This window comes from Electrona antarctica, assembly GCF_951216825.1.
Source record: "Electrona antarctica genome assembly, chromosome: 20".
Classification (NCBI taxonomy): Eukaryota; Metazoa; Chordata; class Actinopteri; order Myctophiformes; family Myctophidae; genus Electrona; species Electrona antarctica.
The window spans coordinates 31561815-31705993 of record NC_136801.1 but is presented as its reverse complement, the minus strand read 5'-3'; the positions used below and the strand labels follow the sequence as shown (position 1 = coordinate 31705993).

At 42.3% G+C, this 144179-nt stretch overlaps 7 protein-coding genes across 9 annotated transcripts in view; 4 read left to right on the top strand and 3 right to left on the bottom strand.

Annotated features, from left to right (window-relative positions):
• The window catches only part of dipk1c (divergent protein kinase domain 1C), a 66727-nt gene extending 62708 nt beyond the window's left edge, over nt 1–4019 (top strand). For both annotated transcript variants that reach the window (XM_079489695.1, XM_079489694.1), the window contains 2 exons: nt 2905–2979; nt 3679–4019. In XM_079489695.1, coding sequence (XP_079345821.1) covers nt 2905–2979; nt 3679–3903 — 300 coding nt within the window. In that variant the 3' untranslated portion in view covers nt 3904–4019. The remainder of the gene's footprint in view (nt 1–2904; nt 2980–3678) is intronic.
• A 62597-nt stretch (nt 4020–66616) lies between these two features.
• Nucleotides 66617–91074, bottom strand: cUnh18orf63 (chromosome Un C18orf63 homolog; the record flags this gene model as incomplete). The annotated part of the gene is made up of 15 exons (XM_079489837.1): nt 66617–66752; nt 67850–67933; nt 68527–69249; nt 69609–69760; nt 70156–70414; nt 73976–74162; nt 75329–75414; nt 75982–76078; nt 78316–78428; nt 78624–78700; nt 80927–80968; nt 89271–89382; nt 89844–89900; nt 90501–90579; nt 90947–91074. The coding sequence occupies 15 exons, from the start codon at nt 91072–91074 to the stop codon at nt 66630–66632; spliced, it is 2319 nt and encodes a 772-aa protein (XP_079345963.1). The 3' UTR covers nt 66617–66629.
• On the top strand, nt 82526–84063 carry LOC306912741 (G-rich sequence factor 1-like). The gene is made up of 2 exons (XM_079489187.1): nt 82526–83693; nt 83813–84063. Exons 1-2 carry the CDS (start codon nt 82600–82602, stop codon nt 83814–83816), a joined length of 1098 nt encoding a protein of 365 aa, XP_079345313.1. The 5' UTR covers nt 82526–82599; the 3' UTR covers nt 83817–84063.
• A 2049-nt stretch (nt 91075–93123) lies between the features above and the next one.
• On the top strand, nt 93124–104218 carry cyb5a (cytochrome b5 type A (microsomal)). 2 transcript variants are annotated; one of them, XR_013788471.1, is made up of 6 exons: nt 93124–93612; nt 99434–99562; nt 101269–101298; nt 102125–102159; nt 102429–103694; nt 103733–104218. XR_013788471.1 is itself a non-coding variant. In XM_079489563.1 (5 exons), exons 1-5 carry the CDS (start codon nt 93451–93453, stop codon nt 102520–102522), a joined length of 450 nt encoding a protein of 149 aa, XP_079345689.1. In that variant the 5' UTR covers nt 93124–93450; the 3' UTR covers nt 102523–104218. The 2 variants fall into 2 exon arrangements, 1 of the variants encoding a protein (XP_079345689.1); XM_079489563.1 differs by having other exon boundaries at nt 102429–104218.
• Nucleotides 104219–107671: 3453 nt separating this feature from the next.
• hus1 (HUS1 checkpoint clamp component) lies at nt 107672–116418 on the top strand. The gene is made up of 8 exons (XM_079489098.1): nt 107672–107866; nt 108643–108770; nt 108929–109105; nt 109488–109595; nt 110439–110513; nt 111377–111476; nt 113462–113584; nt 115885–116418. The coding sequence occupies exons 1-8, from the start codon at nt 107815–107817 to the stop codon at nt 115971–115973; spliced, it is 852 nt and encodes a 283-aa protein (XP_079345224.1). The 5' UTR covers nt 107672–107814; the 3' UTR covers nt 115974–116418.
• Nucleotides 116419–125595: 9177 nt separating this feature from the next.
• Nucleotides 125596–126498, bottom strand: ppp1r3g (protein phosphatase 1 regulatory subunit 3G; the record flags this gene model as incomplete). The annotated part of the gene is made up of 1 exon (XM_079489836.1): nt 125596–126498. One exon carries the CDS (start codon nt 126496–126498, stop codon nt 125596–125598), a length of 903 nt encoding a protein of 300 aa, XP_079345962.1.
• Nucleotides 126499–134959: 8461 nt separating this feature from the next.
• Nucleotides 134960–144179, bottom strand: part of lyrm4b (LYR motif containing 4) — a 40108-nt gene continuing 30888 nt past the window's right edge. Inside the window, exon 3 of the mRNA XM_079489463.1 lies at nt 134960–137423. Coding sequence (XP_079345589.1) covers nt 137361–137423 — 63 coding nt within the window. The 3' untranslated portion in view covers nt 134960–137360. The remainder of the gene's footprint in view (nt 137424–144179) is intronic.

Genomic DNA, 144179 nt, shown 5'->3' with positions numbered 1-144179 from the left:
TATGGCTAATCTTCACATGAGCCATTACTTAGTTTAAACTGCTACAAAAATAATAATAATAATGATATTGGTATTGGGCCACTTCTAATAATTGCATCATGAGTAGTACGATGCAATGAATCGTACAATACTAAGGAATTATTATCGGAATTAGAGTTATTTTTTATTGCCAGGTATATCTCCATGCATGAGTAAGTTGACATATGATGATACCGTCAGAACTATTACAACGAGAAATGTTTACACAGTAAGTTGTAAAAAGTGGTCAACAGAAGCTCCGTATATCCTGAGACACAATAGTAATGAGAGCTGGTCAGTTGTCATCGCAGTCAGTGTGACGCTGTCATCCTCCTGTCCACCAAACGGAAACAATGAGCGTAACCCAACCTCCGCAGGCCTCCGCTACCATCATCGCCATGAAGATAGAGACTGCATATATAGATAAGAGTCTCATCACCGGGCGGTTAGGTTGGACGTGGTATCACATGTCACCGATGACCTGGTCACACGGATGTGTCTCCAGTGCCATATTCCGTGGTGTGGTTGTACGTTTAACGTCCAAATATGGCTCCGTCTTTGGGAAAGACTGATCGGTATTTCAGTGGCTTGAATTCAGTTAAATTACATTTTTATTATAGAGCAGGTAGTAGCGAAAAGTGTGTTTTGAAGAAAAGCGTGAAATGGCGGAAAATCTAGTCTGGTACAAATGGACCCGGGGCCTTAGATATGTGGAGTTGCGTCAGGATCCAAGGAATCCAGTGGGGTGCCCACTGGCCAAGTGGTCCAGACGCATGCCACATAATAGGCTCTGGCCTGACAGCGTGTCGCGTGTTCGAGTCCCGTTCATGACGACCTTTGCTGCATGTCTCTCCCTTTCTCTCCCTCCCACTTCCCTGTCTGTCTTCACTAATAACTATCAATGAAGGCAAAAAGCAAAACAAAAAAAGGATCCAAGGAATCCATGCATGGGGGAAAAGATTTTGATCACACGACCTACGGTTCAAGAGATATGGGCTGGTAGATAAAGGAGGGCAGGAGAGAAAAGGGGGAGTGGAGGAGAGATTTAAGATGAAAGGAAAGAAGAAACAAATGAGGCGTGAAACAGAAGAAAGAGAAGGAGAGAAGAGTAGAGAAGAAGGAAGGACAAGAGAAGACCAGAGAGGAACCGTTGATGTTCCGTTTGCTCTCGATCCATCCGAGGGTTCACGTTGGTGTCACCTCATTACTTACACATATCGTGACCTCTAGTGAGCCCTGGTAACCTCTGGTAATTACTGGTGACCTGTGGTTGACCTCTCCATTGTACGTCCACATAGAATGGAAGCACCATGGGTGTCCAGACTTTTTTCAAAGGGGGCCGTTTTTGAAAATATGAAAATACGTTAGGGCCACCGTCATCTGGACCATCACAAACACAATATCAATGGTCTACTCTTTTGTTGGCAGTGTAGTCAAGTGTGATTAAGCCACTCATCTGAACTGTGAACAAAACCAAATTTTGGTAATTTTTCCTCATGCATGCATTGCAATTATGTTTAATACAATGTATTTTGTTCTAATGGCAGTGAAGCCATAACCAGGTGCGAAAAGGTCTCTACAAAAATGTAGGCCTAGATAAAATTGGGGGGGCGCGAATGGAACAAGGAACAAGCAGTTATTTTATTGAGAAGCAGTTTATCTGCCCAGATTAATATATATATATATGTATATAATATATGAATTTCACATGACTATACTGGCGGGATATAAATAATACATTTTAGGAAGGAGCCACTTCCATTCCATTTTGTTTTATGCAGCAGGTGTGTGGGGCTTTGAGGAGGCTACCGAATGTAAAAACATTCAGAGTAGAGCTTTGAGGTGTTTTCTCGGGGTGCATAAGTATACCACTAAATTGGCCATTGAAGGTGACACAGGTTGGGAAAGCTGCCTGACAAGGCAGAGATGTGAAATGATCAGATTATGGAATCGCCTTACCCAACTGCCAGAAGAGAGGCTTACGGAAATTATATTTAATTGGAATAAAAGATGTAATCATCCATGGATAAGAGAGGTTTCCTCAATTTTCTCACTTTCTGACTTAAACATATATTTCTTAAATAACCTTCACTGTAACATTGATACAGTCAAATATAAACTGTCAATGTTACATCAGCAGCAATGGAGGGTGGACATTGTGAAAAAAGCTAAATTAAGAAGTTATATTCAATTCAAAGAGGACTACATGACTGAACCTTATGTTGCATTTAATTTAAAAAGAGGACAGAGGTCCCTCTGTGCCCTGTTAAGATCTGGTGCTTTACCTCTGGCAGTTGAGGTTGGCAGATATACTGGTATTCCTGAGGAGCAGCGACTATGTGCTCTTTGTGACCTGGGAGTTGTAAAGGATGAGTTTCATTTTGTTTTCTATTGTGTACTATATCATGATTTAAGAAACTTTTTATTTGAAAAAAATCAGGATAAGAACCCAGATCTGTTCTGGATGTCTGATCATGTCTGATCATGTCTGATCATGTTTATGTTAAATTAGTTGTTCAGTAATGAAGTTTTTGTTTTTGGAAAATTCATAGAGAAGGCATGGCAGTTACGTTGGAGAACGATGTATCCATGAGTAACTGTCTAATTGTGTATGTATCATTATATATGTACAATTGTGTGAGTGTCTTGTAAGCCCGTGCGGGCTGGGCATCGTATGATGTAGGACACTTTAATAAAAACTCTATCTATCTATCTATCTATCACATAAAATCTGCCCTCGGGCCATGACTGGCCTGTGGGTCTGACTTTTCTGGTCGATGATTGTGTGTGTAATGTATGCAACTATGCAAGCATGTGGGTTTCTCTCTTCTTATGTGTGCAACTTATTTGATGTGTTTATGCTCTCCTCTACTCTCCTCTCCTCAGGTTATATGTGAGAAGATCTTCAGGTCATGGTTTTCTCCTACTCTGTTGGGGGCCAAGGCAGGCCTCCCTCTCCAGGTATAGCCTCATCTCTCTTCATTAAATAACACAGCTATTGGAATTAGAAATATATAATTCAATGAATATCCCCTGCATCTGTACACGTTTTGTCAGTTTCAATCCAATTCCCTGCAGACAGGGAATAGAACCCTCAACCATGCCAGTTCATGAATGAGTTCCTGTGCGATGTGCATTATTTTAATATAAATGTTGGATTATCCTCTTGTATGATGAAGCAGGGAATGAATTTACAAAAAAAATTATCCCCATACATGGGAATGCCCATGTCTATATGTTGATCCTTCCCCATCCATCCTTCCTCTTCGATGTCTCCCTTTTGACTGATACCTGACCATTCAAACTCTACACGGGCCTGCCCCATGTTATTAGTGCAGCCGCGCCCAGCAGCCGGCGAAAACTAGAGTTCTCAACAGGCCCGAAAATTAAGGCCTGGCCCTCATCAAACCCTGTACCACCCTTAGATCTCCATATATGGAGCTGACCTGTTCTGACATTCCATATGTTGATATGACCTCATCAAACCCTGTACACTAAAGACATGCTCCTTATATGGCCAGTACAGAATTCATTCCATGTCGATCTGACCCCCCATGGTAAAGCGCCAGCGCTCGCCAGGGCGAGGTTGCGAGGTCGCTTCTCGCCCTTAGACGTCTTACTGGTATTGTCCTGTGGTGTAACTGTGAATGTCACCACCAGGTGGAGCTGCAGAGGGCAGTGCAGGAGTGTTCAGAGGCCGGCAGAGAAGGAGAGGAGAAGAAGAAGGGGGCGGACGAAGGAGGAGAGGAGAGGGGGCGGGGCAAAGACATCCACGAGCGCCTCCTGGACATCCTGACACGCCTCCTCCAAGAGGGAGGGGCTTCGGGCCAGGGAGGAGGGGCTCGGGAAGGGAAAGGACACACCCACACCGCCCTCAACTTCTGAAAGCGCTCACGTCCTGAGCCCCTTGACCGTTGAACAATGAATGACCTTGTGGTGGTTCCAACCAAAGAACGCAGTTAACATCAACCGGTTAACCATCTGTCCCTGTGACGTCACCTGTTGATCTGTATGTATGCAATAGTTACGGAACTTAAGCGGTACTGAGTCGGCTGATGTGGACTTCAAGTCCACTTCAGACTTGATCATGCATTGAGCCCAAGGCAGGTGCACCCAAGGCAAGTACACCTGCCTTGTTTTAAGTGTTTCTAGCCTACTATGAGTTGGGGGTGAGAATGGTGCTTCTGCATTCCAGTTTGGGCAGGATTACCAGGATCGTTGTAAAATGTCAAACGTTGATGGGTGGTCAGATTTAGCCCCAAGCCGTCACTACAGTACGTAAGAATGTGTAAACCCAAATGGATCTATGGAGGGAAGAGCACCATGATCACCCCCACCGGGGCTCTCAAAACTTCTACCTGATCTCCACAGAGCTTGACATTTGGGCTCCACTGAGATGTTTTCCAAAGGACATGCACCCATGGAGATGCCAGGTACACAGGTGACTCTCACTGGGTGGAATCCAGCCTCGTGCACACACGTGAATGTGTGTGCTGTTGAAAAACTGATCACCCTCACGTGTTGTGAGGTAACTGCTATGGATTCTAGAGAACCTTGAGTTGAACTGGAAGCCAGGCTGCTCCTGTCGTGCAGGAACCAAGGAGAACAGTCTGGAGGTCTGCGTGGGGAACCCAGCCAATGTTGTGCTTCAATGTCACTTGTAAAGGTTAAAGAAATGATCACTTGTAATTAGCTGAATGTTTGGACTCCAGAACTGAAGATATTTCTGTAAAAATAAGTACTGTATTTTTTTGCCTTTAGCGTTTCATGTTAACCTTCTGTTGCTAATCGTCACATCGCAGCTTTGTCATTTCCTCTCCCTAATTCATCACTATAGGACTACTATTTGTGAGAATGTGAGACAGAACGTGCTTTCTCCAATAACACAATGTTGTATAAAGAATATGTGCTTAAAGCTAGGAACTGTATACCTTTTGTGTCCGTTGTCTCCCTCTCCTGATGGCAAGGGTTAATCGCAACAATGTCCGAACTACAATAAAGATAGCGGCGCCTGTCTGCTTGAAAAACCTGTAATGACATTGCCAACTAACTAATTACTAATTGTCTAACAATCTCAATGGAAGATGTGAGAGACCACCTCCAACCACTGCACACTTGTTGATGAGAACAAAATAAAGCCCTCATAATTGTGAGTTTTAGAGTCAGCACTGTGGGGACAGAATGAAGCCCTCATAATTGGGAGATTTAGAGTCAGAAGTTGACTGAGAACAAAAGCCATGATTGGCTTGACTGAGCACTGCAGGGGCTTCTATATAATCATGGAGCAGAGCCTGTGTAAACAAACAGACATGCTACTGTAAACCTAGAGTGATTTCCTGTGTTGTTGTACAGTGCAGTTTATCAGTCAAAGCCATGTGGTTGTGTGAATGTTTGCTGTGTGCGCAGCTGGATGACTCTGGATGGACCCATAGGGTAGCCTCTATACCCAGGCTTTTATTTTCGTTCGCATTCGGCTCAAAAATGCGGGTGCTCAGATCGGTGAACCAATAGGATCCACCGCCTGATTTTGACTGGCACCCGCCCCTCTAGACCAGAAACCACACAGGCTGGGCCAGGCTAAACCCAGGGTGACTCTTCACTTGTTCATATAGGAAGAGATTGACTTGGTTCAAGTTCTTAGACCAAGAGAAACTTTCTTACACATTTGTCTGTCTGTATCTGTCTGTCTGTCTAGTGTCTATCCATCCGTCTCTGCCTCACACACGCACGTGCACACGCACACGCACACACACACACACACACACACACACACACACACACACACACACACACACACACACACACACAAATAGTATATTTACAAAAAGATCAGGTTCCAAATCCTTTCCCGATAGTGTTTGCATGTTGACACAGTGGTTGATTTGAAACGATTGCGTTTGCCAAAAACCGCAGTATAACTGCTGTATAAAGTGGCAGTAAACACGTCATTTTTCAAATAAATACTCTCGATCTCACTCACTTCTGCCAAGAATTTGACCCGGCAGTGAGTTGTCCCATATGTCTCAACCACAGGCATTCAATAATAACATACAACTACTAAACTAAATCGTCCCTGTCCATACAAAACCTTGTTATTTCCATGTGTCTGCATGGGTAGCTCTGTAGGTAGAGCACTAGCCTCTTGACCACAAGGTCATGGGTTCGATCGTGGGCACAGCCAAATCACTGAATGAGTAGCACGGCTTGTGTGTGGCAGGCAACTTGTGGGGTAAGTACTAGGAGCTGATGGAAGGCTCCTCAGCGATCCATCTCCCAGAGGTCTAGCATCTAGGTCTAGACGGCCATGCTCTGGCTGACAATAAGCCTCTCTGACCTACTACTTACTCTCATCATAATAGAATACATTAATGACCTTCCACCCATCTTCAACCGCTTATCCATAGTTGGGTCCCGCGCGGGGGAAACAGCTCCACCAGAGAGCTCTAGACTTCCCTCTCCAGAGCAACATTAGTAGGCCTATACTTCCTCCTTGGGGGATCTATTTTCATAACATATCGAGTAAAAGTGGTACGTTTGTGCGTAGGTTTTATGAATATTTAACAAATTCAAAGAATTAACAAGAGCCCGAGAGTAAACATTAACTACATTGGATCCATTGGAACAGAGGTCCTTGTTGTGGACATACAAGGTTTCCGCCCAATATACACAAAGTGACCGGTCCAGCTTGTACTGTGGGAACCAACACACAGGCATCGATCGAGACGACGTCCCACACCTACCTATGTGGACGTACAATGTTTCCGCCCAATATACACAAAGTGACCAGCAGTCATGTCAACCCTGGTCGTTACCCTGAGTATTATCTAAAAACATACGTGGCTCCAAAATTATGTTAACATAGGGTCTATCCCATCCTATTTGGCTATGCACCGTTAACACAGGATAGGCAAATGTTTTCATAAAAACAGTTGTTTTTATTTTTATTATATATTATTGTAGCACTAAAACTGATAGTCCTGCAATTCTCACACAGTGTGTGTGTGTGTGTGTGTGTGTGTGTGTGTGTGTGTGTGTGTGTGTGTGTGTGTTTGTGTGTGTGTGTGTGTGTGTGTGTGTGTGACACACCCACGCAAGTAAAAGCAATTTGTGACAAAACATAATTAGTGTTTCCAATTAGTGTCCTTTGTTCCGGGAAATGAAACTCTTAATGCTGCAGCTGCAATGACATTCTGGACAATTTTGTGGCAACTGTTTGTGTGTGGCTTGGAATGACAAACAATCCCCCTTTTCACAGAGGACCGCTTTGGAAATGAGTGTTTTAAGGAAAGCATTCAAGTACTATTGAATATACTACTATACTACTACTATACCAGCTCAGTGGCCTTGTGTTTAGAGTGTCCGCCCTGAGACTGGGAGGTCGGGGTTCAATCCCTAGCCGGGTCATACCAAAGACTCTAAAAATGGGACCCAGTGCCTCCCTGCTTGACACTCAGCATCAAGGGTTGGATTGGGGGTAAGTCCCTGCGACATACTAGCGTCATGTCCAGGGGGTGTACTTGTACATCAAGCTGCCTCACGCTACAGAAACAGGAGATAGGCTCCTGCCCTATGGGCCTCATGGCTCGGCAAGGCTACTTACTACTTATTCAAGTACTATGCTCTGGATTTCTTGTCTTATATTGTGGTGAGATGTTGTTTCTGAATCCATACTACGGTAAGTCAAGATAAGACGAGATGAGTCTCACCAAATAATGTCTGTCTAGTGAACCAAGGTTTTATATAGTACGCCCCAACCCCATATCTATGTCTGTGATGTGCTACTATTTGGCTTGTAAACACTGTAGCAATATAGCTAGAGCATTATGAAACCCATCCACTATGTTTAGGAATGACAATTCACCGCCAATCTCCTTACATTACACACAAACACACACTCGATCCCACACTTTTTTTTGTCAATTTTATTTCATATTAGATTTTTTTTTTCTTTTTCTAACCACTTTCAGTCCACCTTCCCTATTCTGGGGGGCAGATTTCACCGAAAGCAGCTGATCTACAAGCTCACAACGTTGCAACATTGTTGCAATGTTTTTAACACATTGAGAGCCCACGCAAAACTGCCCAAAAATCACTTTCACCTAGAAAATCCATTCACATTTTTTATAATTCAGCTGACTGTGGAGACACATGCTGGAACTTTTTACTTGAAATGTTTTATAGTTTCTGAGTTATTTAATTTAAACGCCAAATGCATTCTCAATGGCGAAAACACAAACTTTGGCACCACGTATTAAAAAAAAAAATCATTGTTTTGATTTTTTTGATTTATTTAAAAAAAAAAAAAAAAAATACAAATATATATATATATATATTTTTTTCAAAGACGTCCACAGACGTCTTGGGCTATGCCCGTGCGGTAATACCAAAGACGTCCACAGACGTCTTGGGCACAACATGTGTTTTAATATAAATCCTCTAGAAGTTACTGTCCAAGTTCCAAGATCATATCTATGCCTACCTATGCCTTGAATTTGCTACTATTTGGCTTGTAAACCACTAAGTGCCTAGTAGTGCATTAGGAAATCCATACACAATGAACAGTGGACTAAAACGTTGGTTTACTGCCAACGTTGAAATGAAACTGCAGTTCACCTAATGATTCTGCACGGTCAAGCTGGGATGTAGAGAGACTGTCCTCTCTGATCTGGACAGATCAATATGCTGAATGAGAGACGAGGAAGCATGAGAGCTGCTGTCGGGCAGAAACCCTGTATCTCCATATGTTTCAATAATAATAATTGCGACTGTAGGTCCCAGATTACTATGAAAAACCTGCAAAACCTGTCCGTCAGTCGTGTCAAGCCTCCATATATGGTTATCAGTCCATCATGCCTCGTGACATCACGCCTCGTGACATTACATCTCCATATATGGCCTTCTCCATATATGAAGATCACGACACTGACCTCATCAAACCCTGGATAACCAGCCATACATGGAGAAGACTGGATCATCACCTAGATCTCGGAGCCGGCCATCAACTCTACATCTGACCCCCACCCCTTAGATCTCTATATATGGACCTGTTCTGACATTCCATATGTTGATCGAACCCCACCCGTCCTTCCTCTTTGATGTCTCCCTTTTGATTGATACCTGTCCATTCAACAGGCCCGAAAATTAAGGCCTGGCCATACATGGGCCCTCATCAAACCCTGTACACTCAAGACACTGCCCCCGCTGCCACCCTTGGATCTCCATATATGGAGTTGACCTGTTCTGACATTCCATATGTCGATCTGACCTCATAAAACCCTGTACACTCAAGACACGCTCCATATATGGAAAGTACAGAAATCATTCCATATGTTGATTTGACCCCCCACGCCAAAGCTCCACCCCCAGCAATCTGCCGTCACCCAGGCGGATGCGTACAATCTTCTCGGGCGTTTATAGCAACAAGGAAAATAAACAAAAATTAACAATAAAGAAAAAGAACAATGTGACCATTGTTGCTTGGTGCTTACGTAGCTTGTTGTGTTGTGTGCAAGATTCTTACTCTGTCCTATGTTATAATCATCTATAATAGAAAGCTATAAAACCTGTGCCAGTATCCTTCACCACACTGCAGGCTGCCTCTGACTCTAAAGACATGAGAGAGAAGAGGCCACATAGTGAATGGAAGGATAGACCCTGACCCCGACACCTTTCCATCACGGACGGGGTCAGGGTCATTTTATTAGACTCCACGTCAATCACATCACAATGTAAACTCACGGCCAAGCTACACCAGGCTTTTCAGCACACGTTTGCGCGCACACGCAGGCCCCGCATACGCGCACTTAAAACAGGACTGGATCTATAAGTGCGTGTGTGCGTATATGCGTATATGCGTAAAAAAGCCTGGTGCAGCTCGGCCGTCGGTCAACCAGACTCCCACGTAGCTGTGGTGGTGTGTTCGTTTTCAACTCAAAACTTGGATTGAAACTTGCGTGTACGTAACTCGATGAGACGAGCGTTAACTCTGAATGTCTCCACTGTGCGTGTGTGTGTGCACGTGCGCGCATGCATGTGTGGGGGTGGGCGTGCGTGTATGTGTGCGTGTGCAATGTATCTGTGTGCATGCTTGCACATGTACATGCATGCTATACGCGTAATTACTAAATCTCTTCTGTCTCCAACAGTAATGTAATGCAACAAACTGCATGGTTCAGAAAAGCCCTCAAACCATTGAAATGCTCAGCCACAGGACATGTGGTTATAATATTACATTCTGTTAACCCCCTCTTCAGTTTTCAGACGATAAACTACATACAGTACTGTATGTGTGTTAACCACACCTTCCATTAACTATAGTACATGCCATCACCTCAGCTTTAGACAGTGGCGGTACTGGAGATTTGTTACTTTAGTCACAGTAGCAATTCCATAGTAGTGCAAACATGCTCTGTTACAAGTAAAATGTCTGTATTCAAAAGATTATACATGTTATACAACATACTGCCATCACAAAATGCTAAAGTAAAAGTGTTAAAGACATACACACAAAGCCACAGCCAACTGGGGGTATGTCGTCAAATACTGTACATACTGTATCAACCTGGGGGTTCCTCGAAATTGTACTCAATGCATCAGTAAGACATTATACAATACAATACAATACGGTAAAAGCTTGGTTAGCAGCTAGCCCCGTTTGGAACCTCACCCTCCGCTGTTAGCTCTGAGAAGAGGTTCCATATGACACGGTATCCCTGCATAGGGCCAAATGAGTCGAGCCCTCCAAAAGCAGTGGAGAAAACCCTTTGCACAGTAACGTATCCAAAAAGTATTTCTAAAGAGCTACAGATGATAAACTTATAGGAGTGGAAAGTAAAAAGAAATTTTAGCAGGGTGAAACAATCGCTTAAATCAGGGTTAAATTGCTTATTTAGTCAATCAGCCAGTCAATCCCTGTCCACATGCAGCGCAGTACTGCTTCCGTAAGATTGCATTGGGAATATAATAATAATTTATGCTTCACCACGCTCTAAAATGTTTACTTTCCACTCCTACGTTTACCAACTATAGCTCTTTAGAAATACATTAACTTTTTTGATACGATATTGCGCTTTCTCCACTGCATTTGGAGGGCTCGACCCATTTCGCCCTATGCAGGGATACAGTTCCATGGAACCTCTTCTCGGAGCTAACAGCGGAGGGTGAGGTTCCGATTTAACAGGGCTAGTAATTAGCAGCAAAGGTATTTACAGGAAAAGATGTGGCTACTACCAAGGTGTTCCTCGATAAGTAGTACTGCCTGAACCTCACAAGCCCACTATCTCAAAGAGTTAATTGGTATTTGATTTGGAATGTTTATTTTGAAAAAGGCAATAAGGGTGATTAAGCCAATGTGTTGGGGTTGAGTACAAGATGTTTTGACGAGTTGACAATCAGAGTTTATGTTCTACTGAATCCATCTGTGTTTAATTGTGGTTGTTGGTTTTGTTTGATATTTCTAAGGTGCTACAGAAGCCAACACACATGGAGCTGATTATCTGGCGAAGGAAACATCACTTTAGCGCAAACCTTCTCTTATACTGACATTGAGTTTACTAGACACTAGCATGTGGCCCGCATGTGGATCAGAATGTCTCAATAGAAGAGCAGGGAGACCAAAAACCAAATACAACCACCACAGTTGTGTTAGGCCCAAACCACACCAATGATTCGCCATACAACTACTCGCGAATAGTGTATATAGTTGCATGCAACCATTGTCCACAATGACAGTTGCAAGGAGTTTCATTGGTGTGACATATCCTTAAAAGGAGTTGCATTGGTGCGGTAACTGCGGTTAGGGCCTTACAGATTGTGCATGCGGTTAGAATAACATTTTATCAACACAGACAGACAGACAGACAGACAGACAGACAGACAGACAGACAGACAGACAGACAGACAGACAGACAGACAGACAGACAGACAGTACTCAGTACTCCTCATTGGTGTAGATATTAATGTTGAGCTATCATCTGAAACCCTGAACAGTCGCCATGGAAACGAAAAACCACACGTGGAAAATTGCAAAAGAAGAGCAGCAGCGTTCTGAACTTCTGAATCAACTGCAGTCGTCTGATTGCTTTGTTTTAAGGGAGACCTGTAGGGAGTCTAGGGACACCACTACAGTTTTTCTAAATCCAGCTGAGACATACCGGTAAGTCCTTTAACCAGTGATATGTTTTGCATAGAGAACCCTAGCCGAGCTAAAGAGCTTAAGGGTCCATTTTTCACACGCCGTGTTTGAGGCCATGCAGTCAAACAGAGCCTGAGTTATAACTGGGACAGCCAGACAGTCAGACAGACCTACGCACTGTACACAGCACAGGTAGTATTCCAATAACTAGTGGAGTAAAATGTACAACATTTTCCTCCTTGAGATGTATTGGAAGTACAAAGTATTGGAAAATGGAAATAGTATAAGTAAGTAAAAGTACTAAAGATTGTGTGCAATACTTAAAATTCCTGCACACCACAGGATACAGTACTTTCTCCAAAACCACACACTCTTTGATGTGTGCATCACTGCAGGAGGGAGGAGAGGAGAGGAGAGGAGAGGAGAGGAGAGGAGAGGGGAGAGGAGAGGAGAGGAGAGGAGAGGAGAGGAGAGGACAACTGTGCCAGATGTCAGGAAATTGGCCACATCTTTGAAACATCACGAACAGCAGGCTGCAAAGAGAGATAAGTACAGTAAAGGTCGCCTGGCTGTAATATAATGCAGAGAGAGAGAGAGGAGGGGTGAGGAGGGACGGGGGGTGGATGAACGATGGTGAAAGTGAAAAGACGTATATGTAGTAGGCTATGTGATGGACAGGGAGGAAGACAGATGTAGTGATCTGTCCATAATCCTGCTGTATATACAAACAGAGCACATACCTTTAAATAACCTTGAAAAATTGTTATTGTGTGTGTGTGCGTGCGTGCGTGCGTGCGTGCGTGCGTGCGTGCGTGCGTGCGTGCATCCAAAAGTTGACTAGAATGAAAAAAGAGAAGCCATCGGCTGCATAAAGCAATTACCAGAAAATAGTCCTGTTCCTTTCCAACTACAATATCCCTAATCCAGTCATGGCCTGGTGGACCCCCGGGCGATTAGATGATCTGCTTAGGTATCTGCTAATGGTGGTCCAGATCACGTCTGGAAGTGATCAGTGTCTGGTTGGATGCAAGGAACTACACACTATTAGCAGTCTCTCTCCCAGCCAGGGGCCATGCTCTGTGTGTGTGTGTGTGTGTGTGCGTGCGTGCGTGCGTGCGTGCGTGCGTGCGTGCGTGCGTGCGTGCGTGCGTGCGTGCGTGCGTGCGTGCGTGCGTGCGAGCAGGCGCACACGTGCATGCATGTGTGAGAATTGTAGAAATTGAGAAACGAACATATTGTTGGGACAATTTCCCTGTCCTCACAACATAAATGGTTTATTTATGTTGAATTTCAACCTATATCTCATATAATTGCTCCTCCACACTAATGCTCATTATGACTTATGAGACGGCACCATTTCTGTCTATACTGTCTCTGTCTATAGGACTGTGGACCGTTCAGAAAGGTAGGTACTAGGCAGGTTTGGTCATTTCAAACAAGATTTCAAACGTTTTATTATTGTATTGATAAAAAAAAAGGGCTATTATTTGAGTATGCTAACTTTCCAGGAAGAAGAAAGGCTGGTGTTTATTATTAGCATGGAATCCCCATCGATGATGTAATTTGGTAGGCAGGTTTCTCATAGCCCACCAATGAATCGACAGAAATGGTGCCATCGTATAATTAAGCATTAGCCAGGACCAAATATATGAAAGTATCAAAGTCCTGTGTCAATCTGTTATCCCCCCGGGTCACAGAATTGTTTTCTATTGAAAATCCCATCTTGTCATCAAGAATAAAGTCATATAAGAACTCTGTTCCAAAAATAAACATATCCGCCCGGCGATTCTGTCAGGTATTTGTCATTTGGGCATCTGTGTCATGGTCATGGTCTACCATGTGGGAAACCAAACGTCTACCGCTCTTGGAAGAGGGAATCTCATGGAAGAGGGAATCCTCTTCCATGAGATTCTGCTAACAGTAAAAAAATAAATAATAATAAAAGGTTTCCCTCTCCTTTCTCTTCTTTTTTACCGAATGGGTTCCCAGATATTGCTTACAATGGAAACCCCACCCATAAAGCTGGAAATACAAGCTTGTAGAGCTAACACGCAACTGTACATATAGTATATATCAGGCATAACTCCATACCAAACCACAACCTGAATGTTTTCCCATTTGTTAGCCTAACTCCCCTAAAAATGTAAACTATAAAACAATTTATATTGTGTGTCTGCTTCTCGAATGTAACTATATAATTGTGGGGCCATTTTGCCCTGATGATACAAGTACACATGTACACATGTGCACGCACGCACGCACGCACGCACGCACACACGCACACACGCAGGCACAGCATATTGAAGTACAGTACACTTCACATGAAAGATGAGATGTGTGGGTCTCCGGTACAAATTGATTCCCCTGTTTCTAATCAGAGCAGCTGCTCCACCTGATTGCAGCCAATCACAATCAGCCACACAGTGTCCGTTACAAAGCATATAAATGTGTCGGGTGCATCAAAGTCCCTCCACATGTATGGAAGTATGATCTGGATTTTCCATTACTAACTTCCAGTGGTGGACAAAGTATACTCAACTCCAGTAGCCTATACTTGAGTATACTCAAAGTCTACTCAACTCCAGTAGCCTATACTTGAGGCAAAGTATAGATACTCCTGGTCAAATGTTTTACATTTTCACTACGTCTTCAACATTTGTTTTCTTTTTCTAATGTTTTTTTTTGTGGCTTTCGCCTTTATTTTATATTTTTTTATGGAGGGACAGACAGTAGGCTTACAGGAAATGGGGAGAGAGAGATGGGGGGATGACATGCAGTAAAGGCCGTCGGGATCGGGAGTCGAACCCGCGGCACACTGCCAGACTGGATTGCCAGCCAAGGTGCCTGGACCGCTGAGCCACGGCCCAGGCCAAACATTTGTTTTCTAATTTATGGAATTTCTGGATTTTCTTCTTTGATTTCTTCGTGAAGTTACTGACAAAAAGCCATTGAATTTTATTATTATTCATGAATTTCTTTTGCAATAATAATTAAAAAAACAAATGCAGGAAACAAAAAAATAAAGGGACACATAAAAATATGTCCGCGACCCACAAATGGGTCCCGACCCAGTGTCTGGGAAAACGGTGACCTATAGCCCATGTACTGTAGCATGTTTTACTGGTTCAAGGCTCACCTACAGTGTGTTTGAAGCTGACTGAATCCATCTGAACCTTTTCGCTCTCAACAGGGTGTACGGCTCAGTGGCTCACTGACAAAATTTGTCCCTTTGAAGACATGATAGTCGGAGCTATCAAAGGCATTAATTATGGTCACCTTGTTGTTTGCCCGCAGTCCTCTGGGAAGCAGATCTGGCCAGCAGATCGCCATAGGGGACATGTGACCTTAGGGGTCGAGTACTCATAGGTAGATTTGTTACTTAAGTAAAAGTAGCAATACAACAATATAGAATTACCCTGTTGCAAGTGAAAGTACTGTACAGGAAAGTTTACTTGAGTAAAGGTACGTTAAGAGTTCTGGGATGTTGTTTTTGAAGCTATATCATATTTTTGTCATATTTTATTTCAAAAACACATTCAAAAGCAGATCTAAAAGCTGAGCTTATAGATTATAGAAAATTATTTTTTTGTTAATATTAAAAATCTAAAATGAAATAGTACATTTTTCAAGTTTTCAAATAATTGTGGTGGTGGTGGATTAAAAAGTAAAATGTTGTATAGACTAAGAGTATTGGAAACATGGAAACATTCAATTAAAGTACTGTACCTCAAAGTTGTACTTTGAAAGTACAGTAGGCTACTTGAGTAAATGTACTCGGTTACTTCGGGTCAGTGCTTAGGGGTCAGAGGTCAAACTAACTTGTTAGTAACGCTGGTGTAGCGTTACGGTAGCCCTGGGAAGCTCGTTGACGTGTGGTCTAATGTGTGGCTGTAGGGAATGGAGTCAGGTTTTCAGACCATCAGGGGTTAAAGGTCAGCCATGTTGCTCATTATGAGGCCCAAGTGAATTGTGCCTTTGATCTCAGAACGCTTAGATCATGTGACCCGCACTGCTGTGCTGGAGTCACGGTCCCATTCCACGAGAAAAACACTTTGAGTTGAGCGTGTTCAACGACACGGGATCATTCTAAGCCTGTGGCTCTCTCACACTTTTACATTTTAACAAATGCCTTCTAAATTAGTAATGTTTTTCACAATTTAAAAAAAAATTGCATATGTGCAAGCTCGCAGTGCGGTACGAAAAAAATCTAAAATGATACAGACGTTTTCTCGGTTTAAATGGGTTGAAGGAGCAGAAAAGGGTAAGGTTGTAGTTTCTATTATAGGCCTATGTTAGAATCCCCATCGATGATGTCACTGGTAGGCAGGTGTCTGAACTGTCCAACAACGAGGCGCATAATGAGTAGACAGAAGCGGTGCAATCTTATAATGAACATTAGTGAGGACCAATTGTATGACAATTAGGTTGAAAATGGCACGCACGCACGCACGCACGCACGCGCGCACGCACACGCACGCACGCACGCACGCACGCACGCACGCACGCACACGCGCGCACACACACACACACACACACACACACACACACACACACACACACACACACACACACACACACACACACACACACACACACACACACACACACACACACACACACACACACACACACACACACACCTCGGGTATTGTTTTAAACCAACAAAACAAGGGCCTCAAGAGTCTCGATGATGTCACAGAACCACGAGATGATGTCAGCATTCCGTTGGAGTGGAGAAAGTCACGACTCATCAAAATGATAAAGTTGTTTTGAATCTGTTATAGAGACACGCCTCTCTACAGTGAAGGGCAAGACAACACACTGTCCATTACAATATATACAGAGTGCAAAACAATAGCACAGAACATAGATAGACTGTTAGGAATATGGACTAAGGGGACATGATGTCACCCACTGGTTTCTACAGAGCCGTTTTGAAGCCAGTAGTTCAGCCAATTCTGTGCAGACGTTCTCTCGATCTGTAGAGGGTCTGTCTCTCCAAGATAAATTGATTTGTATTTTATTCATTGTGTGCAGTCAGTCAACCCTGGGATGCGCGTGCGTGTGCCCATGCACACTTTAAGTGCGCACTCTTTAAGTGAACACAAGGACGCACACACACGCACACACACACACAGTCGCACGCACACACAAAAATATCTGAGTTCAGTTTAATGAAAACATCAAAACAAAACATAAGCTGTGTTCACCCGCATAGAAAAAAAGCATTTGCATAGAAATGCAGAGATCAAATGATGCATAGATAATGTAACTGTCAACTCAAGTTACAAAAGAACGTAGGCGTTCACAAACGTTTTCATGTAAAGGACCCCCACATTGAATTGGCCGCAGACTCCCATTTAAAAAAATATTCCACATTTTTCAAACATCTTAAGATGTGTCTTCGAAATCTACAAGCTCCCAACATTTGCTTGTAGATTTGTGTTCTTTTCGGCAAGCAACATCATCATGCTATGGAGTATAAATTAAGCTTTTAAGCCTGAGGTGCGTTTACAGGACATTTCATTCTGACTTTTAACAGCGGGAGAACAATGGCGACTCTGGGCCATACAAATCTCTCTAGGTGGTATGGAGGGTAAACAAAGCAACACATGAATCGCCGGATGATGTCTTCCAATGGTCAAATATTTTCATGTTTTCGGGTGTCCACTTTTAGACTATCTCCTCTTCGCCTGCTATCGCCAGTAGTTGCCGGGTCCCATAGACCAGTGTTTCCCAACCTGTGTCCCGCGGTACTTTACTGTGCCGTTTGATGTGTCCAGGTGTGCCGCCTGATTTGACCGAAAATGTAACACTAACCCTAACCCTCCCCCTATTGAGCTGCAGGATTCCTATTGTTGCGTCGTTGTTGTTGTCACACGTCTAACCATTAGACGTGCGATAACAACAACTACGGAACAATAGACTCTCGGCCATTGAAATGTTAATGCTAAAGAGATGTATCCAGAAGACGCTACATTTCGCCCCCTCCAGTAAGACTGGAGCGCACGTAGACAGCAGACACATACAGTCCTACATGTCCCGACCCAAACACTGAGGAGGTAAAGTAAACGTGACGTTGTTGTGATTAAACATAATGTGCCACGAAAAATAGCTGTCCAAGTGGCCATACATGATCGCCTCGTTCTGCGAACAAAATCCTCCACAGAAGCGCAGTGATGCCTGATTTATTCTTCGTCGTACACGTGTTCCATGCTGAAAATGGCTGATTTACAAGCTCACAACGCGTTGCGGATGCAACGTGTTGTGAGCTTGTCGATCAGCTATTTTCAGCACGTGGAAATATGCAGGCTGTGAGAACTGAGACCCTTCACAATAAAAGCATGCAGCTTTCACAAGTTGGCCCATAATAAAGACAAGGAAAAGGATTAAGAATTAGGTGGCATTTCACATTGCATATGAGCAATTCTTTTCTCCAAAATGTATTTAAAAACAAATATATAATAAGGAATTAATTTGGATAATGGTAATGGAGATATTGTAAAAGTTGTCACTTTATTAATCCCCCAAGGTTTTTGTATTTAATAAAGTCTAAAATAAATGAACTTTCCCAACACTGTATATATATATATATATATATACATATATATATATATTTACACACACATACATACACATATGTATGTATATGTATATAGATAGGCCTATACACCGTATATCTAGGTGTGCCCTGAGATTTTTAGGCTATGAAAAGTGTGCCCTGGGACAAAAAAGGTTGGGAAACACTGCCATAGACACATAACGCACTTCCGGAAAATACGTCTGGCTGTCGCCCGCTGTTAAAACGCACTGTGAGATTTAAATGAACACAGCACGTGCGTGCGTGCGTGCGTGCGTGCGTGCGTGCGTGCGTGCGTGCGTGCGTGCGTGCGTGCATCATCAGTAGTTAAATAGGGCAGTGGGACCATATTCTTTTGTTCTATATATCTTTTGTTCTATTGTGTGTAATTATTAGACATAATGGACATAATTTCTATAGATTTCTATACATGCTTTGTGTGCTGTTGTCTATAGTATGTACAAAAGAAATCTATTCAGACTCATGTATAAACAAGACTCTTTAGAAATCTTTAGAGAACAGGGGCTTTCTTTTGTGTGTATTTGTGTGGTTTTGTTCACTGTTTGTGCATGTGTTTATGGTGTACACTTTCTGTTAATGTGTGACCCTCTCCTGCAGAGAGTGGGATGCTAGAACCATGTCATGCCTTTTTTGTCTCTATTGACAAAAGACACTCATTAGGACATAATTGAATTGTAATGTCTGTCTGGCTGAGTGAGTGAGTGAGTGAGAGATCCTTTGGAAAGAGGGGCTTTCTTGTGTTATTATTGTGTACACTTTCTGTTAAAGTGTAACCATGTCATGCCTTTTTGTCTCTATTGACAAAAGCCACTCATTTGGACTCATTGGACTTGTGACGACTCAAAGCCATTGAATTGTAATGTCTGTCTGGCTGAGTGAGTGAGTGTGCGTGCGTGCATTAATTGCATGGACTGTTCCCCATGGATTCAGTCTGTCTGTGTGTGGGTGAGAGCTGTAAAGGCCTTTGGAAGTAGGGTCTTTCTTTTGTTGTATTACCAATAATAGCCTTTCAGGTGTTCGTGTACACTTTCTGTCTCTCTATTGACAGAAGCCACTCATATGGACTTGTGACGACGCAAAGCCATTTAATTGTAATGGATAGGTCTGTCTGGCTGAGTGTGCGTGCGTGCGTGCATTGTAAGGACTGTTCCCCACTTTAGGGCTCAGTCTGGCTGCCTGTGTCTCACTCATAAAACGTGTGTGTGTGTGTGTGTGTGTGTGTGTGTGTGTGTGTGTGTGTGTGTGTGTGTGTGTGTGTGTGTGTGTGTGTGTGTGAGATGTAAAGGCCAATCTATAGAAAAAGGGGGCTTTCATTGTAATTCATGAACAAAAGCCTTTTGTTATGGATAGATGACTGCTTAGAACTAATGGATGGGACTAATTACTTAATTAGATCTCTCTCTCTCTCTCTGTGTGTGAGCATGTGTTCCGTGCATGCATGTTTTAGGGTGGTTGGTTTATCCAACTTAAATATAATTCACCCCATAACTCTGAGACATCCTGTGACATAACAGCTGTAACTAGTACTAAAAGTAAAACATTTCGTAAAATACATATAGGGCATGCATGTTTAAAAGTATAATTGACATGATTATGGGCATGTCTTTTAGACCACTAGATTTAGTTAAACAGAACTGTCAAACATTCATGTTTTGACAGACTGCAAATAATTACAGTAACTGATGGTCTGCTAACATTTACACATTTTAACCAAATACATGCGTACATGCGTACATACATTTACACATTTTAACCAAATACATGCGTACATGCATACGTACATACATACGTGCATACGTACATACATACATACATGCATACATGCATACATGTGTATGCTATTATTATTGTCTTTTTGCTTGATTTTATATGACTGGACATGACTATATTCTATACCAAGCACCAACATGATGTTTGTTACATTTATTCAGTACATAAGTCTAACCATTAATCACTGATACCATTTTTTCTTATGTTTTAAAGTTACTAAAGTATGTAGAAGTATGAAGAAAATGTGTTAGACACACTTTAAAAAAATATACGAAAGTATCAGATCTACAATATCCCAATGCATCACTATTCACTGCCATTGTTTTATAGAATGCGATGGCAAATTATAATACACACCATACAATTGCAACACCAGGTCATTCTGCATTATGCTGTATTCTACAACAATATGCATGAGCAGAGACCGTTTTTGTTTTCTCTAGGTCTATAGTTTCTCAGCGACTTGCAAAAGTCACTGAGTCAAGTTTTTTAAAACTGTAGTGTTTATGATAAGTTTATGATATAAATATGCTCACGTAAACAAGTTGAATCATACAACTTGAATCATTATACAACTTAGTTGTTATCTTGTATGCTCTAATTAGCATCTTATGATGTATAACATCAGGTGTGTTTTTAACACATTTTGTAAGCCTATGCATACATGCAAATCTACAGTATCATATATATTTTCTTCGTCCCCCGTAGTCCATACTCATACTACATACACCATACAAACTTAGCTGTAACATTATTCCATGTCTTAATATCTGACAATGTTCATTTCAAATTAAATTATTTTGAAAAATCTATATCCATTATGACAAACCATTATGACAAACCATTATATATATATATATTTAGGCTATTGTATGATCTGTCAGTGGTCAGGGGTGGATTAACCCAAGCATTATATGTGAAGGGTGTGCAACAGGGCCTACAGTAATTAGGTAACTACTGCTAGAAAAGCCATATGCTAGAAATGTTCTCACAATGATTGGTATAGTCTAATTGTATTTGTAGTAGTGTTATGATTAGGCCTAATGATCCAATCCTTGTAGGTAGATCGGTAGCGAGACAAATGTTATGCCTCCTGGTAAAAGTTATACTCCCATTGTAAAGAAACTGTGATACGCACACATGCTATGGTAGAATATCAGCATGTGAATGCTCTTGCATAAGATGGTTAATTACTAAACTAGTGTTTTTCTAGGACATTACAGTAGACCTAACTAATTTCACTTGTAGAAATTCATGAAGAATAAGCCTATAGCCTTTTACTAAAGAACAGGCAATATTTTGAAATAAGGCCTCATTATGTCCATGGCAAGGCATATGACTCAACAAGTTACATTTAGACAGTTTATGCTCAACATTATGATATTGTGTCATAGGCACAGTAGGCATGGTGAATATTACCGGTTGTCTGTATCGTTGAACAGAGGTATTATACCTGCAAGTCTAGCATGACTACCAGTTATTCAATGCAACCTATTTTTTTCCTCTAACTATAGTGTTTTTTTAGATGGATGCTAGTCCACATCCATGAACCTATGCAACAAATTAACTCACAATAACAACTACAAAACCATTAAAAACATCTATACCATACACCCTACATTACGAGAATGCAAAACATGAAACAAAAACATGCAAATACAGAACAGAATGTTCTGTTACAGCCATTGTAATATCAAAAGAAATTGATACAGATCCTATACATATCCTAGAAAAAACAAAACTATACCTGCAATCAACACAATGGACCAATACCAGATCACCGAAACATAAGTTCATCACAAATGTATAGTGACACCTACAGTATCATCAATAAGGCACTAAAATCAACACCACACAAAACATCACAACACCGCAAAATCAAACGTAACATGAAACATGCAAAAATAAAAAGTGCCATCTGACTGACTGCTCTATAGTTCAACAACAACTCTTAAGCCAATGCCTCCAATACACATCCATTATCAAAAGGCATCGTTATCAAAAACGTAATATTTTGAATAGTATGATATAGGCTGCAAAGGCAGCAATATGTATGAATATATATATATATTATAGCATAGAGGTCCATACTACAATCATATAATACACAAAAACAACTATTGCCTATTATTCAGAACCAATACACACCACTACCCAACAGCATAAACACTGTACATCACCAATCAATAATAGCTGAACATCTACACATCATTATGACTAATGAAGTGCTCAATATACTAGTTCAACACAGCTTAATAACAAAGTATGTAAATATCTGAATACTTTGCCTTGGCAACGTAACTGTATATGATTTCTCATATAAAACTCATTTGAAACGAATTGACCGGACTATTTAATTTTAGGTGAACACATTATGGTGCTGAAGATAGATAGTAGTAGATATTGTTGGTTATAGGTAATGATGAAGCCTTATGTCCAATAGGGGACGAAGAGGAGTAAGTAAGTAATAGGTAACGATGACTATAGGGTAGATTGATTGCATGATATTTGATTGATTGACATTTGATTGTTAGATAGACTATAGTCTAGACTACAGGGGTATAAGCTATGCTGCTATAGGCATACAAGGATGTATTTGCAGTATATTACAGTATATTTTCAATCCAAAAAACTGTAGATAGGGTCTGCACACAAAACACACTGTTTTTGTGTTGACAATAACTATTGACAACAACAACCCAACATACTAGTATATATGCAATAGTATCAAGCATATATATATATATTTTTTTTAAATAAAATACTCTATACTGTGTATGTGTAGAATAATAAGATATGCTTGAACGGTTCAACTATGTGCTAATATATATATATTTTTATAACCTCCTAGAAAAAAAACTGTATGGGGCATACAAAACACATTAACATCAGTATGTCTGATGGTGCAGTGTGTAAATGTAACAAAGACCATTATAACAGGTTATGTACACTATGCTTATATATGGTAATATGGTTTTCCAAGAATTCAGAAACTACAGTTTAGAAAAACGTGTACACCTAAACCTGCACAAAAAAACGATATGGTATGAGTGACATCCTATATTGTTTATTGTTTCAACGTTCAGATTATTGATATTCCATGCAATTGAAGCATTACCTCGGGGTTCCTTGCTAACTTGCTAACTATGAGTACACCATATTGTTCAAGATTGTTCAAAATACTATATGTATAATAATGAACAAATATTGATGCATGTTCAGATATAATCATGTACTAGTTATGTTGACTTATTAGTTAAAGAATAGCGTTAAAGTGTCAGAGAATAGTGGTGCTGTAACTGCAATTGTAGCTTTAAAACCATATGGATAATAAAATAATCATATGGATAATAAACTTAGGCTAAAGGATTACTTGGGCAAAAGCTGTCCACTTCAATTATTATTATTATTATTATTATTATTATTATGTATTATATATATAACCTGTCCTGTAGGGTAGGCTACTGTCTCTACATTTTCTGTAAGAAACCATGTAATGGCCCATTTAGTAAAAACTAGACTCATTTTTACACTCATGTTTACACTCATGTTTATGGATTATATGTTATATGTTGTTCGTACATTCTTCTAGACACTTAAAACTACTATGAGTGTATGATATTGTTGTTTGACAAGCAAGTATGTACATGATCATTTAGTTATGCAGATATGCTGTGCATAACGACTGAATGTTACAATTATCCACCAATGGTGGTTGTTAGTTACAGAATATATCAATTCTTAGTTTCATGAGTTTTCAGAATGGTATTTAGTCAAATTCCATGTAACGGTAAAAAGTTATGATCATTGTCATGACAAAAACTGTGTATAATGATAAATTACTTATCTGATATACTGTACTGTACAAGTAGTACTGTATGTAGTACTATACCATAATATTGAAAAACATAGATATTTCAAATCCGTACACTACCGTACAATCCCTAGGCATATATTATCTACAGCTAGACATCTACTCTATGTCTGCGCTATTCTATGACCCCATAAATGATTCTAAATGTTAGGCCTTCTTAAAGTAGTTTCATGTCCAGTGTATGCTACATGCTTAAATTATAAATTGTACACAATATTGTTCAAAATCATATATGTCTAATAATGAACAAATATTGATACATGTACATATAGAAACCTGCACTATTTTGCGATACATTTGTTTGAAAATGCTGTTGCATCTTGAATTGTGACATTGTAAATGTACATGTAAACAATGAATTGAATAATCAATGAGAGGGTGTGGTGTTTGGAGTCAGGTCCCTATTTAAAAGGGTGGTCACAGAGCTGTAGGCCTGCAGAGAAAAGACAGCTAGCCTTATTTGCACCAGATAAATTAGGAGATACTTCCTCATCAATTATTTCCTCTCAATTTTGTCATGGAGCCTATGGGTAAAGCACGTTAGCACGTACCCCTAATGAATCAGTGGAACACCAACCGTTATTGCAGACTGAAACAACCGATGCAGATACAATTACAGTACCTAGGTACAGATCATACAACCCTCTCAAAGTATGGGGGTATAATCCGCCAGAGGACAGCTTTGCCTATACCCCTGATTTCGAAATATATGAAGAGAGAGCGGAGGACGATGTTATGACAGCGGACCCATGCTACATGAACATACCTGTATACAGGCCAAGAGATGATGATGAGGAGGACCTGGTGGACTCTGATCTGGTGGACTTAATAATCGATACGGATGACGAGTACTATGACCAGAGAGAGCCGTTAGATTTGACTACAAGCAAGAAAACTCCTGGACTTTCCGAAAATGCACAACTACCCATCACAATCCCATCATTCCCAGCACCGAACTATGAAACACAGAACTATTCCAAATCACTGCCATCCCCTGCAAACTCTGGTGCTGAGGATGCAACATCGACTCTAGCTGCATCCAAGGCCTGGATCTCGGAGTCTGCTTTACCTACAGTCAAAACATTCTTCAGGTCCCCACATACGGAATGGGGTCGCATGAATGTTAAAGATATAAAGATTGCATTAAAGTTATGGGATATCGAAAACGAACAGAAAAATAGAGATTCACATGAAGGGACATAGGGAATAATAGATATTAATGTAATAGACTTAGTGTAAAAACTACTAAAAGTCATTGATTTGTAAAATAATGAGGTAATATTGAACTGTGTACTACATGATTTAATATGGATATCTATGTCTATTAAATGTTTCTTGCTAAATAAAAAAATATCAAATACATATTCTTCCTCTTTTTTATTACGTGTTGTTACCCATGTTAAATTCTAGTTAGATTCTGACAATGTAATGCATGTACTAACTTGGTAAGGCTATGTCACTGTGGGAGTGGACCTAAAAACGCAAAATGCAAAATTTGTGCTATGACTAATATGACTATTGTGCATGTACACGAACAGAAAAATAGGCATATATTATCTACATCTAGACATCTACTCTATGTATGCACACCCTGTAGGCCTATGTAGTAAAAATGATAACAAAATATACATTTTTATGATTACATATTTATTTTGATTACATATTCAAGAATGAACACAGCATCCATTATTATTATTCATATGTATCATTGTCATGATGATCATGGATTAGCAGCCACCGAAGTAGCAGCTACTCTTCCTGGGGTCCACAACAAACAAGTGAAACAATACATACAGTGTAACACAACAATAACCGTATCATCATATTCATCGTCTTCGTCCGTATCCCCAGTACTGGTGGGATTCCACCATGATGGTGCCTCATACACAACCCACCGAGGGTCCATCCACCAAGCTTTGTCTCCTCCACTTGAGCTGGATTCGCCCACTGAAAAAGTAGAGTCCTCCATGGTGAATGGTGATATCACAATTATACACAGAGTATAAGGTAGAGGTTGCGGAGTGAGCCTTTTTACCTATAGTGTAGGAGGGGTGGGCGTAGTAGCTGCATCATTTTGGTGTTGGTGCGTCAGTTTCCAGGCTGTCATCAGGCATTGAGAATAATGTAGCTCCCGCAGGTTTTGCGAGATCGATACCAGTATGCCTATTAGGTATATAATCGCCAAATGAAATCCCTGTACGGCCTCTAGGTCCAGGACATGCGCTGCAATCCACACGCCTCTGTTTTACACGAGGACAATCCCCCGAATACCCTGAATCTACACGATTGAAGCCTCTAATCCGTTCTTCCATCAAAGCTATCTTTCGGCTCTCTTTAGTTGCTTTGAAAAAAACAGTACCTTCCCTTAACACATGCCTTAGAATACCTAAATCGTCCAAACCAACGGATAGTTGGATTGGAAAGTATTTTTCTTTCTCCATTATAGATTTAGGAAATTCAAAAAGAGTATGGCCTTGAGATTTGTATCTCACTAACAGCCATAGTTTTGACCTAGAACAGTCCACGATGAAGCCCTCATCATCACTACGAGCTGGTATTGTATCATCCACGCGCACCCTTCGAGATGGTTTGACATAGGCAGGGTTTAGCTTCTGCTCCAACTGCAGATAATTGCAGAAGTCCAAAATACCATTTACCAAACTCTCAAATTCAGATTCATAGACTCGTATGTAAGGCAATCTGTCTTCAAAGATACTGTCCCCTGAGTCCAATGTATAGAGTTCAATATATGGATAATTCTTGAACTGAAAAAAAGACAACCGTATTTTCCGCCTGTCCGATAACGCCCAGACTTTTCTATCCTCATCCTCATAGCTCAGACCGGTAGAGCACATATTTTCTTTCTTTTCTTTCTTTTTCTTTCTTTCTTTCTTTGGGACAGCTCGTGTCTAGGCTTACTCACTCATGCTGGGGCCTGTCCCTGCAGTATTTAACACCATGTCTCAGAGAGGCGGAGCCTTCTAAGAATAACTGCTTTTGTTATTCATGGTTATTACCTTTGAGGTCATACTGTGTGATAGTATAATAATGAACAAATCTTGTTTCACGAGAAACATGGCAGGGCCTATAATATTTACATGTAATAGTTAGTAATAGTCATGTTTTAATAGTTTAATAGTTCAATACTATTAGTATGCAATCATAGAGTCATTGAGTACACAAGTGTAGTGTAAAACCAATACACTAATTCACTGATACAGAGATTAATGTACTAATGTTACTCTAATAGACAATTGTAGATAATTGTTCATGCACAATAGTCATATTAGTCATAGCACAAATTTTGCATTTTGCGTTTTTAGGTCCACTCCCACAGTGACATAGCCTTACCAAGTTAGTACATGCATTACATTGTCAGAATCTAACTAGAATTTAACATGGGTAACAACACGTAATAAAAAAGAGGAAGAATATGTATTTGATATTTTTTATTTAGCAAGAAACATTTAATAGACATAGATATCCATATTAAATCATGTAGTACACAGTTCAATATTACCTCATTATTTTACAAATCAATGACTTTTAGTAGTTTTTACACTAAGTCTATTACATTAATATCTATTATTCCCTATGTCCCTTCATGTGAATCTCTATTTTTCTGTTCGTTTTCGATATCCCATAACTTTAATGCAATCTTTATATCTTTAACATTCATGCGACCCCATTCCGTATGTGGGGACCTGAAGAATGTTTTGACTGTAGGTAAAGCAGACTCCGAGATCCAGGCCTTGGATGCAGCTAGAGTCGATGTTGCATCCTCAGCACCAGAGTTTGCAGGGGATGGCAGTGATTTGGAATAGTTCTGTGTTTCATAGTTCGGTGCTGGGAATGATGGGATTGTGATGGGTAGTTGTGCATTTTCGGAAAGTCCAGGAGTTTTCTTGCTTGTAGTCAAATCTAACGGCTCTCTCTGGTCATAGTACTCGTCATCCGTATCGATTATTAAGTCCACCAGATCAGAGTCCACCAGGTCCTCCTCATCATCATCTCTTGGCCTGTATACAGGTATGTTCATGTAGCATGGGTCCGCTGTCATAACATCGTCCTCCGCTCTCTCTTCATATATTTCGAAATCAGGGGTATAGGCAAAGCTGTCCTCTGGCGGATTATACCCCCATACTTTGAGAGGGTTGTATGATCTGTACCTAGGTACTGTAATTGTATCTGCATCGGTTGTTTCAGTCTGCAATAACGGTTGGTGTTCCACTGATTCATTAGGGGTACGTGCTTTACCCATAGGCTCCATGACAAAATTGAGAGGAAATAATTGATGAGGAAGTATCTCCTAATTTATCTGGTGCAAATAAGGCTAGCTGTCTTTTCTCTGCAGGCCTACAGCTCTGTGACCACCCTTTTAAATAGGGACCTGACTCCAAACACCACACCCTCTCATTGATTATTCAATTCATTGTTTACATGTACATTTACAATGTCACAATTCAAGATGCAACAGCATTTTCAAACAAATGTATCGCAAAATAGTGCAGGTTTCTATATGTACATGTATCAATATTTGTTCATTATTAGACATATATGATTTTGAACAATATTGTGTACAATTTATAATTTAAGCATGTAGCATACACTGGACATGAAACTACTTTAAGAAGGCCTAACATTTAGAATCATTTATGGGGTCATAGAATAGCGCAGACATAGAGTAGATGTCTAGCTGTAGATAATATATGCCTAGGGATTGTACGGTAGTGTACGGATTTGAAATATCTATGTTTTTCAATATTATGGTATAGTACTACATACAGTACTACTTGTACAGTACAGTATATCAGATAAGTAATTTATCATTATACACAGTTTTTGTCATGACAATGATCATAACTTTTTACCGTTACATGGAATTTGACTAAATACCATTCTGAAAACTCATGAAACTAAGAATTGATATATTCTGTAACTAACAACCACCATTGGTGGATAATTGTAACATTCAGTCGTTATGCACAGCATATCTGCATAACTAAATGATCATGTACATACTTGCTTGTCAAACAACAATATCATACACTCATAGTAGTTTTAAGTGTCTAGAAGAATGTACGAACAACATATAACATATAATCCATAAACATGAGTGTAAACATGAGTGTAAAAATGAGTCTAGTTTTTACTAAATGGGCCATTACATGGTTTCTTACAGAAAATGTAGAGACAGTAGCCTACCCTACAGGACAGGTTATATATATAATACATAATAATAATAATAATAATAATAATAATTGAAGTGGACAGCTTTTGCCCAAGTAATCCTTTAGCCTAAGTTTATTATCCATATGATTATTTTATTATCCATATGGTTTTAAAGCTACAATTGCAGTTACAGCACCACTATTCTCTGACACTTTAACGCTATTCTTTAACTAATAAGTCAACATAACTAGTACATGATTATATCTGAACATGCATCAATATTTGTTCATTATTATACATATAGTATTTTGAACAATCTTGAACAATATGGTGTACTCATAGTTAGCAAGTTAGCAAGGAACCCCGAGGTAATGCTTCAAATGCATGGAATATCAATAATCTGAACGTTGAAACAATAAACAATATAGGATGTCACTCATACCATATCGTTTTTTTGTGCAGGTTTAGGTGTACACGTTTTTCTAAACTGTAGTTTCTGAATTCTTGGAAAACCATATTACCATATATAAGCATAGTGTACATAACCTGTTATAATGGTCTTTGTTACATTTACACACTGCACCATCAGACATACTGATGTTAATGTGTTTTGTATGCCCCATACAGTTTTTTTTCTAGGAGGTTATAAAAATATATATATATTAGCACATAGTTGAACCGTTCAAGCATATCTTATTATTCTACACATACACAGTATAGAGTATTTTATTTAAAAAAAAAATATATATATATGCTTGATACTATTGCATATATACTAGTATGTTGGGTTGTTGTTGTCAATAGTTATTGTCAACACAAAAACAGTGTGTTTTGTGTGCAGACCCTATCTACAGTTTTTTGGATTGAAAATATACTGTAATATACTGCAAATACATCCTTGTATGCCTATAGCAGCATAGCTTATACCCCTGTAGTCTAGACTATAGTCTATCTAACAATCAAATGTCAATCAATCAAATATCATGCAATCAATCTACCCTATAGTCATCGTTACCTATTACTTACTTACTCCTCTTCGTCCCCTATTGGACATAAGGCTTCATCATTACCTATAACCAACAATATCTACTACTATCTATCTTCAGAACCATAATGTGTTCACCTAAAATTAAATAGTCCGGTCAATTCGTTTCAAATGAGTTTTATATGAGAAATCATATACAGTTACGTTGCCAAGGCAAAGTATTCAGATATTTACATACTTTGTTATTAAGCTGTGTTGAACTAGTATATTGAGCACTTCATTAGTCATAATGATGTGTAGATGTTCAGCTATTATTGATTGGTGATGTACAGTGTTTATGCTGTTGGGTAGTGGTGTGTATTGGTTCTGAATAATAGGCAATAGTTGTTTTTGTGTATTATATGATTGTAGTATGGACCTCTATGCTATAATATATATATATATTCATACATATTGCTGCCTTTGCAGCCTATATCATACTATTCAAAATATTACGTTTTTGATAACGATGCCTTTTGATAATGGATGTGTATTGGAGGCATTGGCTTAAGAGTTGTTGTTGAACTATAGAGCAGTCAGTCAGATGGCACTTTTTATTTTTGCATGTTTCATGTTACGTTTGATTTTGCGGTGTTGTGATGTTTTGTGTGGTGTTGATTTTAGTGCCTTATTGATGATACTGTAGGTGTCACTATACATTTGTGATGAACTTATGTTTCGGTGATCTGGTATTGGTCCATTGTGTTGATTGCAGGTATAGTTTTGTTTTTTCTAGGATATGTATAGGATCTGTATCAATTTCTTTTGATATTACAATGGCTGTAACAGAACATTCTGTTCTGTATTTGCATGTTTTTGTTTCATGTTTTGCATTCTCGTAATGTAGGGTGTATGGTATAGATGTTTTTAATGGTTTTGTAGTTGTTATTGTGAGTTAATTTGTTGCATAGGTTCATGGATGTGGACTAGCATCCATCTAAAAAAACACTATAGTTAGAGGAAAAAAATAGGTTGCATTGAATAACTGGTAGTCATGCTAGACTTGCAGGTATAATACCTCTGTTCAACGATACAGACAACCGGTAATATTCACCATGCCTACTGTGCCTATGACACAATATCATAATGTTGAGCATAAACTGTCTAAATGTAACTTGTTGAGTCATATGCCTTGCCATGGACATAATGAGGCCTTATTTCAAAATATTGCCTGTTCTTTAGTAAAAGGCTATAGGCTTATTCTTCATGAATTTCTACAAGTGAAATTAGTTAGGTCTACTGTAATGTCCTAGAAAAACACTAGTTTAGTAATTAACCATCTTATGCAAGAGCATTCACATGCTGATATTCTACCATAGCATGTGTGCGTATCACAGTTTCTTTACAATGGGAGTATAACTTTTACCAGGAGGCATAACATTTGTCTCGCTACCGATCTACCTACAAGGATTGGATCATTAGGCCTAATCATAACACTACTACAAATACAATTAGACTATACCAATCATTGTGAGAACATTTCTAGCATATGGCTTTTCTAGCAGTAGTTACCTAATTACTGTAGGCCCTGTTGCACACCCTTCACATATAATGCTTGGGTTAATCCACCCCTGACCACTGACAGATCATACAATAGCCTAAATATATATATATATAATGGTTTGTCATAATGGTTTGTCATAATGGATATAGATTTTTCAAAATAATTTAATTTGAAATGAACATTGTCAGATATTAAGACATGGAATAATGTTACAGCTAAGTTTGTATGGTGTATGTAGTATGAGTATGGACTACGGGGGACGAAGAAAATATATATGATACTGTAGATTTGCATGTATGCATAGGCTTACAAAATGTGTTAAAAACACACCTGATGTTATACATCATAAGATGCTAATTAGAGCATACAAGATAACAACTAAGTTGTATAATGATTCAAGTTGTATGATTCAACTTGTTTACGTGAGCATATTTATATCATAAACTTATCATAAACACTACAGTTTTAAAAAACTTGACTCAGTGACTTTTGCAAGTCGCTGAGAAACTATAGACCTAGAGAAAACAAAAACGGTCTCTGCTCATGCATATTGTTGTAGAATACAGCATAATGCAGAATGACCTGGTGTTGCAATTGTATGGTGTGTATTATAATTTGCCATCGCATTCTATAAAACAATGGCAGTGAATAGTGATGCATTGGGATATTGTAGATCTGATACTTTCGTATATTTTTTAAAAGTGTGTCTAACACATTTTCTTCATACTTCTACATACTTTAGTAACTTTAAAACATAAGAAAAAATGGTATCAGTGATTAATGGTTAGACTTATGTACTGAATAAATGTAACAAACATCATGTTGGTGCTTGGTATAGAATATAGTCATGTCCAGTCATATAAAATCAAGCAAAAAGACAATAATAATAGCATACACATGTATGCATGTATGCATGTATGTATGTATGTACGTATGCACGTATGTATGTACGTATGCATGTACGCATGTATTTGGTTAAAATGTGTAAATGTATGTACGCATGTACGCATGTATTTGGTTAAAATGTGTAAATGTTAGCAGACCATCAGTTACTGTAATTATTTGCAGTCTGTCAAAACATGAATGTTTGACAGTTCTGTTTAACTAAATCTAGTGGTCTAAAAGACATGCCCATAATCATGTCAATTATACTTTTAAACATGCATGCCCTATATGTATTTTACGAAATGTTTTACTTTTAGTACTAGTTACAGCTGTTATGTCACAGGATGTCTCAGAGTTATGGGGTGAATTATATTTAAGTTGGATAAACCAACCACCCTAAAACATGCATGCACGGAACACATGCTCACACACAGAGAGAGAGAGAGAGATCTAATTAAGTAATTAGTCCCATCCATTAGTTCTAAGCAGTCATCTATCCATAACAAAAGGCTTTTGTTCATGAATTACAATGAAAGCCCCCTTTTTCTATAGATTGGCCTTTACATCTCACACACACACACACACACACACACACACACACACACACACACACACACACACACACACACACACACACACACACACACACACACACACACACACACACACACACACACACACACACACACACACACACACACACACGTTTTATGAGTGAGACACAGGCAGCCAGACTGAGCCCTAAAGTGGGGAACAGTCCTTACAATGCACGCACGCACGCACACTCAGCCAGACAGACCTATCCATTACAATTAAATGGCTTTGCGTCGTCACAAGTCCATATGAGTGGCTTCTGTCAATAGAGAGACAGAAAGTGTACACGAACACCTGAAAGGCTATTATTGGTAATACAACAAAAGAAAGACCCTACTTCCAAAGGCCTTTACAGCTCTCACCCACACACAGACAGACTGAATCCATGGGGAACAGTCCATGCAATTAATGCACGCACGCACACTCACTCACTCAGCCAGACAGACATTACAATTCAATGGCTTTGAGTCGTCACAAGTCCAATGAGTCCAAATGAGTGGCTTTTGTCAATAGAGACAAAAAGGCATGACATGGTTACACTTTAACAGAAAGTGTACACAATAATAACACAAGAAAGCCCCTCTTTCCAAAGGATCTCTCACTCACTCACTCACTCAGCCAGACAGACATTACAATTCAATTATGTCCTAATGAGTGTCTTTTGTCAATAGAGACAAAAAAGGCATGACATGGTTCTAGCATCCCACTCTCTGCAGGAGAGGGTCACACATTAACAGAAAGTGTACACCATAAACACATGCACAAACAGTGAACAAAACCACACAAATACACACAAAAGAAAGCCCCTGTTCTCTAAAGATTTCTAAAGAGTCTTGTTTATACATGAGTCTGAATAGATTTCTTTTGTACATACTATAGACAACAGCACACAAAGCATGTATAGAAATCTATAGAAATTATGTCCATTATGTCTAATAATTACACACAATAGAACAAAAGATATATAGAACAAAAGAATATGGTCCCACTGCCCTATTTAACTACTATCATCATCTAATCTTTGTGTTGGCCAGAATCCTTCGTTACATTCCAGTCTGAGTGAGATTGATAGAGGCAGGAAGCTGAGCTCCTACTACCATCAGATAAGAGAAATGCATGTGCACACACACACACACACACACACACACACACACACACACACACACACACACACACACACACACACACACACACACACACACACACACACACACACACACACACACACACACACACACACACACACACACTATTCAGAGCAAGAATATGCCATTAGAAGAAATAATGATGACTGCCCTATGGCATGTCATTTCCAAAGCTGTCATAATGGCAATGACAGCCTGCTGAGAGTGGAGGGAATAGAGCAAGTAGAGAGATCAGTTAGAGGTGGCAATAGACTCAATAGATTCCTTCAGAGTCATCAGAGAGCGACATTTTGGATTTTCTTTTGTTTGATGCTATGGTATACCCAGGTCTCAATGAGTAAATAGGTGAAGTGTAGAATGGATTCTACATTATAAATACAGTATTGACAATCTGTAGATTTCTGCACGTCTTAATGTCATTTGTAGGCTAAAACTGCAGCGTCGACTTGTGATTTACACACACGTGATCACATGGAGTACAAAAGGACTTAGTCCAGTAATAATGTCATTTGACCTCTAACTAATTGCAAAAAAACCAAACTCAACTGATTTAGCATCTTCAATATATCCTGAATAACAGAAAAAAAGTTGCCTGGAATTGTCTGAGGGGAAAGTGTTGAAAATGGCCTGTACAGTATGGCCACCATTGACATCCTACAATATAACAGGCAATATTGTCTAAATTTCCTTATGCTTTAAGTAGCATGTGACATATATTGGCCATAGCAACTTGCCAAAATGTGATCAGCACATTGATCAGCACATTTGGGCAAGTTGCTATGGCCAAATTTAGCCCAATGAGTGTTTTTATGCAAAACTAATGCTTGGAATGGATTCAGCATCATGAAAAACCCCTAGTTTGATATGTCACATGCTACTTAAAGCATAAGGAAATTTAGAAAATATTACCTTATAATAGGATGTCAATGGTGGCCATACTGTACAGGCTATTTTCAACACTTTCCCCTCAGACAATTCCAGGCAACTTTTGTTCTGTTATTCAGGATATATTGAAGATGCAAAATCAGCTGAGTTCGTTTTTTTTGCAATTAGTTAGAGGTTGATCCTGTATTTTCCATAGATTTCCTGTACTAACTTGAGCTGGCAGTGACGGTCCTCTAGCCACGCCCCGAAGAAGACGCAGTGGTGTGTCGAAACCGCTCAGCGTTTGGGTGGCTTTTTATTGTTTTAATTATGTGATACAGCCCTGTCACGTTATTAGAGGCTTCTAAAAACTTAGCCTTGCTTAAGAGTGTGCTTGAAGCCCGTCCCGATGGGACCTCCCTTCACTACCCTACTAAATCTCTACTTATTATCATTTTATCAAAGACAACAAACAGGAAATTAAGTCATAGTCTGTAATTCCGGCGTGCACCTGGGGCAGAATCCTGCTTCCTGTCGGAGGTACTGTTAATTGAGCAAACCCAGAACCTTCAACCTGTTCTCCCATTGGACAAGGAGTACCACTTTGATGTCAGGAATGATAAAACCCAGTGGTGGACACAGACAGTAATTAAGTACAGTACATTTAGCCTACTTGAGTACTGTCTAACACTAAGCTTATTGTACTTAGCCATATTTGTTCAAACAACTATACTGGTTATGGTTATGGGTAAACATGAGCCAACCGTTGGTGCTCATTTTTGCACCAATTTAATAAACTAGCAGACCTAAAAGAAGTGGATCGTCTCAAAAAGCCAAACACCAGATTTGTGAACAGTTTCTACCCACGCTGTGCTGACAATACAGGCCGCCTCACGTTCCCAAAGTGGGGTTCCATAGGGTCCCCAGCTAAATTATATAATATATAGCATAAAAGTCAGTTCAACCATTTTAACCGTAGTATATCCATCATCAACTATTTTCATTTTTTGTTTGAACATTTGATTTAAAGATTTGATTTATTGGATTTGATTTGAACAGACATAACATACAAGTTCTTTCCCTCGGAAAGACGACTGATAGATGTTGTGCTGGTGAGGTAAGATACCCTAGGGGGGCTTATGTGAGTACCTCACCAGAGTCACCGCTAGAATTTATTAATATTTGCCATATGAATAAGTGTGATTGATTTCCCCCCCAAAAAGGACAAACGTGTTTCTCTTATCAGTTCAATAAGAGACACCTCTTTTCATTTCCAAATAAGGGACCGTTCCTGATTTCAAGGGACGGTCGGCAACCCTATGATACAAGCTGTGGCTCATGGCTCAGAGCTCTGTGTGCTGGCACACTGCCAAGATGTTCCAAATTACCTCCATGTGCCAAGAAATCTGTCTCCCAGGCAGTGGCGGAAAGTAACTAAGTATACAGTATACCTGTACATGTACTAAATTTTGAGGTTATTCCATACTTTTACTCCACTACATACATATCTGATGCAAATGAAGTATTTGAAAACTCCACTTTGCAAATTTATGTCAATATTTACAAAACATGGATTCATCACTACAATCAAGCCAATGCCATGCAATAAATGTATTTTGGCTATTTGAAAATAGCCAATCTTACAACCTCACAGCGGGTTAATTACGATGCAATGCACACATTTTGAAACGTAAAAAAAAAAAAAAAAGAAGGAAAACAAAAGAAGGAAAAACTATTGAAATTGCACACTTTTGGTATTCTAAGTAAATGTTGATGCCAAATTTGCCAATACTTTTGCACTTACTCAAGTAAAATTTTGATTAAAGGAATTGACTTGTTTATAACGTATACATTGCGGTATAAGTAAAACGCGTGAGTACTTCACTACTTCTTCCACCAGTGACAGCCAGTGTGATGTTCCAAATTACATCCATCCATGCTGCCAAGAACTCTGTCTCACAGGGCTTGTCTTACACTGTAGAAATTAGCCTTCAAGCTTTTCTTATGTGAATAGGTACACTTTTTATTACATAAAATGTCAGCCCATTTTTTCCACCACATTGCTGTGATAAAAACCTCCCTGTGCATTTTACATATTATTCACAAGGATGCTCACACACACCAAAGCCCTTGTAGTGGTGCCGGTCCACGGGAGAGCAAACTGAATAGGATCTTCCCGAACAATAAAGTACGAAAGAAAATAAATGCGCATTTTGCCCTGTTTCCATCCACTGATAAAATGTGATGCTTGGGAGATATGAAATAAGTTCATGGAATAAGCAGTAGGTGGCGCTATTTTGCCTGTCAAGTGAGACGCATATTATTTGACATATATTTTACTTTTTGACGTTCTTTTAGGCTATACAAACAAATATTATACACGGACTGCCTCTAGCTCTAGCTGTCCAGAGTCTTTCAATCAGGCTGTCTGTTAATAGTGGCCTATTCATGGTTATGTTTGAATCGGGTCGGACTTGGTAAGCTATTCATTCACAGGTCTAATACAAATATTAACACACACACACACACACACACACACACACACACACACACACACACACACACACACACACACACACACACACACACACACACACACACACACACACACACACACACACACACACACACACACACACACACACACACACGTATTAAAACACTTAAATAAATCTTCCATAATTTATTAGATAGACATTTGACCCTCACATGTATGGTAGGCTACACGTGTGTGTGTGTGTGTGTGTGTGTGTGTGTGTGTGTGTGTGTGTGTGTGTTCATCTAATCTTTGCTCAGCACTTTACCTGGGTAAATAATGGTTTACGATAATAAAAAAGAGCACCTGTCCAGTGAGTCTCGCTTCAGTTCAAACATGTTGATGTTGGTGTCATAATTTTGCATTGAAAACGTAGCATTGAAAACACATTGGTGACAGACAGGTGGTGGTTTGTGCATCAACCATTCATCATTATTTGAATGGCAGTTTATTTGTACAGGACATTTCAACAACAATGCAATTCAAAGTGCCTTACATAAGACATAGAGCTGCACCATGTAACTTTCCAGTTCTGCTCATGCAGGGATTTGAACTGAGGGCTGAAAAATAGAGCCTGCCTTCTGAAGTATTGAACTGAATTATGTCAAACAAAAAACAGGATTGTGTCAAAGGTCATGTCAAACCTAGACCCAGGATCTAGACGTCTGAATAGAACAGCAGGGAGACCGAATCCATCTAAATTTGCATTCAACAGCGCCCACTTCAGGGTCACATAAGACACACTCGTCAAGTTTGAGACCGAACGGCCTGATCCCTTCCAAGTTATGCCCAGGAGACCTTTTTTCTTTTTTTTTTTAAAGATTTCATTTTTATTTATTTTTATGAACCCTACAAATAAAAAAAAATCTTCCCCCCAAGGGGTACCTAAGTCAAAAAAGTTTGGGAACCCCTGATGTAGATGATTAACAATAATTGTAACTCTTGAGAGTTAATAAGGGTCTATTTGGTTACTAACTCCATCTTTTAAATGAGGACCACTGGTGGTCCCTGGTAACCTGACTCCACCAGATGGGGCAGCAGAGAGTACACTGGGTTCCCCCCTCCTGCTCCCATCTGGGAACTCTCAGGCAGACTTGATGCCCGGCCACAAAACGGCCTGGCCAATCAGCAGCAGCTAGAAGCTAGAAGCTGCTGCTAGAAGCTGCTAGAAGCTGCTGCTGATTGGGCCTGATTAGGTAAATTCCCAACACCTGCTAAATCCTCCAAACCTGTATCTTGATTGGAATCAATCTCCACTCACACTCAGTCACTCACACTCCTCTCAGTCATGCAGCTACACAGACACATCCCAGGCACACTTTGGTAGCCTGGTAGGCCTATAGCCCTGTCCTGTTTGGATGACAATATTGCCTTTCCAACAGATTTTTTTCTTTTTCGGGTCCTATTAACGATAACCGATTAATCAAACCCATCCCTAACACACAGATTCCGTGACTTTATAGGCAGATGATGGCTGACTTATAGGCAGATGATGGCCGTCTGACTTTTAAGTCAGACGGCAGGCCGGACACAGAGATAGGGGAGAGAAGCCTCAATTAAACAGGACAGCCCAAGCGTGCGTGAGAGTGTGTTTGTGTGATACGGTACTTCCCTCAGTTTGGGTTGGTACAGTTGGTACTCAAATCCTATCCTGTCCTGACTTGCAAGATTGGTTCCTCACCAATCTTATAGCACACACACTGTTCGGGGATCTACCATGAGAATAGTCAAACCAGGCGCCATGTTGCACAACCTGGTTTACCGTGTCAGGGGCCACAAGTTAAAGGCCCAGGTGCTCGGATCAGCACAATATTGGGCTAGATTTGAAGGCAGTGTGATTGTGTTTTAACTGTGGTAAAAGGTGCTTTCTATCCTGGTGCAAGATGGTTAGTCTAGGCCTGGGCCATGGCTCAATGGTCCAGGCACCTTGGCTGGTAATCCAGTCTGGCAGTGTGCTGCGGGTTCGACTCCCGATCCCGACGGCCTTTACTGCATGTCTTCCCCCCATCCCTTCCCCATTTCCGGTCAGCCTACTGTCTGTCCCTCCATAAAACATATAAAATAAAGGCGAAAGCCACAAAAAAACATAAAAACAAAAAAAAGATGGTTAGTCTATGTTATTTCATTCTTCATCCCCTTAACCCAAATAAAGCCTACACAGGTGGGTAAACAAATTATGTACACTTCGTTCCAACCACGGGAAAGGTTTGCATAAAAGGGTGATCACATAATACATGTATTTCCATACCAACTAAGGAAAACGCTCATATGTGCAGTTGTACAACAACTGCACAACAGTGAAAGGAGGTGAAGGGAGGGCAATGGTCAGAGGAGGCAACGTAACGAATGCATCATTTTGAGGATTTGCTATCAGGGAGACATTGACTGTCTGAAGAAAGGACTTCTGCAAAACACCCTACTCTCAGATTTGAGACACGCACGCTGGCATCCAAAACGTGAGATCACCTTTGTTTCAACTTGTGTTCATTGGAATACGGGTAGTTGTTGTTTTCAGGAGAACAGTGTTTTTGTGAGTTGTTTCAAATGTTTAGTTGTGTCATTGTCATACTTTGCTGAAATCCATCCGTTATGTCTTCTGTCTCTTCTGAAGCGGTGGCAGGGCGCACACACAGACCCAAGATGAATAACACACTGGAGAATGGCACCACCTCCTGCTTACCCTACCTGTCCGACTCCGATCAGACCCTACCGACTGCTGTCAACTCTCTCAACCTCGTCCTGGCTGTCCCCATCAACAGCTACGTTCTGTGGATGCTTCTGAGAGGAGCCGGTGGCACGATAGCCTCAGAGTTCTTTTATATCAACTTGACTGCATCCGTGATCATCTTTTCCCTGGCCTCCGTTTTTCACTTTGCAATGGTCTTCACACGCAATGCTGTTTTTTGCACGGCTCAAGAACTTGTTTCATACACTTTCTTCAGCGCTTCTCTATTGTTACTGTGTTGTATCTGTGTGGAGCGTTTCGTCGCGGTGGTTCACCCCGTGGTCTTCCTGAGGTACAAACATCTCCGGTACAGGGTGGCATGTTGCTGCGCCATGTGGCTGGCGGCGCTTGCATTCACCTTGGTTTTCATTTTTTCAAGAAAAGTGTGGTTGTACATCGGTCCAGGCATTGCCATTGTGTGCATTTCTGTGGTGTCTTTCTGCTGCCTCTCGGTCCTCAGAGCTCTGAAACAGCCCGGCCCGGGAGAAGGACAGAGGGACGGCAGAGACATGAAGGAAAGGGCTTTTAGAATTATTCTGGTCAGCTTGATAGTAATGGTAGGGACTGTAGTGAGCTATATGACCCATAATATACTTGTCATACTGAATGTCAGCCCTGTTGCTTTACAAATCACATATACAATAGTCATGATGCCAGGCTTTGTTTACCCTTTGCTCTACATCCACAAAGCTGCTGGGAAACTGCCATGCTTCAAGGTTGGGGGGGCGGCGGTGGCTCAGGGGTAGAGTGCCTGGATGGTAAGCGCAAGGTAGCCAGCTCGAACCCGGGCTCCCCCAGAGTTACTGTCGAAGTGTCCTTGAGCAAGACACTGAACCCCTGATTGCTCCCGATGTGCTGGTTGGTGCCTTGCATGGTTTCTGCTGCCATCGGTGTATGAATGTGTGTGTGAATGGGTGAATGTAATGCACAATCTCTGTAAAGCGCCTTGGATAAAGGCGCTACAGTTGGAGGCCATCGATATTGTCCTTTTCTTTTTGCTGAGGTTTGCGTGATCTGCGCAAAAGGACAGTTAACCCATTTTGGGCGGGAACCCCTTTTGGTGTTTTAAACATTATGTTATAATTTAGCTATTGAAAAATAGCAGATCTACAAGCTCATAGCGCGCCACCGAGTGGCGCGCTACGAGCTTGTAGGTCTGCTATTTTTGAAAGATCGTGAAAATATTTATTTCAGAAAACTGGAGGATTTAGAAGGATTTTTTAAAATTTTGAGGTCAGGCCTAAATGGGTCAAATTATAAGGGACAATATCGGTGGCACCCAACTGTATATAAATGCACCATTTACCATGTATTTTACCATTTGAACGCAGGATAGATCTCTAACATTTTTCTATATTGTACATATTTTCCCTTATTTCCCTGCATGTCTTTATTTGTTCTGATGAATTGAAAATGGAGCACCCTTATGAAAACAAGTGATTTTCTGGTTTTATCCTCTTAGCAGATTTTGTATTGACCTGTAGCCTATACTTTCATTGAACTGCACCCATTCTACAAACTGTTAATAACATTCAATCTTTCAAACAACCAGACCTGTGCATAAAATTATCCACTGTCAGACAGTTTAAAATTATTCATGTTATTGAATTGCTCGTGGTATAGAGAATGTTTTTATTTATTTTGAAATGATTACATTACGGATTACATAATTACATTGTAATTATATAACATTGTTGTTTGTTGCGACTGTAGGTTGAGTGTATACAACTGGAACCAAATGGACACACTTGCAGATCTGAAACTCTCAGAGTTAAATGAACATTGATGATGTTACAGTGTAGATGGGGTCCCATAAATGAAAATCGTATCAAATATGGGTCCGTGGCACATAATGCATGTCAATCTGGGGGTCACCATGTGTCTTCTTTTCTATCCATTATGTCCACTCTTGTTTGAGTATGGACTTTTTTTGACATTTATTTACTTATTTAATTGTATGTTGATTTCCTTATGTATTATGGCATGACTTATATATTATTCCCTGTATTATTGTAATTGGTGACTTTCAATAATATACTAGGAATGTTCTACAGAAGTACTGCACCTTTAAGTCACATGACTGGGTTCTTCACAGCTGCTATCTGATGAATGATTACTATATACAATTTGATTGGTTGTCTAAACCTACTGTTGTGTATTTAATGAATGTCAGCCTATTCTCAAACTATGCCTGAAGAAGGCCGAAAGGCCGAAACGTTGCTATATGACTCTTTAAAATAAAGTTCTTGAACCAGCAAGTGGCGGTGTGCGGGTCTCTCCTCCTTCCTCATAACGTTTGCTGTACTGCCAGGACCTATACGCACCTGCTATAAAACTGAACCGGGTTGTGCGGAAGTCATCCCTCGAATCTGGGGGTCAGGAAAAAAAAAAAAGTTGAACATTTAAAGACCGACTCTTTCAATATACAGTAAATGAAACTGAAGAATTTTCACCTGTTGTTGCCAAAACAAACCACAGCGCAGTGTATTTGGCAGCTTCAACACACATTAAATCTATCCCCGTAGAAACGCATTCCAATAATACAACATGAAAGCCTTGCCGTGTTTATTTTTCACTAGGCAGGGGTTTTGCCCCCGAGGCCAAAATACTGCATGTCTTTTTTTTTTATGAAGACGGTGTTTCGTTGGGGGCACAATCCATTCCTTTTTAGGCATTCCTTTTTTTGGTTCAAGAACAAAAGAACGGAATGTAGCAGTCAAAGACGGATGAAACTGAATCTATATATATTGGATTACAGAACATACACAATTACAATTCATTAGAAAAGTATATGAGACGGATGTTACTTATATCAATAGAGTACTGAGTACTTATAGTATGATATACTGTGACTTATACCCATAGAGAACTGAGTGATATACTTTTACTTTTGCCCATAGAGTACAGAGTAATGTGATTATTGTATCATGAAGATAAATGCCATGATTTTTTTGTGAATGTAACCTTGCTGCATCTTTAATATGTGTGTCCGCTCTCCTTTATGAATAAATTGTTGAATGTGCGTATTCGCAGTTGAACTCGCCTCTTTCCCAGCTCCAATCCCACCAACAACAAAGGCCTCTTCAGTCTTTTTTCAGTTTTTTTTTTATTAATATCCTGTAGCTTCTGGGGGTTGCAATTTTTGCAATTTTAGACATTTATTTTAGACCTTTAGGGACATGACTAAAATAGGGACATCAGGGTGAAAGTGTTGTTGTGAAATATTGACAGGATCATTTTTCGACCGCGGTTGAGATTTTGGATTTCATATGCCATGCCAGACTTCCCGGTCCTTCATTGGTTTTCTTTGAGGCAGGACTCCAGAGAAGGGAAGATATAACCTCATGATAAGATCTGTAGCAGTGGCCGGGAAAACTGTGTTCTTCTGGATTGGACTAGTGAAGAAACACGGGGAAGGTTGCCATATATTAAAGAAGTCGACGATGGGTGGCTCTTCCAAGAGATATTTTGCGCTCTCATTAGAAGGTGGGTGTATTAAAGTGCAATCCAGCCATATCTCTAATTTCTTTGAAAGTGTCCATGTCTCGGAGCCATAGAGTAGAATCGGCTCAACGGTCGTCCTAAATATGTTTACATTGAACCTCTTACTAAGTTGGGATGACCAGATCGTATATGCATGTCATTGCAGGCTGACCAGGCCATACCCTTCCTCGTTATTTTGGGAAGAAGATATACAGTATGTGACAAACTAATCACAGACACAGATGTTCTTTTTAACATTTCCTGAAAATTGGCAGCAACAATATGAGTGTTGGACAGTAGAACGGATGGACAGTATAGCCATCTTTAGAGACCCTAACCGCCACTGGGGCTAAACATACCGGAAGAGAGGAGACTTTAATGAAAGGAGACGATCTGTAACATCCCCAGTCATGTGGAAGATGAGAGGAGAAGAGCAGCTGAGAGGAGAGGAAGAGGATGAAGACATGAATTATTACACAACTCATCCCCTGGTCACTGAATGTCACATTCCACTCTTTAGGGAGAGTGCAGATGAGCAAGGGAGGGTGAGAGGGAGAATGAAGGAGAGAGAGAGAGAAAGAGGGGAGAGAGGGGGGTATACTGTAAGAAAACATAGGCTGAGAGACAGGCAGGCAGGCAGGCAGGCAGGCAGACAGACAGACAGACAGACAGACAGACAGACAGACAGACAGACAGACAGACAGACAGACAGACAGACAGACAGACAGACAGACAGACAGACAGACAGACAGACAGACACTCAAGTCTTCTGCATCAGGAAGTTGTCATGCAGAATGACAACAGAAATTCTTATTTGACACGGTAACGGCTTTGAACGCACCCACGTATGGCCCACGGGGCCCCATGGAAGCACTAAGGCACGCCGTTGCTCCAATCCACATCTAACTTGGGGAGTGTCAAGGAATAGTCACACAAAAAAATTAAAGTACACATAATCACTGTACTGTACACATACTGTACTCTAAGCCTTAAGAGTACAGTATGTGTACAGTACAGTGATTATGTGTGCTAAACACTCCTGTACTTCCCCTTAGAGTCTAAGGGGAAGTACAGGAGTGTTTAGCACTTCAAATGGACATAACTCCCCATGTCCACTGTCCATCAGTGCAATATAGAACTGGATTTAAAGGTTGTGTAGCGACCTTTAAATTCACAAAGTTCACAAAGTACATGTACATGTACTTCTTTTTTAGGTCTACAGCCAATCTCTTCACCAAAAATAACCAATCTACAAGCTGTGTTGTGACATGTGAGCTCGTAGATCGGCAATTCATGGCTAATGTTCACCTCAGAAAATGAATGCTGGGATGGGTTCAAAATGGTAAAATCTTTTAAATTAATCATTTATTTCTCCTCTCTCTCAGCTGACAGAAACAAAGCTAAGCTTTGTGTTCAGACCTGGACAGTCTCCCTCTCCCCCTCTCCCCCTCCCCCTCTCCCTCTCTCTCTCTCTCTCTCTCTCTCTCTCCCCCCAGACCTGGGAATTTACAAACACAACAATAACGAGCAGTTTATGGCACGCACGGACAACACACATGCACACAGGAGATACACATGGAAAGAGAAAGCCATTACAAGTTGTATTTGAGTTTCTGTGTGGTGCCTGCCTGCCTGCCTGCCTGCCTGCCTGCCTGCCTGCCTGCCTGCCTGCCTGCCTGCCTGCCTGCCCGCCTGCCCGCCTGCTCGCCTGCCTGCCTGCCTTCCCGCCCGCCCTGCGCGCACAATAACAGTCACATTATGTGCTTGGCTGCTCTTGGACAATGTTTATCAGAGGTTGAGGTTAAAGGTATACAAGGTTTCTTTAAGAGCATCGGCAAGGCACTGCTGTTAGCAAGGCTCCGTTGAAGGTCTTTCACCCTGCAGTTTTGTTCTTATGGACTTGCTGAAGCTGCAGTTCTAGTTGGTTTGGAGTACTGTATGCTGCAGCATTAACTGTCCGGTAACTGTCCAGGTAAATAAAACTTTGGGGCAAGTGGAGTCTGCTTTCAGGTTGCCCGACCGGCCCGGGCGAGTGCTCTTTTGAGAGGGGATGAAACTATCTATGAACACTACACAAAATATAGAACACCTGAACGTGGCCAGAGCGCTCTCTGCCTTCTGGTCTGTGAAATGCAAATAAGAGCACTGTTTACCTTCGACGTGCTGTTTTCACTGTAGTGTTGCTACATTTTATGATCTAAAATATCTATAAGTGCTGTGAACCCATAGTCATTCATAGCTATACTGTACAGTATGTAAATGGTAAATGGTGCATTTATATAGCGCCTTTATCCAGAGACCTTCATCATTATCATCATCATCATCATCTTTCGACCGTGGTCGAAATCATGGATTTCTCAATGCCACGCCAGACTTTCCGGTCCTTCATTGCCATCCCCAGTTCCTGCTTACTGATGCATGTGTCCCTAGCGATGACATCAGGGAACGACAGTTTTCTACCTCTGGTCTGCTTTAAGGCAGGATTCCAGAGAAGATGGCCCCTGGTGGTTGTCCAGGACCCTTAGCAGTCAAGGGCCCCTGGTGGTTGTCCAGGGTCCTTAGCAGTCTGGACTACCACCAGGGGCCCTTGACTGCTAAGGGCCCTGGACAACCACCAGGGGCCCTTGACTGCTAAGGGCCCTGGACAACCAGGGGCCCTTGACTGCTAGGGGCCCTGGACAACCAGGGGCCCTTGACTGCTAAGGGCCCTGGACAACCACCAGGGGCCCTTGACTGCTAAGGGCCCTGGACAACATGGGGCCCTTGACTGCTAAGGGCCCTGGACAACTACCAGGGGCCCTTGACTGCTAAGGGTCCTAGACAACCAGGGGCCCTTGACTGCTAAGGGCCCTGGACAACATGGGGCCCTTGACTGCTAGGGGCCCTGGACAACCAGGGGCCCTTGACTGCTAGGGGCCCTGGACAACATGGGGCCCTTGACTGCTAAGGGCCCTGGACAACTATCAGGGGCCCTTGACTGCTAAGGGCCCTGGACAACCAGGGGCCCTTGACTGCTAAGGGCCCTGGACAACATGGGGCCCTTGACTGCTAGGGGCCCTGGACAACCAGGGGCCCTTGACTGCTAGGGGCCCTGGACAACATGGGACGCTTGACTGCTAGGGGCCCTGGACAACCAGGGGTCCTTGACTGCTAGGGGCCCTGGACAACCAGGGGCCCTTGACTGCTAGGGGCCCTGGACAACATGGGGCCCTTGACTGCTAGGGGCCCTGGACAACATGGGGCCCTTGACAGCTAGGGGCCCTGGAAAACCAGGGGCCCTTGACTGCTAAGGGCCCTGGACAACCAGGGGCTCTCTTACTACCATGTGCCCCTGGGGGTCATATACTGTATATATTTGCATTAAGACCTCAGCATACAGTACAGGCCTCACATTCTAGCTGTCTGACTCTGACTAGCAAGAACAACATCTGACTGATCAGAGCTTTTATTTTTACAGGAAAATAAATGTAAGTAAGAAAAATATAAAAATAAGAAAATATTCGCAGGTGATTTCTTAAGCAACAAATCCCTTACAGCTACAGTACAGTAGTTTCTGTACCCACCCGACTGCCCGTTCTGGGTAGCGTGGGATCATAATGCTCTAAAACCCAACTAATACAGTTCCTATTGTCATTCAGGACCAAGAGCCAACCCCCATGGGAACCAGAAGGTCCTCCGGTTCCATCCCCGCCCCGCCTTCACCAGGATCCTCCTATAGCTTCTTGTCCAAGTGTCCTTGAACACGAGTCTGAACTCCTAACTGCTCCCTGAGCGCCACGGGGTGGCTGACCACTGCTCCTGGTAGTTAGGACGGGTCAAATGGCGAGGACTAATGTCCCCACGGGGATCATTATGAGTTCGAGAGTGTGTGAGAGACAGAGAGAGAGCGCACATGAGACTACATTTTCTGGTCCATCCAAGGGCAGACAGTTGAGTCTCTCTCCTTCAAGCACCACTTACAGTAAAGAGCCATCTCTCTCTCTCTCTCTCTCTCTCTCTCTCTCTCTCTCTCTCTCTCTCTCTCTCTCTCTCTCTCTCTCTCTCTCTCTCTCTCTCTCTCTCTCTCTCTCTCTCTCTCTCTCTCTCTCTCTCTCTCTCTCTCTCTCTCTCTCTCTCTCTCTCTCTCTCTCTCTCTCTCTCTCTCTCTCTCTCTCTCTCTCTCTCTCTCTCTCTCTCTCTCTCTCTCTCTCGCACGCACGCACGCACGCACGCACGCAGGAGATACATGGGGAAAGAGAAAGCCATTAGAAAGTGTGTGTGGTGTGTCTGTGTGTGTGTGTGTGGTGTGGTGTGAGGGACAGGGAACAGGTGTGTTTGTAAGACATATCCAGGATGTCACATAACTCTCCAGCGCGCTCCATATATCTAAAACATAACTGTGATGGATGGAGTTAGAAGTCACAGGTCCTCACCCCAATCCATGCTCCATACCGCGTGCGTGCGTGCGTGCGTGCGTGCGTGCGTGCGTGCGTGCGTGCGTGCGTGCGTGCGTGCGACACAGCTGTGAATATTACACAAAGTATATGAGAGATGGCAGACACGATATACTGTAATAACTACGGATGACGTCTGGCCGCTCTGCACCTCCGAGACGTTCTATACAAAGTAGTTCCGCTACAGCGATTGGTCAGAAGTTGCTGGAGGGCGTCATTGATTTAGTTTTCTTAACGTACTGTAGGAGAGCCTACGCGTAGAGCCTATGCGTAGGAGAGCCTACGTGTAGGAGAGCCTACGCGTAGGAGAGCCTATGCGTAGGAGAGCCTATGCGTAGGAGAGCCTATGCGTAGGAGAGCCTATGCGTAGGAGAGCCTATGCGTAGGAGAGCCTATGCGTAGGAGAGCCAACGCGTAGGAGAACCTATGCGTAGGAGCCAACGCGTAGGAGAGCCAACGCGTAGGAGAGCCAACGCGTAGGAGAACCTATGCGTAGGAGAGCCAACGCGTAGGAGAGCCAACGCGTAGGAGAGCCTACGCGTAGGAGAGCCTATGCGTAGGAGAGCCAACGCGTAGGAGAGCCTATGCGTAGGAGAGCCAACGCGTAGGAGAGCCTATGCGTAGGAGAGCCTATGCGTAGGAGAGCCAACGCGTAGGAGAACCTATGCGTAGGAGAGCCAACGCGTAGGAGAGCCAACGCGTAGGAGAGCCAACGCGTAGGAGAACCTATGCGTAGGAGAGCCAACGCGTAGGAGAGCCAACGCGTAGGAGAGCCAACGCGTAGGAGAGCCTATGCGTAGGAGAGCCAACGCGTAGGAGAGCCTATGCGTAGGAGAGCCAACGCGTAGGAGAGCCTATGCGTAGGAGAGCCAACGCGTAGGAGAGCCTACGCGTAGGAGAGCCAACGCGTAGGAGAGCCTATGCGTAGGAGAGCCAACGCGTAGGAGAGCCAAGCCAACGCGTAAAAGAGCCAATGTGTAGGAGAGCCAACGCAATAATAATTGACTTATAGAGCTTACTGAACAACTATGTGACATATTTAATGGCTAAATTGAATAGTTTGTTTAGAAAATAGTCCAGCAAAGCGTTTCTCTCTCCATTTCACCCCCTCACCAGGCTATCTCCAGGCAGATGTATCAGCTCCGAGGAGTTCAGTGCACGGCCCAGACATTAGTATATGAACTGACTTTCATCGAGCCAGAATCAAATCAGTTCGGAGACGCTTCCTGACCTGAACCCATCTATTTCGGCTCTAAAAGTGCATTTGCATTTAGAGGGGAATGAATCCCAAGGCCAATTTTGATTCAAACCGAAGGGTGAAAACATGTTGGACTGACCTAGTAGGCCTAACCAACCTATACCAACTAACTATTCAACTGTGCTGCTTGTGTTGAAGCTGAAAATGTGTTTTAATCACACCAGTCAAGTATGAGACGAGTCTGTGTGTGTGTGTGTGCGCGCGCGTGCGTGCGTGTCACTGAGGACCAAACCAGATGTTGGAAATATGTGATAGACAATACCCTGAGAGAGAGAGGGAGAGAGAGTTGTGTTATGATGAAACAGCTCATAGATTACAGTGATTTCACCTTCAGGGAATCTTATATTTGAGAAACACACAAGACACACAAGACACACACACACACACACACACACACACACACACACACACACACACACACACACACACACACACACACACACACACACACACACACACACACACACACACACACACACACACACACACACACACACACACACACACACACACACACACACACACACACACACACACACACACACACACACAAAACCTCAAAGATTTCCCAGGACTCCCATAGCTCAGGTTCAATTTCATGGAAAACGTACAGTACGGAAAAAACACACACACACACACAGTACTGTATATGTGGTTCACAGTAGACTGATCATCGTGGTACATCAGTATAAGAGTGTAGCAGAGACAACTAACTGATGGTTCTGCTTAAAGCATGTATGAGGCAATACATGGACACATGGACGCATGGACACACAGAGCAAAAGCACAGAGCAAAAAAGATGATGATGCTTTAACTGTTATGGTTTTTATGGCGTGGTGCTGAAAGAATGTCTGTCTGTCTGTGTTTTTCAGTGGTGGACAAATGATTTGACTCCAGGACTTGAGTCAAAGCCAAGAAAAATAAATAAAAAGACATGCCGTCTCCGGATTACTTTCTGTATCTGCGTGAAGTACTGCAGGTGGATGCCTATTTAGGAGACTGGGGGCAGGTTGGACTACTGGGCGGCTGTGGCTCAGGAGGTAGAGCAGGTCGTCCAATGATCCCTGGGTCGGCGGTTCGAATCCCGGCTCCTCCTGTCCACATGTCGAAGTGTCCTTGGGCAAGACACTGAACCCTACATTGCCTCCAATGAGTCGGTCGGTGTGAGCTTGCCACCATTGGTGTGTGAATGTGGGAAGTGAGGATGCTGGCATCGACTGTTCGCCGCTTCACCTCCCAATGTATGAAAAATGTACCATTGTAAAGTGCTTTGAGCAGTGAGCACTTGGAAAAGCGCTATAAAAATGCAAAAAAAAAAATGCAATTAGATATTACTGTAATGCCCTCTATTCAACACTCAGCAAAGTATCCATACCCCGCCTATACAGTTAGTACAGAACACAGCTGCAAGACTCATCACTGGAACACGAAGATTTGAACACATCACCCCGCTACTGGCCTCACTGCACTAGCTGCCTGTACATTTTATCATTTCCAATGGAAACACAGTGAACACTGATTCTGAACAACTCCTTAGCCTCACGGTCACTGAACTAAATATTGGACCCAATCGTCCAAAAATTCACACAATCTTCCCAAGATTTTCATATTAAAAGAATTATTTTTTACAGAGAGGCAAATCAGGAGAAAATGAACGTTATTATTCCAACGAGAGTGTGTTGCTGGGACAGATAAGTCTCTGTGAGATCTAGCACCAGTATACGTACATATAGGACGTCCACAAGATCTGCCGTCAGACGCCGCCCACTTACAGTAAGAGACCATTAGGATTTGTGTACCATTTCGCCTCTATAGTGGCTCCAATTGGCATGGTGTATATTTAATAATTGAATATCTTTGGTCAAAGTATACTCCTGGTCAAATAATACTCCAAACAAGTCAAGTCGCTCTGTCAAATATGTCAAAATTATTACAGTAAGTATTGAAAAAATACAAATACGTACGGAATACTGTATTCAAAAATTAGACCATAAGACCATAATTTACTCAAGTAAATTGTATTATCGTTACTGTCCTCCACTGGTGTCTGTCCAGAGTTAATTTCTCAAACCACTGGACCGATCACTTAGTCTCTGGAGCCAGATCAGAACTGCCAACTCTCAAGCAATCAGCGTGAGACACACACACACATTTTTCATTTAATTTAATTAATGTATTTCCCAGGGACAGTGCACATTATGTTTTCACATCCATGTAAATTAGCCAAAAGATAATTTTCAATTTTAGCCCCGGGCATGCAGCCTGTTGTGATAAAACGATGCATACAAATGTCAATAATACAATACAAGACAAACTACAGGCGAGAGAACAATTACAGTAAAGTATGAGAAAAGACACCAGTGACAAATGGAGCTGACAAATACCCATGATTACAAATTTGGTTTGCTTTGAGCCATCTCTGTATAGTCACGCCATACATCATAGTTCTCAGGCTGTCAAATAAAATCAGCCTCAAATCACCCCAAGTGGAAAACTGTGTCAACTCTCTTGATTTAATTAAAAACAAAACAATTTTTTTTGGCATTGGACACTGGAACATGAATAAAAATGTCATTTCTAATTTCTCTTTGCCAATTATTAAAAAAGTAAATCTGATGAAACAGTGTAAAAACTTAAAGGGATCAAAGGTATATATAAAATATATAAACGAGCATCTCACAAAAAAAAATGCTGACATAGCCAGACAAGCAAGGGCTCTCAGAAAACAAGGCAAAATTCAGTCCACTTGGACTGCCAGTTGTAAGGTCTTTGTTAAACCTATGGGTGCAGCGGAGAATTCCTACGGGGTATGCATCAATAGCATTGACCAACTTGAGAAGTTTGACAAAGACCATTAAGCTGTACTGTTTCCATCAGTGCTGCTGCTCATGGGTGTGAGCTGTAGGAGATGTCATTGTAATTCAATGGGTACAAAATGTATATACTATGAATGTATTTGAGCATGACATTGACCCCGAGGGCAATTTCTTTAATAATATAAGTCATAATTGTGATTACTATACTGAGGAGAAGTTCAACAAGTGCATTAAGCAAGATCAAGGACTATCAATTATTAATTTTAATAGTAGAAGCCTATATGCCAACTTTGGAAATACTTAAAGCAATTTAAAAAGCCATTCAATATAATAGCCGTTTCAGAGACATGGCTCAACCCTGAGAAGGGTCTGGATAACATAGAGCTGTATGGATATGAACTGAACTATAGGAACAGGGTGAACAAAGGGGGAGGGGGTGTGGCTTTGTACATAGACAGAAAACTTAGATACAAGATAGTAGAAAGTATGTCAACTATTATTAATGATGTAATGGAATGTATAACTATAGAAATTTGCATGGGTACAAAAAGAAATGTCATTGTCAGTTGTGTATACAGAACACCAGGGTCAAACATTGACATATTCACAGATGTTATGGAGAGAATGTTTGCTAAAATAGATCAGAAGGTACATTTTATGTGTGGTGATTACAACATTGATCTTTTAAATCCCAATAAGCATAAAAGGACTGATGAGTTTATTGATGCAATGCTAACTATGAGCCTTTTTCCAATTATCACTAAGCCAAGTAGAGTGACATCATACAGTGCCACTTTAATTGACAACATCTATACCAACTGCATGGACAGCAGTATAGTCAGTGGTTTACTTCTAAATGACATAAGTGATCACTTGCCTGTTTTTGTGGTGTATGAGTGTGATCATTGGAATATGAAGGAAAATAACATAATCAAATACAAGAGAGTGAGAACAGTGGAATCCCTCAGTGCACTCAGAACAGACCTATTGGCACAGGCCTGGGAAGGAGTGTATGAGGAGAGTAATGTGGACAGAGCATATGATGCCTTTCTTGAACGATTCCAAACACTATATGACAAAAACTGTCCAATGCAACAATGCAATAGGAAGCAAAGGCACATAGAATCACCATGGATTACAAAGGGGTTACAAAATGCCAGCAAAAAGAAGAACTCATTATATAGGAAATTCATAAAACATAGAACCACTGAAGCTGAATTAAAGTATAAAAAATATAAAAATAAGCTTACAAACATTATGAGGAGTTGTAAGAAGGAATATTATAATAAATTAGTAGAGAAAAATAAAAATAATAGTAAAGGGATATGGAACATATTAAATAATATAATTAGGAAAGGAACAGCAAATAATAATTACCCTGACTATTTTGTTGAGAATAATAAGACTATAAACGACATGAACGAGGTAGTCAATGAGTTTAATGATTTTTTTGTGAACGTGGGACCAAGATTGGCTGACGGCATCCCAGATCGGTCAGGAGAAGCGGAGGCAGCGGGAGATGGGATAGATATAAACTCACACTCAATGTTCTTGAGAGCTGTTGAAGAGCACGAGATTATTGATATTATCAACAAGAGTAAGAACAAAACCTCTACTGACTGGAATGGGCTTGATATGACCGTGATCAAGGAAGTCATTGAGGGTGTTGTGAAACCTTTAAGGCACATCTTTAACTTGTCTTTTCAAAAGGGTATATTTCCAGGTAAAATGAAAACTGCAAAGGTGATCCCAGTATTTAAAACAGGGGAGAAGCACCACTTCACTAATTATAGACCTGTGTCCCTACTTTCACAATTCTCTAAAATCTTGGAAAAACTTTTCATTGATAGGTTAGACAACTTTATAGAGAAACATAACTTGTTATCAGATAGCCAATATGGATTTAGAGCCAACAGGTCAACCAATATGGCATTAATGGAGCTAACAGAGGAAATAACCAATTGCATCGATAAGGGAAGGTATGCCGTAGGAATATTTATAGATTTAAAGAAAGCGTTTGATACAATTAATCATGATATATTAATTAGTAAAATGGAAAGATATGGAATCAGAGGAGTGGGGCTTAAGTGGTTGAAAAGCTATATCAGCAACAGACAACAATTTGTGCAGTTGGGAGATCACAAATCATCATGCTTAGAGATTAAATGTGGAGTCCCGCAGGGGTCGGTACTTGGTCCAAAATTATTTATTTTGTATATAAACGATATATATAAAGTATCAAAACAATTTAAATTTGTCATTTTTGCAGATGACACCAACATCCTTTGTTCTGGAGGAAATTTACAGCAGCTCTTAGATATGATTAAAATAGAAATAAATAAATAAAAAATATGGTTTGATGTCAATAGATTATCATTGAATTTGAATAAAACCAAATTAATGATTTTTGGAAATCGAAAATTAGATGCAAGAGTGCAACTGGTAGTGGACCAGGTTGCTATTGAGCAGGTATATGAAATAACATTTCTAGGGGTATTTCTAGACTGCAAGCTTTCTTGGAAGCCGCAGATAAAATATGTAAGATCCAAAATATCAAGGAGCATTGCTGTACTGGGGAAAGCCAAACATTTACTAGAACAGAGGGTGTTGTATATTTTATATTGTTCACTTGTAGTGCCGTATCTGACTTACTGTGTGGAGGTTTGGGGTAATGCCTATAAAACAACTTTACAACCATTATGTATACTACAAAAAAGAGCATTGAGAATTGTACACCATGTTGGGTACAGGGATCATACAAATATACTGTTTTTGAATTCCAAGTGTCTTAAGTTTATGGATCTGGTCAAAACTGCTCAAATAATGTACAAAGCAAAGAATCATTTACTTCCTAGGAACATTCAAAATTTATTTAAGGACAGAGAATGTGTTTATAATTTAAGAGGAAAAAATAATTTTGAGAAACGTTTTGGGCGTACAAATTTGAAGAACATGAGCATTTCACATGGTGGAGTGACTCTGTGGAACGGTCTGGATGATGAAATTAAAAATAGTGGAACTATTGCACTGTTTAAGAAGAGGTTTAAATATACTTTGCTTATGAGCTACAGAGAAGAAGCATGAGGGGGGGAGGGGGGGTTGAGGGTACATTATGGTTCCACTTAGTGCTAAAATAAATAGTCAAATCATAATATTATATAAAGGGAACCTTGACACATTTGTTTATTTTTAAATTGTATAATTAGGCGTAGGACCAGATAAGCTCAGGCTTCATTCCTGCTCCTTTTTGAACTGTACTATATTTTGTTTTGCTTTTGTTTTAACTTTTCTTTTCTTTTAATGCATTATTGTATATTTTGTATTTTTATTGTCATTTTTATTTAAAAGAGTTCGAAATAAACATTCATTCATTCATTCATTCATTCATTCATTATTAGTCTTCGTAATAACATTTTCTCTGAGCAGAGAGCTTCAATTTACAAGCTTACACCGTGTCATAAAGTGACACTTTATAAGCTTATAGATCTGCTATTTTTGTATGTCAACATGGAAAAGATTACGACAACTATGCTAAATAATAGTGATTATCTCACATAACTGCGATTAATCGATTATGTAATAATTGTGACAGGTCTACTCATGCACCACTGAGTACTTTGGCGGGTATTTGAGCGACACAGTAGCCCCATGTAACCAAACATTAACGCTAGTGAAAAGCAGAAATTATATAGGTGTGTGTGATCAACAGGTTTACTGCCACCTGCTGGACGCAAAGCCACCCTCAGACTGCCAAGGGCTGCGGGGGCGATTTAGAGGGTGCACACACAGCACAGAAATGGATGTTGTGGGCGTCCATCTTATGCTAAATAAATAGTGTCAATGCTAGCGAGCTAAAATATAGCCATCCTTGCTCTAGAAAGCGCCAATGTTTCCATCTAGACCACTGGATAATCAGCAAAGACCTCCAAACATCACGCGTTTTATCCAAACCACGGAGAGCTCCGTAGATTAGGAGTTATTCAGCTTTTAGTCAGCCTGTATAATGGGAGGTGGACGGCAGCGCGCTTGCGCAATCCGGTCTAGGATTGCTAAAGAAGGAAAGGCTGAGCCAAAATAATAATGAAAAAATAGTAATCAACGATCCGGTTTGATATCAATAATAAAGCTTATCAGACGGAGTACTCCGCCAGGAGCGGAAGGTAATTACATTTCTTATGGCGGAGTACTCCGCCAAAAGCAGTAAGTCTGTTAAGACTAGGGATTCTTGGCCGATACCGATGTTTAAAATAACAATTTAGCCGATACTGATATGTTTATTTAGTTTTTGTTGTTTCTGCATGTGATTTTTGCGGTGGCCATGATAATGATAATTGCTGCACATGCCACCAAATCACACTCCAAGGTTTTCTGAAAAGTTGCCAGCCTCTCATACAGCCTGTGTGACGTCATGGAACAATGAAAATGACACAGGAGTAAAGCGGATGACCCACCTCCACCCCGCTTCCGTTTCGTCTTTGCAGTCGCGTAAATGTATCCTTCCGTAAATCAAATTAGGATATACACGTATGTTCGTGAATGGAAATGACAAAAAGATGACAGACTCCGTTCTCGGCTTTCAGGTTACAGAGATTGTGGGATCGTTTTCTGACTCTGGCATGAGAGACTAACGCCATATTGTCTTGTGAATACTTTTCGAAGGAATTATTTTGGATTATTTGTTGTATATTATATATTTTTTTTAAATACTTAAATGGCTGTTACTGAACAAACACTATTACAATGACTACTATCACAAAATAGTGCTTTATACCCTTTTAACAACAAAAAAATGTTTACGTTTTTGTTCCTTATCCCAAACTGCATTCATCATTCTCGTTTCAATAAATCATTGATTTCACATTCATGTTGACGACAAAGCAGAGACATGATGTATGCTCAGCAAAACTCTTCCCTGGACAGATGACGTTTTTTCCAAAAGCAAATGAAAACCTGGTGAATTAACCATAAATATGAAATGACACCATGGGGAGTTTTCTAAGAAGAAGAATCGTTTATTTTTACAAGCGACCTCTGACTGAGACCACTCCCGTCGAGAGAGATGGAAGGTGGACACATTTGGAGACAAATGAGAAGGGCGGGGATTGTTTCTGCGAGCGGGATTACAGACAGTGTTACAGTGGAAACCTTGTATGTCCAAGAGTCAAGAATGGATGGTTCCAATGGATCTAATGTAGTTATTTGGTCATTGTTTACTGTTTAGTCATAAGCTCTTGTTAAAACTTTTCATTGGCTCGATATTTATGAACCCCCGCACGCACGAACGAACGCATGCACTTAACCACTTTAACTTAAAAAATAGCGGACCTACAACCTCAAGATGTGACACCATGTGAGCTTGTAGATGAGCTATTTTCGCAGTTTTTGCACAATGGAAAAAAAGTTGAGATATGGAGATATAATGTTTCTGGACGACAGTAATGAAATGCTAAACATGTGTTGTGTATTCTGCTAGAGTACTGTATCCCATAATAATATTCCCCAATGGGAGCATGGTGAGGAATTTTTGCTTGCTACATGTACTGCAAATAGGTGTGTGTACACGTGCGCGTGTGTGTGTGTGTGTGAGAGAGAGAGAGCGCACGTTCCATTCATCTATAGGCACGCGCGCGCGCGCACTCTCACACACACACACTCACACTCACACACACACACACACACACACACACACACACACACACACACACACACACACACACACACACACACACACACACACACAGGCTGGGAGGAGGAGTAGGACTAAGGCCCTATAAGTCTTCTCTGGGGGGGGAGGGGGTACTACCTGTCAGTGGGGAGTGTTGGCTGGGAGGAGGAGGAGAAAAAACACTTTGTTTGAAATAGACACTCGTGCTTTCCAAGGTGTGATTTGGGGTCCTAAGGATGAATACAAAATTAATATCAACATCTTAAAACCAAAATGTTGAATTGTGTGTTGATGTAAATCAAAAGGGGGGGTACTACCTGTCAGTGGGGAGTGTTGGCTGGGAGGAGGAGTAGAACTAAGGCCCTAAACGTCCTATCTGGGGGGGGGGGGGGGGGTACTACCTGTGAGTGGGGAGTGTTGGCTGTTGGCTTCTGTACTGGGGCGGCAGTGGCAGGGGTAGAGTTGACTTTGCGGCGGGCCCATCTAGAGTTTGAATGGACAGGTATCAGTCAAAAGGGACTGAGATATCGAAGAGGAAGGACGGGTGGCCAAATGGCCATATGGTGGTGTGACGGAACGACTGACGGAACGAATGAGCATTTGTGCCTGTCGTAGACATGCGCAGAGCAAGTTCAGTCAGGGAACCTCAGTGCAGTTGCTGCCGGCCGTTAATTGGGCCGCCTCAGCATCACGCTCTCATTCACATGATTCACTCAGCCAATCACACACTCACTCCATCTTCATACCGGCCGGAGGTTTGCATTCCTCTGCCTGCTTGCTTGCTTGCTGCTGCTGTATCAGCGTGCCGCTGTATACAAACCTGCTGCTCACCCACCTCCACCCCAGCTACCACCTGTCGTTTTGGATCTACTGTTTAGGTACGGGGGATTCGGAGTCCCTATGGCCGGGACTGATGCGCTTGATCTGAGTACCTAAAAAGCAGATCCAATACATCGCCAAACCATAATAAATATACTGCATTGCTCATCTATATTCAATAAATATATATTACATCCTTCTTGAGTTGTCTGACTGAACTGACAGGTTTTACAGATTTTCATAGTAATCTGCGACGGTGCACCCATGGTCTCAACAAAATACTGTATGTACTGTAGTGGGAGTCCCTGGTCTTAAGGAGTAGATTGTGGGGTGTCTGACAGTAGACAGATGGATTTCTGCTCCTCATGGCTAAAGAATGGACGGACAAGACCACACACACACACACACACACACACACACACACACACACACACACACACACACACACACACACACGCGCGCGCGCACAAAATACTTACAGATGCCACACACATTGGACCGTGCTATTGGTCTCTGTCCATGACTAAAGCATGGATTACCAATATACCACACACACACACATTCACACACTGGTGTAAATGGGCAACTGTACACTGTGTGTGTGTGTGTGTGTGTGTGTGTGTGTGTGTGTGTGTGTGTGTGTGTGTGTGTGTGTGTGTGTGTGTGTGTGTGTGTGTGTGTGTGTCAGAGCGAGACTCGGCTCGCCTGCTGGAATGTGGAGATCAACCCTGAAGGGACGGACTCTCTCTCTCTCTCTCTCTCTCTCTGTGTGTGCGACTGTGCGTGCGTGCGTGCGTGCACTGAAATTTGTGTGTGAGTGTCATAACACCTGCCACTATGGATTACATCGAGCTGAAATATGTGGATATATGGAATCACTTTTCCTTTCTCTCTCTCTCACACAAACACACGCACCCACACAAATGCATGCAGGCACGCACACGCACACGCACCCGCACACACACACACACAGAAGAAACAGAGGATAAGAAACATGAAAGTAATCCAATAAATGAAGAGAAAGCAGCAGCAGAGAGAAAGAGTGAGAGAGAGAGAGAGAGAGAGAGAGAGAGAGGGGGAGAGAGAGAGACAGAGAGAGAGACAGAGTGGGAGAAACAGACAGATTAAAGAATATAACCGTTCATTATTCTTGAACCGTCACTGATCCCAGAACATTGTGTCAAAGTTATTCAAAGTTATTGAACTTTTAAACTGCTGGGAGTTACACTACAGACAGAGAAACTCAAAGCTGTACAGTTTGTCCCTGCTGGGAAGCCGTACATCAGCCTCAGACAGGGATGCCTTGTTTATATAGGTAACTTGTCCGTCATGGCATTAATTAACTAATTAGCCAGACTCAGCTAATTATCAGGGGTTCTCAAAGTGGGTTAAACCAGCTTGCTGATCAAGTGGTCAGACTCCCAATAATGACACCCATAAATCTGACTACCCAATATTCCGACCATAGTGCCCCATACTAACCCTGTCCTAAACCCTAACCTTAACCGCACATGGAAGCCATGGACTGTGAGTCTTCTAAATCCTAAAAGTTTTCTGAAAAACATAATTATGTTTCTATGTCACTGGTGCTCAACCTTTTTCATGTCAAGGACCCCCAGAATTATCTGTATTTGGCCGCGGACCCCAATCTTAAAATATGTATGCTTCTGGTGGGTCCCAGGGAGGGACCCACCAGAAGCAAGGATTTCAGTTAAAAACGTTCGCTTTGAAAGAATATATACAGTATTCAAAGGTTTGCGCCACATTAACACTAACCTGGGACTTTCTGTTTTCTGTTTCCCAGGCAGCTCATTCATCTATGGCCGCCAGATACCAGCGTATCTGGACCTGCCGATGCGTTCCCACTCTTTTTCGCACCTTATGTCTAGCCCCATGTACAGTAGTTGTACCACGTCTGCTCTGCAGCTTACAGTAACCTATGTAGTTTTTCTACTTGTTTTTCTACTCCCCCCCCCCCCCCCCCTCCCCTCTCTCTTTCCTGAAAACAAGGAAATGATGCGGCTTGCACAAATACAAATTTCACCCAGTGAATTACGTCTCTAAACCAGTGCAGTGGCCCTAGGCCTAAACCATGGAAAAGAAGAATGTTTTGATATAGGTTACAAAATAAAGTACAAGGAAGAAATGATTCATGCGGTATTAAAAAAAATGCCTGTCAGATTTTGACACTGTTTGCGTGCCTGACAATGGCAGGAAAGAAGGGCCCCAAAGGAAATCCCTTTACTGGAATGCAGGAAGAAACGATCAGTAATGGACAAAATATACTCAAGTAAATGTATTCAAAAGTACTAATTACAAAGTAGAAGGAGAGGAGCTGTGGATCCATTCTGCACATTCAGAGAGAGAGAGAGAGAGAGAGAATATACATAGGTTTTGCCCCCAAGTCAGTCAAAAAACCAATACATCTACAGTAACTCACGATGTCAACAACAGCCACAGCCAAAGTTAGCCAACTGCCAAACACACATTCACATCAGTGGAAATAATGGCTGTTATGTCAAAGCCAAACACCTCTGGCAAACTGGCTTGAACTTTAAAGGAAAAAGCAACCTCACAAGAAGGATACAGCTAACAACACCACGATCACACTGTAGATTCACATCAGACTTCAATTCCAGAGGCAGAAACAGCTACTCACATTGTTAGACACACACACAGCATAGTGAGCATACAACCCAAGCAGCAGCAATGAAAAGCTGCACGCACTCGCACATGCACATACAGCAAGTTTTCTACCTTGAGCCGTCTTCTGAATCTGCTCGACTTCATTAGTTGTGTAAGTGATGGCCACGGTCAAGCTGCCCCTCTCTAGTTCAGACAAGCTCTCCACCAGCGGTGTCTCCAGTCATCTCCATCCTTCCTCCATACATCTGGATAGCTCTCCAGTCATCTCCATCCTTCCTCCATACATCTGGATAGCTCTCCACCAGCGGTGTCTCCAGTCATCTCCATCCTTCCTCCATACATCTGGATAGCTCTCCACCAGCGGTGTCTCCAGTCATCTCCATCCTTCCTCCATACATCTGGATAGCTCTCCACCAGCGGTGTCTCCAGTCATCTCCATCCTTCCTCCATACATCTGGATAGCTCTCCACCAGCGGTGTCTCCAGTCATCTCCATCCTTCCTCCATACATCTGGATAGCTCTCCACCAGCGGTGTCTCCAGTCATCTCCATCCTTCCTCCATACATCTGGATAGCTCTCCACCAGCGGTGTCTCCAGTCATCTCCATCCTTCCTCCATACATCTGGATAGCTCTCCACCAGCGGTGTCTCCAGTCATCTCCATCCTTCCTCCATCTGGATAGCTCGCCACCAGCGGTGTCTCCCGTCATCTCCATCCTTCCTCCATACATCTGGATAGCTCGCCAGTACTTTCCTCCACTGCGGGGATGCTACCGGTGTCAATGGCAGTGACCAAACAGACTCATGCTACCGGTGTCAATGGCAGTGGCCGAACAGACTCATGCTACCGGTGTCAATGGCAGTGACCAAACAGACTCATGCTACCGGTGTCAATGGCAGTGACCAAACAGACTCATGCTGCCGGCTGCAATCTTCTCACTCAGCCTCGGTACAGACAGTCGGTAGGCCCCCATACAGATGCTTGCTGGTACCAAGTTAATCCTGGTTGATGTTTAATGCTGGTGTAGCACAGAGGCCAGGGACGTCCCTAGAGAGCAGGCATCACGGTCCAGCATCCACTGTTGTATAGGACAATGGACTCTATACAGGAGTGGGAAGAAGCTCAGCTTGATATGGTGGTGCTGCTGGGGGTGGAGTTGGACTTCCACAGTACTGGCCATGCCATGCGGGGTGCCACACTGAAACACAAGATGTCGTACTCCTCACTAGTGCTGCCTGGCTGTCAGCCTGTCACTCAAGACGGCCGAGGGGCCTGCCTTTAAGCGCAAAGGCCGTGCCTCCTTGTTCTATGGTGGTCTGGTTCGAAAGCAGCCGTCGCTGCCTGGGGTCACCTTCCTCTTGGACCTCCTCCTGCTATGGTCCGGAGTAGGATGGGAGGGACACCATAAGCCTGAAAGAAAGAAAGAAAGAAAGAAAGAAAGAAAGAAAGAAAGAAAGAAAGAAAGAAACACATACTGTTCATGTATAATGTACCTGTACCCTAACAACTCACTTTGAACAGCAGCCTTTTTAATGTCATGTACATTTTTGAATAGCCTATTTCAAAATAATATATTTGTGTAGTTTTTATTACTGTAAAAAATGTAAATTGTGTAATAGTTGGGCCAACTTCCACAACAGTACTAGAATGTCATTTATAAAAGAAAGTCATAAATGGTTAGATTGAGCAGAGTAAGTCATATAGACATAGGCCCAATTGTGTAGCCTATAACATTATGTATAGGCCTGTGACATTTTGCAGACCTTGAAAAATGTATAGGCTAAAACGCCTTCCTGTCATCAAACATATATATGTTCTCTTCCCTGCATATTGATTTACTTTGTGCTCACTATCTGGTGGCATTTGTTTTAATGCAAACATTATATATCCCAGTCTATAGCCTGGTAGGTAGGCCTACTGCCGCACTAGGGTGTACTTACTACTCACTGTACTACTGTATGCCTTGAAATAAATTGAGAGGTTAAATAGAATGTTTGATGTCACTTAATTGTGCTATTTGAGGTTGTAACACTTAAATGACAAACTCACCGATATAATTGCATAATTTACATTGTCCTCCTGACAGCTTGGCTTATCCTCGTTGTCTAGACTGTGTCAAGTCTTTGTTCAACAAAACATCCACCGACGTTGTCATTTTATGTGACGCAATTTTTAATCCATGGAGAATAAACGCAGTTGGAATTGGAAATAAAACGACCAATGAAGTGAATTAACTCCTCTTTCAAGTGTGTCCCATGTACGTCATTTCACAGTCTCACTCCGTGACAACACTCTACTTCCATGAGGTGCAAGTTAACGTTACATTCTAATTTATTTCACTATTTTAATTAAAAATATAACGAAAAGCTGTCAGTCTGCTTGTTTGTTGTTACCGCGCGGCGCGCGCAGCTGTGTGTGGAGGTAGGGGGCGGGGCTACGGGGTGGTTTTAAGTAGCCTGGCTAATAAACCAGACTTACGCCAGGGCTCCACCGGACGCGTTGCGTTGCGTCTGCGTCGCGTCAAAAAACGCACCGGTTCAATTTTAATGCACGCGTCGCGTCTCCGTCAACGCGGGCAGTGGAGCCACCCTTCATTGATTAAAAAGGGAACATTCCCTGACGGTGACGGAGACGCGACGCTGACGCGCCCGGTGGAGCCCGGCCGTAATATCACACAACACTATCCACCGGCAGGCTTTTTTTTTTTTTGCCAACGGCTGATTCGGTCTGGCGTATTAGCCAGGCTAGTTTTAAAGGGTGCGCAGTGCGCACTGACTGAGTGCACTGTGCTATACAAAACTAATAGGCCTATATGTAATTATTATTATGCAATGTAGACTCGCCTGGTCCCAGGTCTGATTCTCTATCAACTAATTTAACCCCTGGGACCCCCTCAAGGACCCCATATGCTTACTTCCTCAAATTCCATGTGTTCATTATCCAGGCTCCAGCTGACCATTTTCTTTCTGAAAAGCCATGCTCCTAATGTTTCAAATCACAGATTGAGGCTTTAACCTTTGCTTTAATGTAACATGTGAGACATTAATATTTATGGAAGATGTTTCTAATTCTGAACATGTATTCTATTGCTGGTTTGACCAACTCAGATACTCTTTAATCATACAAATTAATGCAGATAGGCGATGTTGAATCCAGTGGTTCTCGACCTTTTCTGGATCAGGGCCAACTTGAATTAGCATGGCAGTGACAGCCGAATGGCTGCATTTTCAGAGCCTGTTTTATTTTAATGATCAATCAATCGATTGTTACACCTTGAATTGTTCTTGTTTATTGGTATCACCTTTTAATATTAATGTTATATTATCTTTCAAATCTGAAGTTTTGCCAATTATGTGGGGGCCCAGTTGCAATACCCTCATGGCCCACCTGTGGGCCCTTTCCAACAGAATCACTGATTGAATCCATGAGAAAGTGTGAGTGAAGAGGAGGAGACGGGTTGAACAAACCAGTGTTTTAATTAGGAAACCACCTCAGGGACCCATCATCATTTACACCTCACTCAAACTGCTGGCTCAGCAGCATTCAGCACACATGGCACTGCATTAATACAGCTCTGTGTGTGTGTGTGTGTGTGTGTGTGTGTGTGTGTGTGTGTGTGTGTGTGTGTGTGTGCGCGCGTGCACGCATGTGCATACATCTGTGCATACATCACGTGTGTTTACGTTGTGTGTATACGTCTGTGCACATGTATTTCTGTTAAAATGCAGACCTGTCAAAAATGCGTGGTGTATTGATTAGGGTTGTTGACCTGTACATGTGTAAATAAATAAACAAACAAATAAATGAATGAATACATAAATAAATACATACATAAATAATACATTACTAACTGATAATGGTTTGTCTAATTGAGCCTAAATCATAAGCTTTGATGAAATGGATGTTGGCTTACAAGTGTGTGTGTGTGTGTGTGTGTGTGTGTGTGTGTGTGTGTGCGTGTGTGTGTGTGTGTGTGTGTGTGTGTGTGTGTGTGGTGCGCGCGTGTTTTTGTGTGCACGTATTGATTTGGGGGGCATGAACATTTCTACATCACGTACAAAAAAATGGAAGTTGGCTTACAGCAGCCGACAGGCGATTTGAACATGAAACCCGAACAGTGTGAAACAGTGTTAAATACTATGTAAGGTAGGCCTACGGTATACGACAACCGTGTCAGTGTTACACAATGGTATAAATCACATGCTAGAGTAGTAATGAACAAGCCATTCAACAGAGAAAACATGTTGCATACGTTTCTGCAAACCTCAGATACTTTGAATGTAGATGGTTTTTCAAGTGAAGCTCTAGCCCAGTGGAGTGAGTGCCCGGGGCAAGAGGTGCAAAGATTGCTGCTGCTGTCAAGTTGGAGTTGCATACCGATAGCTGTACATAACAGTTATAATCTACTTTGAAATTGCACAGAATACTTCACACAAATCTACAGTAGAAGGAACTCGACATTGTAGACATCTTTGTAACGTTGATGTGTAAAATTCAATGACCACATTGTGTGATTTCCAGAAACATATTCAGTGCCAGCCTTTTTTTTTATGGTGACCCGACTTGTCTTGCAGTGAAAGCTCTCAACAGCAGTACCAGCCTTGGCTTCACTACAACACACAGAGTGGCGTAGTGGTCAAGCATGTGAAAATGTGTGTGTGAGTCAGGCCTCGGCCAGGCAACTCATGACTCTCAGCATGAGTTGTTCCTTCTTGTCCCTGGCGCGGACAGACATGCCCCTTCCTCTGAGCCAGGCCAATAGGGTCGCAGCGTTCACCTTGGACAGCTGGAGAGAAAGAGAGAGAGAGTGAGAGAGAGAGAGAGAGAGACAGAGAGAGAGAGACAGACAGACAGAGAGAGATAGCGTATAGATGGTGTAGAGGGAAAAGTATAGATACTCCTGGTCAAAATGTTACTTAATCAAGTCAAAGTTGCTCTGTCAAATTTGTACTTAAAGTTACGTTTGAGTTAAAGCACTGCAGTGCTTGCTTTTAAAACTACTCAAATATGCAAAAGAAATACAGAAAACAAACAGAAATAAGCTCTCAAAGCACTGCAATGCAACACATTGTGAGCTTGTAGATTTTCATTATTTGAAATAGAACTTAAGTGTTGATTAGTTTACAACATACTTTTTCCGTTCCTAGAAATGTAGTGGAGTCAAAAGTACAATATTTGCCTGATGCGGTATCCAAAAATACAAATGTAGTATCCAAAAAAATACAAATACAAATATATACTTTTGAGTATAAATATTCAAAAACTATACTCAAGTACAGTACTCAGGTAAAAGTACTTTGTTACTGTCCACTACGAGTGTGCCTCCATCTTTATATTGTGGTACTGTACAGTTCTCAGCCCCATGTCTTTCATTGTAGTTTTATTATAGAGTCGGGTGGACAGCAGTACATTCATGGTAGTTTTATTATAGAGTCGGGTGGACAGCAGTACATTCATGGTAGTTTTATTATAGAGTCGGGTGGACAGCAGTACATTCATGGTAGTTTTATTATAGAGTCGGGTGGACAGCAGTACATTCATGGTAGTTTTATTGTCGGTACAGCAGTACTTTCAGAGACACACGGTTTGTTTGTAAAAGTGCAGCTCTCCCACTGTATAAAATGATTTAACTCAACGACTGGGGCTGTAAATGTGATGAATGACACAGATAAAACACTCCACTACAAACTATGCATCACTTTAACACGCACGCACGCACGCACGCACGTACGCACGCACGCACGCACGCACGCACGCACGCACGCACGCACGCACGCACGCACGCACGCACGCACACACACACACACACACACACACACACACACACACACACACACACACACACACACACACACACACACACACACACACACACACACACACCTGGTTGTTTCTGGCCATTATCTCAACATCCAGGTCTTGCACAGCAGGCCTCGGTCTTTTCGGCTTTGACTCAAACACATCCCCCTGAAAATACGCATGCACGCACCATGCGCGCACACACACACACACACACACACACACACACACACACACACACACACCACACACACACACACACACACACACACACACACGTCTTGTTAATTTGAGCTGTAAAACTTCAAGTTTTATGTTGTTTGACATATTTTACTATTCATTTATAGCATAAACTCTGGCCCAGCACACATTGTCTGTTAACACACGCACACACACACGCACGTGCGCAAAACATGCTTTGTTTTACAGGTTTCGATGTCACTACTCTATGTATATTGTTCCTGCAGAAAATGTTTGTGTATCCCCCAGTAGTACGCTACTTTGTTGTACAATAGTGTTGCATAAACGTAGTGAAGAAAATGCCCAAAATAGGGAAGCCAAGTTGAAAGTGGAAAGTCGGCTGCATTATTGCCAATAACAATGAATTTAAAAAAGAAAAACTGCCAAAACAAGATATATTTGTCAGGTTAATAAGATTGACAAACAGAATCAGTACTCGCATTACTGATGAGTCAAACAAATGATTATCACTGCCCATCCCTACATAGGGACACACTCTACAAACCCATTGAAATACTCACTCCTCTGTTGCTGGGCATATCAGACGGGACCAGGGCTCTGGGAGGTGCATTCTGGGGTCCCCCGTCCTGTCGAGGTTCAGCCCTGGAGACCAGAGCAGCTCCCTGCCTGGAGATGGAATTAGGAATGGGGCTGGGCCCAGATTTAGGAGCAAAATTGGGCCTTGATCTGGGATCAGAGATTGGACTAGGATTGGCAGTAGGTCTGGGATTAAGACTGGGTCTAGGATTAGAGATGGTCGGGGTTGGATTAGCCCTAGATCTGGGATCAGAGTTGGGACTCGGATTAGGTCTGTGATTAGGACTGGGTCTGGGATTAGAGAGGGGACTAGGATTGGGATTAGGTCTGGGATACGGGCTGGGTCTTGGATGAGAGAGGGGATTAGGAATCAGATTGGGAGTAGATCTGGGATTAGGACTGGGTCCGATATTAGAGAGGGGATTAGGATTGGGATTAGGCCTGGGGTGAGCATGGGAGAGCAGGGAGACCCCGTTGGACTTGGGCCGGCGGGCAAATAGAGGCACCATAGGCGGGGGAGGGAGTGCCGCGGACGAGGTGGAGGAGGAAAGAGAAGAAGAGAAGGAGGCGGTGGACAGAGACAAAGGAAGGGCAAGGGGAGCAGCAGGAGGTGAAGACGCGGCGGTGGGAGGTCTGTTCTTCCTGAACGAAGGTAGAGACACTCTGTGTCTCTCCTCTGCTCCTCTGCTTGGCTGCTCCTGCTGTTTCTGGGCAACAAAAAATAAATCAGTCAAATTAAAACTAGAATTGACAAAACATCTTAATTAGCTGAAAAATAAATGAGGTTTTACAAAAATCACACACACTGAATCATAGAATAATGTGTCCTTAGTTTAGTCTTTGTCAATAATATTCTTCTTAAAAAATAGTGAAAATAACCCATTTGCAAGCTCATGCAACGCAGTATGAGCTTGGAAATCTGCTATTTCCAGAGTTGAATCTCGCAACTGACTATAGCCCATATTACTATAAAAAACCTAAACTAGCAAACCTGCTTTAAAAACGACTGAAAACATTTGGAGAAAAGAAAGTCAAATAAAATAAAATACCAAAGCTCTATACTAACCTTGTGCTTGTTGGCCAGTAGCAGGGTGATGTTGACGTGGGGCTTCAGGGACTGGTTGTGGAAGATGGGGACCAATTTAGGACCGACTCGGTTTACTGGCTGATGACTGGGGGGAGGAGGAGGGGTGGGGGAGATAATGGAGAAGGAGGAGGCTGTAATGCAAGAAGGGGAGAGAGAAAGGTTCTAGTTAACTGAAACTAACACAATAATGAAAACTACATTACTACAAAAAAAAATGTTGGTCACTGAAACAGAAAAAAAGAGGCTTTACAATAAAATATAACTAACTTAAAATATATTGTGGTGATACAAAACTAAAACTAAAATCATAGAGAAAAAAGTCTATATATTTGATTTTAGATATTTGATTAATAACCGATCTACAAGCACAGAACGCACGCCGCTACACGTGCAGAGCTTATAGATTGGCTATTGGCTATAAAAACTAAAAACCAAACTAAACCAGCAAACCCCATAAAACAATATACTTGAGAAATTGAAAGTCCAAACTACATAAAAACAACGAAACATTCAAATCAGTAATAACCTTGGGAGAGGGTGGACGAAGAGGACCCAGTAACACCATTCAGAACCCCCTCTTTGCTCCCAGTACGGCCCATTTGGTCCCCACAGCTCTGAGATCCAGGAGGCTGGAGGCTGGTAAGGGGCCTGGCTGGCGGCTGTGGCCCAACGGAGGGCTTGGTGTGTGGGGTGGAGGAGGAGGCAGGGTGCTGGGTGAGGACCACCGCACGACTGGACTGAGTCTGAGACTGAGTGGAGAGGTTGACTGCTTTCCCACTCAACACCTGCACAGAGACACGACACGATACAACAAGTCTGATTAACTTCTCAATGAATCAAATACTCTAGAAGCCTGTTCATTATTAAAAGTAATCACACCAGTGTGAAGTGAGGGGCGCTCTTATCATCATACAACATCACATTCCTCACTTTTTATCCAATCCGGATAATCACTTAAATTTTTTTGTCCTCACTTTTTGAGGGGCGCTAGCGACTCCTATATTCAGCTATTAGTGTAGATTTTCGTCTTACACAAACATCAAATTCCCATTGACAATGAATGGAGAATTTACATCATATGTGGACGAGCAAATCGGTATTTTTTGTCCTACACAAACATTCAATTCCCATTGACAATCAATGGAGAATTTTACACAGGTGATTTTTATCCTCACTACGTACTTTGCTCAGCCAATCAAATCATCGCTATGGGATGCTCAGCCAATGAAATCATCGCTATATGGGGTACACACACAAAGCTGGGCATATAGGAGGGGCTCCAAAATATCAAAGAAAATGATCAACAACTGAATGCAAAAACCATGATTAGATTTTTTTTAGTTCACCGTTCTCATGGAAATGTGAGAATGTCACATTCGATCACTGGTGAACAACTGAACATAGGTAATATGGTAACTACTATGTAACATTTCACTGTGCCATATTGGAGAAATGTCACTTCACAATCATATATATTTTATCTAAATGTATTAGATTAATTTATTTATAAAATAGAATAGAATGGCGTAATGTACTGTAATGCAGTGGGGCTTTGAAAACTGAATAGAACTGAATAGGGCGGCTGTGGCTAAGGAGGTAGAGCAGGTCGTCCAATGATCCCTGGGTCGGCGGTTCGAATCCAGGCTCCTCCTGTCCACAAGCCGAAGTGTCCTTGGGCAAGACACTGAACCCTACATTGCCTCCAATGAGTCGGTGTGAACTTGCCACCATTAGTGTGTGAATGTGGGAAGTGAGGACGCTGGCGTCGACTGTTCGCCGCTTCACCTCCCAATGAATGAACCATTGTAAAGCGCTTTAAGCACTTGGAAAAGCGCTATAAAAATGCAATTCATTATAGATTAGAGTACCATATGGTTGAATAAATGAGGAAGAGAGGAGGAGATAAAAGGTAGGGAAGATGGGGAGAAACGAGAGGAGAGGAGAGATAATTGAGGAGCAGAGAGGAAGAGTAGAAGGAAGGAGAACATTTGAAAGATGAAGAGAGGAGGAGAGATGAAGACTGGCGAGGAGAGGAGAGAATATGTTCGAGTGTTTCTAATAAAAAAACAGTCTTGAGGCTGATGTAAAACCTGATGTAAAACTAAATGATTCATCCTGACACGTTTTCCTTTCATTAAACCGTGTTAGATATAGAACCAGCCTTAACTTAATTAGTTCTCTGGACAAATGTCTCCCAACACAGCAAGACATACATTATTACTGCTCTCCTCTGTTCCCGAGGCGCTCGCTAGCACTCCCAAAGTTGTCCCACTGCTTTCCAACACAATCAATATGCGGACATCATGTCCTTTTCAGAGTGTTACACAGTGCCAAGGGCACTGATGGCATAGATCGATGTTTATAACTTAGGAGTAAGAACCAGAGTACATTTACTAACTCAAGGACTGTACTTCAGAACAATGTTGAGGTACTTTTACTTAACTTGAATCTTGTGACCTTCTCAACACCGTTCGCATTCCATTCACCTGATGCTCACATGTATGTTATAATACTTGTATTATGGTGTCACGCGCAGAAAATAGTTGATCTACAAGCTTGTTTTCAGCAAGCTTGTAGATTGGCTGTGTTGCTAGATCAGCCAAACAAGATGATCTTGGTTATTCAGGGGGTTAGGGTGAGCGACCTATTGCACTACATTTGGGCATCACGATCAACCCAAGATTTCATATTTGGATGAAGGAGATTCATATAATGAAAATAAATAAATAAATAAAACACTTTAGGGACTGTAGGTGTCACAGGCTGACTATTCAGGACTGGCGTCATGAGCAGACTACGACAGATTGGACACCATATACAATGTTGTGGATTGCCATATAGGGATATGGTTCATATCCCGAGCGGATATATAGCAAATATAATATAATATAGCAAAAAGCATATAAGGAAGACGTGACCAGATTCAGGAATACGTTCGAACATGGGCCACTTGGGAAAGAAGACATCTACCCAGGTTCGCAGAACACAGGTTCAAGGATCACTACGGCGGATCTCTCGTGGAGCAGAACCTTGAGCCTTCGAGCTCGACAGCTCAAGGTAATTTTCATGCTGTTTTCTGCTATTTTCCGCCTGCTGTTCCGCCTACCAGTCTGTGTTAGCTAGAAGCGCTGAAATGCAAGGGAAATAAAGCAGATGTCCTGCCTCCCCTGCAGTCCCCCCTACTTTTGAAAAGCTTTTAAACTTTGAAATAGACATTAAAGTTATTTGACGTAACATCATCCTTTCCATTTTTGAGTGCTCTGATCTTTTCTCCTTTCCCTGCAGGCTCCTGTTGATCAGAGGCCATCGCCATGCTGGCTGGTGGTGGACATTTTTGTCAACATTCCGTTTTTGCCGCGGACATATAAATAGCTAGCCCTGAATGACCATAACGGGTCTGTAACTCTGAGTGTACAAATGGAACCAAATGGACCCAGACACATCTGTCCGTGTACGGACATGTTGGTGGCCCCTGCCGTTGATTCAAGAAGCACCTTCGGTCTACGGTTTAACATAAAATATTCTTGGACACATGGATAGATAGTTTGATTCACCCACCAGGACTGTACAATGAAGTCCCATCATGGTAGTGTAGACACAGGATATAGAAAAGGACTCTGACTGGGAGAATTTGTGTGCAAGCTTGTGTGTGTGCGTGCGTGGGTGCGTGCATGTTTGTAGCTTGAAAAAATAAAATAAAATAAAAACCTGCACTCATTGTCACTCATCGTGTGTGTGTGCGTGTGTGTGTGTGTGTGTGTGTGTGTGTGTGTGTGTGTGTGTGTGTGTGATCGTAAAGTTATCCTCGTGTCTTACAGGATGGGAGTTGCTCCGATAATCGCTTTTCCTCTTCCCACTTCAATCCCCAGATACTCGTCAAATCGAGTGTATGTGTGTGTGTGTGTGTGTGTGTGTGTGTGTGTGTGTGTGTGTGCGTGCGTGCGCGTGCCCGCGTGTGTGCAAATGTCGGATGCACACACACACACACACACACACACACACACACACACATACACACACACGTACGTGCGTTTGACATCTGCAATCAGTTAGACAAGAGTGGAAAGAAGACAGAGAGAAGAATAAGAGAGAGAAAGCCCTTAATGACTGAGATTATCTTAGTGGAATGGAAGAATGGAAAGAAAAGACTGAATATAAATCACTCATTATACTCTGCATGCGTGCGTGCGTGCGTGCGTGCGTGCGTGGTGTGTGTGTGTGTGTGTGTGTCTGTCTGTCTGTCTGTGTGCGTGCGTGCGTGCGTGCGTGCGTGCGTGCGTGCGTGCGTGCGTGCGTGCGTGCGTGCGTGCGTGCGTGCGTGCGTGCGTGCGTGCGTGCGTGCGTACCTGAGTTGATGCTGAACTGGTCAAAGTGGCGGTGTGGTAGCGGGGTTTACTGGTCCAGCGCACAGGGACTCCACACACACTGTGCAGTGTGTTCGTGATGTCACACAGGAAGGACTCCAGCGCGTCCTGCTGGTGGAGTCTGGAACAGCGCTCTATTGGCTGCAGTCTGATACAGCTCAGAGGATAGCTTGGAATACAGAGTTAAGACCCGAACCAGGTTAACTTGTAGAAGTGAGTTCAAACTAAAGTAGGTTAACTAGAGACACTTGAAGCATAACTCTCAATCTGGGTTAAAATGCAAATTAAGTGTTTTTGTTTTTTATTCCCATGGGTCCTGTGGGAGCCAAAAAAATAGGGAATAAGGAAATAAAATGAAATATAATGATAAAAACAATGTAGCAACAAATGGGTTTTTAAGACAATTAGTACTTAGCCTACTTAAAACTGAGTATAAAAATCACACTAATGTTAAGTGAGGGGTGCCGCTCTCTTATCATCATACATCATCGTTACATCATCACATTACGGCCAATCACTTTTGGCGTCCTCACTTTTTTTTTTTTTCTAATGTTTTTTTTTTTGCGGCTTTCACCTTTATTTTATATTTTGTATAGAGGGACAGACAGTAGGCTGACAGGAAATGGGGGAGAGAGATGGGGGAGTGACATGCAGTAAAGGCCGTCGGGATCGGGAGTCGAACCCGCGGCACACTGCCAGACTCGGACTACCGGCCAAGGTGCCTGGACCGCTGAGCCACAGCCCAGGCCGGCATCCTCACTTTTTAAGCCCTCAGCAAATCAAATCATTGCAATGGGGTACACACAGACACACAAAGCTGGGCATAGGAGGGTCTAGCGCCCCTCAAAAAAACATCTTAATACAAATAAAATAATTTGTACTGATATAAATACTGATACTGATGTACTGATATAAATAAACCAGGTTCATAATAAGAATGCAGTATAATAATTTGAATAATCGATACAATAAGTTATCACTATATATCTACTGTGGTATAGCTTTCTTTTGCTTTTTACCCCTTTTTCTCCCCAATTTAGTAATTGTGCCAATTGATTGTTCGTGGAAATAAAGGTAATGGGTCGCACACACCAAGACTGCATTCTAGTTTTTATTCTTGCATGACGTGTTGTTGTGCTGCACCATAGTGACTCACCTGCTAGTTGAGGAGCCCCTGCAGACAGGCTCCACCAGTGTGTGTGTGTGTGTGTGTGTGTGTGTGTGTGTGTGTGTGTGTGTGTGTGTGTGTTTGTGTGTGTGTGTGTGTGTGTGTGTGTGTGTGTGTGTGTGTGTGTGTGTGTCTGTGTGTGTGTGCGCGCACGTGTTTAAGGATACGTGAACAGCCTCTCTCCCACTGGTTTGAAGTAGACACTGCAGTAGATAACTTCCTCCTCTGATAGGTCAGGAAGTCTGTAACCATACTGTAAACGCACACGCACGCACGCACGCATAAAAGGTTTGAGAACCACTGGTGTACACAGTAGGTGTGCATACCTTTGAATTTGAATAATTACTGGTTGTGGTCCCCGGACCACTGGTGGTCCCCGGTCCGAATCACTGGTCCGGGGACCATCAGTGGTCCTTGAGGGGGTTCCAGGTGGTCCCCAGCTAAATGATGTAGAGTTGGTAACCAAATGCACCCTTATCTTTTACATTATGGTGAAACATCTGCATTACTTAATTTATAAGAAGTCTACACAATTAGAGAATAAAATACATTTTAGTTTTGATCAACGTTTGCCTGTTATCTCTCTCCTATGGTACCAACACCACTACAGTGTGTAGAAACATATCCAACAACAACAAAATGTTATTTAGTTTTGGGTCTGAGAGGCTAAAACTCATCAAATGGTGGTCCGTGGCCCAAATGCCGAATAAATAATGGGCCTTGACATGAAAATGGTTGAAAACCACTGGTTTAAATCACTGGTTTAAAAGAGTTTGACTAGAGAGAGAGAGAGGTGTGTTTGTGCGTGCGTTGTGTATACCAGACTGTTCCAGTGTCTCTGTAGGTCAGCGTAGCTTCTGAAGGGGCTGTCTTTGTTCAGCTGACGACTGATAGTGATAATCTGACCCCTCTTCATGCTACACGCACGCACGCACACACACACACACACACACACACACACACACACACACACACACACACACACACACACACACACACACACACACACACACACACACACACACACACACACACACACACACACACAAATCAATAGTAGAAAAGTAATGAATACGGTTAATTCAAGCAACCAACATTGCTAATTAACCCTAACCCAAGTGAAACACTTCACTTCATTCATTCAAGATGATAAAGTGGTAACAGGGTTCCCTCTACTGGACACAGGTGGTATAACACCACCTGACTGTGAGTCAGGATTCCTTCCCTGGCCAGCATAAATATATAATCAAATGAACGATTAATTAATTTACAGGTAACGGATTATAAGGATTATTATTCTAATTATTATTATTGGTTGGTTGGTTGGTCGGGTTACTTCAGAAACCTTGTAATTGCGTCCGTTCTACTACAGTTCATTGACAATGTCGCACGGAAGTAGCAAAAACAGAAGATCTACAAGCTCACACAGGATCAAATCATGGCCGAAATGCCGCCCAACCCAAAATGTAAATCCTGGCTATGCCACTGTGGTTACTCAGGCAGGGCACAGTGTAACACCAGGGTTACATTACATTACATACACAACAGTGGTTTTATACCAGTGGTCCTTCAGGGGGTTCCAGGTGGTCCCCAGCTAATAGATGAGAGTTGATAACACTTATATATGTTTAACCCATTTAGGCCTGACCTCAAAATTTAAAAGAAATCTTCTAAATCCTCCAGTTTTCTGAAATAAATATTTTCACGATTTTTCAAAAATAGCAGACCTACAAGCTCATAGCGCGCCACTCGGTGGCGCGCTATGAGCTTGTAGATCTGCTATTTTTGAAAACGTTCTTAAGGTTTTTTGCACTTTTTTGCACTTTCAACTGCTGTTGTTGTTTCAAGCTGCACTACAATGCTTTTCACCCACTGTCTTACTTGTAATTCATGTGATGTGACAATAAAGTTCTATTCTATTCTATTCTCTTGAGAGTGTAAATCATCATCAATCATGACTCAATCAAAACTATTGTTAAACATCTGTTGTCTCATACTAAAGAATGGAATTGTGGACAAAATCTTATCCAATGACAACCAAATATTCTTCAGTTTTGGTTCTGAGAGACAACATCTCATCAAATGGTGGTCTGTGGCTCAAATGCCAAATATAAAATTGGGCCTTGATACGAAAAGGGTTGAAAACCACTGTTTTATAACATGATTAGAATACTAACAGTAATGTGTTCAGTGGTTACCTGGGCAGAACGTATTAGAATACTAATAGTAATGTGTTCAGTGGTTACCTGGGCAGAACGTATTAGAATACTAATAGTGATGTGTTCAGTGTTTACCTGGGCAGAACGTAACACCAGGGGTTTCTATAACATGATTAGAATACTAATAGTAATGTGTTCAGTGGTTACCTGGGCAGAACGTATTAGAATACTAATAGTAACGTGTTCAGTGGTTACCTGGGCAGAACGTATTAGAATACTAATAGTAACGTGTTCAGTGGTTACCTGGGCAGAACGTAACACCAGGGGTTTCTATAACATGATTAGAATACTAATAGTAACGTGTTCAGTGGTTACCTGGGCAGAACGTAACACCAGGGGTTACTATAACATGATTAGAATACTAATAGTAATGTGTTCAGTGGTTACCTGGGCAGAACGTAACACCAGGGGTTTCTATAACATGATTAGAATACTAATAGTAATGTGTTTAGTGGTTACCTGGGCAGAACGTAACACCAGGGGTTTCCTCCCATGATTAGAATACTAATAGTAATGTGTTTAGTGGTTACCTGGGCAGAACGTAACACCAGGGGTTTTATAACATGATTAGAATACTAATAGTAATGTGTTCAGTGGTTACCTGGGCAGAACGTAACACCAGGGGTTTCTATAACATGATTAGAATACTAATAGTAATGTGTTCAGTGGTTACCTGGGCAGAACGTAACACCAGGGGTTTTATAACATGATTAGAATACTAATAGTAATGTGTTCAGTGGTTACCTGGGCAGAACGTAACACCAGGGGTTTCTATAACATGATTAGAATACTAATAGTAATGTGTTCAGTGGTTACCTGGGCAGAACGTAACACCAGGGGTTTCCTCCCATGATTAGAATACTAATAGTAATGTGTTCAGTGGTTACCTGGGCAGAACGTATTAGAATACTAATAGTAATGTGTTCAGTGGTTACCTGGGCAGAACGTAACACCAGGGGTTTCCTCCCAGAGAGTAACCACTGATGACAGCGTCAGAATGGCTCCGGAAGTTCTTCAACACCATGGATGGAATGTCAAAGTCCTCCAACTGCAACGCACGCACACTTCAATTTATCATCAGCCCTTACAAGTATAGAAATACAAGTAGTACACGCACACACACACACACACACACACACACACACACACACACACACACACACACACACACACACACACACACACACACACACACACACACACACACACACACACACACAGAGTTATGTGAGTGTTTACTCACCCTAGTTGGGGACAGTCTGACGGTGTTGGTTTCCACACTCACACATAGCTGCTTCTCACTAGTGCTAAACTGCATGCCTAAACGCATGCATGCATTGCACATATTCACACACATGCACGCACGCACGCACGCACGCACGCACGCACGCACGCACGCACACACACACACACACACACACACACACACACACACACACACACACACACACACACACGCACAGTTAAGGAGTATTGTGGTGTGTGTTTCGATATGAACATCATATTGTAATCATCTCTGGTAGAATCATATTTCTGATTAATTTCATCTCTGGTTCAATTACAATTAAACATGCAACACCATATATAGTTTTTAATTTAAACAACATTAAACAACCCTCATTATTCATTAATATTACCTGCCGTGTCTAATCTGACATGAATCTTGAGCCTATTTTGAAGAGATGATTTGTCTATAATCTGACTACAATTATTTGGGTCTGCACCGACAAAATGATTCGTGTGTAATCTTGAATTGGGTCTAATCTGAGAAGTTAGATAATCAATCGCAAAAAAGATAAAGATAAAGTACATTCTGAAAAGGTTATAGGAAATACATTTACAATTCATAAATGATGTTAGGAAGGCTTGTAGACGACATATGCAGTGGTGGACAGTTTCTGCTACCTGGGAGACATGATTAACCCATTTTGGGCGGGAACCCCTTTTGGTGTTAGCATTATGTTATGCTTTAGCTATTGAAAAATAGCAGATCTACAAGCTCATAGTGCGCCACCGAGTGGCGCGCTACGAGCTTGTAGGTCTGCTATTTTTGAAAAATAGTGGTTAATGGTGATGGGGGGGTGGACCTAGTGGTGACCAAAAAGGTTGAGAAGTGGACAGAAGAAGTTCAGGGAACTTTCATCCCTTTCATCGCTGAAGATGAAAAGGGCAAGTGTACTCAGCCTGCGTCAGAAGACGTGGCATGACGTATGGAAGTGAGACATGGGCCCTGAGGGTCGAGCATGAAGAGAAGCTGAACAGAGCGGAGATGAGAATGATCAAATGGATGTGCCGCGTGTCACTGAGGGATAGATTAGAGAAAGACCAGTCCAGAGGGCAGACTGATGGTACGGACACGTAGTAAGGAAGGAAGTGGGTGAAGGAAGTAATGTTGATTCACTTAGAGTAGACGCTGGGCCCGGCCTATAAGAAGACTCGGCAGATATTGTCTGATATAAGCACTCGGCATAGAACATGAGCTGGCCAATTGGCCATGGACCGTTCCCGGTGGAAGAAAGCCATAGTCCGACCCAGTGGTGCCTGGAAAGTGGACTTTAAACAGATGATGATGAGGGGTTTACAAAGATAGTACGACATGAAGAAATAAAATAAAAGAATATCCTAAAAGCCTATCCTACATATATACAGTAACGTCTCTGGTGAGTTGGCTGACCAGAGATGGTGGCTGGACGGCCCAGGTATCGGAGGAGACCTTCATCCTCTTATTGTGGGGGTTAGCAGAGATGGAGCACTGGGAATTGGCTGGGGAATTGGGAATTGGCTTACTTATTAAATTGGGACATGAATGGGAGAAACTGTATTTTGTCTGGGAGGGGCATGTGTTGCTCAACAACATAGTCTTTTCATTATTTACCTGCCCCTGAGATTTCTGTTATTGAACATTTTCAATAAATTAATCATTAATAACAGTGTGGGAGCTTTAAAACAGTGTGTTGATGTTTTAACCTTTAACCTTTTGCCAACGATATTTACAGTGTATACAAAAGACAGCTAGATTTTACAGTAGATCAGCGGTTCCCAACCTTTTACTGGATCAGGGCCAACTGGAAAGATCACTAAAGCTTGTGCAGCTCACCCATCTCAGCACTAAACACAGCAGACATTCAGCTACAGCTTTTAGTGGTCAGATGGGTGGACCACGTGCAATTTCAGAGCACGTTTAGTATTAGGGTGAATCAACCGATTGTGTTCCACTCATCACCATGACTTATTTTTTCTTGCATTATTCTCTTTTTGAGTGGTGCAACTACTCCAAGGAACAGCAATGTCCCTATGTCCCTCCCTATGTCCTAACCTATGTCCCTATGTCCCGATGTTTAGAGTACCAATAGGGGGTGCTGTTGCACCACTCGCTTCAGACTGCTCTGATTTTTATATTAATGTTATATTATCATTCAAAGTGTTTTGCCAAATATGTGGGGGTCCACATGCAATATCATTAGGGCCCACCAGTGGGCCCCAGCCCCCTGCAGCTTGGGTTGGGAATCTACTATGGTAGATTGACCAAATGAAAGAGTAACATACAGACAGCGCTCATTCTGCCGTTCTCCGTCAGAAAGTCTTGTCCTGGAGAGAGAAGAGCAGAGACAGAAAGGCAGGGATGTTATGCAATGATGATCAGCCATATAGAGTCACTTTAACCTGCACATAACATGGCATTATACAAACGGTTATCTGGCTGTCAACAGTGACAAACACACCACACCCACAAAGACACACACCCACAAAGACACACACGCACGCACGTAGAGTATATTGTTGCTGCCGGGCAGAACAACCTTATATCTCCATATTTAAACATTTTATGTTCATGTTTTTCATGAATGAATTCCCTATTTTGTCATACAACAGTGTCACACAAAAGTAGTGAAAACAGATGATATAACGTAGTTCACAACCGTGAATCATACCATATCATCATAGTATCACGTGGTCCACCCATCTGACCACTAAAAGCCATATACTTATCATATCATACTACATCGACTTCACTATTCAGGGGATAAGCTGGCCAGGCTCTTTAACATGCTAGACCCTGGATGCCCAAGATGTAGCCAGACCCCAGCCTCGTTAGGCCACATGTTTTGGACGTGTCCTTCCCTCACTACCTACTGGAAGCAAATATTTGACGTATTCTCTCATATGTGTGGAACAGTGGGGGTTGCATATGTTTGTGTGTTTCATGTACATGTGTAATGTCATGTGAAGAAATTGAACAAAAAAAAGAGAGTGCAGTGCCCAGCCTTGAGTCGGTCGGACCCACGGTTGCCCAGAACTGCCACAAAAGGCCTGTGCCCAGACTCCATACTCCAGACTCCATATTTGGGCATGCCTGACAAATAACTCCATAATGAGCATATAAGGGACACAGACATAATAACTGGGTGGGGCATTCATTTCCAAATTGCATCATTCCCAGTAGGCCAGTGCCAAACTGGCACCGCTCTAGTACAAATATAATCTACTAATGTTTATACTTTGTATCCAGAGACATTTAATGCTGACATCATGCCAATTAGAACTCCATATATGGATATAGAGTAGACGACTGGCGTCGTCATCGTGACAAGCATCCAGCCAGAAGCCCTATATAGAGTGGTTTATATTGCCCTTGAGTTCAGATGCAAGCAGCTAATCCTCCCGCCCTTGTCGTGAGAGACTCCATCACCTTCTGTATGAATGAGTCAGGAGGATATTTGGCCTTAGAACCCAGTCCCAGATATCTCTGCATATTGGCCTTACAACCCACTGATATCGTCGTGTCAGGGGTCTAGACCACTGCGGCGGGTTCTAGACTCGGACACCAGTCCCCATTTGAGTAGTGTTGCATACTCGTATTTTGGAGAGGTCGTCCACCGGAAGTCTTATATCTTAGGTTATATCTGCTGACGGAACACTGCTCTGATACTAGGCAGCACACATGGTGTCACTGCCCTTGAAGGACTAAAAACTAAAAGTCTGTTAGCTTACAAGTTTAGTTTAATAGCCAGCTTCTATGTGTATGTAAAACGTGTCTATCGCTTTCAGCCAGACGTTAATTATCACCTTCTTTCGCTAACATGTCTGGTAACAGTAAAGCTTTGTTGTTTTTATTGAGCCGGTTTGTCGCTGCCAGGCCAAGTGTGTTGACAGCCCGATCGTGTGGATTTATTCACCACCATCAACACCGTAAATGGATCTCCACCCTGACTCCATCAATGCAGAGCCTCTCTGCACTGTCTTCATTGAGAATAACTCAACACAGCCTTTGTACCAAGGCTGGGACATCCATTGAAGATGACTACCCACCATTGCCAGCCTACACCCCTCATCCAGAACCAGAGAAAACGGATGTGTTCGTTGTTCAGACCAAAGGGCTCCCATGGACCTGCACAGCTGAAGATCTCCTGCAGTTTTTCTCAGAATGTACAATTCGTGATGGGGCAAAGGGGGTCCATCTAACTGTGAACGGCCACGGGAAGCCAAACGGTCAGGCCTTCCTTGAGATGGAGACTGAGGAGGATGTGAGGAAAGCCTTGGAGAAAGACAGAGAGTATCTTGGTCCACGTTATGTTGAAGTTTTTGAGGTTACAAACGTCCATGCAGAGGCTATTCTGAAGCAACAAGTCCATTTGCCAGCCAGTGATGGGGTGGTACGACTCCGAGGGCTTCCCTACAATTCCACAGAGCAAGATATCATGATGTTCTTTGCAGGACTGGATATAGTGAACGGCGGGATCACAGTGATCCTAGATCATACAGGGAGAAACACAGGGGAGGCATATGTGAAGTTTGTCTCTCAGGACCATGCGAACGATGCCCTCCAGAAGGACAGGGAGCTCATAGGTACCAGATACATCGAGGTGTTCCCAAGCAGTGAGAAGCAGATTAATTTATATTTGATGACAGCCGAGCTGCCCTCTCAAGCCAGCTCTCGCTCATCCCCAGGAAAGAGTGAGCCTGATAGGCAACTCTATCAAGAGAGCTCTCACCCGTTCCCAGGAAAGACTAACCTGGGTAGGGAGTCACACCCCAAGACCGGATCCAATTATAGCTCTGCAATGACGACTCATGTACATATGAGAGGCCTCCCCTTCAGCGCTACGGCATCCAACATTGTTCAGTTCTTCTATCCATTAGCTCTAAGCAAGATCCTTATTGAACATGGTCCAGATGGAAGACCAAGTGGGGAAGCTGATGTGTACTTTTCATGCCACGAGGATGCAGTCTCATCCATGTCCAGGGACAAGGCGCATATGGGAGAGCGATACATTGAGTTGTTTCTGAACTCCGGTCAGAAGACTCATGAAGGGTGAGAAACGGCCTATACAGTCAAATACTTTGTGTTAATGTATCCATACAGTATGTACACTAAACATACAGTATATGTTCTCAGGGGGAGTTTGATCATTGTTTTATTGTCCTTGGCAGGTGAATATGAAACTGCACGACAAGAACAATTCCTATTGCCTGACAAGCGGATATTAACAATAAACATTCCTGTGTCAAAACAAATAAGGCTACATTTCTCCAACAGTGTTCTCACTGCTTGGAAATGTTTAATGTACATTACCCGGATATAAATGTATATAAACAGTCTCCATTTCTCTCGGATTAGAAGACAATGCAGGTGTTGGTGTGGTTAATTTGCAGTCCAGCAGTATAAAGCGTTACTATGTAACTTTTTTATGAATAAAATGTGCACAACATCACAGAAAAAGGATTACACAAACCATTACATTTTACAGTCCGTGTGCGTGTCACTCTAAAGACAGTGGATGATAGCCTTCCACTGAACCACAACACTAGCATGTCTGAAGTAAAATCAGACAGAAGTAGCATGTGCTAGCCTGAAATTCATATTTAGAAATGTTTTCAGATGTCAAAAATTATGGAATAAATTTCTGAGATGATGGAATGGTGATGGATGATGATGGTCATGGAAGGGAAACCATCTGAAAGCTTCATGGGCAAAGATAATCAACTTCAAAATCTAAAAAAAACAGTCAAAACTAGAAAAAGTGCCCCTCGGGGCACAGGTCTCCACCAGGGCAGGTCAGGTTGTGGCCTCCTGGTTGCGCTATAATAGGCCAATGTGAAAAGGGTGCCATTTCTTCATACGCCTTTGATGGCAATAGGCCTATCTCACAGCCCGTTTTTCACGCCCACTTCCGGTAAATAGTGGTGACTTTAACATGAGCATTTACACGTTTTTTTCTCTGGAGAATCTAAGTACATTTTCTAATGTAAAAATGTGACAGACCAATATTATTATGAAGCAAACAATATGGTAAATCAGCTCGAACAGATAGAACAAACCTTACCTTGAGAAAACAAAAGTTGTAGACTTCTTAAATTACCTCTGTTAACATGAAGCGTCTATGGAGTGACGTCACGCTATCACCACTAACCCCGAAAGGGGGCGTATTAAGGGGGGCGGGGAAATTCTGTGAGATAGGCTTATTGGATGATTTGAGGCATTTTGTTCCAAAAATGTGTTTTGCAAAAATCAACCTGTTGGTGGCGCTATAACAGGCCAATGTGAAAAGGGTGGGATATATTCCTCAGCCTAGTAAGAAAATGTGTGAAAGATTTCACGTAAATTGCATGCTGCGTTCATGATTTGAGGCTTTTGTTCAAAACGGGGCAATCTTGCAAACTGTGAAAGCCAATTATAGCCAATTAGGATGGAATATGAAATATCGGACAGATCCGACTTGAGCACATGACCATAGAGATACTGCGTAACGATTTGTGAGATTTTTGGACAGAATCTGGAGGAGTAATATAAAAAAATGTGTTTTACAAAAGTCGGCCTCCTGGTGGCGCTATAAAAGGCAGATGCGGAAAATGCAGGTCAAAGGGTTGTCCTTGGCCTCTAGGGAGTGTGCATGCAACATTTCACGCAGATCGGTGCAGTTTTAGGTAAAGAATGTAAAAAGCTGCCTCATGGTGGCGCTATAACAGTGGAAACACTGGAAAATGTGGGGCAGAGGTTCATCGTTGGCATCCAGGGAGTGTGTGTGCAAAGTTTGGCATCGACCGGGTTAACGGTGCCGGAGATTAGCTGGTAACAGACGGACGGAAGGACGGACACACACACACACACACGGACGGAGTGCAAAACATACTCTCTCCCCATGCCTTCGGCCTGGTGAAGACAATGACCTCTCAGACATGCTAGTGTTAAATCAAATGAATTAAATTCTCACGCAGAGGGGTACAAAGGGGTTCAAACGCACCTCACGCCAATTTCAGGCTGATCAGGAGCGGGACAGGCAGTGGTGGAAAAAGTACTCAATTGTTTTACTTACTGTAAGTAAAAGTAGTATCAATATTGCGAATATTGCATAGATGTACTCCGTTTAGTCCGTTACAAGTAGAAGCCCAGTATTCAAAATGTATTAAAAAAAAAAGTACAAAAGTATCGGCATCCAAATGTAGGCTACTTAAACTACTAAAAGTAAAAAGTACTCCTATTGCAGAATGTCCCATTTCAGTCACAAGTTCAAAATGTGTACAACATCTTTTTCAAATGGCCGAAATGCATAGCGTTGAAGTGGTTAATATACCTTAGAGCTGTTGTGTGGAAATAATAAAAAAGTCCCCCCATTCTGTTTTTCCTAGAACTGTAATTATGAAAAAAAACATTAACATGGTGAAACACATCTTGATGACATCATCAAGATGTGTTTCACCATGTTAATGTTTTTTTTTTTGGTCTGGAAAAAAACATTAACATGGTGAAACACATCTTGATGAAGTAAAATGTTGAAAATGAGTGGAATGCCCCTTTCTCCAATGTAGCTAGTAACTCAAGTTTTCAAATAATTGTAGCGGAGTAAAAGTAAAAAATGTGGGTCTGAGATGTTGTGGAGTAGAAGTAAAAGTATTGGAAATTGGAAATACTCAAGTAAAGTACAAATACTTCAAAATTCTACTTATCGTAGCAGTACTCGAGTACATGTACTTAGTTACTTTCCACCACTGGGGACAGGTAAGCATCACCAGTAAGGAAGGCACTGGAGCATGACGGACAGTTAAAACCTTTTTAATTAATAGGAGGGTGCAAGTCAGAAAGAGCGTGACAACGTTTTGATGTCAACACATCGGGTCAATATATCAGGTCAAGCCAACGTGTGTTGTTTGCGCAAGCGTGCACAAACTCACACGACACACGCGCGCACACACACACACACACACACACACACACACACACACACACACACACACACACACACACACACACACACACACACACACACACACACACACACACACACACACAGTGGATTATCTGACTGCAGAGCTGATGAATACAACAGTGGTTTAAAACTTGTCTGGCCTACATTTATCTTTCAAGGTCGTTCACATTACAGCATTCCACTGACTTACTGCTACTGTAGCTGATAGTTAATAAACTGCTTTTAAACTCTGCTCCTGAAAGACACACCATTTTCTGCTATAGTTTTTCCCCACCATACGGATCAATACTGATCAGCTTTTTCAAGCTTCTGAGAGCAGTCAGGGCACGCTCTCCTCTAGGATTTAGTTTGACTTTATAGATTAGGACAAGCGAGCAGGAATTTGATTGTAACGGCCTCCAAACTAAAGCAAGGCTAAGTACAGACCTTCAGTGGTGGCTTATCATTCAAACAGCAACACACTGCAGGGAAAATGAAAACATGCAATGTACACTCAGATGCAATGCAGACGAGACATACTCTGTTACGTAGTAAAAAGAGTAAAAAGACAAAAAAGTACTTGATTAAAAGTACAATAAGATTAGCTTCAAAACATACTTATAGTACCAACGAAAGAGTACTCACATATTCCAAACTCTGTCAAACCATTTCTTTTTTTTCTTCAAAAATAGATAATCTACAAGCTCAGGACACACTGTCAGCTTATAGATCTGCTATATAGCCCAAGAATAAAATAGGGCATAAAGTGGCTAATGTACTGTATGCTTTGTATTATTAAAGGGGCATTCCACTCATTTTCAACATTTTGCTATGTCATTAATATACCTTAGAGCTGTTGTGTGGAAATAATAAAAAGGTCCCCCCATTCTGTGTTTCCTAGAACTGGAGGTCTGAAGAAAATCATTAACATGGTGAAACACATCTTGATGATGTCATCAAGATGTGTTTCACCATGTTAATGATTTTTTCCATACTTTTTAACAGCTCTAAGGTATATTAATGACATAGCAAAATGTTGAAAATGAGTGGAATGCCCCTTTAATCTAAAAATGCAAAGTAACTATTAAGAGTTTTCAAATAATTGTAGTGGTTTTGTTTCATGTGATTTCAGATTTAGGCAGAGATATTCGCAGCTGGAAAACAATTCAACCTGGTGCCATGGTATTATAGTAAAAAATCATTACAGACCAATTTGTACGTGAATTACGGCACACCTGCAGTGCACACACACACACACCCACAATCAATGTTATTTCATTATCAAACTGGAGTCAAGGTGAAGGCTGGTGAAATAAATTCTACACACACGCATGCACGCAGGCAGGCACGCACGCACGCAGGCAGGCACGCATGCACGCAGGCAGGCACGCATGCACACAAACACACACACACACACACACACACACACACACACACACACACACACACACACACACACACACACACACACACACACACACACACACAGATCAACCTTTGACCACAGCAACAAACATCCGGAATTAAGGCAATGATTACAAGGTGGACTTTGCTGTATAGTACAGCTCTCATAATAAGAGATCTCTGACCACATGTTTTACATTGATTATATTTCATTAAAACCCATTTAGGCCTGACCTCAAAATTAAAAAAAAATCTTCTAAATCTTCAAGCGCGCTATGAGCTTGTAGATCTGCTATTTTTTAATAGCTAAATTATAACATAATGTTTAAAACACCAAAGGGGGTTCCCGCCCAAAATGGGTTAATATAAATATGGCTGCAATGATTGATTATTTTCTTAGCGCTTATTCTATTGCTAATCAACAAATTGACTATTTTATACTTGTCACCCAACAGTGGGGTGCAAAAAATAGTGAAATTTACCAATCTACAAGTTGGAGTTGCACCAATAGCGAATCGTGATTAAATGAATGTTGATAACGAATCACGATGATGAAAGTCAGGCCTTAGAATACTCAATATGGATGAATCTAAAAGCAGAAATAAACGCAACAACCAGTCAGACTGCTGCTTTTGGCTTGCATGTCAGGCTTATACACTACACACTCATTTCCATGCGTTATTTACAATTTTACATGAGCCAGAGCATGCAGCTACCAAGATGGAGAGGAGAATAAGTGGAGGAGATTGTTGACAAAAGGTTACACACAATTCATTATATGGAAATGGTGTGACACAGCACAGTGCCGTACTACCCGCTATGCAAAACATGCCATTGGTCAGTGAAACCAAGACAGGAAACAGCAAATGTGCCAGTGATGTTCTAGCAAAATGTCTTCTTTTGTGTCTATTGCCGATGCTGCATATTGAAAGTGATGGAAAAGGACATCGAGCACAGCTTGATAGCTTCATTCAAAAAAATATATGATACCCCCGAGCACAGAGGATCTCAAACTACGCTGTCACGAACCCCATTTGATATGATTTCTGTCTCTGGAATCCCAGTCTTGCCTATACACTGTAAAGTCTAATAATTTTACTCTGGACTGTAAAAATCACGAGTCTTAATTTACATCAGAATGTGGATGCTAATTTGGTTCCATTTGTACGGGGTTAGGGTTAGGGTAGCCTGGCCCAGCCAGTGTGCATTCTGGTCTATAGGGGCGGGTGCGCTAGGAGGTTTATGGGTGTGTACATGCCATGTGTGCGCGCGTGTGTGTGTGTGTAACATGTGTACAGTACCAGAGATGAGGAAGGCTCCTGCTTTGTTCCAGAAGGGAGCCAGTCTGCAGGTCAAGGAGTACGACACGCAACACTGCAAGAGGCCTGGTAACACACTCCGAGGACCAGACACCTACACACACACACATGCACGCACGCACGCACGCACTCACGCACACACATAAACACGCACGCACGCACGCACACACGCACGCACGCACACACACACACACACACACACACACACACACACACACACACACACACACACACACACACACAATGAGAGATCGAGAGACACATGTACAGTATCTATCCATCCATCCATCCATCCATCTATCTAGGTCTGTCTGTCTGTCTGTCTGTCTGTCTGTCTGTCTGTCTGTCTGTCTGTCTGTCTGTCTGTCTGTCTGTCTTTCATACATACATCTAACATTGACCCCAAGGGGTCTCCGGACCCCACTTTGAGAACAACTCCACTACATAAATCTATCCATCTATGTAAATATCATTTAGCCACTTAATTAAACCCTAGATACTATGCTCCACATACTGTACAGTACATCCATCCATTCATTTCTCAGTCTATCTCACCTGCAGATTGTGCCTCTGTCCATAAGCCTGGATTATTCCTTTCTTGAAAAACGAGGTCTGAAAAAGAAGAGACAGAGAGATTGTGTCCGAAGGTATATTGGTGTATTTACGTTCCAGTGCGTCATAATGAGGGTTGTTAGAGTTACTCTTCCAGTGTGTGTGTGTGTGTGTGTGTGTGTGTGTGTGTGTGTGTGTGCGCCTTGATTTTAGCACAGCTTTAAACTTGAATGGGGAATTTAGAACTTTCCTTCCCAATGGCGTATTACACCTACACAAGGGGGGGGGGGGGGGGGGGGGGGGGGGGGGGGGAGGGAACCAATTATAGACGCCTGGGGGACCCCGGTCAATGAAGAATATATAGGGTTTCAATCCAATTCAGTTAACATTAGCACTGTGTAATAAATTCATATTTATAGTATAAAATCACAAAAGTTGTCTGAACTGGTTTATTTGATTAATTAATGAAGCCTCGGAAACCCAGACGTAACGGAATGTGTCATTTTCTTCATGCTGTACCTTATGTTGAAGTAATGTTGCACTGTGTGTGTGTGTGTGTGTGTGTGTGTGTGTGTGTGTGTGTGTGTGTGTGTGTGTGTGTGTGTGTGTGTGTGTGTGTGTGTGTGTGTGTGTGTGTGTGTGTGTGTGTGTGTGTCTTACAGCCATGATCAGGGTGATCTCAGAGAAGGAATCCAGGGCAGGACAGGCCAAGATGTCAGAGTACAGCAACACTAGCTCCCTGACACACACACACACAATTGGATAGATACGCACGCACGCACGCACGCACGCACGAACACACGAACACACAAACACACAAACACACACACACAATTAATTTACTATTTAGTTATTGAAACTATGATCCAGTTAAAATGTTAATCTAACCATTGTGTTAGAATATGTTAATAAATCATGTGTTCTTCCAGAAATAAGGTCAATTAATGAACTGCTTCAATGCCACGCTGCTGGTGTTATCTATCTGGAAATATATAGCCTATTTTTTGGTGATGGCTATATGATGATTTGGTCTATATCTATATGCATATTTGCCAAAACATCAATAAATCAATCAAACAATAGTATATGTCCATAGTGTGTCTGACCTGCATGTTTGTATCTGTTTATTTCTGGGTTCGTTCTCATCTTGCTGTAGAGACACAGCGACCCAACACAGCCTGCTCAGCTCTGGAACACTCACAAAGAACAACGACTGCTCTGCTGTGCCAACCATCCTACACAACAAAAACAACAACAAAACAACAACAACCATTTACAATCATGCATTTAGCATAGCGGTTCTCACACGTTTTATGTCAAAAGACCCCCATCTGTTTGCTCATTGTAGGCCTACTCGCTTTTGAGTGGTCTGACTCTGAGCGACTAGTTATAAGTGAGGTAAAAGGCACAGTCAGGCAGTGTAGTAACTGTGTAGTTCCTAAGTAACTATAGGTAACAAGGTAAACAGTAAACACTGTCTAAAACAACATGCTATCTAAATTTCATTCTGTACATTTGTTCTCTAATTAAATAACATGCTATCAAATAACAACCACAGGTGGGGTTCAACTAGCCTGGTTAATAAACCAGACCGAATCAGCCGTTGGCAAAAAAAAGGACAGTGTTGTGTGATATTAGTCTGGCTTATTAGCCAGGCTAGGGTTCAACTAGCTCTGGTCCATAGCTCTAATGCGTTTCATTTAGAAACCAGAGCTAGGGTTTAACATGAATGCTATCCAACACATTAATTTGGGGGTCCTTGACATGAAAACTGTTTGAGAGCCATGTCATTGGGCCAATATCTGTGTATATTATCTCATCATGGTGTTAATAGCTCCCCATGATCATACATTCTGTCCATAAAACTGTAGTATTACATTATTAAAAAATACATGCATAATGTGTGTGTGTAAACAACTCACCTGTTAATTCACAGCAGCTGGTTCATCTCCAGAACACAAACCTTCAATTATGAAACATTCATTTATTGTTAACTGTTGAATAACACTGCACTGCACTGTTCAAAGTATAATGTTTTAGTCGTTTAAAAATAAACCTGTAAATGTGTCGATGTTATTCTAGCAGCAACCTGCTGTTTAGACCTCAGACACTTCCCGCCTTTGCTAAGCAATTCGTCCCATCGCCCAGAAGGACGCATCGCGGATCGCGCTGTGTGATTGGCTAGTTGGTTGTCAGGCCAACAAGATCCCACTGATTTGCGTGATACTCTGGATCCCATTACCCAGAGGGACGCATCGCGCTGTGTGCTTAGGCTGTGTGACTGGTTGTCTGTCACATAGTTGTCACAAAGACAAAAAAAAGGTAAATATAAATGAATAGATTAACTAGTTTTACTTTCCAAAAGACAAACTATATTGTCCATTAAATAATTATTAGAAATAATTAGAATAATTTACAAGAAATAAATTCAGAGAATAATGGCAAATCTAACATCCTGTAGTAGATATATGTCACAACAGTCACACATGTTCATATAAATTGCCTGGATGTATTTTAATAGGCTATTGACCTCTCCACTTCATGTAGGCATTTATTGCGTTTCCTCCTTTAAAAAATGAATAAATAAGGATATACAAAGTGACATGGAGCCTGTGTTATTATACTGCTTTTATTTAGATAACATTTGCCCACCCCTTTTTTTCCCCTCACTGTATATGTTTCTTTTCCCTTTTTACCTCCTTTATGATGAATTCCTGTTCTGTCTATAGAAGTGTCTATTTGTACGTCTCTAAATGTTTTGATGATTTGAACATGGTGGACCCTATTGGAAACAAGTGTAATGCTTAATTGGGTCGTCCACTCACAGTTAACAGCCTTTGTATTGAGTTTGTGCTTGAAATGTACTGTAATTCTGCAAACTGTTAATACATTCTTCAATCAATCAATCAATTATAGCTGTAGAGTAGGACTGGACAAAAGAGAGACAGAGTGCGCTGTGTGTGTGTGTGTGTGTGTGTGTGTGTGTGTGTGTGTGTGTGTGTGTGTGTGTGTGTGTGTGTGTGTGTGTTCGCGCGTGCGTGCGTGCGTGAGAACGTTTGGTTTCCTTGAAGTTGAAAGGCGTGCTGAACTTGATTGAACCTTTGTGTGAATTTAGCCCCCTCTCCCACTATGTGATATATTATGTGAACCCGCCCCGCTAGCCAATGAGAGTGCGCTGAGGAATAATCAGAGCGTGACGGAGGAAGGACCAATGAGGCAATGTTTTCTTGGCCGATGAGTTTTAAGGCTGGGACCGAGGCTGCCAATGAGGAGGCTGCGAAGGACAATAGGGGCGGGCGTTAAGTTTTCTGTGTCACAGGAAACCGGAGCAAACACTCAGACAGTCTGACGTTTGTGTTTACCAGACAAACAACTACATGAGAGACATGAAGACAAATAGATAGCGATTGGGAAAATACATATTAGAGAGTCACACAGAGAGAAAACAGAGACAGACACAAAAAGAGGACGAATTAGAGAGAGAGAGACACACACACAGGGCGGAAGAGAGAGAGGAGAGGACTGGAGATAAATCAAAAGTGATCGAGTCAGTGAGATCCCGAGAGAGAGAGAGTGGGAGAGAGAGGGAGAGAGCGCGATAGAGCGAGCTATGGCTGACACAGAGGAGCTGTCAGACAGCAGTGGTGGTGGTGGTGGTGGAGGAGGGGTTAAGTACTACAGGTTGTCAGAGATCGAGCAGCAGAACACCTTCAAGTCCACCTGGCTGATCATCCACGACAAGGTCCATGACGTCACCAAGTTCCTGGAGGAGGTACGTGACATCACAGCCAGCCAGGGTCATAATGGCCAGGGCAGGGGTCTTCTCTTCATTTGGTAACCCTTTAGTCCAGAATCATGGGCACAGGGCACCTGAATACATAATTTTATTTGTAGTTTATTTATATTTTTTATGACATTTATGGTTTATAATAATTTCTACAATTGATTATAAACCTGTGTATATTCAGTCATCTTGGACATAAAGGTATAGGCTACATTTAGGTCTGATGATGCCGTGCATGTTCATTGTTCAAATCATGTATAGGCTACTGTCCCACAATTTTCCAAAGCATATCTTAGGGTTAGGCAATTGAGGTGGCCACTACAGTATGACCTATTTGAAGTGTGTGTGTGTGTGTGTGTGTGTGTGTGTGTGTGTGTGTGTGTGTGTGTGTGTGTGTGTGTGTGTGTGTGTGTGTGTGTGTGTGTGTGTGTGTGTGTGTGTGTGTGTGTGTGTGTGTGTGTGTGTGTGTGTGTGTGTGTGTGTGTGTGTGTGTGTGTGTGTGTGTGTGTGTGTGTGTGTGTGCGTGCGTGCGTGCGTGCGTGCGTGCGTGCGTGCGTGCGTGCGTGCGTGCGTGCGTGCGTGCGTGCGTGCGTGCGTGCGTGCGTGCGTGCGTGCGTGCGTGCGTGCGTGCGTGCGTGCGTGCGTGCGTGCGTGCGTGCGTGCGTGCGTGCGTGCGTGCGTGCGTGCGTGCGTGCGTGCGTGCGTGCGTGCGTGCGTGCGTGCGTGCGTGCGTGCGTGCGTGCGTGCGTGCGTGGCCGGATTTACCCTCCCAAGGGCCCCCGGGCTAGACAAAACTATAGGGCCCCCCTGGACCAGATTGGGTACCCAGCCCCCCCAAAAGATGCAGGCAGACAAACAGACAGACTAGTTGCTGAATGAATGCAGCCACTAGTAGTATTTCACAAGTATTTCACAATGTGCTCTATGCGAGAGAGAGAGAGACACAGAAACAGACACAGAGAAGTCGTAGAGACATTGGCAGGGGTTTCCTTAGCTACCCCACAACACAGTGTCACTGTCTGCAGTGCAGACAGCAGAGCTCTCAATGTTTTAACCATAATACTAAATTCACAATAACTAAACAAATCTCACTTGAATTGGATTGCAATACTTTACAGACTGGGCCCCCGGGCTGCAGCCCACCCTAGCCCAATGGTAAGTCCGCCTCTGTGTGTGTGTGCGTACACACACGTGCAAGCGTGCATGTCATAATAAACATCTGTACCTTGAACCTTGCGGAAGGATTAGATCAAATTCCACACAGCTTGGCAGGGTTTTTTCTTTTCTTTTTCCCAAACAATAGATCAATTACAGGGGTGTACATTTTAGTTGAAACATAATAATATTAAAAGTAATAAAGCTCTATATTTTGCTTTGACTTTAATAGCAGGTATCTGCACTAAATTTGCAATTTCACATATGTATCTTATCCTGTATCTTCTGGAGTAGTGCTGCTGCTTCCTGCATTATGTGCAAATTGGAAACACGCTGCCAAATAGACCCACGTAGGAGAAGAAGAACCAGGTAGCTCCCCCTTCACGCAACCCTATTGGGGTTTTGAATGACGCTTCCAGACCACAAGGGGGTTGTGGCCGAAGCTCGCTGCCTGCTTTCTATAACGCATCGAGTGACACACAGGCTGACAGGCAGCCCAGAGCATGCCGGCAGAGCGCGCCACGGGATGGTTATATATTTTATAATACATTAGGCAAACTTTGACAGAAAAAGACTCGCTCACCGTATAGAAAATAGAAGTAAAACTCCTTAAACTGAGACTGCTCTGTGCTCAAAGTGCAATTAAAAAGCAAACGTTTCGGTCGTAGGACCTTCGTCAGTGCTATCTGTCCTAGGACAGATAGCACTGATAGATCTGTCTATTTTCTATACGGTGAGCGAGTCTTTTTCTGTCAAAGTTTCCCTTATGTTTTTGAGACCACTGCTACCGTAGTCAAGTCTGGAAAGAAAAAAAGGGCGAAGAAAGGCGCAACAGTTTTCTCAGTGCTTCATAATACATTAGGCTACATAAACGCTGCTGTCGCCTATCAAGGCATTTTATTTACATCATGGTTTTACATTCACCATTGCTGATGAGCGGCGCTTTGTAGGGAGGCTTGTTCATATCATATATGGCTCTGCATCAATGTATAATAAACATATGCGTTGTGAGCCATGATGTCATAAGTTTTGCGGATTCACCGTTTTGCCTGTTTAGATGGAGACTCGAGGAAACAACGTTCTCAAAGATTTCCACTCTGGAAGGTTGTTTCACTTTGTTGCGTTTTCACCTCCCCAAAACGCCGTTCTCGTCTAAAGGGACCCCAGCAAACGATACTTTATTTTGCCGTTTCCTATGAACACTGTTCTCGTCTAAAGACCGCCTTAGAAAAATAATCACCTGTACAGAATTTCTTGACAGAAAGTAGTAGTAGATCATAACATGTCTACGGTGGATTTTAATGAAACAAACGCTTTGCAGTTTGAAAGTGGATAATTCAAGCTTTCCCTACAGCTACAATGTTGGTGAGTTTGACGTTGTTTAATACAAACAGATCGCAAATGCAATTTTAATGAATGTGCAGTCACTGGATGGCATTGCAACTCTAGATTCATCCCATTATAAAAAAATATATAGTGTTGCCAATTGCAGCTAGGCTCCTGTCATCACAGGATTTACTGTGTTTCATCCTAATCACTAATCACTAATCCTAATCACTCATGCACTCGTCTTTACTACCTACGCCAAGCTCTGAGTGCCCTGTAACCCCACAAGGCCACTGGCCATGACAATATTCCCTCCAAATTTCTCAGAGACTCAGACATCTCTATGGCTCCAATCATCACCCACATAATTAACCTCTTCATCAAGCAAGTACAGGTCCCTCAAGATTTCAAACTTGCCAAAGTAACCCCCCTGCACAAGAAAGGGAGCAAATTAGAGCCCGGCAACTACCGCCCTATTTCTATTCTTAGCTCCATCTCGAAAGTGATGTTGAAACGTATCTTGCCACAAAAAGAATTATGTACAAATTCCAATCTGGCTTCAGAACATCCCACTCCACTGATACATGCCTCCTCTATTTGAGCGACCACATCAAACACTAGGTGGATGCTGGCAAATACTGCGGCATGGTCATGCTGGACCTCCACAAAGCTCTTGACACCAAAGCTAAAAGCAATTGGTTTTGAATCATAGCACATCAGTGAGCTGGCTGCAATCCTACCTGGAGGGGAGAGAGCAGATGGTGGAGGTGAACGGAACACTGTCGCGTCCTGGAGGCCCTAACAGAAGCCCTCGTACAAGGTTTCTTCTACCACAGCACCTCTAAGGCCCTTAAAACAAGGCTCCAGACTTCCCAAAACAAACTGGTCAGGCTACTACTTGGCCTCACTCCCCAAACCCACCTCACCCCTGCCCACTTTGATAGGCTGGAATGGCTTAGGGTTGACGACAGAGCATCTTGCAATGGGTCTGGTCCACAAGATTCGCTACACCACCAAGATACTCGTGTACCTCTAAATACTTCCTTAATGTCAACAAAGTCCACACCCACAACACCAGAGGGAGTTCAACAAACCATGTGCAACCCAGATTCGGCACAAACAAGTGACTAAATTGTGTGTGTGTGTGTGTGTGTGTGTGTGTGTGTGTGTGTGTGTGTGTGTGTGTGTGTGTGTGTGTGTGTGTGTGTGTGTGTGTGTGTGTGTGTGTGTGTGTGTGTGTGTGTGTGTGTGTGTGTGTGTGTGTGTGTGTGTGTGTGTGTGTGTGTGTGTGTGTGTGTGTGTGTGTGTGTTGCACAAAATATGTCTAGTGCAACTACACACTTTCATTGGTCAGTGCAACTTACATTTAGCCATTTTGTAGGTATGTCTTTGTGCATGTGTGTACAGTATGTGTTAGGAAAAGATTGCTCGCCAGAGTAAACCGCAGCCGCTAAAAGGTTCGTCTGGAGCCCTGCTTAAAGGGAAGATGGACCAGGTCTGTCTGTAGTCTCTCGAGTCCAGGTCTGTAGTCTCTCGAGACAGACTGTTGACAAAGGAAAAGAGGGTGCTGTTTTTTCCTTTATTTTTGACAATGGGGTTAGGGTTTCTCTCTCTCTCTCTGTTAGCTCAGTCAGTTTACAGTTTAACTTCAGTTGTTGAGTCTTCATTGGGACTGCTTCAGATTATTTTGAATATAATATAATCAATATATTTCTGAGTAATCGCAGAATTTAGCAGTGTGTTATTTCTTTCGTGATAACAGACCGCTCCGCTCTATAACAGACTGGGACTACCTGTCACGCAGAGCCTACCTGTCACACAGAGCCTCTGTTTCGATGGGCGCTGATGGGACGCTTGTTTTACAGCGCCGGCTACTACTAGTAGGGCGGTGTTATATGGGTGCATGCTTTCCGACATACCATTAGTCCGAACGACAACCTACCTCAAACCCTAACCTAACCATAACCGCAAGGCAAGCACGGAGCAGCGCATCCCTCACCAACCTTAATCAGGTCGTTTTAACGGACCCCTCACCAACCTTAATCTGGTCGCCTGTAAAACAAGTGCCCCCTCAGTGACCATCGACTACCAGGCTCTGCGTAAAAGGTCATCCCATAACAGACCGCTGCCTAATCAAACCCTCGGAGCACCTGGCTGCAGCCGCTTGATTTACTGCTGTTTCCAACATGACAGTCATGTAAACACACACACAATGTCATTTAAAGCTAAACATTGCTCTCAAAAATGTTTTTGAATTTGAGCGAGAAATAGACGAAGCAGTATCCGAAAATGGATTCTATTTGATCAACTCACTTCCTTGTTTTCCGACGCCGGCCAGCGCAACACTTATGGAGTACTTTCATTACCGCAAGCAAGGAAATATCTTGTTTTATCTTGTTTTGGGTCAATGTATTCATTTATCTATTAAGTAGCCATGTAATAAGCTGGATAATGTATGGCTGAGTGGTCATTGTTTATATATAAATCACCTTCAGGTTAACCACCTGTGATTTATCTATAAGTAATGACCACTCAGCCATACATTATCCCTTACTGAATGTTTTGTGTTTTTTTAATTTTTTTATCAGCCTTTAGCTGGAGGAGAGTCTGGGAAATGAAAAGTCTGGGAAATGAAACGGCTGTTTGTATGGCTCATATGAGCTGGACACGCCTTGTGTCAACACACACGCACGCATGCACGTGTGCACGCACACAATACAAACTCATTCCCACATTGTGTTCATACAGTATTCCTGTCGGGTGGAAACATTGTATGTCCAATACAGTTACATTTCAGGAAATGGGGAAAAAAGGAACTTGTGTTCTGATGGATCCGATTTATTATTTAGTCACAAGCTCTTGTTAATAGTTTTCATTGGTTCAATATTTGTAACTTCGGGGAAAATGTTACAACTATGAGAAGTCGTAACTCGTTCTCAAATCTTCTCAAATCGTAAATGTAACTTGAGTTTTGTTTCTCAGAGATTTGTATCATAATTGCCTCAAGATGCGCTGTCACAAATCCACCACTGATGGACTCATAAAGAGTTTGTTTTTGTCCCTCAAGCTATTCTAGCTCTGAACAACGACCTGTCTGTCTTCAAACTATGACTCTAAAAGGTTATTTAGTTTGGACAATCATCTCTTTGCACAATGTACTGTTCACTGGCTCAGAACTGTCACTGATCAATACACAATATAAATTACTGCTAGCTTTCATAGCTGTCGGGCAAAAACCTTCATATTCCATATGTTTATGCTTGTAAAAATGAATGTGGTCTCTCTCTGTCTTTCTCTCTCGCTCCCTCTCTCTCTCTCTCTCCCTCAGCACCCAGGAGGAGAGGAGGTGCTGAGGGAGCATGCAGGAGGTGATGCCACAGAGAGCTTTGAGGATGTGGGACATTCCACTGACGCCAGGGAAATGGCTGCCCAAATGGTCATAGGAGAACTGCATCCTGTAAGTGTGTGTGTGTGTGTGTGTGTGTGTGTGTGTGTCATCTGAATTTGAAAACTGACGGATGTTGTGGAAATATTTTAACAACACAAATCGTGTACGGCGGACCCTGGTACAAAATATTTTCAGATGGGGGTCCACGTCCAAATGCATTTGACAGTTCAGAAACCTGCCCACCACCAGTGACATCATCAAAGGGGATTCCTGGCTAATTGAAATTCAAAATTCCCAAACCTGCCTACAGACGATGCAGGTTTCTGAACTGTAGTGTTCACAGAGTGACGCCGTCTCCGTCACCGTCAGGGAATGTTTCCTTTTTAATCAATGAAGGGTGGCTCCAATGCCCGCGTTGCGTTGCGTGACTGCATTCAAATTGCCCCGGTTTGTTTTTTAAACACTTTCCTGGGGTCTTTGTGTGTAATATGTGGTTTAAGATATTTTAGATTTTAGCAGTGTCCATGATGTCACAGACACTGGTCTCACTTCCTTCCTGGACTTCATGTTGTCTCAGTAAGACAGCCCTCCCCCTATCCAAAGACTGTCTAAAGAGGACGAGACGCGAATGTTGCTTATGGTGCTCCATGGAAGGAAAGAAACATGCGCAGTTGAGACCAAGGAAGCTGAACACGGAAGTGTTGGCTGCATATAGCCCATTGCGCATGTTTCTTTCCTTCCATGGAGCACCATAAGCAACATGGCGTCGCCCGTACGGTCTTCGCGTCTCGTCCTCTTTAGACAGTCCTTGCCCCTATCCACAAGGAGGAGCAGTGCACCAAAGCATTATGGGAATTGTAGTCCAGGAAGGAAGTGAGCCCAGTGTCTGTGACATCATGGACACTGCTAAAATCTAAAATATCTAAAACCACATATTACACACACATAAAGACCCCAGGAAAGTGTTCTAAATCTTCTAAACATAATTACGGGAACGGGAACCCCTTTTGGTGTATTAAGCATTATGTTATACTTTAGCAATTGATATATAATAGCAGATCTACAAGCTCGTAGCACAGCACTAGGTGCTGCGCTATGAGCTTGTAGATCTGCTATTTTTTGAAAAATCATGCCAATGTGGCGCAAATCTTTGAATATATGCTTTTACAGAGAACGTTTTAACTTAAAATCTTTGCTCCCTGGAACAACATATTTTCAGATTTCGGCCAATTACATATAATTTTTGCGGTCCTTGACATGAAATTGTTTGAGAACCACTGACACAGAAACTGTCTGAAGACATATTTTTTTAATCGGGCCTCAGGTCTAAATGGGTTAAGGTGATTATAAATATAATTGGGTTGGTTGGTTGATTGATTGATTGATTCTTAATGTTGCTGTTGTATTGATTGTTCAGAGTCATGAGATACTACACTAGGTTACACCAAGGTTTCTGGCTTAGCTTGTGGTTTTGAACATTAATAGGGATTGAAGCGGAGCATTGACTTTGAATCATTCTTCCTTGGCTCCAAAAAACAATCACTTCCGTTCTGTTTTGTCTTTGTTTAATTGAAGAATATTACACATACTGTGGTGCCGTCAGTACAGTGCATGCATGCGTGCGTGGCGTGCATGCGCAGGTTGTCTGAGGATACACGTCTGTTGTTTGTCACAAACAAGATAATTCACAACAGCAAAGCATCTTGTTTATGTCACAATCCTTCTATCCTCCTAACTCTCTCTCTCTCTCTCTCTCTCTCTCTCTCTCTCTCTAGGATGACAGAGCAAAGGCCAACAAACCACCGGTAAGTGGTTGACCTGAGTTCAACTCTTTATCGTGTGATGATGCAGTGCTGTGATGATAGACAGCACACGCAGTACCGCACACTGGATGTTTTCCAACAAGGTTCATATGCAGTGGTGGACTTTTATGAATTGTTTTACATAAGTAGTAATACAACAGTGTAGAAATAACTGTTTTTGGCCGTGTATTAATTTACTTGAGTTAAAGTACAAATTTATCTGCAGAAGTATACTTGTATACTAATAGAGTTAAGTTTTATTTATTTTTCAAAATGTGTCAATCCTTTTAAAAATATACCCGTTCTACAAGCTATAGACAAAGAGACATTTAAAATAGACCTCAGTTCAATTTGTTAATGTATATTTTATTTTGTCATATTAATCTAAATCTACATATCTACATATTTAGTATCTAGTAACTTTTCAAATAATTGCATTAAATAATTTAAGTAGAACAAAAAGTACAATATTTGCCCGAGATGTAGTGCAGTAGAAGTCTATATAGTATTGGAAAATTGACACACAATTGAAGTAAATAAAAGTACCTCAGAATGGTACTGTACAGTGTACACAGGTTCACATTCCTCATCTGATCCATTGAAACCATTTCTCTGGAAACTGACCTTGGTTGAGGCAGTGGGTGCTCAGCTTTGAATATAACTTCACTCATAAACCAACCAACTAAGTGGAAAAAGCGGCACTCCAAAATAAAAGATGCAAGACTAGCTCAGATGCAATTTCTCATGTTTATTTGAACATGATGTACTATAGCTTGTGTTTTAGTGTACTATGGTGGTAAAACTGTCATCTGTACTTTCTTCCTTCTAGGATATAAACGTGAAATCTATTGATGACAAAGACAGGTACGTACACACACACACACACACACACACACACACACACACACACACACACACACAAATTGGTGTTAAAGTGCTCTCTGTAGTTGTTCTCATGCATGTGCCTGGAAGTTCACCCATTGCTAGTACACACACACACACACACACACACACACCCTGTCTGTCTGTCTGTCTGTCTGTCTGTAAGTTAGTTGGTTAGTATAGCTAACATGTGTCTCTCTAGTCTATTGATTATTAGTGAATGAACTCTCTCTCTCTCTCTTTGCGTCTAGTTGGTGGTCTAGCTGGCTGATCCCAGGCCTGTCCGCGGCCATCGTCACCCTGTTGTACCGCCTGTACAGCATGGACGTGGCCGACCACCAATGACATCATCAACGCCCGACGCACACGCTTCACTATGATGTCATCAGCGGGCGCCTACCACTGCCAATACGTCAAGTAAAATCAAAGACTCACAGCCGCACAGACCAAAGGGACTGCGGAGGGGTACTTCTGTCCACGTCCACTGGCCTTATTTGGTAGAAGCAGTGGTTCTTAAACCTTTTTAATTTCAAGGACCACCTATAAATGGGGGTCCATACAAATGGGGTCCATTTGGTTCCTTTTTCAAACTCAAGAGTTACGCCAGGGCTCCACCGGACGTGTTGCGTCTCGGTCGTGTGTGTCAAAAAACGCACCGGTTCAATTTTAATGCACGCGTTAATGTCACGCAACGCGGGCAGTGGAGCCACCCTTCATTGATTAAAAAGGGAACATTCCCTGACGGTGACGCGACGCTGACGCGCCCGGTGGAGCCCCGGTGTTACAGAGCCAGGGTCCATCATTTTGAAACCCCCCCCCAGCAAGGATGCGGACCCCAGTTTAAGAACCATTGCTTCTATAGAGTGCCGATGGATCTTTTCTCGCATAATGACATGCCCGAAATTGAGATCCATTGCCATTGGAACACAGGTTCTTTCTTTTTACATTCCCTGAAAAGTAACGGTTTTGCAGAAACAAAGTTTCCGCCCGACAGCATCATATTGCTAGTTCTGCTGCAGCTCCATCTATATGCTATACTGTAGCTAGCTGCATTTCCACTGCATGGTACAATCGACTCAACTCAACTCCCTTTTGACATCAGGTATTTCCTTTTCCACTGCAGATAATGATGAAGTTAGCAGCACACATACTGTATACATACAGTACACAGACAGACAGACACACAGAAAATGACCAGTACAACCACAGCCTTACACTGCTGGCCACTGAGCAGCTCCACTAGAGCAGTCGGAGGTTCAAGCAGAAATAACATGCATTTTAAAACTGTTTTTAATATTTAATGTCATATTGTCTATGTCTTAGGGGCACATCAGCGGTGCTGGGGGGAGGTGAACATTCACTTCAGGGTCCGGTCCAAAGAATCGAATCGGTTTTGTCTTTCTTACTGGAGCGGCAGTCAAGGCACATATTAAGAAAAATACCCCAGAATAAAGAGATCCGTACACGTTAGGAGATCCAGGGCTACAAACATTTTCATGGATTAAAGTTCTCAGTCGGTCGCCACGACTGATTTCAGTCTTTGGATAGAAGCCAGCATGTACTCTGTGGAAGCATATCGCACACCAATTACAGAATAGCCTATCTAGAAGCTCACAATGTGTCGCGCATGTTCAGAAGAATCTTGAATAATGGTCTTGCATATTTCATAACAGCAAAGGTTAAAGCGTCAATCGAGTCGAGTTGAATCGTTACCATATCGTGGAAATTCACCATGCACCATGCAAATGCAAATGACTACAATACACTAATGTTTAACCAACCAATCATTTCGTATTTCACTAATGAAGTAATGTTGCTTTGTTGTTCTCGTTTCATTTACATACTGAGATTTATATTTGAATATGCTTTATATGGTAATAATTTGTTTTGCATCGCTACACTGAATTTGTATTATTTTGAAAAATACTGATGGATGCATTTGTAGAAATGCAATGAATGTACAATTTCTTGCTATGTATTGTATCTTTGTATCTGACTGTAATAGTTTATTTTGTACTCAATACAGACATTCAATCACTGAGTCAAATGAGATTTTTGTTACTACAATTATTTGAAAACTTCAGTTACAAGTTACTTCACAGATTTAGATTATTATTATTATTGCAAAACATGCATTAACCAATTATACCTTTTTTAATATACTTTGGCTATTCAAAAATAGCAGATATACAAACTCGCAACGCATCATGTCAGCTTTGCAATGATGGCAGTTAAAATGTAAAGCTACTGTATATAAAAGCAAGCATATAGTATGATCACTGCTGGGTGGAACATTGTATCTCCATATTTCAACGTGTGTTTTTGTTCGTTGTATTAATGCCGTAATACTACAGTGCAAAGGTTGTACATGGTTTCCACCGGACAGTGAGTTCCATCTCCATATTTCAATGTCTGTTTTTTTTGGTAAATTACCGTATTGTCCCGAATATAAAACGATTATAAGATGATCCCCATTTTTCAAGACTAATTTGTGGAAAAATAACATTGAATGTCAAATAGTCTAGTCCCTGATTATAATACGACTCTTTTTTTAGGATATTTCCATTGGAGAAAAAAAACGTCTTATATTCAGGCCAATAATGTAATGCCATAAGCCATCACAAGAGTGTCGCACAAAAGTAGGGAAAATAGCAGATCTAATGAGCTTGTAGAGCAGTTATTTTCGCCGTCGGGAGTCGAACCCGTGGCACACTGCCAGACTGGATTACCAGCCAAGGTGCCTGGACCACTGAGCCATGGCCCAGGCCACGATATATTAATCTAATGCATTGGTATAGCTACAGTCATTTTGAAGTGGGATCAGCTCAAGGTGGCGTCAACACTATAGGGTTTCACGATATTAGGAAAACGTCATATGAGATAACTGTTGATTATTGTGATGTTTACTTGTGATAAGCATATTGAATTATTTTAATGTCTTTCTTGCGTGCCTTAGGTTTGCTGGTAACAGAAACCCAGACAATGGATAGCTTACTTACTGTATGCACACACTGAAAAACGTGCTATATACCATCTTAGAAATACGTTTTCTCACTGCTCCGCCAAAATAAATTCTTCTAATATAAACAATAACATCCTTTATACCTGAATATGAATGAATACAAGTTAAATAATCTCTCTTGTGATATGTAAAAGTCTTGTGATTTATGTATATTGCGCTTGTCTATTGCAATAACAATTAATTTCCGGTAGCCTATTGTGCAGCACAGCAGATGGCTTCATAATGAAAATGATTCAAAGCTAAATCATATTTCCACAGAGCTGTTTTGACTTTATTGTGGGATGTAATTAAAGTAATTAAATGTACTATCCTACGAGCACATAAAAAAGGGAAAGAAATGCTACTTGACAACAACGCAGACTGGCTGTCATGTTTTTGTTACTTAGGCTTGTTTTGATTTGTTTTTCTTCTGGTCCACAAGGTTAAAATATAATACAGATAGCATGTTATATTAGACAGATGCTAGGATCATTGTTTACCTGGTATCCTATAGTTTCAATGTACAGATTATAATTTTTTATACCATATTGTTTTGACTGTGTTTACCATGCTTATTATAGAGTAGTTCCGGAGCAACGGATTGTGTGGCCTTGCTCATTCCCTGATGGACTGATCAAGGGTAGCTACTGGGACGTAAATCGGGATTTGATCACCCCGGCTGGGTCGCCTGAGTGAGGGGTATGATGTTGGAAGACCCGAAACCCCGTTGACATCAGGAAACATCACTGAAGATACGTCCCAGGTGCATCCATGCGATGTATTTTTATTTATAGTTATTCTATTTATAGTGACTCATAGGAATAGACTATGTGACAACCAGGTATAGTCTGGTGACCACCGGAGAGGCGGGTGACCAGCTCAGTGGCCTTGTGTTTAGAGTGTCCGCCCTGAAACTGGGAGGTCGGGGTTCGATCCCCGGCCGGGTCATACCAAAGACTGTAAAAATGGTCCCAATGCCTCCCTGCTTGACACTCCGCATCAAAGGGTAATCAAATGATTCCCGAGCGCGGCACGGCTGCAGCTCACCGCTCCTTGGCTGCGGCTCACCGCTCCAAGAGATGGGTCAAATGCGGAGAACAAATTTCACTGCGGTAACGTGTGTGACAAATCGTACGACTTTGACTTTGACAGCCGGAATGTAGACGGCACCCGGGTGAGCAGTATGGATTAGCGCCCCAGCCTGTGTCCTCCGTGAGGAGGAAGACCAACAAACATTGGTGAGGCCTTTAGGAGGGCCATTATAGTCCACCACTCCTGAGTGCAGTGCCTGGTACTGGGAGTCTGTCCTGGGCCTGGTGAGAGCAGGAGTGGACCTGGTGAGACGTAGGAGGGGCCCGGTCAGGAGTCAACCCACAGAGCCTAGTCCTTCCACGCGCCAGATTTTGGTTCTCCCAGTACCGGCAGAGTAGTTCCGGAGCAACGGATTGTGTGGCCTTGCTCATTCCCTGATGGACTGATCAAGGGTAGCTACTGGGACGTAAGTCGGGATTTGATCAACCCCGGCTGGGTCGCCTGAGTGAGGGGTATGATGTTGGAAGACCCGAAACCCCGTTGATCTCAGGAAACATCACTGAAGATACGTCCTAGGTGCATCCATGCGATGTATTTTTATTTATTTATTGATTGTAAGTTGCTCTGGTTAGCTCTGCAAAGTCCCTAAATTGTAAAAGTAAAATCCATGTACACTCTCAGAGTTAAATGAACACAGTCTAATACAAGTCCACACCCTTCAGAGTCAATTGTATAATCTTTGGTGGTATATCAGCAAACAACTCTGATCAACACAGGTCCAATGCAAATGTCACTGCTGAACTTTGAACCCAACAATACCAGAGTTTGACTGACTTGTGAGCTGAACAACTTTAAAGGTACAGTAAGTGATATGTTTAAGTGTTAAATAGCTCTATAGCCTATACTGTACTGAAAGTATGTGCTGCTATAAAGCGTTGGTTTCCCTGTCTGTCTAATCTCTAAACTCTGGGGGCCACAGTGGCTCAGGGGGTAGAGTGGCCCCATGGGAAACGGAAGGTTCTTACGGTAGTTCAACAATCCTTCGCTAATGGCTCCCCTGGGTTAGTGTGGAGGTGTCCTTGAGCAAGACACTGAACCTGAACCCCCTAGCCTCGATACCCAGTCTTTTACTGAACCCCTAACTGCTCCTGATAAGCTGGTTGGTGCCTACTGTCTAGTTCAGGTTTCACACAATTGACAAATACCTCCCTCTAGTGAGTGTAATATATATTGCATAATTGCTTTTCAATCTCATTTGCTTGTATGTGTGTATTACTGGTGGAGGCTAGCCTCGGTCCCAGGCTTACTATCTGCGAAAAGAAGGTTTATTTCTTCATTCAACTACATTTATTCATTTATTTATTTTAATTATTATTCTAGTTTTCGTGGACTTTTATACATTTTTGGCTACGTCACAGAAGCGGAACCACCGTGAGGAGTAGGAACCAATGTTTTACAGCTCTTGTGGTCGTTGTTTCTGCCGGATGTTAAGTAGGAACGGAACGGAATTGGTGCGGCTTCAAAATTAAACCCGCCGATAGCGAACTTAACTTCTGAAGAATCACATTTATATTTTAATTATGATTAAAACGGATTAACCGAAAATGAAGTTCAGAGCCAAAATGATCGACGTGGGATGTTTGGGTCACTTCACGCGTGAGTTATTACTTATTACGATGTTTATTGTGATTGCTGATGTGAATACTGGCGAAGGGCTTACTGTTTAATTAAACATGTATTCTTATCTTAAAATGATTAAGATAAAATAAGATTATTGGCAGTTAATATAGATGTGTTGACCATGCAGACTAGAGAGAGTCTGAGAATGAGTCTTGAATCTCATAAAAGATCCTACACATTCACAGATGGACAAATTGTGTAATTAAATCAGCTACCATGTTTAGCTCTAAGCTGTATAATGCAACCAACACGACTCACTTTCTCAGTGACATGTATTTAATACCCATTTAGACTTACAATTTAGGCATTTAGCAGACAGAGCGATTTACGTAAGCAAGAACAATACACGACGGTAATACATGATACATAGAAATGCATCAAATGCATAGAAATTGTCACCAGAATCATAATCAAGCTAATAACCTGATATCTGTCTATCAGTAGTGTATCTGTACACAGTGAGGCTATGCGTATACATTAAAGAGTTCTACGTGCTGCATAACATTCAAAATTATAAATCTAATAAAATGCTAAATTATAAATCTAAATTTAGCCTGTGCTACGGGCCAAGATTGCGTCTGAAGAGGTGAGTTTTCACACTATGGTGGAAGATTGGGAGTGAGTCGGCAGTCTGCAGACTTGATCTAGAGTGGATTGTCTTGTCGAGTACCTTGCATGTGCAATAGTAGTTTTAGTTGGTCTTTAGCCTAAAATCTAAGTTAAAGTGCTTCTTTCTCATTTGTAATTGGCAGGTGTCGTCAACACGATCGCCAAGCTCACCAAGTCATGCGTGCTGAGGATGACTCCCGACAACCTGTTCTTCATCCTGTCCGGTAAAGTGGACAGCGGAGGGGTCAGCATGTGGTGTGAACTGTTGCAGGTAAACCGTACACATACGAAAAGGGTAGCTTGTTTTGTGTTTTGCATTCACTTGGTTTAAAACTATTCTCACAAATGGCATATTAAACTCTTCCCCCTCCCTCCCTCCCTCTCTTCTCTTCCCCTCTCTGTCTCTCCCTCCCTCCCTGTCTCCCCCAGGCCAACTTCTTTGATGAGTACCAGTTGGAGGGTGTCTCTCCGGAGGCCAATGAGATTTGCCTGGAGCTGGCGCCAGAGAACCTGTCCCGGGCTCTGAAGACGGCCCAAGCTGCCAAGTCAGTCAAGATCAAACTGACCAAGAAGCACTGTCCCTGTCTCACCATCGCTGCCGAGCTGGTGAGAGAACACTGTTCATTGAAAGGCAATAGTATGAAACTTCACCCTGTGATTACATTCAGTAACAAAACAATACCAATCATTTCCAGCAGTTATTAGTCACTGGAGTATAGATTTCTTTGAAATGATCAATTAAAACGATTAATTCAATTAATTATTGCACCCGTGGCTAAAACCCACAACTTGCATGTCGTGCCTGAAATTCAAACCCTACGTGTGAGACCAAAGTGGGCAACTGGTGTGATGTTTAGTGAGTGACTGGTGTGATGTCTTGTGATTGCTGTGATGTTTCTAGTGACTGGTGTGATGTTTAGTGAGTGACTGGTGTGATGTCTTGTGATTGCTGTGATGTTTCTAGTGATTGCTGTGATGTTTCCTGCAGCCCACCATGTCCAGCATCAGTCGGGTGGTCACTCATGACATCCCAGTGGACGTCATCCCCAGGCGACTGTGGAATGACTTCAAAGAGCCCTGCATGCCCGACTTTGATGTAAGACATTCTAATTTATATAAGCACACATATGTAGTGCAATAGAGTTTATATAAGATAATCTACTTTATAAGCACCCTGTATGGAATGGATGTAGTGTTAACCCATTTTGACCTGAGATCAGATTCTAAAAATGTCTTCTACATCCTGACAGTTTTCTGAAAAAGCTATGTTTCTATGTCAGTCGTTCTTCGATTTTTCAAAAATAGCAGACCTGCCTACTGTCTGTCCCTCCATAAAACATATAAAATAAAGGCGAAAGCCACAAAAGAAAAAACATTTAAAAATAGCAGACCTACAAGCTCGTAGCGCGCCACTCGGTGGCGTGCTATGAACTTGTAGATCTGCTATTTTTCAATAGCTAAAGCATAACATAATGCTAACACCAAAAGGGGTTCCCGCCCAAAATGGGTTAATGTCAATTACGCGCTGCAGTGCCAACCTCCGCCATGTGTCGACATGTCTCACAATGTTCCGAGTTTTGAGCATTCATATCGTCTGCGACATGACAGCGTTGCCACAAATCGTAATTAGGGAAGTGGATGTGGTCTTGTGCGTCTTCCCAACCAATCACAATACGTAACATTTTATGAAGGCGTGTGCAACCTTTCAGTCTTTGCGAAACACAGTGTAATGCTAACATTACACAGGCACTATCACCTTATGTTTCTGACTGTGAATAGTAATATCTACACGTTTAATGTATTTTGATATCTGCTGCTAGAAGAGTGAGGAACCCTGTCTGTATTACACACTTTATAGGCCATACATACTACATATATTTGATATTATAATAAATAATTGGGGAATCCTGCTTTTACTGAAAATAATCATTTCTTGCAGGTCAGTATTTATCTGCCTCCGCTGAAGACCATGAAGAATGTTGTAGACAGAATGAAGAACCTCTCCAACTTCCTGGTAGGGAATGACTTCCTGTTAGTATGGGATGACTTCCTGTCTATGTAATAATAATAATAATAATAAAACTTTATTTGTATAGCACCTTTCATGACATGAAATGCAGCTCAAAGTGCTTTACAGAGCAATGGAGGAAAGAAAGAAAAGCAAGGCATAAACATTAAAAAAAACAAGAGCAGTAATGCAATACACTGAGGACATGAATAACAAAAAAATTAAAAGATCAATTAAAAGCAAGGGTGTAGAAGTGAGTCTTGAGCTGCGGTTTAAAAATGTCTACAGAGGCTGCCTGTCGAAGGTACAGTGGGAGTTTGTGCCACGCCGTCGGCCCGTAGAAGCAAAACGTAGGAGTCGGGTATTGTGATTCTCAAACCAGCTGTCCTCAAAACGTATACTTACTGTTCACTGTAACTTGTAAAATTCAAGAGCAAGAGCCCAGCTCTCCATGCTTCTATTACACTGGCACTATCACGTCATGTATATATGACACGGAATACACTCCCATTCATATATGTTTTATGCATAGTTGATATCTGCTGCGATTTGCATGACTTTTATTCAGACAAGAAACTTGATATTGTTTTAATACTGATACTGACAATGAAGTGAAGTTGAGTTAAGTGAGAGGAAGTGCAAGAGCAGTGGAAATATCAGATCTACAAGCTCACAGCATGTCATATCCGCGACATGTTCTGACATCTGAGCTTGTAGATATTGTCTATTTTCAGTGCGTGATAGTGTCATACAGCAGAGCATAAACTGGACATTAGGAATATTGTAATATTCAGCATTATGTAAAATGAGCTTATGTCAGGGATTTAATTTTGTGTGTGTGTGTGTGCGTGCGTGTGTGTGCGTATCAGGTCATTGAGGTCAACATGAACGGGGAGATGAACTTGAAGATAGAAACAGACTTGGTTTCTGTCACCACTCACTTCAAAGACCTTGGGAACCCTTCCTGGGGTAAATACACTGCATGCACTTTTTTTAAATAAAATAGTTGACGGTCATTTTTTGTATTTCTTTTTTTTATACTTTGTTGTACAATGGTGTCACAAAATATTTTTTAAATAAGTCGTTTAGTTTGATTAAAGCTGCACTACTACTAATTTTCCTCTCCTACCCCATGGTTTCAGATGATTTATCTTTAAACTATTGAGCTAATAGAGCATGCATGCATGCTTGCTTGCTTGCTCAGGGGATTAATTGAATCTTGACCATCTGATAAAAATGTGTGTCAGATCCTGTGTCTAGGAGGTGAGACATGACGTTTGACACGATATAAATAGAAGAGCAGGGAGACTAAATACAACCACCCATATTGTATACGTTATATTGTATTATACTCTACTACCACACAAGATTGTGTGCTCAATCAGTGGCCACTGATTGTGTGCTCAATCTGTGGCTCAGTGGCCTTGTGGTTAGAGTGTCCGCCCTGAGACTGGGAGGTCGGGGTTCGATCCCCAGCCGGGTCATACCAAAGACTCTAAAAATGGGACCCAGTGCCTCCCTGCTTGACACTCAGTATCAAGGGTTGGATTGGGGGTAAGTCCCTGCGACATACTAGCGTCATGTCCAGGGGGTGTACTTGTACATCAAGCTGCCTCACGCTACAGAAACAGGAGATAGGCTCCTGCCCTATGGGCCTCATGGCTCGGCAAGGCTACTTACTTACTACTACACAAGATTGGACAGAATTCATTCGTATTCATTAAAAAAGTTACATAGGGCTACTAGTTGCCTAGTTTACTCGTTTACTGTCTTACCCCTAAACATCCAGTTCATTATGACATTATCATACGTTCGTAATAAAACAGTCCATCTTTGTATCCAATGGTGGACAAAGTACTAGACCTCAGTCCTCCAGTATAGATACTCCTGCTCAATGATTAAGATACTAAGTGAAATTCCCCATTTGTAACAGGGAGTTGTACAGGGTACCAGAGTAGATGTTGTGGATCAGGGAGTTTGAAGTGCTGTTGGCTTAGGTTGCTTCTTTTAGGCTTGCTTTCATAAACCTATATATTCATCATTTGCACTTCAATTACTAATCAAGTACCATGTTGTAACTTGTGGACCAGGGTGGACATCACTTCACTATAACATTATTATCAGTATTCCTATGTCTGCTTGTTATAAAGTGACTTTGGGCTTGTTTTTCTGTGGCGTCGCTTGTAAATATCGGTAGTTGCGGGTTGCGTTTTTTTTGGGGGGGGGGGCTTGTTTCTCAAGTGTAGTTGTTTATTTGGGCTTTTCTTCCAATTGATTCATCGGTTTAAATTGGTGGTTCTCAAACATGTTCATGTCATGTATTTGTCCTCGGACCCCCATCTGGAAATATCTTGTGCAAGGGATGCCCATACATGATTTGTGTAGCTATTTAAAATGTTTCAAAAACATTTAAAAAATCCCCCCTCCCCTTAAAGTGCTCTTAGCCTAGGTCGCTGCTTTTGGGCTCGTTTATATAAGCCAGGTTGCTTATTTCTCTCGCAAACTCTGGCAACACTGATCATTCAAACGTGTTTTGTACATAGACATAAGAAGGTAGACGCCTCCTTCGGCTCTGGGGCGTGTGTCTCTCGAGGGGAGGCGTGGAGGCAAGCTTTCCCGAGGTTCTTTGCGAAGCAAAGCGGAAGCTTGCCAAGCTTGCCGCGTGCGTAATGGAAGAGGATGTTCGGTAGGCCAATCAGAAGCGCGACTCCCCCTTTCCCAGTTGCATGTAAACGTTTGTTTCCTCATGCCAATAAAGCTCCTTGATTGAATTGAAAGTCCTGGAAAAGACGCGCTGTGATTGGCCAGTAGTCACTCGAGTGGCAGTGTCGCAGTGTGCCTTACTGCCTTCCGCACTTCGGCTTGACTTCCTCCTCACGCTGGAGACAAATCACTCCAATGAACTGCAGCGGCCAGTGAGGCATTTATTTATTTTAATATCTATGGTTTTGTAGGTGAAGCAGGCTCTCAGTGTCAGAGAAGGGACCCAGAGGAAATGGTGTGGACCAGGGTGGACATCAGGAAACTCCAACAGTTCCTGGTGGGCCAGCAGGTCAACCCCACCAAAGCCATGTGCAGTAAGTAAAAGTGAAAACACACACACACACACACACACACACACACAAAAGGCCTATGGCTTGTTTGCATTTTGGTCCACTGAACACTAGCCTCTCCACCCACACCGTTGACTTGCACGATTTTCCAATGCTTCTGCTGTACAGTCCGTGCAACGGATGCTGTGAAAACGATACCAACGGTATATGGGAGTACCATCTTTGTAGATTGAAACTTGAAAGTTACTGTGTTTTGAATGTATGTATTTATTTTAATTAAAATATGGACAGTTTCTTCGCAACAATTATGTATATAGTACTAACAAATTGCATTAGTTCTGCAGAATCTGCACACACACACACACACACACACACACACACAGTATTAATGTACTGTTCTTGTGTGCCTGTTCTAACCAATAGATGGCAGTAGTTTACACTGAATCACATCACATTATATGCTGATGTCCCTCTACCTGCAGACTACTTCCAGTGATTCATTCATTATTAAGGCATGTTGCAGTTTCTCTCAACAGTGTCAGTCTCATGGCCTTCTTTTAACATTAGTCACCACTGCCCATGCAAGGGGTTCGTTGAAACTCTTCAACATTTGCGTCTGTGGGTCAACCATAATCAGACAGATACTGTGTGTGACTGTGCATTATAATAATAATAATAATATCTGGGATTTATATAGCGCTTTTCATGACACTCAAATACGCTTTACATGTGTTGGGGCCAGGGGGGGAACAATTATGATGCCATTTTGATTAGTTCAGTTTGACAACAGAAATGAAAATAAACTGGTATACATTTTACTATGTAGGAATTTACCTGTTGCTCTTGAGGGTATAAACCAGGGGTTGTACACACTCTTTTTTTTAAAGGGAGCCATATTTAGATTTATTACCCCATGGGGGGGGGGGGGGGATCAGTCGCCCAGAGGCGGCCCAGCAGTTAAGGTTACAGCTTATATGTAAGTATAGGAAAAATAAAAATTACTGTAATATACAGTAGAAACAAACAAGGCAAAAGACAAGATGCATCAAAAAACAATAATACTACAGAGGTATACTGGGCCATTACAAAAGTTAGATACAAATGTATCGCATTCCATTCCAACTACTTTATTTAACTACTGTGTGATATCAATATGCTTTTGCTGGCAGCGTTGCAAGTGTTTTAAAATTAAAATGGCACAATAAAGCTCAAAATGCATTGTGTTGTGAGCTTGTAGATCTGCGAACACTCTTGGATGACGGAGTAAGGAGGGAATTAATTTATGAAAAAACATAAAAAGTTGCAATATGGAGAAGTAAGGTATCTGCCGAACAGCAACAATTTTATAATAATAATAATAATAACTTCATTTATATAGCACCTTTAAAAAAATATGTGCAATAGAGGTGAGGTTTTAGAAGAGATTTAAAAGAGGACACTGAGTTCGCCTGCCTGAGGTCCCCAGACAGTGAGTTCCACAGCCGAGGGGCCCGTACAGCAAAAGCCTGGTCGCCCCTTTGTGACAAGGCGAGACTTTGGAACCTTCAATAAGGCTTTGCTCGATGATCTGAGGCAGCGGCCTGGCTTATAGGGAGTTAACATATCACAGATATAAGCAGGGGTCTGACCATTTAGGGCTTTAAAAACAAGCAATAAAATCCTAAACCTCACGGGTAATCAGGGAAGGGCCACAAGCAAGGACTGGTGTAATGTGCTCACTTCTCGAGTCAGGAGCCTGTCAGTTGCAGTCTTCGGATGTTTCGCATACTGATACCTGAATAAAGTGCATTATAGTCAAATCTGGGGGAGATAAACGCGTGGATGACTTAACTACCATGGTCACCTGGATATCAAAAGATAGCTCAGTTGTTACGCGTGATGTCCGCGTAACAATGGAAGATTTTAGGAAGGACCGTATCAAATCTGACCTCATGCATTGCCACCATTGGCCTGCCGTACAGAAAAAACAGAGGAATGTCTCGATCGCTCGTACTATAATCACTACCGATTAAACATGCGCAGGTCGTCCAATGATCCATGGGTCGGCGGTTCGAATCCCGGCTCCTCCTGTCACATGTCGAAGTGTCCTTGGGCAAGACACTGAACCCTACATTGCCTCCAATGCGTTGGTCGGTGTGCGATTGCCACCATTTGTGTGTGAATGTGGGTAGTGAGGACGCTGGCGTCGACTGTTCGCCGCTTCACCTCCCAATGTATGAATGAATGAACCATTGTAAAGCGCTTTGAGCACTTGGAAAAGCGCTATAAAAATGCAATTCATTATTATTATTATTATAACCCTTCTAACATCCTGTCCTCCTCAGATGTCGTCCATAAGAGCATTCTCCACCTCATCCTCCTACATGAAGATGTGTCTCTGCAGTACTTCATCCCTGCTGTGTCCATCAGCTGAGATCTTCTGACCGCTCTCACACACAGAGGCCAACTTCTTATTTAGTGTGTGCGTGCGTACCTGTATTACTGTACTTGTGAGGGGTGTGTGTGTGTGTGTGTGTGTGTGTGTGTGTGTGTGTGTGTGTGTGTGTGTGTGTGTGTGTGTGTGTGTGTGTGTGTGTGTGTGTGTGTGTGTGTGTGTGTGGTACACAGTACTTCCTGATGACTGATTTGAACAAGATGACAATGTACATTTTAGGTAGAAGCAATAAATTCTACATTGTGTGTTTGTATGATCTGTAGATTTCTTGGAAGAATGGTCAACTAGAATTAATAGTCTACTCAGGGAGCCAGCGTAAAGCTTTAAGAACTGGAGTGATCTATGTTAGATTAAAATCTATAAACCAAACAGCGAATTTACAATCTCACAATGTGTTGCTTTTAGAATATTATGTATTGTTGAATTAAGAGATGCTGGGGCAGCGGTGGCCGAACGGTTTGCGGAGCGGTCTTGATACCGGAAGGTCGCCAGTTTGAATCCCCGGACCGGTACGTTAAGAAATTACCACCGCTGAAGTGCCCTTGAGCAAGGCATTGAACCCCTACCTTGAAATGTTCTATGAGCAGGGTGTGGCTGTAAACAAGCATCTCGAGCTTAGTCCACTTCCCTGGGTAAACAAAGAACTTTGCTTTGCTTTGTGAATAATCCAATCTCCTGATTGGGTTTTTGGGTGGATAAATCTTTACTCATTATGAAAGTGCATCTGCCCACCTCCCAACAGTTAAACAGATAATAAACATCATGGAGGAATATGAATTTCCTCTTACCGTAATGTATTTAGTGGACAACCTACGTATCAGTTGCTCTGGTGATAAAGCCTTGACTTAAGCATACTGTAACTCAATATGTGTGAAGGATGAGACACGCATTCATTTACAGGAAAGGGGTTTGGGGATTAGAAGTATTATGACACTCATAATCCTGACGTTGGTCATTGAAGGTAAATTGGTAAAATTGAATGAACTAAAATTAATTCTCACATGAAGTAGGCCTAGCCTATTCACATGTTCCTATATTTGTTAAACCTAGTCAAAAATATAAAAGGCTTCAGTGGTTAATGTAACCTTTGTAACCTTGTTTCGAAAGGTGCTTTATAAATAAAATGTACTTACTAGGTTTTGTAATAATAATTACATTTACTATGTAACCTAACTAAAGTTTTCCAATAAATATTGTGGAGTAGAAAAGTACAATATTTGCCCCTGAAATGTATTGGAGTAGAAATGTGTAGGCTATTGGAAAACGGACATATTCAAGTAACATACATTCAAGTACCTCAAAATTGTACTTGAGTACAGTGGCCTACTATCATTTTCCGTCACTGTTATCTGGGCTTGTTTCCACACATTCATGGTATTAGGAGGAGAAGGCCAATGAGATCACTGATAAGGTTGGATTGTTTTTAATCTTATTTCCAGATCTAGATCGATGCATGCTGGTATAAAAGCTCACAGGTTGAGGCAGGCTTCACTGGCTTCATCTATCCATCCGACTTTCGGCACAGTGCAGACAAGGAGGGGGTAACCTTTTTGCCATTGTCTTCGTCCAATGTATATTTTGTTAGTATATTGTGTCTTTTTTCCAGACATTGACCATATTTCACATGCTTTCATCTCTCTATCTCTATCTCTGTGGTGTTACAGTCATTTGATGGTCTCTCTGTATGTGCATGTGGTATTAAGATAATTTTATTCACTCTGTATGTGGTATTACAGTAGTTTAATTGTCCCTCTGTGTGTGGTGATGCGGTAGTTTAATTGTCCCTCTGTATGTGGTAATACGGTAGTAGTTTAATTGTCCCTCTGTATGGGGTAATACGGTAGTTTCATTGTCCCTCTGTATACTGTGGTGATGCGGTAGTTTAATTGTCCCTCTGTGGTATTAAGGTAATTGAATTGTCCCTCTCTAAATGCAGTGATCATAATGACATCAGTGAAATCAACTGGACTGCCTCTCCTGGTGTTGCCCTTCATCCTGTACATAGTGTACGGCCAAACCAACAGTAAGAGTTCTTAATTGTTTATCAATCATATATATTTATCACACCTAGTTGTTTACATCCTCTCTTCTCATGGAATACTACAAAAGGCCTACTGTTGCTGTCGGGCAGCAACGCCCTACTTCAGGGGTTCTCAACGTTTTTGGCCGGGGACCCCCGAAAATGCTTTGGCAACGTCTCGGGACCCCCGCCCCGCCCCCTCCCGACCCCCAATATAAATTGACTGCTACAATAACCTTAAACCATTTTGGGCGGGAACCCCTTTTGGTGTTTTAAGCATTGTTATAATTTAGCTATTTAAAAATAGCAGATCTACAAGCTCATAGCGCGCCACCGAGTGGCGCGCTACGAGCTTGTAGGTCTGCTATTTTTGAAAAATCGTGAAAAAAAAATTAAAAAAAAAAATCTTTTTTCTTTTTTTTTTTTTTTTAAATAATTTGGGGACCCCCTAAAATAATTTGGCGACCCCCCGAGGGGTCGCGACCCACGGGTTGAGAACCCCTGCCCTACTTGATCATACTACCTGCAGCGTCACACAAAGGCATCAAAAGTAGCGGAACTGCTAGCTTGAAACGTGGCTTCCCGCTCCAAACAACATTTTGAGCTTGTAGATCTGCTACTATTGCAATTTTGGAATTTGAATGCTTGTGATGCCTGTGATGTGACAAATAAATCTGATTGTGATGGGGATTCCCTCTGTGGAGATTATCTGAAGAATGTACTGACTGTACACTGCAAAAGAATGATTCCCGATCCAGATTGTGATTTTGATTTCCCGCAGTGCCCTGTGGATGTGGACTCCAGATGAACAATACGTATCCGGGGTTTGTTGATATTGAGGTTTACCAGTGTCACGGATGCTGCTTCTCCAGAGAATACCCGACACCCATGGACAAGAAGATGAGCGGTGCAAAGAACTTCACTTTAGAGGCAACGTGCTGCGTTCCAGAACATCGCCACCCGGTACGGTCAAATCCATTTCTTCTCAAAGAGGCGGGATCAAGGCAGCACTGTGTATGCCTTGATCCCGCCTCTAGCTGCCGCTGATTGGCCAGGCCGTTTGGTGGCCGGAGCATCAAGTCTGCCTGAGAGTTCCCAGATGGGAGCAGGAGGGGGGAACCCAGTGTACTCTCTGCTGCCCCACCTGGCGGAGTCAGGTTAACAATCACCACCCCAGTCTTTGAAGCACGTCCTCGCGCTTCTCACTTCCCAACGCGGACCGCCGCACACGATGTCCCTCATGTCCCTCACGCGAGGATATCGCGCTCCACGTCCTGCCGACTACGCCAGATTGTGGCATTGTGCGGAAGCGGGGATTGAACCCGGGCCTTCCACTCGCCAGACCAACGCGCAACCTGTCGTGCCAATAGGGCTGAGCCCGATTGGCAGTTTATGTGTTCTTGTGCAGAGGACTCTGTTCTGAACTCTCCTGCTGGTGTCTTTCAGATTGAGGTTCCAGATATCCCAGACGGTGACGTCATCTACAACCACACAAGCTGCCATTGCAGCACCTGCACAGACATCACAGAATTCTGATACCGGTCGCGGACCCATTAGTAAATAGCCCTTTATTTTTAGTTTTCTGCATTTTGTTTTTAATTAATATACTATTATTACTCTGTTAAACACATTCAAGAAGTAAAAATAATTAATTAAAAACAACTTCAAACATCTCTCATAATGATTTCATAAATAAATACAAAATTAAAGGGATATTAAGAAGTGGTGAAATGTGGTAAAATGTCTCTTTTGGGTTTGGAGCTAAAAGGTTTGCGAACCAGTGAACTAGGAGGTGGAAGAAGTACTGAAAGTATGAATTCTACAATATAAAAACAATACTACGTTACAAGTTAAAGGCCTGTATTTAGTTAAAGTACAAAAGTATTTCACTACCAACGCCTCGATGATTATCGCTCGACTGCCTTGAAAACGGCGGAGGTTTTCCACCATGATGTGAATTGCATTGTTTAACTCCCGTGTGGTAGCAGCCTGTCCAATCGAGCGATAATCATGTAGGCGTTGGTGGTGAAACTTAAAGAAGGCGAGGACGCGACTGCACAGGCCAGAAAAAATTAGATGAAACACCGCCTGAAGTGTTTGCATTGTATGGGTAACTTGTGAGAGACAAATAAATCCTCTCAAATCTCTGATTGACAAACATAGCAAGTGTTCCACTGTCTAATTTAATGTAAGATAACCAATGTAAGCACTTTTATTGTCAATTACGGCTGCCTTCCCTGTCAACAGAACCCACTTTGAGAACCACTGGGTTGCAATATGCAACAAGCCCGTCTCTGTTTAAATCAATCTTCTTGTATTGATAACTTTGTTTGGAATGTTTTTATGTAGTGTGATCTTATAAGTAGACTGAAGCTGCACTGTAGATGTAGAAGTCATTAAAGGTATTTGCTTAAAATGACCAAAGTCTTCAATTCTTTCTCCAATGTTCTTTTTTTTGTTTAATTGTACCCCATTTACACCCAGTTTAGCCAATGTTATGCCAATTATGTAGTTCCTCCTAGGGCATTCACTTCTAGTCATTTTTACTAGTTGACTAGTTGCCTAGTTTACTAGTCGACTAGTCGACTAGTTGTTTAACTACCTATTATGTAAAAAATAAAATAAATTAAAAAAATACTTATTTTTTGGTTTTTTTATATAAATATTTGTACATTGAAAAACTGTGTACATGGTGACTATAACTATAATCTACATGATCTTGAGGCCTACAAAATCGGGAAAAAAATATTCTTATTCTTATCAACTAGTCAACTAGTACCAACAAGGTCGACTATTGGATTTACTAGTCGACTAGTAAACTAGTCGACTAGTTGCTTAATGCCCTAGTTCCTCCCCATACACATTTCTGTTGTCACTGCTGTTGTATCCTGTAGGCTACTGACTCACCTGCCAGCGGGGAGGAGCCCCAACCGGGAGGACGTAGAGCCTCTGGCCCACTCCTCCCGCCCCATCACTCCCTGCTGACAGCCCGTAGGAGTATGTCTAGTGAAAAATATCACCATCCCCTCCCGGCTTCCCTCCCTCGAACATCGGCCAATTCATGTGCTCATACATGGCAAAGCCAGATGCACCACGATGGATTCAAACCATGGACTATGACCCTGGGGGACACTGGGTGAAATTGGGTGACTGACCGAGCAGGTTCAACAGAATACTATTTATAGACCTCTGAGTTGATTTAAGAATGACCACTGACCCACATATGATGATGACACACACACACAGTGTGTTTGTTCATTAACCAACTGAAACACACACACACACACACACACACACACATATGACTGAACAATGTCTACATTATGGTTTAAGAGAGATGTGCTGTCCTCTCTGTCTTCTGTTGAGACAGTCAAATCACCAGATTCGACTTTAGTATTCAGTAATGAATTAATTTAATTGATCCCTGTTGGTCTTTTTTAACCACTTAACCCCTCTAGAGTCTTGGCTCTGTAGTTGGACCGCTTTTTTTCCGTCTACACCAAATCTAAAAAATAGCCAATACAAATTACAACCTTGTGAGCTTGTAGATCTATCTATCTATTCTATGGTATCAACAGTAGGATACAGTATATTTATCTGTGCGTGCGTGCGTGCGTGTGTGGTGCGTGCGTGCGTGCGTGCGTTGGGGTGACTTATTGTCAGTATTGGCTGCAAAGGGAGTCTTTTCAATGTGACCCTTGGGAGATGGATTTCTGAGGTGGATCTCTGAAGTGGAGCACACCTACCATCACTTAGATACCCAAGCTGTGATACTCATGTTAGTGGTGCCCTGGATCCAACCAGACACATATACATGGATGGATGGTGGATTGGTTAGTTCTATAGGTTGTATTTTGTTATCCAACAGCAGCATACTAGCATGCCAAGGTAAACAGAAGCCATGCTGGATTACTATCAATCATTACAACAAACGGATATCAATCACCCTAACCATAGGTTGTGTCACTTACTGTCAATCATTACAACAGACCTAACCATACAGTGTGTGTATCTCTCTCTCTCTCTCTCTCTCTCTGTTGACAGATCAAACAGAATGGTTTGTTAACAAGTGTCACGTTCAGGGGCTCTCTCTGTACTTTGGCCAGCATGCCGGGGTCACTGGATGGACTGGATAAACGCATGGACAGACAGACAAACAGACAGAAATCTGATGCTGTCACATATTTGTGGCACAATACCAGTACATGTTGTACTTTAATTTTTTTAAGATTAGTTTTTGGCCTTTATTGATAGTTACAAGTGAAGACACGCAGCAAAGGTCGTCATGAACGGGACTCGAACACGCGGCACGCTGTCAGGCGAGAGCCTATATGTGGCATGTGCCTGGACCACTCGGCCAGCGGGCGCCCCAAGTACATGTTGTACTTAATGCTACAACATGGATGTAATTAATTACACCATCCCTGCGCTAGACTGACAGACAGACAACTAATTCACATGATAGATAGATGGTATGTTGCAATTATATATGGTCTTTCTCCTATATTCTCTAAAAGTGCTTTTCAAACTGCATCCGATCGTTTGTACCAGCATCAACTAAAATGTTGAACGAGGCTCTGAAACAGCAGTAACTGTGTGAGGCTAGATTATCCACATCATGTGTGCAATTGTGTAATGTTGCGTCTTCCTCTGTAATGTATTTTTGTTTGTCATTGATGTTTTTTTGTGTGGCTGTAGCTGGGGTGAAAGCCCAAGACAAATTTCCCTTGTGGACAATAAAGTTTACCTTGACCTTGACCTAAGCTGTGTGGCAATTAGTACATCCTGTGGTCTAGTCTAGTCATTGGCTGCTCAGTGGTGCAAAGTGATACAACACAAAGTGCTTTTACTTTACTTTCCATTTTTGTTACTTCTACTCCACAATAATTTCACTGACAGATTTAGTTTATTTTTTTCTTTCCAGATTTTATTAATACAAAACTACAAAAACAAAACTGCGACCTATGGTCGCAATTAACCACTTCATTTGAAAAAAAAGATGATCTACAATGTGACATGCTGTGAGCTTGTAGACTGGTGTTGTTGTTTATTGTTTACAATATTTTGATGTCAATACTTTTGTACATTTCAAGCTCCAATTTCCAAAACAACCAGACAGAAGTTGTCCAGCATTTTCTATCTCTTTATTTTCATTTGTAAGCAGGTCAGGACGCCATCATTGTTCTTATGCATCTACTAGGGCTAGGCTGCAGTGACTGTACAAGGAATCAAATTGATTTCAAAATACCCTACCTTAGATACTTAGATAGCACTTTTTGTAGACTTAGATAGCATTTGATACAGACTTATAGCATGTTATGTAGACAGCACTAGAATTGCATTGTATGTAGTCATAGCACTTCATAGTACATATGTATAGCATAGTATAGTATATATGTATAGTTTATATGTATAGTTTCATTATATAGATATTCCACTGTTACGTTGTTAGCTAACGCATGTTTCATGATAAATACTTTTTATATATGTGATGTATTGCCATGCTTTTTGTTCTTGCTTAGTGTAAGTCGCTCTGGTTTAAGAGCGTCTGAGTTGATTTAAGAATGACCACTGACCCACATATGATGATGACACACACACACAGTGTGTTTGTTCATTAACCAACTGAAACACACACACACAAATATGACTGAACAATGTCCACATCAGGGGTAGGCAACCTTAGGCACCAGTGCCAACATTGGCACAAAGGAGGGTGATCACTGGCAAACTGGCAAGTGTGTGAGAGAGTATTTTTGGTTTTAAATAAACTATTTTAAAAAATGAGTCAAATCCCTCACATTTGTGTGTTTACATCCTGGATTCTACATTCATTAAAACTGAACTCTGTTATTGCCCTGAGTATAATGATCATTATAACAACATGAAAGAAAATATTTAAAAAGAAGGAAAAACTTTATATTTGTGGACAAGCAAAATATGTTAGCTAACGCATGTTTCATGATAAATACTTTTTATATATGTGATGTATTGCCATGCTTTTTGTTCTTGCTTAGTGTAAGTCGCTCTGGTTTAAGAGCGTCTGCTAAATGCCTAAATTGTAAATTGTAAAATGAATAAAGGCTGTTCAGCTGGCCAGCCAAATCGGTGATATTGCATTGTGTTCATGAGGTAATTGTTTATAGCCCCAAATCACGGCTGATTTGTAGGGCAGTATATTTGATGGAATATCCAACAACAGTATAGTCCAAACTGGAATGCAAAATACAGCAGTGGTTCTCAAAGTGGGGTTCCGCAGACCTTGAGGGGATCTACAGGCTCACATGTTGTGAGCTTGTGTGTTTGCTATTTTTAAAACATCTTGAGGGAAAAAAAAGAGAAAAAAAATAAACATTGTTGAATATTCTTTAAACATTTTGATAAAATCTTGATTCAGATTGTATAGTACTGTATCTGACTTGTACATATATTTTTCAGACATATTATTATTATAGATATATATATATAGTCATTGGATTATGAACCTTTTTGAGAACGACCACACTACAGAACCATGACTGACATCTGTGAAGGATAAATGTTAACGATTCTTAAGGGTGAGAAGTTCAGTCACGCGGGAGAGACTCGGAGTAGAGCCGCTGCTCCTTCGCCTGGAAAGGAGCTAGCTTAGGTGGTTCGGGCATCTGGTTAGGATGGCTCTCGAGCGTCTCCCTAGGGAGGTCCTCGATGGACGTCCCACTGGGAGGAGACCCCGGGGCAGACCAAGGTGCAGATGGAGGGATTACATCGACTCACTGGCCTTGGAACGTCTCGGGATCCCCCAGGAGGAAGTCACTAATGTTGCTCTGGAGAGGGAAGTCTGGAGCTCTCTGGTGGAGCTGTTGCTCCCGTGACCCGACTACGGATAAGCGGTTGAAGATGGATGGATGGATTCATTATTGATATATTGTATAGTATCTATCTACCTACACTATACCTACCTACCTACCTACCTATCTATCTATCTATCTATCTGAGACCTGAGTTGTGATTTCTCTAGATATGAATGAATATTATCTCTATTTCTCACAGGAAACAACAGACAGTGACATGTCTGACACATGACTGCATACTTCTCAGTCCCCTCACATCAGCTATGCTGAGCTCACCATTTCATATTCAAACTTCAAATATAATAATTCACGATCCAGGTATGAATTGTCCTACAGAAGATGAGTGTCCTCCCAGCTTCAGCTCACATAACTCAATAGTGGACAGTCAAGAAAAAAAGCTAAAAATGTGAGCTTTTAGATGGATTGTCTCATGTATTTCCCTAGCCCTGAAACATGACTGTCATGATTATCATGATGGTTCACATGACAACTCGTCTCGTACGAGCGTCATGTGGCTAGTATTTCCCTTGATATGGCTGTATACAGCTCTTCGCTATATCAAGGCACGATTCAGTCACCAGGACAAACTGTTGATCAAAATGCGAACTGGAACTCAGCGAAAGTCAAGCATAACCACATTAGACTTTCAGTGGGGGAAAAAAGGTTCAGAAGTCGTAACTTCTATAGCCTTTACGCATGGCACCGGGGAACCTTTTACGCACGACGCAACGAGCGTCACGCAGGGGCTTCAGGTAGGCTGGAACGCCGCGCTGATGAAAGAGGCCGTGGCGCCGGGCGTGCAGTGGTACCTCAGCGTGTAATTCTCCCCGTCGTTGTTGTCCCAGAACTCGCCGTGCTCGGTGCGCAGGTACAGGGCGAAGTGGACCGCGGAGCCCGGCGCCACGAACGGCGGCGTGTACATGGCGAAGGAGAACAGCTCCGAGGAGGCCACGGGCAGCGCCTGCGCGTCCACGTGGGAGAGCCAGTCGTTGAAGGTGTACCTGACCCCGACTTCTCTCGCCTGCTGCGCGGAGGAGGGGGCGTCGTCGAGGACGCGGATGTGTCCGCGCACGTCGAACTGCGTGATGGCGATGTTCTCCAGAGCGACCCGGCCGCTTCGGAGCCTCCGATCCACGTCCTCCTCGACGGGGTTCGGGAAGCAGGCGACCAGCCGGTCTTGCTGCGGTGCCGCGGTGCTCAGGCCGGACGTGAAGCTGGCACACAGGTGACGGTCCCCTATGGCCGCCGTGCGCTCCTGCTGCGGGGGGAAGCTCCGGAACCGGGACAGGACTTTGAACGGGATATGCGGGTCTTCCAGGGGGCTGAAGTGCTTGACGATGGCCAGGTCCAAGCCCATGGAGTCGGCGAACTTCACCCGCTTTCTGCCGTTGCCGTTGTTCTCGTAGAGCGCCGGTAAGGACTTGGCTCTCCTGCGGTCCCTCATGGACCTCTCCAGCTGGGACAAGTCGACGTCCACTTCCAAATCCTCATCGCTGTAATCGTACTCTTTATGTCCGTTCTCCGTGGACGTGTCCAACGGATCACCATCATCACCCGACTGACACAGCGCCGGACACCGAGCACTGTCCCCCGGACTGTTGTCCAGCGCTGGTGTCGGTGCGTAACGGTGGTAGAGAGGTGCGTCGGACATTTTTTTTGTCGACTTGCCCCTGGCCTGTCTGTCGCAGGCAGCTGTCTCTCTCTCTGTGTCAGTGCTGCACTGTCTGTCAGTCCACGAGGGGAGAGACAGACAGAGTCGGTTTGTAAGCGAGGACACGCCCCCGTGCTGCACCTTGCAGGCAGTAGGCTAATATATTAGGTTTAGGCGACCTGGTGTGCAGGTGCAGCTGCACGAGTTTATGATCATCAACTTGACTTGACGTCACGCAGTTTACAAATATCAACTATCACCTGTTTTTATTAAGTATGTGTCTGTTTACCACTAACTAGGCTAGCTTACTGCATGTTATACAACATATACACACACACACACACACACACACACACACACACACACACACACAGTCATATGTCATCACTTACATGTATATTATTACTTACGCAAGCAGAGCGCGCAAGTACTGTGGTCAGCTGCATATGTAGGCCTGTCCTCGGTGGTCCCTAATTGGCTGTTGATGGTGATGGTAATGAAGGTATGTTTGGTGATTGGCTGGGTATGTATGCTATGTGGTCTATGTAGAATGGTGGTCCCTTATTGGCTGTTGATGGTGACGTAACTGAGGTACGTTTCAGGGTTGGTATAAGGTCAATAAAGGTCTAAGGATTTAGACAGAAGCCTGTGTGCGGCCTAATTGGCTGCATGGTGTGTCTGCATGGCAGACACACCTTTTTTTGGGAAACACTGTCAAACACAACAACATTGTGCAAGTGAATTAAATGGAATAACATTCTATTGTGGGTTAATAAATATAGGCATATACAAGGAGGTTAAATGGGAGGCTATTGTGCAGTCAAAGTTACCAATACAAGCTAGTTAATTCAGCATTCTTTTATTGACCGGTCAGGCCAGTATTGTAGGCCATACCAGGCCTCAGGCCTACCATTGTGTGGCACATCTATGCACGGAATATCTATGTTCACAGTGAAAGGGGGTGTTGTTGAGAAGAACCACACGCCCACTCACTATGCATATTTCCTTTGGGAAACCCAGCCATTAGTTAGTAGCAGTATTTGCACGGCTGCACGCTCTGCTTGTGCACAAGTAGGCCATGTATGGGCTACTTGTGTGCAAGGCGCAAGTTGGCACCTCGACAGAGTGCATTTCTAGTTATTATTATTATCATTATTACTTGCGCAAGCAGAGCGTGCAAGTACTAGTTTCGCCCGACGATGCGTATGCACCGTCCCAGCAAATGACGTAATGACTACTTGTGCCTGATACGGCAGTGCTGCCAGACTACATACATGTATACATAGGAGCATTACCTCTAATCCTCCCAACACTAAACATATCGTCATTACGTCACCATCGAAAACGAATTACACTCTGGCATTGGGACCTTTAATCCACATCTTTATTACGTCATCATTGAGAGCTAGTCATCATTGAGAGCTAGCATATGACGCCAGTTATACCCTGACGTCATATGCTGGGACGGTGCATACGCATCAAAAGTAACCACAGTATACCACTAATCAACTTACAAATTACATATACATAGAGGCATTTCCTGTAATCCACCCGACATTGATCGAGATATACGTCACCATCGAAGGCATTGGGTCCTTTAATCCACATCTTTATTACGTCATCATTGAGAGCTAGTCATCATTGAGAGCTAGCTATACCAGTTATACCCTGACGTCATATGCTGGGACGGTGCATACGCATCAAAAGTAACCACAGTATACCGCTAATCAACTTACAAATTACATATACATATACTTAGAGGCATTTCCTTTAATCCACCCGACACTGATCGAGATATACGTCACCATCGAAGGCATTGGGTCCTTTAATCCACATCTTTATTACGATATACTTCATAATACTACTTTTTTACGTGCAAAAAGTAGGTACGTAGCAAATAGCTAAACCTAATAATTCAATATTTCAATCGGTCTTTCAAAGAGAAGCTGAGATTTGACAGTTTGTAGCGGTCGACAGTACTTGCACGCTCTGCTTGCGCACTAGTAAAATGGCCTACTTGTGTGCAACAAGCAAGTAGGCACTCGACAGAGTGCAGTTCTAGTTATTATTATTACTGCAGATGATGTGTTCCCGATGACACCATCGGTCCGAGACCTTCAGCTCTCACTGGACCAGTTGGCATCGTGTATACATACGGTGGCTGGGATGAGGATCAGCATCTCCAAATCTGAGGCCATGGGTCTCAGCAGGAAACCCATGGATTGTGCCGTCCAAGTAGGGAATGAGACATTAACCCAGGTGAAGGAGTGTAAGTATCTCGGTGTCTTGTTCAAGAGTGAGGGGAGGACAGAGAATGAGATCAGCTGGAGAATCAGAGTTGCAGGGTATTGCAGTCGCTGTACCGCAGTCACTGTATCGATCCTACTCTCACCAATGGTCATGAAGTGTGGGTCATGAGTCATGACCCACACTTCTTGACCATTATTTATTCTGTCGGTCAAGACTCATGACCGACAGAATAAGGTCACCAATACAAGCAGACGAAAAGGCGTTTTCTCAGACGGGTGGCCGGCATCTCCACTGCTTCTTTGCTTAGAAAGAGCCAGCTTAGGTGGTTCGGGCATTTAGTAAGGATGCCTCTCGACTGCCTCCCTAGGGAGGTCCTCAATGCACGTCCCACTGGAAGGAGACCAAGGATGAGATGGAGGGATTACATCTCCAAAATGCTCTTGGAACGCCTTGGGATCCCTCAGAATGAAGTTACTAATCCTGCTGTGGAGACGGAAGTTGAAGAGCACAAAATAATTTATTAAGGCGACATGGAAGTAGCAGCCTGAGCAGATAGTATTTTTCTGTCTGAACAAATATCCTATTACATAATGGAGCCCGTTGCACGTTGTCACAGTGCAAACAAGCTCCACACACGCACGTCGTCACGATCACCCTGACGTCACTGAGTCTTTCTCCTGTTATTGACAACGTTGTTTTCTGTGTTTAGGATCAATGGCCTCTAGTCTTCATAACCTTCACAGTTTGATGTTGACAAAAGCAACATCAGAAGAAACCTCACCCCCTAGCCAGAATTTGAGAAGACCTGTGATGTCATGACATACTTTTATTGTCCTTGGCCTAAAAACGGCTATAGCCGTCATCACAAATGTGATGAGGTCAGCACATTTCGGCAAGTGGATATGGACAAATTTAGGCCAAGGAGTGTTTTTGGTGCAAAACTAATGCTTGGAATGGATTCGGAATCATGAAAACCCCCTAGTTTGACATGTCACATGCTACCCCCTAGTTTGACATGTCACATGCTACCCCCTTGTTTGACATGTCACAAAATTTCACAAAATTTCATCAGGTAGCAACCTGATGAAATTTTGCCTTATTGGTTGTCTATGGTGGGGTATACACAAAAAATTGTGATATTTTCCGGCAGGGCAGACCTCTCATTCTGTGGACCTTAATGACCAAGTGAATAGAAAAAAACACAAACAAAAAGTATGTCATGACATCACAGGTAAATCTTTTGGGCCTGTGGCTCCCCGGCTACCCCTCTGTGTTACTCAGGTTGAAGAGTGTAGAGTCTGCAGACCACTTCATTCAGTCCTCCATTGCTGGCTCCCAGTCAAACACAATAGATTTCAAAATACTGCTCGCCACCTACAAGGCCCTCAACAACCATATTATTACTTACGCAAGCAGAGTGCGCAAGTACTGTGGTCAGCTGCATATGTAGGCCTGTCCTCGGTGGTCCCTAATTGGCTGTTGATGGTGATGACGTAATGAAGGTATGTTTGGTGATTGGCTGGGTATGTATGCTATGTCAGGGTAAGAATGGTGGTCCCTTATTGGCTGTTGATGGTGACGGTACGTTTCAGGGTTGGTATAAGGTCAATAAAGGTCTAAGGATTTAGACAGAAGCCTGTGTGCGACAAGTGCCCTTTGGTGACACAGGTACAACGTGCTGCTTGACTCCCAAGTAGACTGCAGACTTGCAAAGAAAAGAAATCCAAGGAACTCCCGTCTTTCATCACTAAATATGTTTGAGGGGCGCTAGCCCGTCCTATGCACAGCTGTGTGTGTGTGTGTGTGTGTGTGTGTGTGTGTGTGTGTGAGAGAGTGAGCGAGCACAGAATGGGCCCGGAATGCACAGTTGTGTGTGTGTATGAGCATGGAATGTGCTCAGCTGATTGGCTGAGCACGGACTGTGATGTATGATGATCAGAGCGCCCCTCACTTCACACAAGTGTGATTTTTTCCTACTCAGTCTGTGTCTCATAGGAAGGCTGTGGGCAGTTCAGAAACCCGTCCACCAGTGACATCATCGATGGTGAATCCAAGCTAATAGAAACGGCAGGCTTTCTTTTCCTGAAAAGTTGCAATGCAAAAGTTGAAGCCATCGTTCTCACGATAATACAAATCTAAATATATTTTAAAACAAATCTTGTTTAAAAAAAAATCTGCCTAATGATGATGTCACTGGTGGACGGGTGTCCGAACTGCCCAAAGCCCTCCTATGAGACACAGACTGAGTAGGAAAAAATGGTGGTGTTTTATCATGAACATTAGTGAGGACCAATTATATGAAGAGATGTTGAAAAGTGGTGAAGTGGTCCTTTAAGTTGTCAAACATCACCTTGTAACCAACGCCTGGCTCCCAGAACCAGTGATAAAGTAGAAACATTGTACTGCCTTCATGGGTTTGAGCACACTTTAATATTATAGAATGCATACATCTGTACGACATAGGCAAATCAATATATGCATCAGTAAATAAAATATACTGTATACAGTATATAGAAGAAATGTACATGCCAGACTGATTTGTTTTATAGGGGTTCATACAGTATGTGACCATACCATTAACATCCTATATAAGGCCAAAGTGTCATTATGCCATAGCCAAAATGTTATGCCAAAATGTCATTATGCCATAGCCGTCATCACAAATGTGATGAAGGTCAGCCACCCAGCACTGTCCCCCGGACTGTTGTCCAGCGCCAGGGGCAAGTCACAAAATTTCACAAAATTTCATCAGGTAGCAACCTGATGAAATTTTGCCTTATTGGTTGTCTATGGTGGGGTATACAACATTTTTCGTGATATTTTCCGGCAGGGCAGATCTCTCATTCTGTGGACCTTAATGACCAAGTGAATAGAAAAAAACACAAACAAAAAGTATGTCATGACATCACAGGTAAATCCTTAACCGTTGAGCTTTTGGGCCTGTGGCTCCCCGGCTACCCCTCTGTGTTACTCAGGTTGAAGAGTGTAGAGTCTGCAGACCACTTCATTCAGTCCTCCATTGCTGGCTCCCAGTCAAACACACAATAGATTTCAAAATACTGCTCGCCACCTACAAGGCCAAGTAGGTGACAACCAAGCTGCCCCCTCTATGACCTCCTCCACTGCTACGCCTCCTCCTGATCCCTCACCTGCATGGTGATGCCAACCCCCTGGAGTTTTTAAGTTATTCTTTTACTAAAGTTGTTTTTGTTTGTTTTGTTTTGTATAAACAAAACAAATAAACTTTGTACCTCTGGTAGACGGTACAAAGTACCAAAACTGTAACATTTTTAAAAATTCCGTCATCCCAAATGCCATTAAGGCTTGATACCATGTCTCGCTAGATTTGTTGTTTTTCAATGTATTTGCCACTGTTGTCCTGCACTTTTTTGCCATGAGAAAAATAATTGTGTAAGTGTTGTTGCTATTGTTGTAACTGTTTGTTTTTTACTGTTGAGACCGAAGACAAATTTCCACACGTGGACAATAAATGAAACTAACTAACTAACTAAATCAACTTTGAGTATCTAGAAAACTGCTATATAAATTGCATGTATTATTTTGTATTTGTTCATGCATTCATTCACTCAAAGAGGATGTCTTCCCACCACCTCAAGCTGAACCCAGACCAGACTAAAGTCCTGCTCCATCTATAGGATCTCACTGTTTCCATGGCATAGGCCATGGGTACGGCGGGAACCCTAGGGGGTCCTCAGGGTTACTACAAGGAACCCTAGGGGGTCCTCAGGGTTACTACAAGGGCCATAGGGGGTCCTCAGGGTTACTACAAGGAACCCTAGGGGGTCCTCAGGGTTACTACAAGGGCCATAGGGGGTCCTCAGGGTTACTACAAGGGCCATAGGGGGTCCTCAGGGTTACTACAAGGGCCATAGGGGGTCCTCAGGGTTACTACAAGGAACCCTAGGGGGTCCTCAGGGTTACTACAAGGGCCATAGGGGGTCCTCAGGGTTACTACAAGGGCCATAGGGGGTCCTCAGGGTTACTACAAGGAACCCTAGGGGGTCCTCAGGGTTACTACAAGGAACCCTAGGGGGTCCTCAGGGTTACTACAAGGGCCATAGGGGGTCCTCAGGGTTACTACAAGGAACCCTAGGGGGTCCTCAGGGTTACTACAAGGGGGGCCATCAAATATTTGTGTGATAGGAACTATATTATGCTTGATTTTAAGGCCGTGTAGCGCCCTGAAAATCCAGTCCTGTATTGTGCTGATCAGAGCAATGGCCATTGGAAGTGTAAAGGTATCTCCATGCACCGCACTGAGTGTCGGAAAGCGTCTGTTGCCGAAAATCTGCTGTTGATTGGGCGGCGGGTACACTGTCGCATCGGGTCACAAGTTGTAGGGTCAACCGCCATAGGCTATTTCTAGCACCATACTGAGAATGTGTTGCCATACTCTCCTGTCTGTTGGTGTCGGCTCTCAGGTGTATTCAGCACAAACAATTATTCACACCTTCCAACCAACTTATCTCCCGACTACAGTTTGTTTGTTTGTCTGTTTGGTGGAGAGCTACAGTACATGTGTTTAATTTAGTTTTTTGTTCTATTTTCATGGCAGACCCCTGAACAGTGTTTGTGCCAAGTTTGGTGCGGATTGAAGCAAAAGTGTGCCTGTGGCCCCTGCTGGGGGCCCCTGACGTAGCCCCTGGGCCCCCTATAGTGTGAGTATTGTTATGGCAGGCCCCTGAACAGTGTATGTGAGTGTGGTGCAGATTGGAGCAACGGTGCACCTTGCATGTCTGGATGTTCTGCGGTCCACAGCAGAAACATATAGCTATAGCTACCCATACCGTAGGCAGCTGCCTGCCCAAGTGAGCTCTTTCTTGTCTGTGCCTGAATGACTGGCCGAATACACTGTAACGATTTGCCCCTCCGTCCATCATGGGTGGGCAGCAAATCACCTCAACAACTACTCCAAAACGTGTCCATATGGAGTGTCACAAACTGATGTAAATATGAGCGCTGGGCAAGTGGGCAGGCAGGGCAGCCACCCTCAACAACATGTACACCTTCACTGAAATGAGCCACTAAAAAGTTATGTCTAGTTTGGAGAGATTTAACTGAAGGTTTGACCTAAGAATCAATGATGTGTTCAAGTGCAAGGCAAGCCCCATCATCACACGCTGAAGACTTTGCTGTCGTTAATGCTTCTTTGATCATATAAATCATAGGCTACATTGATTATCCTTGCATATTGTATTTTATTTTATACAATAGTTGCAATAGCTCTTTCTTATTTAAAATGTTTAATCAAATTCACAAAATAATCTCAGTGTTACCTTTATGTACATGTAATCTAAGGTTGTTGTTCAAAGGTGGAGGTGCCTGACCGAAATGCACATCAACACTACCCCCTAGTGTCCATTTAAGGCATCACACTGAAGCCTGAATTCTTATCTCGGCAGGAGTGCAGTGCAACTAAATGAGGGTGTACATAAACACAAAGTCCCAGAAGTACCCTTAAATAAAAGGAAGAGCTGCATGGATCAATGGCTCTATAGACAAGTGCCCTTTGGTGACACAGGTACGAAGTGCTGCTTGACTCCCAAGTAGACTGCAGAAAATAAATCCAAGGAACTCCCGTCTTTCATCACTAAATATGTTTGAGGGGCGCTAGCCCGTCCTATGCACAGCTGTGTGTGTGTGTGTGTGGGTGTGTGTGTGTGTGTGTGTGAGAGAGAGAGAGTGAGCGAGCACAGAATGGGCCCGGAATGCAGTTGTGTGTGTATGAGCATGGAATGTGATGTATGATGATAAGAGCGCCCCTCACTTCACACAAGTGTGATTTTCTTTTCATCAAAGACTGATTTCCTTGCATTGCATAAGTCTGCAGTTCACACCACAAATCCAGCAGCACTTCTTTAAAATCGTTTTGGTCCAAGAAGTACTGCTTTGTCTCCCCAGTGGCATAAACTGCAGAAGGAAAGGATTATGGAGAGCATACTGTAGTGCCGAGTGTAAAACACACACAGAATAGACACCTTCACCTAGAACAAAGGATTATTAACAGGTAACACACATTGTCAGTAATTATATGAATGAATGGTCAGTCAAGTCCTGTATCAAGACAGAATGACACACACGAATCAGAACAACATGAGGGACACTTACGTTGTCAAACATCACTTTGTAACCAACGCCTGGCACCCAGAACCAGTGATAAAGTAGAAACATTGTACTGCCTTCATGGGTTTGAGCACACTTTAATATTATAGAATGCATACATCTGTACGACATAGGCAAATCAATATATGCATCAGTAAATAAAATATACTGTATACAGTATATAGAAGAAATGTACATGCCAGACTGACTATGTAATATACACTACAGTCAGACAGACCTACACAGGATATCTATCTATCTATCTATCTATCTATCTATCTTGACAGTGACTTTCAAGACTTTCAGTTTATTGTGCGTTTTAAGCTTTAGGCCTCAAAATGCTTCAAAACCTTCTAGAGCAGCAGTTTCCAACTTTATCGTTCTATACACACAAAGCAGATTAAGGCTGTAGAAAACAACAATTAAATAAACAAAAATAATAAACTAGATCAGAAATTATATACTGTGATATTCCAGTCTATGAACAGTAAACATAAATGCTGTTCACACCGAGCACGATAACTATGATTATAACTGTGTATGGTCGTCATTCTAACTGAAGCGGATAGCAGAGTTCACACCGCAACTACAGTATAACAATGTAGTTGAGAGAAACATTGACAGCCAATCTAAATCCATCAGAAGGACATCTAGTCCGGCAGCCGGGGCCATGGAGTAGGACATTTGGTGTATAGTTTTTATAGTTTTATTGATCTAAAATATTGTCTATATACACATGCATTCATGAATGGCTGTCGGTATTGAGCAATTTGTTTTATAGGGGTTCATATGTGACCATACCATTAACATCCTATAAGGCAAAAATGTCAAAATGTCATTATGCCATAGCCAAAATGTTATGCCAAAATCACAAATCATTGATCAGTCATCACAAATGTGATAAGGTCAGCACATTTTGGGCACATTTGGTCAAGTGGTAATGGTCGTTTTTAGCCCAAAGAGTGTTGTTTGTGTAAAACTAATGCTTGGAATAGATTCAGAATCATGATAACCCCCTAGTTTGACATGTCACATGCTATATAAAGCATAATGAAAATGTGAAAATCTTGCCTTATATAGGATGTTAATGGTATGGTCACATATATCCCCCTATACAAAAAAGCTCAATACCGACAGCCGGTCAGCAAGTGGATTCACGAATGTATGGTTATATTTTAGGCCAATAAAAAAAAACTATATACCAAATTTCCCACTAAACAAAAGAAGCCTGACTAATCTAGGATGCAGTCGGTCTCACTGACCCTCAGAAAGTTTTGTTTTTTAACCGAGATTATCATAATGTGCTTTTGCATGCGTTTTTCAGAACATACTGTACTGTACATTATCATTACATCACATTATAGTTCTAGGCGTTCTGAGATTAGCGGGAATTCTTTGGCTTTTCTTAATTAAGAAAGAAAAAAATAAAATAAAAAAGCGTTGTTGTGAACTTGTGATGTATTGGTAAATTGCACTTTTGTTGTAGTAATGTTTGAAGGAAACCTTACATACCTGTAGTAAGCGTTTTAATATAATTGATGTGGGTTAATGTATTTATTGCATGTTTATTTATGTATGTTTTAGATATAGAAAAGTTGGACATCACCATGTCAAGGGTGTGACATAATTGGCCCATGTTGCATTTGTTGGCGTTTGAATGAATACACCGTTTGGTTCAACTTGACCATGCCTCTGTACTGCTTCTGACCGCTAACCGTGGTCATTCTCACAGTTATAAAGTTAACACACATTATAAGATTGAGGTTTTAAACGTTGCTTTTATGAAATATCTGAGACCATTAGGGTTTTATGGAAGATACTTCTGAACATGTATTCTATTGCTGGTTTAACCAATTCAAATACTCTTAATTTAAGTTTAATATCTTATTATTGTAGGGTTAGACCTTTCCAGCCACATGGGTTAGGTTTATGCCCGATTTATACTAAAATAGCTGATGTACAAGCGATGCTTTCTGAGCTTGTAAATCAGCTATTTTCAGTGTGTCCGGCACGCAAACCAATTACAATCATTCTTTAGAGAAAGACCCTACGGAATCCAAATGACTGAAATCAGTGGTGTCGACTGAGAACTTTAATCCATGCATATACAGTATATTATTATTATTATATTATGTTATTGTTATACAGTAGTTATAGTGCTTGGTGTGAATGGCCCCTTTGTAAGCAAAAAAAACAATAACAATTAGAAATTCAAGCAAAAAATAAAGAATTCAAATTCACAGCCTGTAAAGAAAACAGGTATTTTCCTTGTATGTGGTACATATGATGCACCCTGAACTGCAACAGCCACAATGCAACAGCTGTAGCCAATCGCAACGCTGGTCAGGAACAACTTCCGCGCCGGACAGGGAGTAAGGTTGGTGCAGCGTGTTACGGTCTCTGATGTCGCATCCCGTCTGTCATTTGCTGGAACAAACCATCATCTTCCTGTCGTTCTCCTCTCCTCCCTAGCTCCTTTCTGCCGTCTGTCAGCGAAGCTCGTCCTTCTCTACGATGGTCTTCTGAGTGGAGAACATCTTGCCTATGGACACCTAGAGAGAGAGAGAATTACACCTGAGTATGAAGATAAGCTTGAAAATTGGTGAAGTGATAAATGGTACTTCCGGCAGACCTCCGGGTGCTTCAAAACGCCACTGAGCAACTTCCATTGAAATTAATAGCGGGGGGCGGGGCTGTCGCTCCTCGTCCGCTCTCTAGATATATTACAACTCTACTAAGTACTCAAGTACAGGGTTCGTTACTTTCCACCACAGTGATATATTCATATTCTAAGTATCCACTGAGCTTATAAAATTTACATTTTCTCCATCTTTGCAAATTCAATAGTGAGCCTAGCTTTGTGTCCAGAATCAGATCAATTACTTCAAGCAGCTCATAATGCAGACTGAACATTCAGTTTGCAAACTGCCACTGCTGCAGTTTGTACAATTTTAGTTTACAGGCAGTGGAAAATAACAACTTTACATCCACTTGTTTATGTCATAGACAGATGCTTTTCTGAATGTGCTAAAAAAACAGATGAATACAAATAATATTCATATATTTTTCTGAGTTTTCCTAGTTACTATTTCAGTAAAAGCATAGTGAAGAATATTTAATTAGTAGGTGACATTTTTGGAAGGAAGAGAGAGAGAGCGAGGAAGTGTGTGTGTGTGTGTGGCATCACTGAGACAGCCTTTACTCTGAGACAGAGTAAAGTAAAGGACTATTCATACTATTCATACTTTCGGTTAGTAATTAAACAGAGTGAGCGGTGAGTCGCTTATTACCACCAGAGCCTTAATTAGCATCATTGATAACACCTGTGAAGGAACTATCTGACACACCAAAACCTTAACATCAGTGAAAACGAAGATGTATTACATTACACCAAGCATCCAGATATCAGTGGCGTTTTTCAACACAAGAGGCGGAACTGCAGGGCCAACATCGGTGACATTGGCTACTGGAGCTGTGTGAAGGCGAAGAGGTGCGTATATTTTTACTCTCGGATGCACGGTTTCGGTCTGACTCGAGTGAATGGTGCATTGTGAGCTTGTAGATCAGCTATTTTTGCGAGCCACTTGTATTCATTGCATTCATTTACGAGAATATAAGACACTCTTTTTTTTGGGAGATACAAGGTTGCTGCCTAACAAGTGACACTATACTGTGTCACTTGTATATGTGTGTGGAGTGTCACACTGTCATCTCACTTCCCTCAATGCCAGACCTGTCTCTGCATGCAACCAGAAAAGACCCAGGCACACTGAGTGACAGACACTCGTGTCAGCCATTGTTTACACAACATCCCCAAGCCACACTGGAGGTGTCAAGCGGGCACATCAATGCCTGTTGAGGCCTCTTTCAGTGCTTGCAGGTTGGAGGAAGAGTGGGCACCTGATACTTTAAGTCTGGGGCCTGGGCACCTCAATGTCTGGGGCCTGGGCACCTCAATGTCTGGGGCCTGGGCACCTCAATGTCTGGGTCCTGGGCACCTCAATGTCTGGGGCCTGGGCACCTCAATGTCTGGGGCCTGGGCACCTCAATGTCTGGGGCCTGGGCACCTCAATGTCTGGGCACCCTCAAATGATCATGCATAGTACAAGCAATATATCATTATCAGATTATCATTTATTTACCCTTTTCAACTTAACGTCTGCATGCCATAATGACTGTTTTGTAGCAATTTGTAGAAATTGTTAAAATATTTAATATTTTTTCAAATGTGCAAGCATGTTCAAATTATTTATTATGACCGCTATATAAATGCAATTTACCATTTAAGTGGCTGTTTGACATTGTGTTTATAAACTTTATATAAATCTCCTGTGTAATTATGAATGTGTGCGCGCGTGCGTGTGTGTCTGTGTGTATGTGTGTGTGTGTGTGTGAGAGAGTGTGAGTATGAGTGTGTGAGTGTGTGAGTATGTGAGTGAGTGAGTGAGTGAGTGAGTGAGTGAGTGAGTGAGTGAGTGAGTGAGTGAGTGTGTGAGTGAGTGAGTGAGTGAGTGAGTGAGTGAGTGAGAGAAACAGCCAGGACGCTGTTATAGAGAACAGTGAGGCATACAATTAATGGAAATAGCCGACCTACAAGCTTGTATATTGAATATTTGGAACATTTTCAACTTAACTAATATAAAGATGCAATATTAAAAGTGGTTAATAATGATTAGTGACAATATGCATATTTGTGGTTGTTGTGTGTGGGAGTTAAAATCAAGAGTTTATGATTTACAGGTAGACACTCTCATCCAGAGTGACTTACAATAAGCAAGGTAAACACATGGATCCAATGCAGATGTATGTGTAAACTAGGATCATGGGTAAACCAAGAACCTAGAATACAGTCTAAAGTAAAACAAATGGTAAATGTGGTGGTGCATTTATGTAGCGCCTTTATCCAAGGCGCTTTACATACTGTAGATTGTGCATTACCAATTCACCCATTCACACACACATTCATACACCGATGGCGGTGGAAACCATCTTGCTCAAGGACACTTCGACACTAACTCTGGGGGAGCCCGGGTTCAAACTGGCAACCTTGTGGTTACCATCCGGCCACTCTACCCCTGAGCCACTGCTATAAATAAATGTATCTGTATCATTGAAACTATAGGACAGCAGGTAGACAATGAACCTATCATCAATTGAATAATAATACTACCTGTTTATTGTGGTCAAGAAAAAAAACAGCAACAAAAACATTAGAACAAAGTATGCATGCATGGTAGCGCCCGCTTCGAATGCTATCAATGCATTGAAAAAGGGACAAAATCATGTTTAACCAGAGCATTGAATTCTCCCAGTAGTCTACTGACCTACCAAGATCTCAGTATAGTAGTATAGTATCAGTAGGCTGCATTGAGGTACGCCGTGTGCTGTGCGCAACAACAGCTACAACAGCTGTGCTGTGCGCTGATCACGGCTACCGTTTTTACAGCGACGATGTGCGTTGTCCGGCATTACTAACCCCACCACTAAATAAATCTAACCCCAACTCTAACCTTAACTTCAGTCTTAACCGGCCACATAAGTCCCCTAACCTCATCAGTCTTAGCCGGCCACGTAAGTCCCCTAACCTCATATCAGTTTTAACCGGCCATGTAAGTCAAGTGACAACGCGTGTCGTCACAGTCAAAACAGTAGCCGTGATCAACGCACAGAATGCAGCCTACGGTTCTTGGTAAGTCAGTAGACGGCTACCGAGAGCATTCAATGCTCTGATTAAACGAGGTGAGTCTTCAGGTTACGGCGTAGAATTATGACTGTAATAGGGTGTTTATTTCACAGTTTGGGAGCCATGAGAGAGAAGAGTCTAGAACGTGTGGAGCGTTGTCCAGGGTGTTTTAGAGAAGGGGGAAGAGTCTAGAACGTGTGGAGCGTTGCCCAGGGTGTTTTAGAGAAGGGGGAAGAGTCTGTGATGTGTGGGGTGTTGCCCAGGGTGTTTTAAAGAAGGGGGAAGAGTCTGGGACGTGTGGAGCGTTGTCCAGGGTGTTTTAGAGAAGGGGGAAGAGTCTGTGATGTGTGGGGCGTTGTCCAGGGTGTTTTAAAGAAGGGGGAAGAGTCTGGGACGTGTGGAGCGTTGTCCAGGGTGTTTTAGAGAAGGGGGAAGAGTCTGTGATGTGTGGGGCGTTGCCCAGGGTGTTTTAAAGAAGGGGGAAGAGTCTGGGACGTGTGGAGCGTTGTCCAGGGTGTTTTAGGTTAGGGAAGGGGTAAGAGTCTAGGATGTGTGGAGCGTTGTCCAGGGTGTTTTAGAGAAGGGGGAAGAGTCTGGGACGTGTGGAGCGTTGTCCAGGGTGTTTTAGAGAAGGGGGAAGAGTCTGTGATGTGTGGGGCGTTGCCCAGGGTGTTTTAGAGAAGGGGGAAGAGTCTGGGACGTGTGGAGCGTTGTCCAGGGTGTTTTAGAGAAGGGGGAAGAGTCTGTGATGTGTGGGGCGTTGCCCAGGGTGTTTTAAAGAAGGGGGAAGAGTCTGGGACGTGGAGTGTTGTCCAGGGTGTTCTAGAGAAGGGGTAAGAGTCTAGGATGTGTGGAGCGTTGTCCAGGGTGTTTTAGGTTAGGGAAGGGGGAAGAGTCTGGGACGTGTGGAGCGTTGTCCAGGGTGTTTTAGGTTAGGGAAGGGGTAAGAGTCTGGGACGTGTGGAGCGTTGTCCAGGGTGTTTTAGGTTAGGGAAGGGGTAAGAGTCTAGGATGTGTGGAGCGTTGTCCAGGGTGTTTTAGGTTAGGGAAGGGGTAAGAGTCTAGGATGTGTGGAGCGTTGTCCAGGGTGTTTTAGGTTAGGGAAGGGGTAAGAGTCTAGGATGTGTGGAGCGTTGTCCAGGGTGTTTTAGGTTAGGGAAGGGGTAAGAGTCTAGGACGTGTGGAGCGTTGTCCAGGGTGTTTTAGGTTAGGGAAGGGGTAAGAGTCTAGGATGTGTGGAGCGTTGTCCAGGGTGTTTTAGGTTAGGGAAGGGGTAAGAGTCTAGGACGTGTGGAGCGTTGTCCAGGGTGTTCTAGAGAAGGGGTAAGAGTCTAGGATGTGTGGAGCGTTGTCCAGGGTGTTTTAAGGAAGATTAAGGCTGCTGCCCTGCAGCTGATTTGAGAGAGCAGGAGTTGTAGGGTTGGATCAGGCTTTGAGCCTGTCTGAGGTCAAATAAATGCTGATATATGAGAATAATAGCATCGTCACAATTTCAGCGTTTATTTGCCCTGGCTTCCCAAGGGATTTTATGACAACGAACACCAACGTAACCGTGTCAAACATGATGCTTGGAGTAGGTTGTGTCAGTCAGAACATTAAACACACACAAATGTACACACGCACGCAAGCACACACAGAGCGAAACGCATGAACAGGTAAGTTGCAGGCAGATGTATGAATGATGTCACGCAGGCATACAAGGTCAGGAGAGACAGAGAGACGCGCGCACGCACACGCACACACACTTTTCAATGTGCCAGTTTGTTTTGCTGCGTCCTGCTGTGAGGAGAAAGACAGACAGCAGGTTTCCTCAATGACACATCATCTTTTCCTCTTTCACCAAAATCTCTCCATCCATCTGTTCTTCCTCCACCTACACCGTCATCTATCCATCCTCCCTCCTTCCTCTTTCTACCTCTCCATCTATCCATTCTATCTGTTTCACTACCTTCGATCCATCACTCATTTCTCTCTTTCTCTGCCTCCAGTTTTTTCTCTCAACCTCCATCCCTTTTCTCTCTACCTGCAATCCAATCCTCCCCTCTCTCGTTCTTTCCCTAACTCTGATCCATCCCTTCTTTTTCTCCCTACCTCCGTTCCATCCCTCCTTTCTCCCGCTCTCCATTCGCCCCCTCTCCTCGGAGACCCCTCTCTGCTAACATCAGCAAATAGACTGTGTGTGTGTGTGTGTGTGTGTGTGTGTGTGTGTGTGTGTGTGTGTGTGTGTGTGTGTGTGTGAGTGAGTGAGTGAGAGAAGAGAGAGAGAGAAAGAGAGAAACAAACACCTCTGGGAGTTTCAACAGGTTAGAAAGTGCCGACTGGCAAAGAGTCCTTCACTGTGCCAACATGCACACCACGGGTACGTGCACGCACGCACACACAAGCACACACCTCAATTACAAGACACTGCGGAGAAAGATTGTGTGCCCTTCCAACTGCTACTCTGCCCCCCATGGGCTCTTAGGGACGGTGTGTGTGTGTGTGTGTCTAAGGAAGTTAGAAAGACAAGAGTCAAGTCAAGGACAGACAGAGAAAGCAGTGTGTGTGTGTGTGTGTGTGTGTGTGTGTGTGTGTGTGTGTGCATTTAACTTTACTTTTAAAGCCATGACTTCAGTATATACGCGCCACACATGCACGCATGTTGGGTTTGCAAATATTTGGGGACTTTCATATGCCCCAATGCATTGATTCTCAACCCCCATCTGAAAATATTTCGTGCCAGGGACCCCATACTAACTGGAGGTCCCCTTCTATGCATTTTTTTTTTTTAAAGATTCAAATATATTCCACATTTTTCAAAGATAGAGAGAGATATTTTGGTGAAGACATTTGGAGCTTCTGGTTTGGGGATCCAGGGGTGACCTTGAGGGGGTTCCAGGGAGTCCCCAATAAAGATATAGTTAATATAGCATCACAATATACCGGACCGGTAACATATACATTCAGCATTGGCTATTTATATAGGCAGCCTATCCTACAGTATAGGCTGAGTGGTGAGCAGCCTATCCTACAGTATAGGCTGAGTGGTGAGCAGCCTATCCTACAGTATAGGCTGAGTGGTGAGCAGCCTATCCTACAGTATAGGCTGAGTGGTGAGCAGCCTATCCTACAGTATAGGCTGAGTGGTGAGCAGCCTATCCTACAGTATAGGCTGAGTGGTGAGCAGCCTATCCTACAGTATAGGCCGAGTGGTGAGCAGCCTATCCTACAGTATAGGCCGAGTGGTGAGCAGCCTATCCTACAGTATAGGCTGAGTGGTGAGCAGCCTATCCTACAGTATAGGCTGAGTGGTGAGCAGCCTATCCTACAGTATAGGCTGAGTGGTGAGCAGCCTATCCTACAGTATAGGCTACTCCAACAGTTTTCCAAAATATCTAATCTTTGAAGCAAAATTATATGGCTGTGCAGATTGCGCAGACATAGAAACATAGGTTTTTTTAGTCTCAGGTCTAAATTGGTTCAACTCCCTGCATCGAGATTGTGGGGAAAGGTTTTGCAGGAAAAAAAGCAGATCGACAAGTGAGAGCATCGATCGGCTAGGTTTCTCCACGATAACATAAAACTGAAAACCCCCCCCCCAAAAAAAACCCCACTAGTATACTATAGATTCCTGAGGGACTCAGCT

Coding starts and splice junctions, on each gene's coding strand:
- LOC306912741 (XM_079489187.1), top strand. CDS start 82,600: ATGCAGAGCCTCTCTGCACTGTCTTCATTGAGAATAACTCAACACAGC.
- cyb5a (XM_079489563.1), top strand. CDS start 93,451: ATGGCTGACACAGAGGAGCTGTCAGACAGCAGTGGTGGTGGTGGTGGT. Junction 99,563..101,268: donor TCATAGGAGAACTGCATCCT/GTAAGTGTGTGT, acceptor CTCTCTCTCTAG/GATGACAGAGCAAAGGCCAA. Junction 102,160..102,428: donor TCTATTGATGACAAAGACAG/GTACGTACACAC, acceptor CTTTGCGTCTAG/TTGGTGGTCTAGCTGGCTGA.
- hus1 (XM_079489098.1), top strand. CDS start 107,815: ATGAAGTTCAGAGCCAAAATGATCGACGTGGGATGTTTGGGTCACTTC. Junction 109,596..110,438: donor CCTGCATGCCCGACTTTGAT/GTAAGACATTCT, acceptor CATTTCTTGCAG/GTCAGTATTTATCTGCCTCC. Junction 113,585..115,884: donor CCCCACCAAAGCCATGTGCA/GTAAGTAAAAGT, acceptor TGTCCTCCTCAG/ATGTCGTCCATAAGAGCATT.